General features: G+C 36.8%; 9 protein-coding genes across 12 annotated transcripts; 6 read left to right on the top strand and 3 right to left on the bottom strand.

Moving 5' to 3' along the window:
- Positions 1 to 2,200: 2,200 nt before the first annotated feature.
- On the bottom strand, positions 2,201 to 35,940 carry LOC105199101 (aquaporin AQPAn.G). Of its 3 annotated transcripts, none has more exons than XM_026139578.2 (5): positions 35,100 to 35,940; positions 33,162 to 33,288; positions 20,586 to 20,779; positions 4,793 to 4,936; positions 2,201 to 3,552 (listed from the first exon to the last, which is right to left on the bottom strand). In XM_026139578.2, exons 1-5 carry the CDS (start codon positions 35,202 to 35,204, stop codon positions 3,154 to 3,156), a joined length of 969 nt encoding a protein of 322 aa, XP_025995363.1. In that variant the 5' UTR covers positions 35,205 to 35,940; the 3' UTR covers positions 2,201 to 3,153. The 3 variants fall into 3 exon arrangements, with proteins under 3 accessions (XP_025995363.1, XP_039313577.1, XP_025995364.1); XM_039457643.1 differs by lacking the exon at positions 35,100 to 35,940 and adding an exon at positions 33,545 to 33,690; XM_026139579.2 differs by lacking the exons at positions 33,162 to 33,288; positions 35,100 to 35,940 and adding an exon at positions 23,392 to 23,772.
- Positions 35,941 to 43,405: 7,465 nt separating this feature from the next.
- LOC105198986 (aquaporin AQPAn.G) lies at positions 43,406 to 50,911 on the top strand. 2 transcript variants are annotated; one of them, XM_011165863.3, is made up of 5 exons: positions 43,406 to 43,684; positions 48,217 to 48,474; positions 48,911 to 49,195; positions 49,505 to 49,714; positions 50,697 to 50,911. In XM_011165863.3, the coding sequence occupies exons 2-5, from the start codon at positions 48,217 to 48,219 to the stop codon at positions 50,736 to 50,738; spliced, it is 795 nt and encodes a 264-aa protein (XP_011164165.2). In that variant the 5' UTR covers positions 43,406 to 43,684; the 3' UTR covers positions 50,739 to 50,911. The 2 variants fall into 2 exon arrangements, with proteins under 2 accessions (XP_011164165.2, XP_011164169.2); XM_011165867.3 differs by having other exon boundaries at positions 50,536 to 50,907.
- A 2,704-nt stretch (positions 50,912 to 53,615) lies between these two features.
- On the bottom strand, positions 53,616 to 61,419 carry LOC105198977. The gene is given in 3 exon segments (XM_011165852.3): positions 53,616 to 58,605; positions 58,607 to 58,956; positions 60,830 to 61,419. Coding segments are annotated over 3 exon segments (3,543 nt in total). The 5' UTR covers positions 60,983 to 61,419; the 3' UTR covers positions 53,616 to 55,565.
- A 9,669-nt stretch (positions 61,420 to 71,088) lies between these two features.
- LOC105198969 (protein obstructor-E) lies at positions 71,089 to 74,571 on the top strand. The gene is made up of 4 exons (XM_011165844.3): positions 71,089 to 71,247; positions 72,607 to 72,918; positions 73,316 to 73,712; positions 74,363 to 74,571. Exons 1-4 carry the CDS (start codon positions 71,211 to 71,213, stop codon positions 74,481 to 74,483), a joined length of 867 nt encoding a protein of 288 aa, XP_011164146.1. The 5' UTR covers positions 71,089 to 71,210; the 3' UTR covers positions 74,484 to 74,571.
- A 2,089-nt stretch (positions 74,572 to 76,660) lies between these two features.
- LOC105197096 (protein obstructor-E) lies at positions 76,661 to 81,413 on the top strand. The gene is made up of 5 exons (XM_026139577.2): positions 76,661 to 76,874; positions 77,842 to 78,036; positions 79,626 to 79,810; positions 80,524 to 80,756; positions 81,235 to 81,413. The coding sequence occupies exons 1-5, from the start codon at positions 76,826 to 76,828 to the stop codon at positions 81,269 to 81,271; spliced, it is 699 nt and encodes a 232-aa protein (XP_025995362.1). The 5' UTR covers positions 76,661 to 76,825; the 3' UTR covers positions 81,272 to 81,413.
- Positions 81,414 to 83,597: 2,184 nt separating this feature from the next.
- Positions 83,598 to 86,139, top strand: LOC105197095 (protein obstructor-E). The gene is made up of 4 exons (XM_039457001.1): positions 83,598 to 83,764; positions 83,852 to 84,117; positions 84,983 to 85,400; positions 85,624 to 86,139. The coding sequence occupies exons 1-4, from the start codon at positions 83,613 to 83,615 to the stop codon at positions 85,649 to 85,651; spliced, it is 864 nt and encodes a 287-aa protein (XP_039312935.1). The 5' UTR covers positions 83,598 to 83,612; the 3' UTR covers positions 85,652 to 86,139.
- Positions 86,140 to 89,540: 3,401 nt separating this feature from the next.
- On the top strand, positions 89,541 to 93,933 carry LOC105198948 (protein obstructor-E). Its single transcript, XM_011165824.3, has 5 exons — positions 89,541 to 89,679; positions 90,897 to 91,130; positions 91,636 to 91,903; positions 93,091 to 93,225; positions 93,369 to 93,933. The coding sequence occupies exons 1-5, from the start codon at positions 89,625 to 89,627 to the stop codon at positions 93,382 to 93,384; spliced, it is 708 nt and encodes a 235-aa protein (XP_011164126.1). The 5' UTR covers positions 89,541 to 89,624; the 3' UTR covers positions 93,385 to 93,933.
- On the bottom strand, positions 93,927 to 104,988 carry LOC105198954 (protein obstructor-E). Its single transcript, XM_026139576.2, has 3 exons — positions 104,430 to 104,988; positions 96,533 to 96,943; positions 93,927 to 95,343 (listed from the first exon to the last, which is right to left on the bottom strand). The coding sequence occupies exons 1-3, from the start codon at positions 104,476 to 104,478 to the stop codon at positions 95,033 to 95,035; spliced, it is 771 nt and encodes a 256-aa protein (XP_025995361.1). The 5' UTR covers positions 104,479 to 104,988; the 3' UTR covers positions 93,927 to 95,032.
- An 11,380-nt stretch (positions 104,989 to 116,368) lies between these two features.
- LOC105198963 (histone-lysine N-methyltransferase SETD1A) lies at positions 116,369 to 120,824 on the top strand. Its single transcript, XM_011165838.3, has 5 exons — positions 116,369 to 116,855; positions 117,721 to 118,110; positions 118,427 to 118,569; positions 119,195 to 119,886; positions 120,434 to 120,824. Exons 1-5 carry the CDS (start codon positions 116,705 to 116,707, stop codon positions 120,462 to 120,464), a joined length of 1,407 nt encoding a protein of 468 aa, XP_011164140.2. The 5' UTR covers positions 116,369 to 116,704; the 3' UTR covers positions 120,465 to 120,824.
- The last annotated feature ends 7,874 nt before the right edge of the window (positions 120,825 to 128,698 follow it).

Below are 128,698 nucleotides of genomic sequence, written 5' to 3'. Positions count from 1 at the left end.
AAGCAAAGGTAACGAGTTACAGTGAGTAAGGCCGTTACTCGTTACTTTTTTATAACACTTTTTTATAATTTGTTAATAATGTTACAATTTTCCATAATAGTAATGGTAAGGCCAGGATTGGAATAATCACTTTTGACGCTTAATTCATTATCATTATGCATTACTCAATGAAAAATACTAACTTGTAACTTTACTCGTTACGTAACGAGTCAACTAACGAGTTATTTCTTTTAATGAATATTGAATAATGGCAACAAGTGGTTTGTTAAAAGTGATTGTAGCGTTATCATTATCATCACACAAAAAAAATGAATTCTTAATTCACGTATGTTTTTATTTTTGAATGCTATTTGTTTTCATTTAAGTACAAAATGCTCTTTTCAATTACAACTGTTCACTTGCATCAATAATAAATAGATCTGTGCAAAGTATATTTTACTCTTAAGATCGTATTCTTGTTTCTAATATTATATTGTTTCTAATATTATAGTGTTCTCACGACAAGCTCAATTACATTATTTGAAAGTTATTTATTCTTGGATTAAGAATTACATATTTGAAAGTGCGATATCGACTTATACTCGAAGTTTGCGTTCATGGGCAACAATGTGCATGACAACCTAGTTGATCCCAGTATCAAGCAAGATGATTCACCCTCTGTTCGAAAATAAGTTTGGTTATTACAAGTAAAAATAATTCAGTTGGCAGAGATAAAAATTACTGGTGTTGCGTTTCGTTTCTTCTATCAGTAAAACCAGTGAGCAATCTCAAATAGTCCGAAACGTCATAAAGATTTTCAGGTTTGAAATTACGGACATTTTCAACGTTACCGCAACATTACAGAAATCTTTTGTAACTCCCATACAATATTACAATGTTTCAATGTAAGGATTATGCAATGTTTCTTTCATCTTTCATCTTTCATCTGGGTTATTATGATTCTAACTTTCACTTTTTCATAACAAATGTTATATTAATGATTAATATTATTAAAATATGGATTTTTATTTTAAACACTTTCCCTTCTTTTTTTCCTTTCTTCTCTTCATTTTCATCCTTTCTCCGTATTTAAAAAAAAACTCCTTTCTTCTTTCTCTTTCCCTTTTTCATTACTTTATTCCTTTCTTTTTTTATATTTAACGTTTTATATCTCCGTTTATTACATGCGATTTTTTCTGAAAGACAGAAAAGAATTTAATATTTTATTAAATAAATTTTTATTTCTATATCAAAATTTCAAAATATTACATAATCCAGCGATTATTAAAAATGTACATTATTCTTTTACATATTTCTGTGTGTATTTGATCTCCTATTTTCTTTTTCTTTTATTCTTCATTTTAAACTCTTTTCTTCATTTTCTTTGTTTTTCCTTCTTTTAAAATTTTTTCTTTTATAACATTTTTTTATAACAAATAAATTTTTAACTTTGGTAAAAAGTTAATAATTAAAGTCCATGTGTTTCCAAAATAACTAGTTAAAGTCAAAAATTAAATCATTTAAAATTAACTAAGTTAAGTGAAAAGTTATTAACTTTTAATTTTTTAATTACCCAACTCTGCAAATGAATTACGAGATTTTGTAACGGAGTGCAATGCAAGAAAATCTCCCTAAAAGTTGTTGCGGTGGTCTCGTGCAGATCGAGAGATTCCGCTTGCCTAATGCGCGCGTGCATGCCGTTTCTGTTAAAGCCCCACTCGGGTCGTTGACCGCACATGGTCCCGTCAGACAGGCGCGACGGATCTATCGCAGCGGATCTGCTATCGACAAACAACATGAATGTAATGTGCAATGAATCCGCCGCAGCAGACCCGCCCGCATTGAAGAAAAAATAATCCTAATACAATTATTATTGTATATTTAATGTTAAACGCGAAGGGAATTCTATTCTTTAAATAAAGTAAAATTTGTTTTCAATTAAGAATATCTTTTCGCTTTTTTTTTTAAGAATAATTTATTCTTAATCAAAGATTATTTAGTCTTGGCGCTATTCTAAGCATAAAATATTCTTAAAGCATTTATGCATCGCTTTAAGAATTTATTTTTTTTGTGTGATAACAAAAAATTGTAACGTCATTACCAAATCGTTATTATAAAAAAAAAATAAAAGTAACGAAGAAGTAACGACTTCCAGTCCCTGCTTAGAACTGTTATTCTTATTTCGAAAATAGGGAAGAATCTGTTGAAATAAAAATGCAGGTGTTGGTAAAGAGTATATTTGTTAGTGCTGTCATCCGACGTAGGTACGCTGTAAATAATTAAATTCTAGACTACGTTAAGTACACTTTATGCTAGATAATACGTTCGGTCTATCGCTATACATAAACTAGCTTAAGTTAATATATACAAAACTCGGATTAGCGAAGTACCAAATAGCGGATGTAGGATTCATTCGAGACACGAGGGTGTCGATTTATCGAATGATAAATGATCTCCGATTTATGTATCGGTGTCGCGTTGATATTACACTGACGATAATGATTGAAGAAATCTTTCTCTGCAGTTAAGAGAACACTTTTTAGTTCCAATTTTTTAAGAGAAAGCAAAATTTCTAAGAAAAGACATTAATCTGATAATATCTACATTATTTGTGTGATATTATCACACGCATCTCTTACTCCGCAGTAATAATTTAGTGATAATGTTGTCGAAATATTAATATTATAATTTTGCTAAATTTTTTGTACGTTATATGTATTATACAACAATGTCGACATATTTCTGTTTTTTTTTTCCGGTCGAACGCCATCAGTTAAAAAGCACTAGAAATAAGAAACTAGATAACATTTGATACCGAATGATATAATTAACAGATTTCTAGATAAAATAAAAATATTCCCGGAAGAATGTCGAATAAAAGGGGAAATTTACAATATAATTTTGATGAGTGAACCAATTTTCTTTCCTCGTCGAGTGCCTAGCATTTCGATCCCCTTTAATCTGCAGGGCGTTCAATTTCATTCAGAACTACCACTTACAAATTTCTCGCGAACATAATCTTGTTAAATGCAACGGATGAAGATCGCGAAACCGTCTCGCGATCACCATCGTCATCCACACAAAATTCTATTTTTTTATTTACACCCAGAAAACCTCCCAGTCTTCACGAGACATTATTACATATTAGAGTCCATCTCGCGCGGCAAGTTGCCTTCAGAAGTCGTACGAGCCCTCGTCGTCCTCCTTGTTGGCCTTCAGGCCCATCCTGTACACCAAACCGGCTATGCCACCGCCGACGAGCGGGCCTATCCAGTAAACCCATAGATTCACGTACTTGTCGTCCACCACGGCCGGGCCTAGACTCCTGGCGGGGTTCATGCTGCTGCCGGTGATGGGCACCGCCGCCATATGGGCCACCGAGATCGTCAGGCCAATCGCGAGCGGGGCCCAACCCTTCGCGTCGGTCCTCTTGGGATCCGTGACGGCGTGCACGACCAGCACCAGCAGGAACGTGATGATTATTTCCATTCCTAAACCCTGACCCGCGGTCACGTCGGGATGCAACGCGGTGACGCCTAGGCCGTGGGAGGCTTGTGTCTTGGGTATGATCAGCTGGACGAAAGAACGCTTTGATTAGACCAATCGAAGAGAGATATATTTTTATGAAGATCGAAACTGTAATAGATAAGATTGTCCGAAGGATGATTTCAAATCGTTTACGGTAAACGATCTTTCCCAGCAATTCCCCCTCTGTGTACACACTGGGTATTTTTCACCCGCGCGTTTCTGTTGCTTATATCTCGTGTTGCAATTCGTCGATTTTAATTAATTTTTTTTTAAATCAATCGTTTAAAGACGGAAAAAAAAGAATTTTCCGGTGCAAAGGTTGGAAAAGTCGTAGCACAAAAGATATTTTGCAATAATCACTCAAAGGCGTGTGAAAATCGGCTCGGGCGATTTTAATCCAGTGTGCAGCACACTGAGGGTTAGACGCAAAATAGACAGTGTTCTCCATTTTGTTACATACGTTTATTAAAAGGTTTGTCTTTACTATAAATTAGATTACGAGGACGGGGAGCACGAAAATAAAGCAATTAATGTCGGCATATCCGTCGAAATGAAATCAGGTTATAAAGGATTCGCAAATTACTATCGTACACGCACGCACGTGCGCGCCGTCGCCGTCCCCTCGCGTGATCATCCAGCTGCCGCGACCAGTTTCTGATGTAACGGGCGTGTACGGGTCGAGCGGGGGAAAGGGACGGAAGGGAGAGGCGGACCTTGACCTTGCGCAACGGCAATTTAATTGATACGAGTAAGAAGGGGCACTTTCGGGGCCCCGCGCCAAATCGAAATGACAGGCTATCAACGATCAATTTCACGCTTCGGTCGATCATTGTGATTACGCGCGTGTAAGGAACGTAGGTGCGCTTAAAATGGAAACGTTGGATGCGCGACGCGCCGGCGATCTCCCCGAGTGCGTTTTATGTGTGACTTATGCAACGCACCGTCGACGATGTCCAGCGATTTTAATTCTAAATAATTTCAGCCAGTTTCAGGAGTGAAGTAAGGAAGGAATTTCAATTTTAAGTGACAGTGGAAGAGGAGGATCAATTCACACAACTCCCTCCTTCCCGTCTAGCGAAATAACTGAATCGAATAAACCTAAATCGCCATCCAATTCAGTCGTTTCTCATCCGCATTTCTCGCTTTTACTCGGAGAATCTTTTTTGAAAATCAATTTCGAAATTAACAAATATGGATTTAGATTAACTTTCTCGAATTCTTAAAGAAAAAAACAAGAAAAGGAAAAAACAGGGTTACAGGTAACTTTAGATTAGATTCTACGTACCTTGAGAATAGCGGATCCGGCAATAGCGCCGCAACACTGGCAGACTATGTAACAGATGGTTTTGAGGAGACTGCAATTTCCGCTGATCAATAGGCCGAACGACACGGCCGGGTTTACGTGACAGCCGGAAATCGGACCTAGAGCCTAAAATAGACAAAAGGTATGACGTCGTTAATAAATCTTTACAAGTTCTCTGGCACTTTCTCCTATACACTGAGGGAAAAAATTGTAGCGGCGGCAACTATAAAGGGACAACCATACCATTTTAATTAATAGAATTATAATTTATAGTTAAGCGAACTATATTATAGTTACTGCAACTAAGTTAGTGATTAAGAGAATTAATAAAAATAGTTGAAGTATACTATCTAATATATTAATTACAACTATTTTTTATTAGTTCTCTTAATCACTAACTTAGTTGCAGTAACTATAACATAGTTGACTTAACTATAAATTATAATTCTATTAACTAAATTGTAGTGGCGACAACTATAAAAGAACAACCATACCAATTTAGTTAACAGAATTATAATTTATAGTTAAGCGAACTATATTATAGTTACTGCAACTAAGTTAGTGATTAAGAGAACTAATAAAGATAGTTGCAGTATACTATCTAATATATTAATTACAACTATTTTTTATTAGTTCTCTTAATCACTAACTTAGTTGCAGTAACTATAACATAGTTGGCTTAACTATAAATTATAATTTTATTAACTAAATTGTAGTGGTGGCAACTATAAAAAAACAACCATACCATTTTAGTTAACAGAATTATAATTTATAGTTAAGCGAACTATATTATAGTTACTGCAACTGAGTTAGTGATTAAGAGAACTAATAAAAATAGTTGCGATATACTATCTAATATATTAATTACAACGATTTTTTATTAGTTTTCTTAATCACTAACTTAGTTGCAGTAACTGTAATATAGTTTGCTTAACTATAAATTATAATTCTATTAATTAAATTGGTATGATTGTCCCCTTATAGTTGCCGCCACTACAATTTTTTCTCTCTGTGTAGAATTAAATACACATAACATATACATAATAATTATAATATCAATTACAGCATTAACATTAATGTGACAATTACGTTTTACAATATAATCTAAAACACGCAGATCAGGAAACAAGGTACTTTTCGGTCGAAACGCATCGATAATTTTAAAGTTCGCCACTTTGTCAGTTCTGGTTACGATTATGTCACGCCGTTGTTGTATCTTCTGTTAGAGACTATTGCGGGAATAGTTTACGATCCACTTCTCGATATCGGCGAGCTTGCGTTCTAATGAAACTCAGGGCGTGAGAAAATTTCTAAAGCCTGTTTCGCAATTACGACGTCCCACGCGCGCTCGGCCCGCTGTGAAGAAAGAAAGAAAGAGAATTTATTTCTCAAATTTCTCTCAGTTTCTCAACGATCAACATCGCCGCGGCGTTTTGACAATCTTGTACCGTGTGTGTTACGTCCGCTTGTAAATTCCCTTTACGTACCCGGCGCATAATTACGCAAAGATCGCATGAACGATTCGAGACGATCTCGAGCACGTCTGACCTTCTCGTAGATAGTTGGATGCGCGGCATGTTTTTTGCAGCTACGTCTATTTTTGCGAAAGTATTTCGGTAAGGATGTCGCGCCACGGTACATTATATGCAAATTAATACAGATAGTAAAATAAAAAGTAATTTAAAAGCAGACGACAGATAAAAATATAATATAACGATAGGTTTCGCGTGCGTTCATAGTCTCGATACGCACATTTGTTAATGCACAAGATCCTTTAACTCTGTCGCGTAAACGTGGCGCAGCTAGAGCAGTCGATGTTTGATTCACAGCGACATTGCGCGTGGTTGCTAGTCAATAGCAGATGGTGAACGCGATAGGTGAACGCGAACCGATCTAATTCATGTGTATAATTAGCACAATACAAATTGCTTGTAAACCTGCTTGTCGACTCACTTAGCAAATTGCTCTAAACTTCAACCTGATATTAACGCAAACACTTTACATTAATAATAACGTCGATTATCAAGAGGCGCGGTCGCGTCTCGCGCCAAGTGCATGCGGAGCGAAGGGAGACCAGGCGAGACTTTTACGCGAGTCGGCGATTTTCATGCATAACTTGAATCTAGAAACGCTTATAATTTTGAAAGGTTTTATCGAGAAACAGTGGAATTTCTTAAAAACGAAGTAATTCACGAACAAACGTTTCGAGCAAAAATTATAGTTTGAAGGGGGATAAATAAAAGGAAAATTAATTTGCGAAACAATCGATTTTTCAAAGTTATATAAAGATTTCTTCATTTTTTTTAAAGTGGATTGATTTTTTTTTTCTTACGATATGATTCGTTTAATTATTCTGCATATGAAAGCTAACGTAGAACTGTCAAAAATCAAAGAGACATTTTTATATATACTTTATTCTGGCATATTTCGACATAAAATAAATTGCTTCGTTTTCAAGATAATTTACACAAGACATTTCACAATAAAATTCCTCTGTTCCTCAAAAGTTAAGCATTTCCAGATCAATGGTCATATAAATTTTTCTTTTTAATTTTAATTTGATCGATGAGGAAAAATTTTAAAAACCGACACTTACTCATTTACACTCTGAATAATCGAATGTATCATTTTACAACGAGACGTGCGATACAACACGCCGATCTAAATAAAAATTCTTGGACGCTCTCTACGTCGGGTAGTTGTCTCGGAACAATGCGAGAGCAGTATCTCTCTTTTCGCGTAGAAAGGCATCCCGATCAATCATATAATTCTTCGGATTAATCCGGTACGCAAGAGTCCGCAGACTCCGCAGACTCCGCAGACTCCGCGGCGTCGCCGGGCTCGTCTAAGTCGGGCTCGTCTAAGTCCCTCGGCTTGGACCAGCCGCTGGACCCGGGATACGAAGCACCGCGGCCCAGTTCTCATGCACGCCGGCAAGGTCTCGGCTCGCCGCGGGCGATCGGCACACATATGCGCCGACCACGATTACGCAAGTGTTCTCTCTTTCTCTCTCTCTCTCCCTTTCTTCTCTTTTGTCCCTTTATCTCTCTCAATCCTGTTGGTCCCCGCCAATGCGCCCGCGATTCCCGTCGCAGCATCCGCGAGGTATCCGCGAATTTGCGTCGCCCTTCATCCAAAATTCGCGTAAGAGACTCGTCTAACAGTGAGATTCGATGAGTTTTATACATGTATACATATATATCGTGGGAAAGAAAAAGTATCGCGAATGTGTACAGGGTGTCCCTGAAGCGGCCGCTTTTAACTTCGACGAGAGAGAGAAAGAGAGAGAGAGAGAGTTCCTCTTTAATGAGAGTCTCCTTAATAAAAGATTTTGGCCGAGAATTGATTCTTTTGTACGTGGGGTCCCGAAGGATCGTGCAACGCGTGGCCTCGCCGGATGAAATGAAAAATTCCCGCGTCGCGCGGCTTTTAATTGACACGTGCTCGCGTGACGCGTGACTCCATTTCGGGCCCTATGGAACACGAGGCATATATAAAGCGCGCTCTAAAAAGGGAAAGTTATGCCACTTTCCGCGACTCATCGGCCTTGTCTTCGCGACGCTGTTCCGAGAAAAGTAATAAACGGACCCCCCCGGACACCCGTGCGGAATTTGCACATAGGTATTTCGGCAGGCCTTACTTTGCCGCAGCCCTCCCCCCGCCCCCCGCGCGCACGCTCCCGAAATCTCTCGTGTTCCTCCGCCAAATGCGATTGTTCGAAAGGAAGATTGTGACTCACGCAGAAAGAGAGAGAGAGAGAGAGAGAGAGAGAGAGAGAGAGAGAGATCTTAATTGTCCGTCAGCCTCGGACTTTTAAATCTTTATTTTCTCGATGAAATTAAATGAAAAGTGCGGCGAGTTCGAAAGTTCTCTTTTGTTTTCGTTAACTCGATGATGGCCCACACGCAGATCTTTTACGTGCTAAATCTTGTCTTTCGGTGAAGTTAAGTGAAAAGTGCGGGATCGGCCGTTCTAAGAATCTTCGGGACGGTCATTTGCGGCTGTTCAGAAGCCCATGCTTGATCTTAAATCTTCAATGAAAGTGAAGTTATCTGAGAAGTGTGGCAATTTCTTCAGGACAGTCATTTCAGCCGATTGGGGGATTGAATCCCTCGCGCGGTTTCTTTAACGTTCTCAAATTAGAGAGGTCAAATGAAAAATAAAATTAATTCCCGACATCCGTTCCGGTCCGCCGTAGATCGGCACGATCTCGAATTATCTCGCGGTTTCGCGCCCCCGGGGCCTTGCGACCCACAGCCCGCGGTCATATGCTCCCGCCTCCGGAGAGCGCAGGATCGGATTCGAAGGGGACAATACCGCGCGCCGTTGCACAGCATTTGACAGGATAAATGATGAACAATGGAATAATGGCTGATAAAATAAAGAACGATACATATGTTAACGCGGCAATCACAATAATTTAGATAAATATGAAATAGTTCGACAATGTGTAATTATATTTTATTACTATTAAATTGATCACATTTGATAATTATATAATATAATTAGTAGAGATGCAACGAATAGTATAATCGGCACAGATAGAAACTATTTAGTTTGAATACTATTGTTTCTATAAAAAAACATTATTATTATTCTTAAGCATTTATTGTTAAAAAAATTCAAACTTTTTATTTTTTGATAAAAATAAATATATTTGAATTAATGACGATTATTTCGCTTCACAAAAAATGTATTAAAATCTTACAATGTGCAATCTTGTTTCGTTGATACAATAAGTTAAAATTTATTTTTATTAAAACTACCTCTTCAATTTAAAACTGTACTAAATAAATGTATACATTATATAACAGTGTTTTATATAATTCAATTTTATTAGCCATGCAAATAAATTAAGTATTTATTCGGGCACAAAATGCATCCTGCGATTGAACACGCACCATTTCCAAAATTTCCTCCTATTTTTACTTTGAAAATTATTCGGTACACAGCCGAATAGTTGCCGAGTATTCATTGCGACTCTAAATTAATTACATAATATCAAAGTAAAATAAAATAATGAAATCGTGAGCACATCGTCGACGCATTATTAATCTGCCGTGTCTTACGGCCCGACGGACGCAACTCAACTCATCGCGAAGGGGAATAAATCCGAACCTGAAGATGCATATTCGCGTCGTACACGTGCCGCGTTCCTTTTTCGCGCAAACAAGCGCGTGCACGTGTAACACGCGTTGCTCAAACTTCGTCACGAATTAGCGGCGAGCGGCAGGTGCAAGGAGGCTCGTGCGCGCGCGGTAAATTGTCCCTCGGACTCCTTCGTAGAATAATGTAGGCGATAGGCAAAGCTGATCGCCTTGAATCAGTTTCACCGCAGGCTCCACCGAGGGGGATCATCTTTTATTCTCATCTCCAAACGACAGAGACCGAAGGCTGCCGAATTCGCGGTAAAACCACAGACTTTCATAAGCCACAAGCGCATGCGAAGGGGAAAAAGCGCGTTTGATCCCACGAGAGCCGCTGACCCCTTTCAACTTTACTCTTTCGAAACTGGACAATAGCGAAATGTCGTGACGCGATACCCGCGATATAGCGAGCTAACAGTGATAACGACGGTGACGTATTCGCGACTCCAGCGAATCGTATTGTGATTCATTCGACGCGTCTCGTCGCGTCAGACAGTCAATGTAAGTCGAGATAAATTTAATCGTTGTTTATTTATTATTTTCGCACGAGTTCGAATCACGGCCGCGATAAAGCGCCGTAAACCCAAGACGATAATGATAATAAATAGTAGCGAAGGAACGAGGGAGAGATTGAGACGTCGAGAAAGTGTTTCACGCCAATATCGCGAGAAGGGATCGAGGGATCGAGGCATTAACGAGGAGATGCGTGCAAATTTACGACGCAAATTACGCGTCTCTCTCTCCTTTTCGAGACGGAGACCGTCATCGTCCGTCGACTCGTTCGAGAGTTAAATACGACGGAGCGCGAGCATTAAATAATGGGCCCCGCCAACGTATTGTCAGTAATTACCGTAAGGTGTCTGGCACCGCTGTTCCGTTACAAATTTGTACACGTTGTCGACGGCGCTCCTGCAGCGCCGAGCCGCAGGATCGGATCCGCAGACTCCTCGGAAAGAGAGAGAAAGAGAGAGAGAGAGAGAGAGAAGAAAAAGAAAGATTCTCTCTAATCTGAATTCCCAATTATTCCAAATAATTTAATTACTTGACGAGATAGCAATTAAAAACAGCACTTCTTAGTAATTAATTAAGAACAGCAATTAATAGCAAATTTCAATCTCTTATTAGTATTCGTAAAATTTATTTTTCTACTCAAATTCATCTCGTTAATTGCATATTGCGTGTCATAATTTACGATTGCTACAAAGTACACTTCAGAGTCCACTTTTCAATTGTATAAGTACGACACGATTGTGAAATCGATATAATTATTTAATTAAACGAATTCGTTCGACCGTCGAATTGTTGAGTTCCTTCAAACAAATGTTATCGACGCTTAAAGATGCATACGATTGGCGCGGGCATCGGGCCCATCAATCTCTAGGATCCATCAATCTCTCCTTATCCTTTCCAGTGCGGGCCTGCGTGTAGAGACGTAATTGGGCTGCGTGACGCACACGAGCTGCAAGGCGTAGGACAATGATCTTTCGCCTGTAGGCCTGACTTACGCAACGATGCCGCGTGCACGAGGGAGCGGTCCCTCTCGGGGCCCGAAAAGGCCCCCAGCAAGATGACTCTAATGTTTGCCGAAGGATACGTCGTTCTTACCTACCACGGCAGTCAGATATCGTTTTAGATAAATTCTATTCTAAATGCCTCGCGCATTTAACCATAGTCATCATTTTCCATTTGTTGCATCACGAAGCTTCTAAATCGCTCTATCGATTTCTTCTTCACTTCACGTAAAATGTTGGCTCCACGCGAAATGATTAATGAGTCAATGAAAAATTTTGGTTTCAAATAATATTACAATTTTAAAATTTTTGTAAAAAAAAAAAAATATCTCGAAAAATTATTTGTATTAATTTCAAATTTTGGGTTTTAATTTATATATATATATTTTTTTTTAATTGAAATCTAAGCTGTTTTGATTTTATTTTTTATACATCTAATTTATATATTATTATAATTTTATTTTGCTTTTCTTTTTGTACGAATTTATTAATCTACTTACAAGTACTCACTTTGCTCACAATTTTTTGCAATCTGTAGTTTTGCTGAAATCTGATTTTTGTTTGGTATAATTTGCTAAACGAGATCGTTACAAATGAAATTTCGGAAAATGCGACGGCCTGCCGAAAAGAGTCGCAAAAATGTGACGCAAGACCATAACGCCCGGGAGAAAATGAAGTATCGAAACTTAAATGTGTCGAAAGCCTTGGCCCGGCTCTAAAATCAATATTGGCGGGCACACGAGTTTTATGCAAATTCTTCCGAAAGAAAACAATGCGGCGCGTCACGGCGCGTATTGCATCAAAGCTGGCGGGAGATCTCCGCGCGGAGAGGCACGAGATTACAAAGCGACATTAAAATAAATGCGAGAAATTCAATGATCAGCGAGGCATCGTGGATCGATGACGGTCTCGAGAAAGCGAGAGGCGATCGTTAATTTGACGTCACGCGACGGACGCAAACCGCAAGGATCATAATTCCCATTGCTCGCGCAATTTGATCTCGCTTTGAAAATGGCGAGATGAGCGGTCCGAGACGCGAGAAAATGGCGAGGATAATTCTCTTTTCTTTTTTGCTCGTGGCAAATTTGAGTTCGTGCGATTGCGCGAGCAAACCCAGATGCTTATCGTCCGCGCGTGCGGATAATTAATAAGACACTCCCTTGCGTCAGAGGGGGAAAAAAAATTTTTTTTTACTTCGACAACTCCTCTTCGACCGTCGTCCAATTTTATGTCATTATTCACCTAATTATGTCAACTTCATTAAATTAAAATGCAATTTTAATCAAACGGGCTTGTAAATAGAGCGACGATCAATTCGACTGAATAAAACGTATGTGCATTATGTTGGCAACGCCCTGAAAAAAAAGTAACTTGGACTTTTATTAACTTTAATGGAAGGATAATAAAAGTCCAAATTACTTTTTTCAGGGCGTTGCCAACGTAATGCACATACGTTTTATTCAGTCGAATTGATCGTCAAATAATACTTTTAATCGCGACATTTTTAATTAATATTTTTATCTTATTATTATAAAAATTGCTATTATCTAAATTTCGTCAAGACGAGACACGCTAATTTTATCCCAAGTAACATGCGATGTTACAGCGATGTCAGATTGGCGTGAAATTCAGTGAAATTTTCGTCAAGTCTTACGACACGTCGACTTTATCGCGACAATCGAGTGTTGCTTTGTGAAATTTGTGTCAGTTATGCACATCAAAGTAGTGAAAAGCACAGAGTGGACGGAACTTTATCTAGACTGGTAGCTTTTAATTCTAATATATTATCGAAGCGCTTACGATAAGACCGGCTAGGAATCGTCGATCACAGCTTGTCGATGGGATCCTTTTGGGATCTCTCCTCTCGTTTAACGACTAGTGTTTTCCGACGATCCGCTGCCGTTGCATCTCGCATTGCGCAAGAGCAAGCTGCCCCCTCGCTCCTCTCGCTTCGCGCGCTGAAGAGCCCGCGCATTTGCGTATAATGCGGGGCGAGATGCGTGCGATTTGCATTCGAACAGAACAGGATCGGCTGTGACTTTGCAGATCTGCCTCTCCCCCTTCCCTCCTTTCCTTTCTCTCTCTCTCTCTCTCTTACACTTTCTCATTCTCTGCTCTTCCCATTCTCTTCGCTCTCTCGCTCTCTCTCTCTCGTCCTTCGACCTCCTCCCTTTCGCGACGTCCCTTTCTTTCTTTCTTTCATTCTTTTCTTCCTCTCTTTTCTTTTTTTTTAATATCACCATCCTTAACCGACCCGTGCAAAAAAGACGGTAGAACGCAGGATGAGGAATGGTTGAACTGCACGAAGTTGCAAATGCACGAGGGGATTTTAATAATAACGTTTGCGCAAGCTTTTCGCGAGCTGCTCTTTATTCTCTTCGCGAAGTCCAAATTCACTGGATTGTGCACCAATATCGTTAATAATCAAATTTTTCGAAGCAAGATTTCAATTTTCTTTCTCTTTTTCTTTTCTAAAACTAAAAGTATTGGCCAATCAAATTTTCGACGTTGCCAATATTTGTTACAATATATATCAATGTCGTATCTATGAATCAATTTTTCTTCAAATTTGAAAAAATTAAAAAAAACTTTGTCAAGATAGAAAATAAAAAAAAAATCTTATTAACATCAGATTTTAATTGAATCGTATCGAACAATGAATTCCGAGGAGGAGATTGAAAATTCCTACAGTCAGAGGAGAGCGATGGACGTTTAATAATTTGTTCGATTCAGTTTCCCAAGACTAGTTGTAAAAAAGCATTTAGATAACGAAGGGACGACTACACTGCGTGCGGATAAATTCGGCGTGACGAAGAAGTAGAAAAAGACGAGTGTCGCCGGCGACGGACGCAAGGTTGCACGATTTTAATCGCGGCGAATTGCGGGTTTCGCAAGCTAATGAAAAGTGCGACGTGCACGACGTGCTTTTTGCCGGGCCTACATCTCACGGGGAACACCCGTGTCGCGTGGAAGAATACACGTTTCACGAGCACGTATTAATCTCTAAAAGAAATATTAGCATACTCACGAACGGATGTTATTTACGGCCCATTATAACATAAGAATTATTACGCAAACAAAAGGAGCCTAAATAAAGAAAGGAAAGAATTGTCGTTACCTCGCATTAATAACTTACATTACATTAGTGATTGAATAAATGTCCGTGTTCAAATCGCAAATATATTAATAAATTAATTGGTTGAATTCTACGCTGAAAGAAATGCCTCTTGAATCAATGGCATCGATCCAATTGGAAATATCTTATTAATTCAGCAACAGTATTAAAGAAACAAAACGATTAAAAGTAAAGACCATAGCAAGTATAGTTGAATGAATAAAATTTAATTGAATCAACCGCATTCATTAATGACAGCCCCTGACGTTTAATTGGACAAAACTACATTTTAACTCATATTACAGAATGTTTTTCCAGTGTAAATGTTGACGTAACGATCATGTAATATCCAATATTTTTCAATATATTTTCTTAAAAAACGTTCCGTTGGATTTATATAAAATTTTTTCGTATGCAGAAATCAAAATACTAAATTAATCTTAATTCTTAATCACCGATATATTCGTTTAATAATCGTGAGCAGACCAGGCGTGCTGTGCTGATGCAACCGGTGTAGCACGAGATCTCTCATCGCGCACCAGATCCACGATAATTATCTTGTACAATTATTTCATCTAGATAAACACGCGGGCTCTCAAATATTTTTTCAACGCTTACTCATAATGCGTCGTTTGTCCAAGTTTCTCTCTGTCTCACTCTTTCTACTGCCGAGAGAAAAGCCACTTAACATTTCTCTCTATCAATAGCTATCTTATTAAGCGAGGATCGGCCGTGCATAGCGCACTTGTATAAATTATAACTTTTATCCCACGATAGAGAGAAAAAAAATAGCCAAGCTATAAATAATAAGCGGCCACGCAAATGTCATCAACATTTGTTCCTCACGCCGGCTGTGCAAAGCGACGGTATGACAAAACCGATCGCTAACATCGGAGATAATACCGTCCGTTAGAGCGAAAGAGACTTTTGGTATTCATTTCTCGTTCTCTGAATGGAGCTCGAGTCGGATCGAGAACGTGTCTTAGATCTCGAGAATTTTCGATTGAGTCGCCGTTTGAAGGAGAGGCGACGCGTGGCTAAACGGTGCTGTAAGATGATTACGGCGCGATTGAGATATAATTGGATATATCGGAGTTGAGGGAAGGAAAGTATCATTTTAATACTCTAATATTCAGAATATCAATTTATCAGTACCTTATAAAGGTGTAAATTATTATAAAAGGAGTACGTATCACGTTGAAATATCTGAGATTGTGCGAATAATGTTTTGGAAAAGTGGGATCGTCACATAAATTGTGAAATTTATATCCCAATTCGAAATCAATTCATCGTTGATTTCAGAGTAATAATTAATCTAAATTTATTTTTCCTAAAATTAAAAAAAATGTTTAAAAGCAGTAAAATATAAAATCCCGAATTTAAAAAAATTATTTAAGAAATTTTATATAAAAAAGTACATAAATATAATTAATCATAATTAATTCTAATGATGACCGTGATAAAATAATAATGTAACGCAATATTGTAATGTTCATAATATAACGTGTAAAAATAATAACAATTTAACGCGATTAGAGAATTTTATACAAAGATAATTATTGAAAAATACTAATAAAATAATTCAAATAAGATATAAACTTGATACACTAGAATCAGACCTTGAAAAAGTTAACGCAAATCCAATTTTGCCAAACTTTTATATATATTTCGAGAAATCAGTTTCTCTCAAGATTTCAAAAGAGCAGATTGTTTCAAACCCCCATGGCGTCCTTCGATCGTCGCTCTCAATTAAAAATCGAATCTGAATCTCATTATCTATCCCCCTCCTCTCTCTCTCTCTCTCTCTCTCTCTCTCTGTCGAAGAGAAGAGAAAGAACTCTCCACGCGATTTTTAGAGCATCGTATAGACGGTCACATCCGCGCCGCGAGCTGTCGGAAAGCAAAGTATCAAAAGGGCGACGCACAGGCGGAATAATAGTGAGCGCTAGTATCTCGACAGGCACACCAGCTCCGGATCTCTCGAGTAGGTTGTCAGAAGCCCCCGGGGCACAGTTGCACCATCTCCGGACGGAGTTAGACCCCCTTGGGCGAATCGGCGGCCTTATTTACCCTTCCACCACGCGGGGCCCGGGCGGCCCACACATGTGCGGCCCGCGTGCGTCAATTAAAACGTCCGTCGCTAAGCCGAAGTTCACGATCCTTTCACGAGAGAGGCACACGGCTCGACAGCGGAAAACGGACCGGACAATCGGGGGGAAAAATGCTCGGTACGATGGATTCAATTTGAAAAGACTGAGAGAACGGGAAGAATTAAATATCCGCCAATCCGGCGCGTTAAAACGTAATCAGATTCGTAATTAATGTTAAATATACATTAGAGAAGAATACATTCTATTCATAATACGCTAATACTGATTTTATAATTTATTACACTCAATTACTCATTTTAAAATTAGAATTAATCAAATTTAATAAACTTTTATGTTATTTATGTAAACTACGAGGCGTATATCTATATAGATATTTTAATTTTTCTCGGAGAGAAAAGAAATACTGTCAGGATTAAGGAGCCAACGTTATCGCGACGATGCTTATTAATGTCAGTGCTAATTACAATGAGCACACTTTACTTTCGTTTTCGTTACGTCTTACGTCCACGAACGGAGTTCGAGGCGGCGATTTATCACGGGCTTCCCACGCCCAGCTACAATCGTCAGCGAAAAATATTCGAGCCAGTTAACGAGGTGACCATTCATCTCCCCGTGATCGCGTCGCGTGGATTCTGATTGATACAAAGGAGGCCGCACGAGTGCTCTTCACAAATCGGCCGCGCGGCCGCTCCGCTCGCCCGAAAGTTCGCGTGTCGACAGAGCAGCGCTATAAACTGTTTCGAGGACGAGGTCAGCCCGCGAATTCGAAAGGACGATTCGCCGCGAACGCGATTTAAGGATGATTCCCCTTCCTTCTCGTCTATTTATCTGTCTCAATGAACGACCGGCGCGGCGATCCGCGCTGGCGATATCGAGAGTGCACTCATGGTAGAAGTGCACGGAATTTGTGAGAAGCGTATTGCGAAAATTTGCCTCCGGACGATTCTTTAGAATCTTTTGACGCGTTTGCCCACGAAACGTAATAATAGAGAAAAACATCTTGCTTTTATTTCACCTGCGTGATACCGTTATTAATTTAAAATTCTCTCATTTCTATCCTTTTAACACTAAGTGCTCTTTCATATATTTTTCTGCACGAAAGCATCATTATATTATGAACATTACAATATTGAGTCGCATTATTATTTTACTATAGTTATTATTATAATTAATTATTATTAATTATATTTATATATTTGTTCATCATTATTAATTATAGTTATAAAATATATGTATCTTATTTTTATAAAATTTCCTAAATACTTTTTGAATTTAGGATTCTATATTTTATTGCTTTTAAATACATTTTTTTTATTTTAGGAAAAATAAATTTAGATTAATTATTTCTCTGAAATCAACGATGAATTTATTACGAATTAAAAGAGAAAAAAGTAAAGGAAAAAATATGTATTAATAAATGTATGAAAACATACTTTTCTTTATTATTACATAAAACATATTTTTTCCTTTACTTTTTTTCTCTTTTAATTCGTAATAAATTCATCGTTGATTTCAGAGTAATAATTAATCTGAATTTATTTTTCCTAAAATTAAAAAATGTATTTAAAAGCAGTAAAATATGGAATCCTAAATTCAAAAAGTATTTAAGAAATTTTATTATTAAAAAATATACATATATTACATAATTATAATTAATAATAATGAACAAATATATAAATATAATTAATAATAATTAATCATAATAATAACTATAGTAAAATAATAATGCAACGTAATATTGTAATGCTATAATATTATGTGTAATAATAAAGAAAAGTGTGTTTTCATATACTTTTCTTTATTATTACACATAATACAGATTTCTTTTCCCTTTACTTTTTTTTCTCTTTTAATTCGTAATGTACGAAATGCAATCGACACGACGTACAATACGCCGAGCGCGTAGAATTATGGAAAATTGCAATGAAGAAAAACGGCTCTCGAATGATGATTTCGCAATTTTGTAATGAGGCATCTCAGGCGATCGCTACCGATAAGAATTAATCATCCGCGATATGACCCGGCAGACGAGCGTATCCTCCGTGATATCCGATCTTGATCTAAACGTGATTAAAGATTACCTCGTTTTTTTACCTGTGACTATCTTATCTCTTTAAACCTTTGCGGAACGGTGATTTCGTCTGGGATTGCATACCTCGCGTTTTACATAGGTAAGCTGATTAGCGCTAAAACGACCGTGAAACACTCAGTCCGCGATTCTCTTCATAAAGAAAATTCGCGATCGAACCGAGTTCTTTCTTTTTTAAATGCAGAAGAAGAAAAGGTTAAAGTACTACGAGGTATGTTAATTAATTGTCAATCGTGGCGTAAAGCAAGGTGACGATACGCGCTTGTTTCTCTCCTAAATGCAAATTCCCGAGCGGACGATTGAAATGTCGTCGTCTGAAGGATAATGCTCAGGGCCGGATCAGCTCCCAAGCCTAATTTAGGCTATTGTCTAGGGGCGGCAAATTTAGAAGGACGGCGTTTTGTAAGACAGTTTTTTTTTTTAAACTTATCTTGTAGTGGCTGACGCAATCAACTAAAATCTTTCACATAAAATAATATAAGGGGAAAGCAGAATTTGCAGAATATAAAACTTGATTAATTTAAGTTACACTTGAGGCTTGAATGAGGACAGCAAAGATTGAATAGAGATGTCTAGGGGTTAGCAGGAGTCTTAATCCGCTCCTGATAATGCTATTTCTTTTTCGGCATTTTTAGAATCTTCCTGTACGCTGCGCGGAAGTCTTTTGTGAACTTCTCTTTTGCGAAACTACGTCGCTTTGTCTGACTTTAATATTTCCTAGTTGGAATTAAGCGTTCGTCGTAAATCATGTTTTCTACGAATTAATTAAGGTTTGGATTTTAATTAACGGAAAGATATCTCGCTTTGCGTATTAATTCTGTATTATGATAACAACTATTATATAATCTATTGCACATAGTCGACAATTACTTTCTTAATTACAATTCTGTTTAAAACGGATGCACCCGTTAACGTAGAATGTACACTAATTTTCGAAATACAACGTTATGCAATGAGCTTCCGCTGTCGCACATAATTACGATATTGCATAAAGTTCATGCGCAAATAAATGATAAATATTAACATTAATTAATAAAAGCCAAATTTCAAATCGTATATATCTCTTTTTTTGTGTAAATAACAGGGAAAACAAAAATTTAAAAAAATATTCGAGGAAGCGAATTTGAAAGAAGCCAAGTGTACAAACATATTTTTTTATGAGCAAAGATAAGAATTTGCATGAAACATCATAAAATATAAATATGCTGGACGAGCAAATCGCAGTTGACATACGTCCTTACATATTCTTATCACAATTTTTTAATTGTCTTTTATGTATGAATTCGTGTTTATTTCGGGAATACTCAAACAGACAAAATATCCAAGGTTGACAGGTTGAAAGAACGAGAAGGCCTAAGACGACTTCCATTTTTCAATGCGCTATACGTGAAAATATTTTTGGCAATCCAATTTTATAAATTTTATATCGCAAGACATTCGCAAAGCTATCCCTTACAAGTAATTTACGATTACGGTTGTACTATCGCATTGCAATTAAAATTAGAAAATTAAAGTCCGATTTATTTTCTATTTAAACTTATTATATCAGATACACTAATTAAAATATAAAGAAATTTAAATTTTGAATTTTTATGCATGAAATTTGAAATTTTAATTCATAATTTTCAAACGGAATAAGAAATATTAAATTTAGAATTTTTCTTGAGTAGATTTTGAGTATTTTTATTTTATTTTTGTGCCAATCTTTTATTATATTTTACTATTAATTTTTGTTCTGTATGGAGAATCGTTCATTTTTGTTACACGTAGAATTATTCACTTTTGCGACAGTGATGACTCACCTGCGCTAAGCTCGCTACCGCGAGGCCGAAGGTGAACGCGATGTGCAAGACGTTCGGTGGCATCGTCACTATCCACGAGATGCAGGAAGCGCAGCCTATGAGGACCAGCAGAAACGTGCCCAGGATCTCAGCGATCAGCATCACCAGGAAGTCGAGCTTGGTGACCTCCTCCAGGCCAACGAACTCCTTCATGCCTGCGAAAGAAAATCGGAGAGTCGACTCCAGCTGCGATCCGATCCATTTCCTGAAGAACTTAAGGAAATTAATCTGCGCCTAACTTTCGTAACGTCTAATTTTCGCAACGGCGTTGTATAAACTACTTGTTTAAGAAAATTAACTTTCATCCAATTTCACAATGTGTGTTTCTTGCGCTTTCTGCACATTTATGGTGATTGAAAGAGAAATAAGAACAGAGATGAAATTAAAAAGCATAATTCAATTAAAGATTAATCTAGATCGTAACACAATTAAAAAAAGCTCACAGATTATTAATTCCAATTAATAATCTGATTGTCTTCATTGTATGAGATTGTAATTTATTTACAGTTTTCATTAATTTAGACTGTAAATTCCTTACAATCTATTAAATTAATTATATTTTCTGTAAATTTAGATTTCTCTATAATTTCTTTGTTAATACGCAGCCTCACTTATTAATAGTAGTATTCGTAACTGTATAATTTCAAAATTTATTTGTTGGTTCAATTTGATCTATCAATTCGAGGTTTAAATTAATTCGAGCGAAGAGGAAGGAATGCGAGCGAGACGGAAACTAGTAAATTCTTATCACGATATCAAATGCAAGAAACATGTGTTCGATCGCTTATTGAAGTGCATTGTAGTGGATTACGCAATTATGATTAAAAGACGCGATTAAAAGGCGTCCGCGATAACGAAGTAACGTGTTTGATATTAATTAAAGATGAAAGTTAAAACATGTTCGACACGCTATCGCGAGGAATTTCCCGAAATATCTATCAATGGACTAATGTCGGACTACTTTTAAGTAGGCCGGCAATTGCGAAACGATATTCGTTCGCGATGATTCCGTAAACGTTAACACACGCTTCAAATACTTATTAATTTTTGCACAGTATTTATATTCTAAATCTTAACTCATAATTTGTGCATTTTTTAATTTATTACATATTTAACATTTTGATATGTTAATTTTCTCAAGTTTTATTTTTATTCTTTTTTACTCTGTTTATTTGATTAGTATATATTATGTCTCTTAAAAATGTGAAGAGTTTACAATCAAATTTAAGTTTTATTTTTAAAAAATGCTCTACTGTCTTCAAATTATTTCTTCGAGATTCGCAATTTTAAATATTTAAGATGTTAAATTAAAACTGCGAAAAAAAACATTTAAATTTTTGCTCGAAAACGGAGTTCAAACTAAAAATAAAAAGAAAAGATCGTAGATAAAAATTGATTACATATTTAACATTTCCATATGTAAATTTTCTCAATTTTTATTTCTATTCTTGTTGACTCTGTTTATCTGATTAGAATACATATGTCTCTTAAAAATGTAAAGAGTTCACAGTTGCAATCTCGAATTTAAGTTTTATTAAAAAAAAAAAATGCTCTACTGTCTTCAAATTATTTCTTCAAGATTCGCAATTTCAAATATTTAAGATGTTAAATTAAAACCGCGAAAAAAACAATTGAATTTTTGTTCGAAAACGGCATTGAAATTAAAAAAAAAAGGATCGCAGATAAAAATTGATTACATATTTAACATTTCGATATGTAAATTTTCTCAATTTTTATTTCTATTCTTTTTGACTCTGTTTATCCGATTAGTATATATCATGTCTCTTAAAAATGTGAAGAGTTCACAGTTGCAATCTCAAATTTGAATTTTTTCTTTTAAATGCTCTACTTCAAATCATTTCTTCAAGATTCGTAATTTCAAATATTTAAGATGTTAAACTAAAATCGCGAAAAAAAAAAACAATTAAACTTTTGTTCGAGAACGGCATTCAAATTAAAAAAGAAAAAGAAAAGAAAAGATCGCAGATAAGAGCGGTGATTCTTTCGTGGCTGTTACGCGTCTCGTACGTAACATCGGTTGAGTTTTTGATCGCAACGCGACAGGTTCGCACGCGGTGTGCCTGTGTAATTTACTATCTATGCCAACAATCGGCGCATATCTTGGCATACACGCATCGTCATAACGAACACTACCTCAAATCTCGCGAACGTAACATTAGCATTGATCGGCTGCTTCATTTTTTTTTTTTACTACAGCTCGGTCGAAATAAAAATCAAATTGTAAAAAGCTTTCAACAAAAAAAATTTCCCGACGCGTAAAACTTTTTCGCATCCTTAAGAAACTCGGACTCCGTTCGCTCTTTTTGCTCGTGCTTTGTATAACTACGGCTTGGAAAAACGAGTTTTTTTCGCGGCATCAATCTGCGCTGTAAACAACTCTCGATTTTATTTCAATTTATCTAACTTCGCACTTAGCGAAGTCCTATCTCTTCCCGATTAAATCGAATCACACGTGTGTCCCCCAGAGGCAAAGCGTACGTAAAGTTAAAGTCAGAACCATCAGAATGTACACTGTAACGAAGTTAAATATTTAAATTCGATCGCGATCCGATAAGATTAATAATTAATCAAACCCATGTAGAGCAACATTCTTGTCTTCTGACATCGACACGACATCTTCGATGTAATCCCTCGATACGAGGAACACATTTAACAAGATCGAAATGCTCAATATCACCTGCGTGTCGACACATTCTGAAGCTCCCTTCAACCTTCTCCCCCTCCCCCCCCCCCCCATGCCACGTACCTTTCCACGGTTTGCTCATGATCACTCCGATAAAAAAAAAAAGAATTCGCTCTTCGACCACCACCCGGTTCACCACGTCGAATTTTCTCCTCGATCTCCCTGAGAAAATCGGCGTTCTTCACGCTAATGAAGACGAGCCGATTTGTCTCAACGGCACCTCCGCGGCAACCTCCTCCTTCTGATGATTATCTTTTCACCGATCCTCGCGACGGCGGCGGTACGTTCGCACGGCGTGGAAAGAGGAAACTTTTGGAGAAGACACCCCGGGGGACGTCGACGGAACCACGAAGAGCGGTGGAGATCGCGCACTTCCTACGCTACCCGCGAGTGGTGCACACCACGTGAGAGAGTTTCTGGGCGACGTGCGCGCGAGTTTCGCCTTCATATATCGCTTGCGTTCGCCGACCGGTGCGGCGGCGGCGGCGGCGAGGGATCCTCCCTCTCTCACTGAATGGCGCGCGCGCGTCCGCGTGCCCCCCTTGGCACCTCTTCTTTTGAGGCCCCCAACCGAGCGTGCAGCCGATCTGCGCTCGTTCGAGAGCTTATCGAGAAACGAAATGAAGAAGAGAAGCACTTGCAGAAGGGGTACAACCGTGTCGGTCCTGTCGCTCTCGATCCGTCAGGACGCGGTGCCCGAATTAACATTGTATCGCGTAATCGCGGCGCGTGCCCTTGACACGCGGCCCGAGATTAACATAAATCCTACATCTGATTAAATCGTGACGTAAAAAATCTTTTTTTTCTTATGAAGTCAGTATTTATAGCCTTTCATTTGAGTTACGATAATTATCGTTGAAATATTAAGTGCGATAGATTGAGTTTAAGATAAATTGACGACGCTTTATGAAATTAAAGAAATTTGCAATCGTGGATTATAATTTACGAAATAAATATTATTGGTCCATGATTTAAATAAATTCCCTTTAATTTCATAAAGCGCCGTTAAATCATTTTCAATCGAATCGATAATATTTATTTCGTCAATTAAAATCAATCGAGTGCAATTGCATTTTAATATAAATTCAAGGTTGAATTAAAGTTATTAAAGTTAAATAATAAAGTTAGGAAAAGTTGATAACTTTTAACTTAATTTAATTACTTTTTAACTTTGATTAGTTATTTTTAAAACACACAAATTGTAACTGATTAACTTTTGCTCGAATTAAAAATTTATGTAAAGGAGAAAAAATGACAAAAGAATACATTCTCACATAAAAAAAAACAATATTACTTTGTTATTTCATGTAAATTTTATTTACAAATAAAACATGAAATTCATTTGATGATCCATATTACAATTGTTTTGAGTACTTAAAAAAAATGATTGCTTTTCAATTTAATATTAATAATATTTATCAAAAGTAACTTTCAATTAATTTATCTTTTAACTGAGTTGGTCTTTTGCTCTGCAGCTTTTGACATAACTAAATTAATTTTATAAGTTATTAACGTAACTTAATTTTTAAAAATATTAACTTAGTACAGTAACTCTTTTTTTTGAGTCCTCTTACGTCTCGAAGAAAATTAATTTGAAACTTTGGATGCGCTAGATATATTTACATCCTTCTAATTATGTGTTCTAATTACACGACGTTTCAAGAACACGTTATTGTCCTTCGACATCGCATTGTCTGGGTTGACTCGCGTCTCTTTTGTTTACAATCGGAATGCGTCGCGTTTCTGCGTTCCAGTTTTTATGCTGCAATGGACGCAAGTTCTATTCACGCACCACTCCTAATTAATCGTCATAACGGGGAAATTACGCTTTCGGATGGTAATTTGAGGAAACGCGTGCGGCCTCAAGTTCGCTGACAAGTGGTGCCACGCGAAAACGTTTGACGTGCGTGACGCACGTGCGTTACGCGCGATGAAGTAACTGCGTCGCCATGCACGCGCGTCCGCAGTATCATTCATGAATCCGCAAACCTGATTTAGCAGAATAGATGACCTTTAACGGGCAACAGGCGCGCGTCAATTTGCAATTTATATTCCTACGTAATTCGCTAAAATTATGATTGTAAAATTTACAGAAAACATGGTTCGACAGGTAGCTTCCAGTTCGCTTCCACTTAAAATTCGTCACACAAACGTCTCGTATTCATTTATATAAAAGCTGCCTCCCGTTTGTTTACCCACTGAGATCACTTTAGCGCGTGTATGCAAAACAGACACCTGCGAACAATTTGGAGAACCTAACATTAAGCGCCGGGAAATAAAGAAGAGCAAATGAAGGATATCGAGTAACCGTATGCAGATATCATTAATAAGAATGGAGAATTAACGCCACGTTTAAAGACGCGTTTAAGAGACGTGACAAGTGAAAAGAATCGGTGCACAGAAAAAATTATTATTAAATCACCAATTTATTGTTTCATATATAAGCAAGAATATAAAATCTTCTTGGAAGAATTTGTAATCTTAAACAGACATAATTTTGCCGACATAAAGAAAATTCTTTTCTTCGTGTAAGCAAATTATTTCTGTTTAAGATTATAAATTCATCCAAGAAAATTTTTATATTCTTGCTTATATATGAAACAATAAATTGTTAATTTGATACTATTTTTTTTCTGTGTGTATAATCGAATAGCGGAAACCAAGCCGCTGACTTTTCTCTGTAAAATCCTGCTGTATAATATGCGCGCGTTTTAAATCGATATAATATAAATTAATAAGTCGGTTCGCGCGTGGCCGTGGTGGGTCGTATTTTAAAGCGCACTCTCGTTCGCGCTCGCGAATTTATGGACGGTATCGCGTGTCAGTGAACTGTCCAAGACGGTCTCGGGATCTCGCTCCCTTTCCCCGCTTTCGTTTTCGCCGGGGCACGGCGCGGGTAAAGAGGCGCGCGTTTTAACGGCCGCGCTGAAAAATCGCTCTCGCGCGTGGGCGTGACGACGAGTGGCGATCTCTTTCGTTACAAAAATTCAATTGAACGTGACGTGCATTAAGTCAATAAGTCGCGCCGTAACAGCGGCGGCGCGGAGAACGGTGTGATACAGAAAAACACCTGCGAGCTTTCGAAGCAGCTCTCGAATTCGGAACGGAGAAAAAAAAAATAAACATACCGCGCGTGGAACCGAAAGCCGAAACGTACGCGAAGTATTTGTCGCGCCTCGCGTTTCGTTTCTTTTTTTCCTTTTTACTTATCACCGTGCGAATGAATGTGTCGAGGAGTTTACGACGAAAATTGAGATCGTAAATTTTGAGTCTTCGAACGTTGTAAAAGAAAAACCTCGTGGTTTACAATCGACGAAACGAAATCCTTCTCCTCTCACTTAATCTTTACGGCTTTGCCGAAAATAAATATTACGCGTGATCGCGCGTTTTTATCACCGCGTTATCGCCATTTATCAACGCTACCTGGCACGGCAGGTAAACACTGCGCCGCCACCGCCGCCGCCCGCGCCGCCTGTGCCGAGGAGACACCGTCGGTTCCCCCGTCGCGGCGCAACGGTAACAAATAGCAATTAAACGGCATTAATTAGGTCGTTGCGCGGTGACAAAGCGATTCCGCAGTTAAATAGCTTCCGCAATTAACGCCGCACGCTCGCGTCGTCGTCGGTCGTATTGCTGCTGGCTGCACTCGTGCGCGTTTGTTGCACATTCTCGCGCGCCACCGGCGCAAGAATAATTACGCCTGTGCAACTTACATACGTAACCCCGCGATAAATTCACCACGTTCGCGCGCGCGTACGTTACACGGCATGTCGCGTGCGTTACGCGGGTTCGCGCTCTCCTCGGTATGTTGATTGTGATGGCTCTTGCTGAGAATAATCGTACAACATCGAGAGAACCAAGTATATCACTGCGGCTGAGTTTTATTTAATTATAAATACATATGAATGTATTTCAAAAAAACATGTCTCCCCCGTCGATTCCCCTTGTAATTTCTCGAATTCAATTGTAGATGTGGCATATCACACCCAGAGAGAAAAGTAATGTTTACATTGATAAAATTGTTTCTTTAACTTGGTTCTTCTTCTTTTTTTTAAATTTAACTGAAAGTACCTTTGAAGAGAATAAAAATTCATTTAATTTCAAGAAATAACGTTATTATTAAGGTAAATAAATTATTTGTTTAATTTAAAGTAAGGAAAATATTGACAGAAATGTAAAGTAATTTAGTCATCCTATTTTTTAAAAACATATTTTTTATTTAAAAATTTGATTAAAGAAAGATTTATTAAAGAAAATAAATTTTTTTCTTTGAAAAAAAAGATTTGCACAAACTATTTCTTTAATTGTAATAAAAGGAACAGTCAAAAAACTTTTTCGAATCAAAGAAATTTTTCTTTAGTCATATAGCAAAAGAATATTTATAAACATTTTGTGACAACGTTCTTCGTCATGATGGTAAGGGGCAAGAATCACGTTATCACAATGTAATAATTTTAAAGTAATAATAAAATTTAATGATCATTAAGTAGTCACACCCCGTTCAATTTGAAGATTGAAGGGTATAATATGGTTCTGATCTCTCGTTTGAAAGCTCGCTGAAATTACCGTAAAAGCTTATGAGGTGTGGCTCAAAGTCCGAAGGATATTAAAGTCATTATCGATAATAAATTATCGCAAGCGATGTCGTACCGCTGTTGTAACTGTAAAAAAAAATTCATCGCTTAGACGAATTGATTTGACTCGGAGCTATTATTGTATGCAATCAGACGCAATTATTTACGTATTGTTCAAATCGGAGCTCAGTAAAATTAAATAATCAGGAAGAAATTATAACTATAAATATAACGAAGATATAACTAAAAATAATGAGAATCAAAAATGTAAAAAAAAAAACATTTATTTTCTTCTCAATTTAATGCTAATGTCATTCAAATGTTATTTCATCTTAATTTAAATTTTAGTTTTAATTTTAACTCAATAAAATTTCGCCAGACACGTTACTCATAAAAAAAAAATTACGAAATTGAATTTATATTTAGAAAAAATTGTAAAAAAATATTTGCATAAAAGATGTATGCAATTATAAATAATGTGCACAAATTAAATGCAAAGTTTTAAATTAAAAAGTAAAATGTAAAAGTATAAATTTAAAAGTATTAATTGAAAGACTCGGAAATTTATCAATTCAAATGATCGAAAGATGCGCGGCGCGCAGGTTGTTTTGAACGCTTTAATATACTTCGGTCATAATTCTTTTATGATGAATGTCTCTCAGTGATTAGAATTAATGCGTTTCCGTGATTAAAATGCCTAATCAGTTTTATTTGATTTGTCTCGCGTATAACGGCAAGAACGGGTTATTCGAGTGCGTAGGCGGTCAAATAAATTGATTGCGATTACGTTGAAGATGCACTTCCTCGGCAAAATAGAAAATTTCCCATCTTACTAACGAGCTTTTTTGGAAAATGAGTAGGCAGCAGTAATTTATGTTGCACATGCAAATAATTGTGCGAAATTAGGCGAACAATTGTTATAATTGGGCAGATTTGTCGCGATAGCGCGAATGAAGGACGATTATACGCTCTTCTGGGAAACGGAAAAACGCGCGGGATTATGCAATTCGCGTTCGGGAATTTGCAGGAACGAGGAAAACATTTAATGCAAGGCACGCCGTAACGCTTTAATGGCATCGACGGCATTCGACGCGACGGACCGTGCATCGCGATCGAGGAATCGCTGCATCACTGCACCGCAGCATTGATCGTTGTTGAGATCACACTGATTTTTTTTCTCCGTTTTAATTCCCTCATCTTTCGCAACGCGACCTCTAAACAACGAGACTGATAAATCGCGCGTTACTACACGAGCACAATAAAAAAAAAAAAAGGGAAGACGCGTCTCTGGAAAGCTCAAAGTCTGAAGTTATTTTCGAACGTCTTGGATACAAGGTCCGCTTAACATCTTCCTTTTCATATTTTTAAAAATGATATTTGCTTCAAGAGATATTTTCTTCTCTCGTCAATTTAAAAATGAAGCTAAGCGAGATACGTTAATACCCCAAGTATTTACAGGATAACGCGATGCGTAGGAGCGGAAACAGTTTTTTTTCACTTAAACTATGCAATTGAGTTTCGACCAGTGGAAACTCTCCCCTGGAATTATTATTTATCCACATGCCGTATGGAAAAATTTTAATTTAATCGGCCTGAATCGTTGTACAAATATATCGTGCAACATGCCGCTTATAAATTATATCTTGCACGATCATCTGTCTGACCGGCCTGATTAATCGCTCGCGCGATTTACTAGCATTGCGAAAGTGTGACAACGAACGATCTAGACTAGAGGAATATCGTTCCTCTCGGTCGTAATGATTTTATTTAAAATGGCCATTAATTTATTTGACGGCCGATAAAAATCTCGATCTAGTAATTGCTCTTGACTTTTCCTGTTTTTCACGTCGTTCTTACATGACATTTATTATTATTTAAATTGATCTAAAATGATTCTAGAAACTCAATGGTATAATAAAATCGCGGAAAAGAATAATTAATAAATCTCTGGAGGGTAACAATCATCGATAAATAAAATTTATGTCAAACTCTACGTTTCACGAATTATAATTCTAGACTGAGCAAAGATTGTTAAATACATAGCAAACTCGCGTATGTAGTAAGTAATTGAAATAAATTGAGCTCTTCATTTGAATCAATCTTTTTAAATAAAAAATGTGTTTTTTAAAAAAATAGGATGACTAAATTACTTTACATTTCCGTCAATATTTTCTTTACTTTAAATTAAACAAATCATTTATTTACTTTAACAATAACGTTATTTCTTGAAATTAAATGCATTTTTATTATCCTCAAAGGTATTTTCACTTCAATTTAAAATTATAGTTTGCTATATTTATTATATTTATTAATATTATTATCAATTATTAATAAATAAATATAATTATTAATAAATAATTAAATTTATTAATATTTGGTACAGTTATCACCACATTTCGCATTCATAATTAAAAAAAAGAGTATTTAAAAAGCGACGTTTAAAACGTATTGTTGTAGAAAAATCGATTTTCCAAAAATTTATCCTCGAAATGAGCTTCGTGCGTTACGACTGCTACGTGTGTAACAAAACGATGCGTAGTAAAAGATAATAATTGAATGCCGGTACAGCGGAAATCGTTGAATCTCGACAAGCGATCGTTTGTGATGCGAAACAAAAAGTACCGTGAGAAATCTCGTCTATCGACTGGCGTCGTCGCCATAACTTTTTTTACGTTCGCTCGTGCGCTCAGCGAAATCCTTGTAAGGTTTGACCTTTATTATCGTATAATTATAAAAAAAAAGCGTTATAAAACTCATTTACCTTCTCCATTTATTTAGTTTCAATTAATTTCGACGCGCGTCACACAGCGGGCAATTTTTTTTTTGCACTACAGAACTGCAGATAAACAATAAAAGCTAATTTTTTTTTTCTTACGCTCCAATGGATCTCACGAAGAATTTTAAATTTTAATTCGCGGCGAGAATTAACGTCAGATTCCTCCGTTTATTCGTCTCACTATAAAATTTAATTGCATCACGTTCCCGGAAGGCTCGTAAAGTAGATTTTACGCGACAAAACTATTGGTTTCGCATTTACCTTTAAATTGAGAAAATTTGCCTATTTAATTCTTCTCTTTTTTTTTCACGGAAATTCTCAGTCTTCAACGAAGGATTCTCTCGGTTAGCGTGTCTAAGGAATATTCCCGATGAAATAATTAATGACATCTCCCCCTCGATGAGTGGAATAATGACGGAGCGAGGGATTAGAGTAATGTGCGATTAAAGAACACCTTCCTCTTGCATGAAACGATGAATTGACAACACATAAACACACGTCGTCGGATTATCGCGGTGATTATCGAAATCGTTAAGGTGCAATTTCTCGAACGCATAACATTAATAGCGCGATGCTAATCGCGCGTGCAGAAGCCATCGCCGTGAGCCAGTCGCGAACACTGTAATTGTGTACGCATAGAAAATGAGGCACGCCAACCACGTGGTGGAATGCAAAATTTTCCGCTTCGCATCCGACTCGCCGTTTCCGGCCGAGCACGGGCCGGGATCGCTTTGTCGGGTAAAATTGAATTTTCCTGTTCCGGAAATTGTCAGAAAAACCGAGGACGAATTGGGAGAACATGTAAATTCCGCGAAATTTTAAGTTCAATAATTTTAGATAATCTCGAAAGCATTTCGTTAATCATCGACACTCGCGCAAAACGCTATGCGAGATTTTTCATTGAATTTTGAATTGTTGTAATTGTAACCAGGTTTTCGAAAATTCGAGGAAAACGGAGATGGGAGAAAAAATGCGCAGGAGCCTCGAGAAAATAAGCATCGCGTTTTGCTCGACAATTATCGATAATTAGAGTGTAACGGAAAATGGAATGCAAACGTTTCGTAACTCCCAAGTTTTATCTCAAGCGTTTTCGCTGGAGGAAAAACAAATAAGCAACAAATAAATTAAAGAAATTCAGAAAATAAAATTTGAATTCATCGCACAGTTTCAAGAATGCAATAATGAGTTAAATGGAACTTTTTGTATCTCGTTAATTTTTAATGTAATTTGATGCGCGTTGCAAATCTACAGTTCAATATCTGCGATTGCAAATTAATTGAATAAGGCTGTTCTATTTATTTAGAAACATTATTTCAAAGAACTAACGAACTTGTATTAAATTATAAGAATGTCAGGTCGCGTTCTCTTTATGAATTGCACGCAAGTCGCGATCTGTCGAGAGCAATTTAAAGCGCTGCAAAATTAAACGTGCATAGCACAGATACAGCCGGTCGATAAAATAGGAATTTATTGTGATCAGTAAATAAGCAAAAAATATTATAGTTCAAATCATTGTGTATCGAAATATTAAAAAATTGATTCAACAATATTTTATCATTATCGCACGACGCTCGATAAGAATACTTAAATATAATAATATATGTCTTGAAGTTCGAAGTATGTCATGAATGATAAAGTTGCAGTTCTCTTTTCGCTGAATAAGAATCTAATGCTAAAAAGATCTTATGTTAAAGTAAAAAAAATATTTATACTACTTTTGTCCAATAAACACATGAATTATAAAAATTTCGTGATATCGTAATTTGCTTCACGATTTCGGGATGAAAGAATGAAGAATTAAAATCGTAACAAATTGCGTTACTCCGTTTTTATACGTTTAACCTTGAATTTTCCGGAGAGACGGACAACTTGATTAAATGGAAAATTGTGTCGTAGTCTCTTTCTTAAGATACATTTAATTGGATGCAATTGCATAACGATATGCAGTGATGCATTCATGCAGATACGTCGCCGGTGAACGCCGTGCAAGATATTCAAGCCGGAAACGCATTCTTTGTATTTTCATATATTTATGCACGTAAATGATTCAAAGAACTTCCGCAGGATTGATAAAATGACACGATTGCCTGCAGAAAAACCGCATGAAGCGTATCGTATCGGGTCGAGGTTTAGCTATTAAATCAGTAACTCATCCGTGAATTCGCATTGATTTGAAAACAGAATTATACTCATAAGCGTCTTATTCAATGCAAGATACAACGCGTAAGATTAGTAAGATTAGAGATATGTAAAAGAATAAATTAAAATAAAACATTAAATTTGAAAAGTGTATCAGTGCATCGTCTTGCTTTACGCGTTTTGAGATACTCTCTGAATTCTTTCGAGTGGAATCTCACTTTAAAAGAGCGAAAATCCGGCTATTTGGCTGGATTTCCACTCCAAAGAATTTAGAGAGTACAGATTTCTTTCTTTCTTTCTATCTCTGTGCAACATTAAATACGAAAGGACACTGTAATACTCACGTCGCTTTCGTTGCTCTTCGGGCATCTCCTCGTCCCCCTTGGGTACCGATGATGCATGATGCTGCACTCGATCATTTTCTACGTATCCTTCAGGAAACACCGTGGAAACATTCATCCCACCGAGTTTCTGGAATCAAAGGATTTAATTGCGATAATTACTAATCCTTAATCCTTGAATCAGCGGTTCTCGAAACATTCCTCTCATTATTCATACTCCTCGAATATTTCAATCGTTATTCATTCCTGAGAGCAGTAGAAATTTTTCAGTATTATTTATTGCAATATTTATATAATAAAAATTAAAACAAAATCAAAACAATCTTTCGATCGCTCGAAGAGATATGTAAATATCGCATGTTTTATTAATTATCATACATCACTACCGTTTTTTCATTCGTGCGACTTGTGAACTTTAGATTGCCTCTCCTCATCTCGAGATGTAAAGTATCGACAAAATGTAAACAGCGCATTAACGACGCAAATAGAACAAAAAGGCGATATAAATTAAAGACGCACGATTTGATTCGTAATTTAAACAAGAAACGCGATCTCGACTATTTCGCGGATCACTCGCAACGTAACTGCATTCTTTATTGAGGCCCCGATCCTATCAGAATGGTTGCTAATTCGTCCTCTAAATTCAACTTCATTAGCATGTCTTTGTCAACTTTGTCATTGATCGCGTGTACAGACTAAATGAAAAAAAAAAAATAAAAGAATGTTTTATAACAAAATAGAAAATAATAAATTGTAATTTGAAAAAAAATGCTCTTCATATTTTTTGTTACTTTAACATTAATGCATATTTTTTGTTATTTAATTAAAAAAAAAAAAATCATTTACCGCCCAAGTCAAATATTACAGTTTATTTTTTTTCTTCACAATTAGTAAATTATTGTATTATTGTTAAAACTAAATTTGCAATAATAATTATTAGAAAAATCAATTAGAGATCAATATGCAGAATACAAGATATTCTTTGTGCAGTGAAGAATAAACAGACTGGCAGGAAACTTTTTATCCTAGTAATATTGTCCTCATTCCATTTTATTGTCACGAAAATTACCATTATCCACACTCGAGTGGCTTTAGAGTTCATTAGTTGCTTGGTGAAAACCTAGTTAACGTATGTCCTCTAGTTTAAGAAGTTTCGTTTTTGTCAGTCGATGAAATATAAGACTAAAAACTTGAATAAATGTGTAAATCTTGAAAATTGCACGAATTGTACTTAAAATTTGCGTTTAAGTGGCGGTGCTGACAACATTTTCTTCCTTCTTAATTTATTATCTTTGGCTGCAGACCAAATAAGAAACATTATACATATACATAAAATATGTGTATATATATAAATCTAATAAGAAATATATATAGGTATGCATATATTGCGAGGCACACATAAATTCTGACTCATTGTCAGTATTCAGGTACGACGATAAGAAGCTTCGTACCACATTTGTCATTACGTCATAACATCTCGGCCGCGTCATCGTCTACAAAAGCCGACATTCGAATGAAAGAGTAAGTTACCTTTCGTTTGCAAAAGCTATGAAAATCGTACTTGAATACATAACGACGCAAACTGATGATAATGATAATTCATTTCGATATACGATAAACTATATTACACGTTTAAATATTAATTTTTTATCAACGTATACAATTGTAATTAAACGATATTTAATCTTTGTAAATTTTTAAACAACTTCTAAAATTTTACAAGACGTTATTTACAAAGCTTGGAATTTTTCTCAAGTATAAAGTTTTAACGTTATTCGTAAAATATCGTAGAATAAAATAAAATTAAGCTAAAAAATTTAAATATTTAATTATTTAATAAAGAGCGTTCAATTGTTACAAAATAAATTATCATATTCTCATTTGTGGACTTTCGATGCTATCGGTAAATTCTTGTCTAATCAGAAAAAGGAAGAAACTTACTCCTAAACGCTGGTTTAAACCGAATCTCCTGGCGGTCGAGTTGTAGAGCAGGAATTCACGCCACAGGCTCATATAGGAAGTCTTCTTGCCAGGGGGACGCGACATCCCCAGACGCCACTCTCAGGTTCTGCGGTCCAGAAGCCACTACCTGCCAGCCTCCGTGGGTCATTTACTCCACCACGAAACTGGCTGAGCTGGCGGATTATCCTAGTCTCGTTGCGTCAGGACTGGCCAGGACTAACTCGCGAAGACAGCGACCAGCGAACGGTCACTGAAAGGATTCGCCAGGGTGATCCTCGGTCACCCCAAACCCGCCGACCCAACGTCCACGTAGCGAGGGTGGTGGTGGTGATGGCGGTTAGTGCACGTGACGACCTTGGCAGCGACCTCGCTGAGTTGCGTGACGCCGTAGTGATCATTCCGCTCGCAATGTTCCGGTTGCATTGGTCTACTTCGCGCCGATCTCGATACCGTTACTATTGTCCTAACAAATTGCTAATGAAATTGTAAATTTAAAAAGTTATAGATTTTCAGAGACTCGCGCGCGCGAAGAGCGACCGTATCGCTCCTTTAATTAAGGATTTCCTAATATCAGCGATGTTTTATGATTGTATAAACAAATGTGTTTCAATTTTATTTTTTCGTAATAAATAATCAATTAATTAGTTCCAGACTCTCAAAATTTAAATACAATTAATGAGTATAAATGATCCCTCTTCTTTTCTTCTTTCATTCTTACTGTTAAATAAGAGATATTGTATTTTCCTTTTTTTCTGCTTTCTTTTTCTTCTGTTTTTCTCTTTTCTCATTTTTAAAATAAATAAAATTCTTATTTTTTTATTTTTTATTTTCCCTTTTTGTTTTCTTTTTCTTTTCTGTTCACCGTCGTTTCTTTTCTTCCATTTTACTTTCTCTCCTCTTTTTCAAATTCTATAGCATTTCCTTTAAAATATCCTTTAAAATAAAGATATGTTGGCTTGGTAAGCATCACCTGTTTCTGATCCTTCATAGATATTATGAAAATGCAAAGACATACACATGCCTTAATTATTCATCGACTCTAGCGATATTCATTCTAATAAGTTGTGAAAATATTCTCCATCGTAAAGCTAAAATTTCATAAGCACTCTTCAGTCGTGCGTCTAGCACGTGATAGTCTGTAATTATATGTTTTATTTTTTTGTGGTAAGATGTTTTCGAGGAAAAGGTTCGTTAAGTAGCGAGCAATTCAAAAGCACTATCACTTCAAATAATAAGCTGTTTTAACGTTAGTGTCAAGAAAAGAGAGAAAGAGAGAGAGAAAAGTATTACCTGCTGGTAAATGTAGTGTATTATTTTTTATGGTTTGACCTATTTTTGATCTAATGACAATTTCATGAACACTTTCATCTCCATAAGCTCCCGATATCTATCCAGTGTAAATCTATATTCGTGATCGCAGCTAAAAGAACATAATGCTGAACGTTTTCTGATAATTAAATTATAGAGATCCAGAATTAGCAGGTGCTTGAATTGGAATATGCTCTCTATTTATGGCTCCTACACAGTTGCGCATATGCCAACATATATATTTATTTTGTTATATACATAAGGAAATATTGAAATTAAGTATATAAACAGAAGAGATCTAGAAACAAAAGATCTAAAATTAAAGTATTACTTAATACATAAACTGAAAACATGATAAGATAATATTATATTAATTTTAAAAACACAATTAGATAGACATTAATTAAAGATAATTACCAAAATATGTATGCATTAAAAAAGGATAACAAATCTGATGTTTACGAACCAAAAACACGATAGAATTACATAGATTTGATCTTATCTAATTCTATAAATTTTTGAAGCAGGAGATGCTGAACGTGATAATAACAAGAAAACTTTTCTGAGATAATAATATGTTAACATCTAAAATTTCTAAATATAAATATGAATTCTTTCTTATAAATTAGGCCCACTTGACACGTTACAGTCGCTGCTCCAGGAAGTGGATATAATAAATCGACAAATAAATCGAATCGACGTCGATTAAACGGCGATGGTATCTAACAGATAAACATCTGATCTGAACTTCTCCCCGTGTCGAAACATCTCTTCTTTAATTGGTCAATTCGTAAAATTCTTTGTTCTAATTGATCAATAAAACGCTTCGAAGCATTTGTGGCATCAAGTGGACCTAGATTGACTGTGGGATCTAAGCTCTTGAACAGATAAATAGTATTATGTGACTATGACATTAATGTCTTATATCTTATTTTATTGTGCGTTAATTTTCAACTCTTATTCCTATTTTATACCTAATATTTGATATTTATTCCCCGTTTCTTCTATTATGCGCAGAGCCTCATATTTCTCTTCCACCGCCTACGACTTTTGGCCTTTCACACAAAGGAGAATAAACAGAGCATTATCAAGGCCACAGATAAGATTCCGTTAGGAGTGACGGCGATCTCCGACCGCGAACTTCCGTTCATCGCCTGCAATGGCCAATTACTTTCACGGCTTATTTTGATTACGCCTATTTAGATTACGTGATATTCATTTGCAACCGAGGTAAGAGTTTTACGCGATTTTTACGATGCTAACGGTATCGAAGAGATCTCGTTTTTCTCCAAGACTTGTTTCAACTCTTTGTCGATTGCCTAACTTCTTTTAAATTGCATTAATTCATAATTGAACTTTACGTTACGCAGAACATCTTTCTGCAACGTTTATACCCTCCCGTTCTAATCATAACATTTTATTGAGTTGAGAGTTTAATTCATCAACGTCGATTTTCAATGCTGACAAGACGCCTGTATCAAAATTATTAGCATGATGATTTCGGAATTTGCGACTATTAAAATCGGCAAAAGGATTCGCTATTAAAAGCTATTTGTTATTTCAAGTCTCTCTCTCTCTCTCTCTTTCTCTTTCTCTCTCTCGATTCCCGCGCAGTCCTCCCCGGCGTTCTATTTTGCAACCGTTAACCAGCGTTATGGCGATATGGTGAGCTCGCGTGCAGATAAAACCGCGAACAATTAGCATACGTGAGGTCAGCCGGTGGACGCGATGAACGGGGGTACGTCATATCTGCAGTTTCTTGCACCCGTAACGATCGGTTCGCGAAGCGCCGCAGGAAAGCTCGCAGGAGTCGCATAATTGCACACATCAATCTATAAAAAAAAAAAAAAAGAAAATGCCACATGCTATCTCTGCCGCGATAAAAAATTTATTCGCCTTGCGTCGAACCTCGTCGTCGCGCCGGGTACCTTTTCAGACGTAAGAATCCAAGACCATCTGTCATTTTCAAGCGTTACGATAACGAAGGTCTCATTTGAGAAGCAAATATATATTTGCCTCTCAAATATCTCTTTGTCACTCTAATCGGAAAATTTATTTCTGGGTTTATTTATGACTTCTCATGTTGCGGCAATCGAGAAGAATAATGCAGGCCGATCTTTCGATTTCGCGCGCGCCTAATTTTCTTCGAGATAAAACGAAGATTGACATGCGGTTTCGAATGCCTGGTTTCTTTCGAGCCGTCTCCTTAAAATCTGACACGAAGCAGTGCCCACGAAACTGTTTCGAGCCACATAAACTTGCATCTGCACCCGATATCCGCCGAAATCAGAAACGCAATTTAATGAAATCGGAATTTGCAAATGAAGAAATAGATAAAAACGCGGAAAAAGTAAAAAATTAAGAAAATTGAATAATATAGCAATAATAATTATTAGTAACATGATAATATAGAAAATATACTACGTAAAAATGTACATACGTATATAGAAAATTTAATGTAATAAATGTTATATGGATTCCTTAGCGTGGAACGTTATAGATGAAAAACGGATCCAGTGACTTCCGGGTCTCGATTCGTTTACAAGGAAATATCGATCGTGGTCTTATTATTGCGATCAAGGCGATTTTTCCGGTCGAGTCGCTCTAGAGAGATGTGACAAGGTCGGATTAAAGGCGAGAAAGAATTGCTCATCCGCGCGAAACCTATTGATAGGAAGATAATTGATGTAAGATGATCGCTAAGGATCGACAGTAACATGTAATAAGAATCCACTCGTTTAGCTACATTTTTTAAACGTCGCTATTCCTCAATTTTTTAAATACTATATGTACTATTGATTATAACATTTGACAATATTAAAATATTAATTATTTATCTGATTTTAATTAAACAAAAATTGAAGTTTTCCTCCTTTAGATATTTATTAACATCATTGTAAAGGATAGAATTAAAATACAACTCGCTACTGAATTCGCTGTTACATGGAAATAGGCAGGTTGACACGCGCCTCACGTGCATTCTTGGTTGGCGGAAGGATAAAACAAGGTAGTTGACAGTGCGCGACGACGGTCATGTGAAAAGAGCGGTAATGACTCGGCGATGACGATCCTGTTGTGCCGCTTCGCGGAATGTGCTTGGGGAACGTGAAATGATTCATCTGCTTTTCACGGAGGACAAATCAAGATCTTAACCGTGTCACTGAACTCGCGTTATTATTTCGCGTCCTCTCTATTCTCTGTGTACGTCTCAAATTTATTTATGACAAATAAACTTGTTATTTTAGCAATTAATTCGCAGCGAATAATTTTATTAGCGTATTATTTTATAAAGCTAATTAGCGCGGAAAAATTTGCCTCCTTAACTTTATCGATTTTTTTTATTTTTCCTCTCTCTCTCTCTCTCTCTCTCTATATATATATATATATATATATATATATATATACAGGGTGATTATTAATGAATGTCCCCACTTTTTACCGTAGAAGCATGCATTTATAATTTAATTTGTAATTTGTAATATAATAATATATTAGAAATATGTATCCGTCGGTAAATCATGCTCCTATGATAAAAAGTGAGGACATTCATTAACAATCACCCTGTATATATATATATATATATATATATATATATATATATATGCTTTTCATTTAATAATATAGTCAATAACAGTAGTCTCTTCCTACTTTCTTAATATTCTTCTGTTGCAAGAATTTTTTGTAATTTTTGTTTTGTTATGTCTAGCAAAAGTTTCTTCTTCACGTTCTCCCATACTAGTCTTCTCTTGCCAGTTGCAACGATGCGTGCACTTTAATACACAATAAATATGCACACTTGCGGTTGAGCTGTATAAACCTTGATTCAGCGCCCAGATGACAACGCGGCCAAGATCTCAGCTGGTCGGCAATGACAACAAATTCTAACAATACGACTCTCTTACGCGACATACGTGCCGTCATGTTAGCATTATGCAGCTCCCCGAGCACATTGCCACTTCATGTTGCAATATTTCTCTCCCTCCCTCCCCGTAGCATCGTGGTGTAATTATAGTTCCGCTTTAGACGAAACAATATACGACTCGAAGAAACGCTTTGTTCGAAGCCGACGCTTAATTCTCCCCGATGGCTAATTGGCTTATTCGTAGTAGCTTTGCGCGTCTCTAGGATACCGTAAAAGCAATGACGAACAAAACATCGCGTGTTAATTCCGCATCATTGTCGAGGTTACGTCGTATCAATCATCGTGCGAACAGATTCCACAAAGAGAACTTTTTAATACAAAATACTTTTTAATTACAAAAAATTACGAATGCTTCATTTTTGCACGTATTATACGCAGCTGCGTTCTAAAAGGTGAGAACAAGATATCTAAAATAAAATCGCAGCCAATTCCGTGAAAATTTTTTAGACATTTATATAGCAAACGTTATAAATTTTATATACCTGCTATTCGGACATGCACGAGCGCGAGATTCATCATCGGCGGATATAAGGATGATTGCGCGGGATGAATCGCGTTTCGGATTACACAGATCAATCGAGAGAGAACGGCTACTTAACATTTTCTTGCGCCGCGCGGCATTCGCTACCGCCCCCGCGTATTTCCGAATGCCGATTATACGAGTGCATCAATTGTCTCAATGATACTTGGCTTACTCACGCGATTAATTTAACAAGACAAAAGGGGAACACATTGCGCAAAATGGTACGAATATTTCATGAATATTGACGAGTTCTGCATAAGAAAATTTTATATTCAAAATATCTTTTTTAATCTTATTTGCTATTCGCGTTTTAGGCAAAAAGAAAAACAAATGTTCATAAAGTTTGAAAGTGAATTTAGAAGTAAATTTAGAAAAGAGAAACCAAAGAACGTTAAATACATAACAAAAATAAAATTAAAAATGTTACTTTTGAGGGCAAATTATTTATCAATTGAGAAATCTTAGACCGAATGGAAAACTACATGGAAAAAGATAAATTATAAAATTAACGAAAAGAAATTAAATTGTAAAGTTTAATCGTAGGTTAAGGCTACAATGAAATCATCTTGCTCCGAGTAGTCGTCGTCGCGGTTAGGTGATTCCCCCTTCGTTATGCATCGCGTGCACCGCAAGGAAGTACCGTTGAAACCGTACTTTCCTTTTCCTACCGGGAAAACGCCATTTCCGATTACACGTCTTAAGAAAGGTACGATCGAAGGTGCGCCAAAGGCAAAAAGGCTATTTGCTGCTGCAAGAACTGCGCCGCTGTTGTTTCTTATCTCCCCGTTGCAAGTTATTTGAAATATCTTTACACTTGCGTATATTTATTTATGCCTATGTATGTCAATGTAAAAGTAGTATGTTGTATCAAAATATTATCTATATATATATATATATATATAATCTATATATATATATATATATATATAAAGCACGTTGGATTTTTTTCAACTATTTAAATGCTCGAGTCTTTCACACTGAAAGAAAGAATTGTAGTGGTGGCATATATGAGGAGGCAACCATACAAATTTTGTTAATGAAATTATAATATATAGTTAACGGAATTATAATATATAGTTAAGTGAACTATATTATGGTTATTGCAACTTAATTAATAGTTAAGAGAATAAATAAACTATATTATACATATGATATACTACAACTATTTTTTATTAGTTCTCTTAACCATTAATTTAGTTGCAGTAACTATAATATAGTTCACTTAACTATATATTATAATTGTATTAACAAAACTTGTTAATAAAAAATAGTTGTAATTACTATATTATATAGTATATTACAACTATTTTTTATTAATTCTCTTAACCATTAATTTAGTTGCAATAACTATAATATAGTTCACTTAATTATATATTATAATTGTATTAGCAAAATTGTTAATAAAAAATAGTTGTAATTACTATATTATATAGTATATTACAACTACTTTTTATTAATTCTCTTAACCATTAATTTAGTTGCAACAACTATAATATAGTTGACTTAACTATATATTATAATTGTAAATAATAACAAAACTTGTTAATAAAAAATAGTTGTAATTGCTATACCTATTATATAGTATATTACAACTATTTTTTATTAGTTCTCTTAACTCAATTGCAATAACTATAGTATAGTTTACTTAACTATATATTATAATTGTCTTAACAAAATTTGCGTGGTTGTCCCCTTACAGTTGCCACCACTACAATTTTTTCTCTCAGTGCACACGATGAGGTCGCCTCAAATCAAGTTTCGCTTCTTCTCCTTTCATTGCAACCCTCCCAAAACAATCGCATTTTATAGTGGACCGGCGTAAAAATGATTGTAATGCAAATGCCAAGAGGCGCATCGGAAACAAGCCTAAATAAGCAAGTGTAATCCAGACCGTAAAACGTACTTGTCGATGACACTTCACGAGACAAGTTTTTCAAATAAAATTCTTTAAAAATTTAGATCCTTAATCACGATTTGATATTCATTTGATTGACCTAAAGTTGGAGTCGTAAAATCTTTATTCTCAACGTTGCAAAAATTCAAACATGTTTTCATAGTTATAAACTTCATTGTCTTGCGAAAGACAAAAGTTTTTTTTTACAAACTACAGTAATAATTGTCTCGCATTTATGTAAATTGTTCTTTCAAATAATCCCCCGTTTATTCAAGATTGATTTTATTCGAGCAGACAATTAAATCCCTGAGAAATTTTTTTTTAAGGGCCAAGTCTTTTTAACCGCAAATTCCTCGACGCCGCTTGACTCACTCGTCAAAGTAACTCAATAGAGTCTCTCGTTTTATGCGAAATTTATCTTACAGCCGAGATCATTAACCGCACTTTTATCGGCGACACGTTTCCGGAAATATTAAGTCCTCTCGCGCGTAAACTTCTTATTTATCAAAATGTGTATGTACATACGCATTTCACGCGTGGACTCGTCCACGTTGTTTGTGCTCGTGCACTCGCCACTTTTAACCGCGATACCCCACTACTTTGCTGTCCGCCAGCCTGCCAGTCGGTAGAATTACTACAACGGATACCTATCTCTACGTGAGGCCCGACCGGCCCGAGAGCCCAGCTTGCGACAGTTGTCGCTCGGTCGCTCTCAGAGAGCCATCTCGGCTCCCGTCGCAGATCAGTTCCGTTCTAATAAAAGGATCTTCGGAGGCATCTCAAAGGATTCGCAAGGAAATCATCGAGTAACCTTTTAACGTACTTCCAAGCACTTTCAAGGGTCTCTCGGAAACTCGCGAGAAGCTGCTGACAAGACTAGGAAGAATTTATTAATTAGTTGGCTGCAAGATTTCGGGGTGAGTCGAGAATTCATGTTTGTATTTACGTATATTTTTTTTTTTTTTTTAACTTCTTATTATGTTTATCCTAACAATTTATTTATGAGCATATGATAATTTATTCACAACTTATTTGCCGTATATTGTATCTGTTCAATTGAATCGTGGAGTAAGTCTTTTTACTATGAGGCATAATGAAGAAACGTAATAAAAAAATCAAGACTAGTTAAAATTTAAGAACAAACTACACACGCTAAAGTCAGTTGGTATCTCGAACTTCACGTGTATATATTTACATATGACGGCATAGTCTGTCGGAAAAGCTTTGGTACAAGTAATAACAAACATTGTAAGACATGTCGGGGGAGCATGGCTGGATCCATATAATTTCAACCGCCTCGGAGGCACAAATCGCGCTACGATAGTCGTAGAATCAGACGTTTACGGTCCGAATCAAACTAGCATTTAACGCAACGTACGTATGCCAATCATGGTGTCTAGTAAATACGTGACGTTCATACGAACGTGTTAGCTATTTTCGCTACTTTATCGTTGTTTTTACGAAAGTCATGCGCAATGTTTTTCCATTATTTATAGTATCGCCATCGTTCGCATACTCGATAAGCACACGCGTCGCAATCACACTTGAGATTAGATTTTGAAAGAAAATATCATAATTATCCATTAATAGAAAAAATTGTTAATTTTATATAAATTATAACAGTCTTTTGCAAAAAGTTTTTATTAAATAAATAATTAAATAAATTATTCCCTTTTAATCGGTCGTGTATTTATTAGTATGTAATATTTTTGAAGTGTAGCCAGTTAGATTTAATTAAAAATTAAATTAAATTCACTTAAAAATTGTAATCATTGTGAATAAAAATTGCAGAGATATAAATAAAAATTTTCATATAATATATATACGCAAGGGAAAGTAAAATAATGAATTAAAGACTAAATTTAAGACTGAAGAGAAATTAATTGAAGCTAACGCACCTAAACATTTCAATTCAAATTTCATTTCCGAAAAATCTTGAATTTCAAAAAGATAAAATTCCATCGTTTGACTTGAGCCGAATTAAGCTTTCGCCGATTGCGACGAAAAGGCTCTTAGCTTCGGTCCAAAGTGGAACGAATGGATCGCCAGTCGGACATGGTCGATCGTTGATCGATCCTTTAAAGGGATCGAGAAAGAGTCGTACAGTATCCACCGCGAAACAGAATAGAAAAATAAAGTGAGCGGAGGGGAAAAATCCCGAGAGTCCGTATAGGGATAACGATCTCTCTAACGGTCGCCGATAAATCACTGAGGATCTAACGGGTGATTTATGCTTCCGAATCGACCGGTCTTCGCTTTCGCGGAACGATCGGCAGCAATCGCGAAAGAACGTAGCCGAGATGAATTCTCAGACCCTCATGAACGGAGGGGAGTTTTATTGCCGCCAGGTGGAAGGCGATATCGATAATCGCACGACCCTTTTTTTTTGTTCGCCGTCGAATGTAGCGAAGCGTGTGAAAAGGAAGCGAGAAGGGGCGGTATGGGAAAATGGCAAGAACTCGCGACAGAAAAACCGGAGGAACGAAAACGCGTTGTACTGGAAACCTCCGAAGTTTCTGTTTATAGAACATTCGCGTTGCACCGTTTCTGTTAAAACAATCGTTCGATTGTTGAACGATTGGAATGATTGATGCTGAGACTGCCCAGCATGGAAAAAAAAAGAACGAAATCGAAATATTCGAATTTTGAGACGATCACAATTTAAAACGCATACAAACTTTAAATAAATAATTATAAATGTAATTATAATGAAGTAAGTATAACTCGAATTGGAAGACTTCTTTAAATATTTTCGTGTGTATTCAGATAAGGATATTTAAAAAAGAATAATAAAATTAATATAATTTTTTAAACATAATTCATAAATATAAAGTTCAATAACAACAATAATAAAAAATATACAAATACAGTGATAAAAATAAACTGATATTGTATGAATAAAAGAGAGCACGCGATATCTCCGAAGCAAATTTTTTTTAATCATTCCCAGAGAGATTCGCGTTTTAATAACGTTTCAATAACGTTTAACGCGCAGGGAACTGTCGGCGTAAATAATAAATAATGTAACCTGTTAATTCAATCTGTTGGCGTACGATTTGCCGCGAACGTAAATTCGCGTTTAATTAAAGCTCCGATAAAACGCATTTGCAAAAGCATAAACTCCGCGCGAGCGCACGGCAATCAAATAAACAAAAGGAAGAATAAATAAACGATGGGAAATAAAGGGATTCGACTCAATTTCGCAAAATACCAGACGCGTTGTCGCACGCCTCTATATTAACGTGCGAATGATAGCCGCGCCTTCAGAAGTCGGTGAAATTGCCGGCCTCAGGCGGAATTCATTAATTTAGCTAATGCCGCGCGGACGAAATGCAAAAATAACGGCAAAACGTCACACGAAACTTTGAAAAGAGAATATGATAAACGACGGTATATCGATTGTCGATGTCCGAAATTTTTGGAGCATCGAATTGCGGATTACGCAATTATATAGGCGTCATTTTTCGACTTAAGAAAGATGAACTTGAGGTTCGTGAAAAAAATCCTAGGGTTAAAATACTGAATTCCAAGGCATCTTGTATAAAAAATCGCAACTTTTGTTCGCTGGGCGAACTAATTAACGTTATCAGTAAATTGAAGATTACGAAATTAGAATTAATATTTTTATAAACTAAAAATATTTAATTATTAAAATATTAATTATTATAAACGATTTCTTGGCGCTTCCCAGATAGCGCGCAGCGTTCAAAAAGAATTCATGTTTATGTCACCAATACTGAGTTCATTTTGAAATGCAAAGAGAATTCTTTTCCTGACTTTTTCTTTCTTTTTCCAGAAAAAAAAACATTCTTTTTACATTTCAAAATGAACTCGGTAATGGTGACATAAACCTAAATTCTATTTTTAATCTTTTTGAATTCTCTGTGCTATCTGGGTTACGATGCTACGTAATCGCGAAAACTGGGACTGACGAACGATTGGTGCGACTCGTATAAGCGCATCGCCAAATAAGAAATCCGATTCATTTCGGGTCCGGACTTTGTGACGGCGAGATTTAGCAAATCGACCGCGTAAGCGACAAATAGTTTTATGACAGAGTCGGGCGGACGCGAAGGAAGAACAATCTCAGGCTGTGACATCATCTCTAGGATCGAATCATCTCAGCTCACGACTTTAGTAATGATGCCTGTAATTGCGTAATCCGCCAGATGGCATTTTTGGAAGGGAGGTCTATTGTCCCTGACGACGGTTTGCTGCTTGTATTTATCGGAAAAATCGCGCGATGAATAAATAAAAACATGACGAATGAAAAGAATCACAGTTCTGAAAGAAATTCAAATAATGTGTTAAAAATAAATCCACAATTTTCAATTTTTCTTGGATAATATACTAAAGAAAGAGATTTTCAATTACGTTCGCAACATCGTGATTATATTCGAAAGAAAATTAATTCGGGATGCGATATTAGAGTGAGATTAATAAAACTTACGCATGTGTAATAAAATGATTCTTTTAGAATTAGTTTCATCGAGATGAATATAATAATTATCGTTCTCCTATTATTCTAAATATTGTAGATATATTGAATTGCATTTAATTTGCAAATAAAAATAAATTCGTGATTTTATTCATGTAACATTAAAAAAAAATGATTTGTTTATTCGTTAACTGAAAATGATGTACTAGAAATATCACATAAAAACAATTCTTTTTCATCAAAACAGGCACTGATTTTCAATTAATCGAATTCAATGGTTTTTTTTTAATATTATTTTTATCTAAAGCTCTTTGTCGTTTTGAAATTGTAATAATTCGAAATTATGTACTTGTAAATTATAGTACTGTATATTAATGTTTAATTATACGAGCTCACACTTCGATTGGAAAAAGAACACACAATTGTATCCGTAATTAAAGCGCGTAGGTGACGATTAACTAGCTTTGGCGCGATTAGGTAATTCGAACCAATCGTTCGAGGCGAGAATGTATTATAACGATCTACATACGTAATGCCTGTCGAAGCTTTCGACCTGACGCGCTCGTAAAACGCCACGTCCTCGATCTAAATCCACCAGTCGTCGACGTCGCCACCCGCTAAACGCTGCTAAAGAAGCGAGTGTTAAAGCTCGAAAAGGGAGTCCACTCTAATTTCGAAATACTTAAAACGCTCTTATTCATTCACATTTGCATGTAACGACGATCGCGAATTTTTCTCGCTCGAAAAAGTGCATAAATAACAATTCTGCGTCTTAAAATCTCAATAGAAAATTACTTAGCTTAGCACAGCTATGAGGGAACCACATTGCGTCAGTTTTATAATCCCGAAGCAATTCTCGCCATTGTTTTTCTTGCCCCAAAATTATATTAAAACTTTTGGTCATTTCGAGATAAATATCTTTGTCCCTTATCCGACTAATATACATCTTTTTCATGACTTTTTTTTCCCAAATTTTATTGTTTACTCATTTTTTATGTACACGTCTCTCAGATGGTGAACCTGAAGAACGCCTTGGGTGCCGACGAGCTCACCGACAAGAAGGTCGGTCTCCCTCGTGCCCTTCTAGCGGAATTTCTCGGCACCCTACTACTCAACTTCTTTGGCTGCGGTGCCGTGGTGACCGGAAATGTCCTCACTATCGCCATGGCCTTCGGCCTGGTGGTGGCGGGCGTAATTCAGGGGATAGGTCACGTTTCCGGAGGTCACGTTAATCCGGCAGTCACGTGCGGTCTCGTCGTCATCGGCAAGGTAGCGATTTATACACGTTTTACATTGATATTTACATTGAATGAAAACTAGTATTTTTACGTTGTTTCCACAGGAAGCTCTCCCAAATATTTGTTCTATCTAAAATCTCTGTAACTCTCAATCGGTCTCAATCTCAGATTCATATGCAATGCGTGTAACGTGTAAGCCGAGAATCGTCTTATCATTCCGCAAATGAAATCTATCCTAAAGCCCGAAGAAATCGATATCCCACGATGAAAATCGATCATCTATAAGAAAAAGAGCTATCCGGATGATCAAAACAGATCCCACAATAATCCTTATTAGTAACCGAGCGCTACTAAAATTAATTACAGTTTATCCGACTTATTTGATATTTGTTAAAGTCCGTTTTTCAAATATTTCTCATCGGTAACAATGACAATTGCGGTAAGGAGATCCTGATTCTTGGTCGCAGGTGCCAATTATCAGGGGCATTCTGTACATCGTGGCGCAATGCGCGGGCGCTATCGCGGGCTCGGCGATCCTGAGGGCTCTCTCGGCCGACACGATGGAGGATTTCCTGGGCGTGGTGAAGCTCTCCCAAGGGATCAGTCCGGTGCAGGGATTCGGCGTGGAGTTCTTCCTCGCGCTGATCTTGGTGCTGGTAGTTTGCGGGGCGTGCGACGCCGCTAAACCGGACAGCAAGGGCATCGCGCCTCTCATAATAGGCCTGGCGGTCACCGTTGGCCATATCGTCGGCGTATGTACTTTGATTCCGATCACAGACACGGTTCCTACTTATTTTACTTTTTTTTTTTTTAATTAAAAAATTTAATCAAACAAATCCGTTTATTTTAAAATAATTACAGCCATTTCAAAATGAATATCAAAATTGAATTGAATTACGATTGTTTCAATGGATCCTAATTAAGAGTTGAAATTGCATTTGCAGTTTAAAATTTGTAGTTAAGTGAATAGTTCCTAAAAATTATAGATCTTATAAAAAGTTAAATCTGTTTTCCGTTTTCGTAATTATTTTGCGTCTTTACAACAATTTTTTGATAATCAGGTACCGCGAACGGGTGCGGGAATGAATCCGGCGCGTTCGCTGGGTAGCTCTGTGGTGATGGGCGCCTTCGACAACCACTGGGTTTACTGGGTAGGTCCGATTATGGGCGGTATCGCCGGTGCACTTATCTACGTGCATGCAATCGGACCGGCCAAGCAACCGGAAGTGCCCGCCAGGACTTACGCCTCGGTCGCAACCGAGGAAAAGGAGGTATATTACACCACAAAAATTTGAGATCACTTTCAGACACGAGTATCGAAAAATATCCTGTTGCCGAGATCTCATATAAACAATTTTCTTTTTTTCCATAAATTTTTCGACAAATCTTTCCACCTTCATGGGGGAAATTCCTTAAATATCTGTAATACAAATTTTCCAATTTTCTTAAACCTTCTATGTATAAATAAATAAAAGATTTAGTAGCTGTCAATTTTTGTTTTAAATTGTCAGTGTCTGAAAATGGTTTGAACATATAATTTCTAGACAATACAATGTAAGTCTGGCATCTTCCTATGTATTAACAAATTTAATCCGCATGAAAGTCGCTGCACCGAAATAAAACGCATTAACTTTCTATTTATAAATATTATTTAGTAAAATTTCGATATTTTGACAATGGGACTTTATTTCGCTAGTACGAAATAAATCGCTTATTCGAACCTTGCAAGGCAGAATACTTAATTAAAAAATAAAATCATGCTCATCCATTCATGCATGATAGTAAAATGCACTCTTATCTTATAAAAATTAAAATAAGACATTTTTAAAGGAAAATCTTATTCATACTAATTTTTCATATACTAATTTTTTATATATCTTCATATAATTAAAAAAAGAATTAAAAAGAGATAAAACAATCATCTAGAAATTTTTCACAAAACGATGGAATGCAAGACAGTCTTGTTTTTTTTAATTAAATTTTATTACTCTTTCTTTAATTCTTTGCAAAGTCTCGCAAGGTGAATTCAAATGCACCATTTCTCCCGGAATAAGACTTCCACTCTAAGCTCAGAATCGTCTCTGTCCCACAGAGGTTCGAGTACATTGACAGCGGACGTGGCGGACTTTAAGATACACGAAGATGTCCAGACGTACAAGAGCGATTTAACGATTCGCCTGTAGAATAGAACTTTCGCGTAAAAAAAAAAAAAAGAAAGGGAACAGCGAACATAAAAGCGACCTTGTTTTGCAGCTCCAGAATCTTACCAGCAGGAAAAACGCCAGTCCCGCTTGACGTTCTAATCGACTTTCTCTGCCAACTCGCCAATTGTCTTATATCAATAATGTGATAAAAACTATCAAACGTCTTTTCTGTAAAAACCGCACGTGTATTTCAAACCTGAAGTTTATGAAATTGCATTGCTTTCTAGCGAAGTGATCTTAAAAAAAAAAAATAAAAAAAAGCGATTGTGACGTCGATTTTTATTGATCGCTGAGGACGATCTAAGAACGCAATCATCCGCACTTTAAAATAAAATGTACAATTTTCTTCATAATCGAATACAATTAACAGTTTCTAAAAGTTCAGCAACAGAAATATTGATGAAATTTAAAAATGCTTCTGACAAGAAATAATTCGAGAAATAGCCGCGAACAGGATTAAAACTAAATGACTTAAATTGATAGATGGATTTTTCTCAAAAAAATTCTGGATTTTAAATAAAATATTAATATGTTAAGAGTTTTATAATTTTGTGTGTGTGCGTTCATAACACATAATTCATAATATATTGGACAATTAAATTTTTAAAAATTTGATTGTGTACCGCGTTCTGATATAGGTCGTCCTGCAATCATGAAAGATAAGAATGTGAAGAAAGCCAAAGAGATCTTTCGAAATATTTCACTTGCCGATATCTCATGCCACATCGGATGACGCATAGTCGTTCATAACACAAGATATGCATTTTGATAAAGCCTTTGATAATTATAATCGATCGACCAATATTTGGCTAAATGTGTCTCTGTGCTTCAATCAATAATACTTGAAAAATAAGTCACGCAACTTTCGATCATTTCGCAATAAGATTAACGCAAATTCTCGTAATTATTACGCGTGAGTTAATAAACAGGTGATTTTCTCTCGATGTTTTATACTCCATCATCGTAGATACTCTCTAAATCTCTCGAAATATATATGCACGCTTATTAAAAAAATTTGTAATATATTTGATTAAACTACTAATCTCTTAAAAGCATGTTACAGAAACGCAACTGTTCTTAAGCGTAATCATGACTTTTAATTCATCATATATATTTCATACACTGACAACGAAAACATGCATTTCATAAATAGAACTACTCGTAAAGCGGATCCTAGACGCTCAATATTACTGCACAATATTTGAATATTGCACGATATTATTGATCATCTGGAAGCTATTTTGGGTTTGTTTTGCTATTTGTTTTGTCTTCAGGAATATTGTACTATATTACTGAGCGTCTACAGGCCGTTTAAGAAAAATATTTATATATTAATAATAATATAATCATCATAGAGTACATAAATATTATCATAAATGTGAGCATTATATGTAATGTGTTGTACGGAATAAAATATCTACGTTTTTATACAAATCTTTCCAATTATTATTCTACATCGTCCAGTTATCATCAACGATTATTATATCTGTGTGTATATATGTGTAATTATTATATAATTATGTAAGTAATTCTTACCTCTTTCTCTCTTTGAATTACCTGTTTGGATATTTGTTTGAAAGAGGATGGGACGGAGAAAAGGGGCGCAATAAATATCGCGAAGGGTTTTCTACACTTACACACTTCTGTATTTTATATATGGTTCCAAATATCTTGCAGAGTATCAGATAACCTACGTGTTATCGTTTTTACTAGTTTAACGAAATAATATTCTGAATATGATTACTGTAAACGTATATCTATACTTCATTATTTCTTATGTTCCCAACGTTATAAATGTTGACTTGCATAATCAGAGTCCGTTGCACCAATAAAAAAAAAGGAAAAAAAATATACGCCGATTATTCTGCAATTATTCTAAATATGCAAGTTTGAAGAAAGAAAATTAATCGTAGATTATCTATTGATCGTCTTGAATTCGTTAATCGGAGCAATCCGTTAATTTCAATCAATTGGGATTGTAAGTATGGCCGCCTCAGCAAAGATGTTCCACGTCTATATTCATACTACACTCTTAAATAATGAATATGTAGTATGAAAATAGACGTGGAATATCCTTATTGAGGCGGCCATAGTTAAAATCCCACTAATAAAAGCCGGTTAGCTCATTGTAACTACAGCACAGAAGCTTGCAGAAATATACAGCAACGTTGCAGAATGTTGCTGCAACATTGCTGGAATATTCTATAATATGGCTGCTGTGCCGTATGGGTGAATCCGCGTTTTAAAAATATTAACAAAATATATTTAAAATAACCAAATTATTTTTAACATTTGCAAATATTAATGTAAGTATCTTGCAATGGATTAAACGAATTGCAAAGTGACATATGTAAAAATAGGAAAAACGGCCTAATTGCGACCGAGTTGAGGAATTTCGAGCGAATGACAACCGGTTGGTGCAACTGGCCCTAGCTACGTACTAATTCTTAATGCTAAAAAAAAAGACGAATCCTATGACTGCGTGATCAAGAGGATCGTGACTTTTCTTTTGTCCTTTTTGTTTTGTTGTCAGCGAAAGTGAACGCGAAAATGAAGGAAGTCGCCAGGAGGCACAGTATGTACATATTTCTCACAGCTGTGATACAGTTCGCAAATCGGGGCCAATAAAACCATTCGGTGGCTGACCATATATTTACAATTGTCCTTTCATTGCGGATGTATCAAATGAAACAATAATATGTAAAAACAAAGCGAACGATTATAAGCTCGAAGCTCTTTTCCAATTTAGAAAGTGTTCACTTCGAGAACAGCGTAAATTAAATTTTGCGATATCAAGGTATGATAAGATACGGTAGAGAATCAATACGTCAGAATGTTACAATTTTCGAGTTAGTCCTAGGAAAAATAATCAAAATAATTGTAATAAAAGCTTTAAAATGTACAATAAGTATCCTAATGTGTTAAGAGATCTGACCACTAATAAATTTTTTCAAAGTTTGAATTTTAAGGCTATTTTTTTTTTTTTTTTTTTTTTAATAAACTTTCTACAATTTTAAACAAAATCCTACGCTTCACAATAGCTGCTAAATTTGTTTACGAGAATTTTACCTTTTAATTTCGGATCACTCTTGCCCCCGAAAATGTTACACTCATCCGAATTTTTAGAGCTTACATTTTATTCAACCTCTTAAAAAGTTTACAAATTTGTAGTTTAAATATTGTCTATTATATCTTTAAAATATAAATTATTCTACGTAGTAATTTTTTTTTTAATCTTGATTTTCTGCGTTTTAGATTCTGTCGAGACGGTCAGATCCCTTATATAATTAAAATAATTAACATTATTCATATTCGCACTATAAATGACTCGATCATTTTTATCTTCGTCAAATCCATTATTTTTGGACAGAAAGAAAAATGAAAGATGAGCATGAGAAATTTAAACGCGATCTTGATGAGACGGGCATAATTCGCGTTCCAAACGTCAATAATACCGAACTTAATTATTAAAAAAATTGCGAGTATGTTTTAATTTAAAAAAAAATGCAACGATATTCTTTCGTAAAAGTGTTCTCGTACGATCGTTTTTAATATCTGTTATCAAAGTATATGCTTGTTACCGCCAATTTAACTCGCCGAGACTCTCGAGATTCTTGCGCGATTGGGAATTACTATTCTGAATATCAATAGTATTGAAGTCGAACTGCATTAGGATAAGATTCTCTTAGTGTTTAACAAAATAAATTAATAATTTTAATCAAGAAGCTTTCTTAAAGTAAATAAAAATAGAAACTCAAAATAACAAACTAAATTTAAATTGCAAGATTATAGAGTTCAACTCTAAATATAAAAAAGATTTTTAGAGCCCTTGTCGTGAAGTAAGCAATATTTTAATATATTATAAAATATATTTATAATGTGTATATATCTATAATACTTATAATATACAGGGTGTCCCAGAATTAGCAGAGGTCCTTTTATGAGTGGATTCTTCGGAATGTTCTATGTCGAAAACCCTAATACAAAAATGTCGAGCCTATATTTTTTTAATTATAAATAATTAAAGTTGTCCAATTGTAGCGCCTAACATTTGTGCGCTCAGGCACATAACAACTTTAATAATTTATAATTGGAAAAGTATTATAGTTTCAATATTTTCATATTGGGATTTTCGAATTAGAATATTTCAAAGAATACGCTCGTAAAAGGATCTTTGCTAATTATGGGAAACCCTATATAGTAATAATAAAAATGATTAATAATACAATATAATATTAATATATATTATACTCTGTAATCATTAAAATAATAATGTGACTTTAATGTGTGTGTATATGCGCGCGCGCGCACGCGTGTGTGCGTGTATTCAAAAAACTTAATTTGTGTTTTAATTATTATATAATAAGTATTTAATTTTTAAGTCAAAACTCAAGATATATGTTGAATTGAACTTAATTCTTTTATCCTTTCAATTACGATGCGCACTAAAAACCATTTGCCATGTGCGGAATGTAATCGCATATATATATGGCTTTTTTTTAAACGATCGGAGATATATTACAAATAAAAGGCTATTTTTTCTGATTGTGTATATGCCTTTTGTAGTTAAAAAAAAGTACTAAAAAATACTAAAACATTTTCGAGATTTACTTTTAATATTAAATAACTCAAACACATTTTACATGCAAATTAATTTTAATGATGCAATTTTTTTATTGCTTCATAATTACAATTGTTTTTTTCTTAGTCGACCTCGATTGTATATCAATAATACGGTTCAAGGTCGAAATATTAATATTGTCGTTAATTAAATTGAACGATTAATTTTAATACCATCCAGTATCAAAATTAATTACCAATCGTGCAAGAGACCTCAGAAATCTTACAGCGAATTCGAGATCATGATTTTTACTTGGTGCAGCACCTCGACTGGGCAAAAAAAAAGACAAACCTCCTTTCAACCCTCCATCTGCGAGAGTTTATCCTCCAGGCTGTCCTGACTATCGTTAGTATCATTCAGATTAATAGTAGTATTGTCCTGCGGCAACTCAATAACGGAATCGTTCAGATTGTCAGTCGCCGATTTCCGGACCTCCAGCATATCATCTGACGCCTCAAAGATCGAAGCAGTCTCAGAGAGATCTTGATTATCAAGAGCAGTATGGGGCTCATCAGGCTGACTCTCTTGCACTTGCACGGCGATCACCTGCGAAGGCTCCTCCAGTTCCAGCTTAATCACTGTCTCTTGCGCGACCTCAACTTCCATCGCTGTTTCCTCTTTGATATTTTCCGGGTTTATTACGCCATCCTGATCCACCCTCTCGTCGACCTCCATCGCCGAGACATCGTCGATCTTTTGTTTCGCGTTTACGTCTGATGTTGACGCCGCGATACCGGAAATTTGCGAAAGATTACTCAGAACAGTCTCCTGCATCTTAACCACGTTGTCAGTAGTCTCGAAAATACTGCACAATTCGCGGCTCATCTCCTCCACTTCTGATGTATCGCCAGGTTTCACGATCATGTAACGCTTGTTTGTATACACCTTGTTACTGGCGACTGTCGGAGTCTTCTTCACAGTAGTGCTACTTGTTGTAGTGCTACTGTTGCCGCTTACTGTCGATTTTACCGTCATGCTCTGGACTTCTTTCTGAACATTTTCCAATGTCTCCTCCACGACTGGAGTCACATCTTCCTTCTCAGTAACTTGATCCGTTTCGTCTTTTTCTTCTTGGATTGGGTTGTTTTTTGTCAACTCCGTTTCTGTGTCGTCATTGTACTCTCGTTCCTCGTCATATATACTCTGTTTCCGCTTCACAAACACTCTCTTGAGCGGTAGCTGCTGTTCATCTTCAGACTCGTCGTGTCGCTCCGGCAACATCTCGTCAACCGCCTCGTAGTCCTGCTGGGCTTTCCTCGCTTGCAACTCCTCGATCTTCAACCGTTGCTGTTCCACTCGCTTCTCCAATCGCTCCAACTTCTCCTTGGTTTCCTGATCTTGGCTCTGGGTGACCACTTGCGTCTTTTGCGAAGCTACCGCACTCTTCGGCGTGCCGCTACTAGATGATGCCGTAGTCTTCAGTTCGAATTTCTCGTTTAAAACATCCCCTCCTTTTTGACGTTGTTCCGCGGACTGCAATACCGCTTGTACTAAATTTTGACTCTTATCAAGCGGTCGCTTCACCACTACACGCTTCACTACGTTACCGGTCGGCAGTTTTGCCAGCTCCGCGGGATCTATCGCAGTGCCATCCGGATTCATGATAACCTCACGAGTAGTGTCACCTTGACGGATAATTCTACGAACGATCACTCGTTTCACCTTGTGCGAGCCGGGAGTACCGCTCAGGGAAACATCCCCATCCTTGAGAGCAACTGTACTGATTGTTGGTGTGCCTTCGCTACTGCTTCCTCCCGGCTTCCTCAACACAATTCTTTTGATCACTTTGACGGTGTTGACAGTCTTCGGAGTGGATGCCGGCATCTCCGTCTTATCATTGTCCTTGGAACTCTCCTGGGAAGCGCTCTGGGATCTCGTCACAGGTGCTGGCGATTCTTTAGACTGTTCTTGACTGGCGTTCTGTTGGTGCTTCAGCGGAATCTTGTGCTCCTTGAACACCGAGGCGACAATTTTTTGCACTTGCGCCTCGGTCTCATCCAAGCGAGAGTCCCTACTCTTGGGACTCTCCTCCTTGTTCTGCGACGTCGTGGCACCTTTCGAGCTGTTCTGAGAAGAGGAGCTAGTTGGAGTGGCTTGCGTCTTCGCGACTTTCGGTTCTTGAACCTCGCGACGCTGGATAGGCATCAGCGTTTTAATAGTCTTCTTTACCATGTTGCCGTCTTTGCTGCGCACATACACCACCTTGCGTTCTTCCTTTTCTTGTCTCTCGGATTTCTCTTCCTTGTCTTCCGTCTCCTCTTCTTCCTCCTCCTCACTCTCGGAAGGCTTCGCTTGCTTCGGCGGTTTCGGTAACTTTTTCACAATGTACGCCGGTGGCTCGTAATCGTCGTCCCCATCAGTGTATTGTTCTTCCTCTTCCTCCTCATCGGAATCTAATTCAACATTTTTCTTGGTATCAGGCTGCAAGCCGTCCGGACCCATTTTCTCACCCGCTTCGATATGTTGCTTAATGTGAGTGACATAGTCGGCGCGATTACGACAAGATTCTTGACAGACATCGCAGGTGAGACCCATGCCCGTGCGCTTCGTGTGCGTTAATTGATGCACCTCTAGGCTCTCCTTGCGTTTAAACGCCTTGCCGCAATCCTCGCACACGTGGCGCTTCTCTACCGAATGTGTACGCATGTGTCTGGTCAAATGATGCGACAGCAAGAACGTGCGCGGACATAATTTGCACATGTACGGTCGATGACCAGCATGGGTAGACAAATGCCGGGCTAATTTTGTGCTGGTGTGGAAGGCCTCTTTACAGTAATCGCACACGAATGTCTTGTCCTCATTATGAAGCATCTCGTGACGTTCCAGGCCCTGCTTGTATTGGAAGCGCTTGTTGCAGATGTTGCACTGGAATGGCTTTTCTTTCTTGTGCGCCGAATCCTCGTGCTTCTCGAGTTCCTCCGTGGTGAAGAACTCGCGGTCGCAATGCGTACAGGCGTATCGCGTTTCATCTCTGTGCACCTTCTCGTGACGTTGCAACAGATTCAACCGCGAGAACTGTTTCTGGCAGATGGAGCAAGAAAACGGCTTTTCCTCCGAATGCGTGCTCATATGCTTACTTAGGTCATACTTGGTGAAAAAGTGTCGATCGCATTCGGTGCACTTGAAATTACGATCGCGATGACCGCGTTGAACGTGCAGCAGTAGAGCTTGTCGCAGAGGGAAGGTGCGATCACATAAATCGCATGCGAACACTCTGATCTCTCCTGGCTCTAATTTCCTCTCCTCCTTGGCATTACTCACTTCCTGCTCATTCTCGCTGCCACCGTCCTGCTCCTCTTCGTAAAGCTCCTCATTGCTCGTCTCCCTTTGTTTTTCATGTCTCCCTTTGTTTTTCATTTTGTCTCTCTCTTTCTCTTTCTCTCTCCCTCTCCCTTTCCCTTTCTCTGGTCTCACGTCTCTCTCTAAGATCTCTGCTCTCGTTATCAGAGATGCGTTGCTTCTTAGAGACCTCATTGTGCAATCTAGATTCAGAGGATCTCTTGATACCGACCTCCGTCGGCGGGTCACTGGGGATGGGAGGGAAGGGTCTCGGCAATACTCCAGACAAGGGATAGTCCCTCAACGCCTCGTCGGCCTTCTTGCATTGCAGCTTGAATTTGTACGAGCGGTCCAGATTCCAGCGACACATGTTGCAAATCATCTGCGGCATCCCATCTGCGGCGTACACCTATCGAGAATAAGATACGACGGATCGTTAGCGACATGCTTACCTGTCGGGAATCCGTAAAAGGAGTTTCTTCGGCGTTGGATGTTCAGGAGTTGCAGGAGAGGTTTCGTTGGATTTGTGTAACTTTTGACTTCATAAGATTTTGTAAATTCAAAGTTACTATAAATCTTGTAAATTATCCACACATATCACTATAAATATATGAAAAACAAAAATATGCGTGTATAATCAATATAACTTTATACAAGAAAATGTGTAATTTAAAACTTTGTTCATGTACTTTGTACATTTAAAAATGGATAAGAAATAATAAAACATAATACTCGTATTACATCTGAACAAAAGATGCAATGATGGAAAAAATAAAATATAGAAACAGAAAATATTTTCCTCAAATATTTTTATCTAATCTATTTTCAAAAAATGAAACATTCTTCTTGTTTACAAATGTATATTGTATAAGTTCTTGTAAAACGTTTAAATAAAATTTATTTATATATTATAATATATAGTGCAGTAAGGATATAGAGATAAGATAAAATTTCATAAAATTTATAAAATATGTATAATAATAGAAAAATGATATGTAAAGTGGGTTAAAAGATTCAACATGGATAATCTCTTTGATTTCTTTCTTAAATATTAAATAAATAAATTCAATTTTCTAACGCATGTTAGATAAGTCTTCAGTTTTCATTTAAACACAAAAAATACACAATAAATATTAAACGATTAAAGTAAAACGTATGTATACACGAATGAATAAAGTATTTCATCAACAAATTATTAGAGAAAATTTTTGTAAAACAAAAAATAGATAAAATCAGTATCTTATATAAAAAATGGAAACTTTCTTATTTAACGCAAACTATATCTACTAAGGATGTATAGTATAAAACATACCGTTCCTGCAAAATAAATAAAATTTGGAAATTTGTTTAATTATTAACACTTCAAATAAACTATAATATATGAAAGCTGTGCGAATAAGATATTTCTATTTAACAACATATTTTTAACATAATTTCTTTACTCTACTTGTTATTAAAAATTAAATTATTTTTTACATCAATCTCAATTTTTTTGTGCAAGTATATTAGGTATTCAAGATGATTTATATAAAGTTTTATTATGATTGTTCGTTTAGTTGTCTTGTAAGTAAATAAACTCGGTTTACTTTACAGAATTGATCTCTGCAATGAAATTTTACACAGATCATCTCGAATATTTAAAGTACTTAAATAAAAAAAACCAGATTTTTAATTATATTTTTATTAGAGCGCACGTTTGTTTCTTATTGAAAATAAATTTTTATCCAGAGAATCGTTACCACATTTTTTTCTACTATCAAACGCAATATAAAACAATCTGTAATTTTTCCACACTTTTCTTAATATTTTAAGAAATGTCCTATACATCCTTAAAATAAACTATTGTTACACCCGTGCCGGCACGACGAGGAACTCCGGAAAAAAAAAAAAAAAAATATCGGGAAAGATACACGCGGGAAACACAATCGTCAATCAAACGTCCTCTGCTCGCGATCGCTGGAACCTTGACGCCGCGCGCCGGATCCATCGGCAATGTCACCGCCTACCCTACTGACGTCGCTGCCGCACGAGCGTACATCAACTGGTTCCGCGAGCAACAACAAAGCATCCCTCGAGCCGCTCGTCCCTGCCCCTTCCGCACCAGCATTCTAACGAAAGCCCCGACGTGCGGGGACGAAGGAGCCGGGAAGTCGCGCGAGCGTGTTCCCCTCGCGGGTAACACTCGCCGAGAACGGAGCGCTAGGTCGGCCCACCTCCGGCGGTCGATGTCGCCGTCGCGCGCGCGGCCCGTTGAGGGTATCGTTAGCGGCGGGGCCACTCACCTCGATGGCGACGCAGGACATGATCTGCAGCGCGAGCGGCACCTGGAACGGCTTGTTGTGGTCGCGCTCGTAGATGAAGCTCAGCGGCTCCGAGTCCGACAAGCAGAATCGGCAGACGCGCCGCGAGCGCAGCGGAGCCGGCCTATTCTCCATGTCTGCCGGCGTCTCTTTTCCTCTTCTTCTTCGCCTCCTCCGTCGCCGCTGCCGCCACCTCCTTCTCCTCTGCCTAATTCTTCCTGCTCGGTAGCGTGTTCCGATCGCTCGTTCCTCGCGCCCGCGATGCCCGTCCCGCTCGCTCTCTCTCTCAGCCGCGCTCGGCAAATGCGCGCGATTAATTATCTCGCGGAGCGACTCTGCCGCCCGACCACCGAGACCGTACGAAATCCGCGGACAACTCACGCGGCCGTTACTTCGACTCACTCGTCAGTTGCTCACTCGTCCGCTCGCTTGGCTCGCTCGCTCACTCGCTCACTCGCTCAACGACGCCGAGCGTCGGTAAGCGTCGAGAGTAACGTCGCCCTGCTCTCTCACCGGAGAATAGCGAGTATGTACGCCACTTCGTAATGGCGGAAGAACGTGGAACAGGCTGGCCAAAAGCGCGCGCGTCGCCTCCGCTGCGTAGAGAAGACGCCGTCGTCACTTCGCACAGTGGCGCCGAGCAAAGTGTCGCTTGGACACGTGGCGCGGATGAACCGCGCGACCGGTCGAGTGGAGAACGCGTTTGCCAACGACTGGCCACCGGAGCGATTTTAGTCCAATGCCTCTTGGATAGATGACGCGCCTATATTCTTCGATCGAGGGACCCCGCGAAAGAATTAGACAGAATTTACATCCTGCATGTCGAGATTACGTCGATAAGAGTTGTTTACGTTACGTTGTTTACGTTACGAATCTTTTTTCATGAAGATGATACAAGCCAATGTACAAATTATTTTAAACTGTATAATGTAATACAGAAAAAGGTAGTCAACTTATACAATACAATTGTTAATATGTATTTGAATTTAGTAATAATGAAATAAAAATATTAAGTTAAATAAGAAATTAAATTGAATAATATCAAATTAAATAGAAAAAAGAAAGAAAATTTTCGTTATTTCTGATAAAATCTAAATCTTCTATTGTATGAGCCGTGATGATTATTGTTTACAAGAATGTCACATAAAACATAATTTATGTAATACATAGTTTACATTATATACACATATGCGAATTATATTTTACATGTAAATGCCTAATCCTGACATTAGATTTATAAATTTTTTTGCATTTCTTGAACGTTTTTTGACTATAAATAAAATAATATCTATATATACGCAAATTAAAATTTTAGAGAGAAAAAGAAAATAATATAAAGAAGTGCAATTGAAATTAACTATTTTTGGGCATATAGTAAAAAACTTTTTATCTACGAGAAATTAACAAAATGGATAGAAAAAGCTTCCATTTTAAACAAAAACCATTTTCATTAAATGGCAATGAACACAATTGTAGAAAATTTATGCTTCACTTAAAAAATGTCCAATAAAAAAAGAAATAATAAATGTTCCCTCGTTTTCTTTCTTTTCTTTTTTTGCCATTTAGCGCATTGCAAATAGTAATAGTGAAAAATAAATCGATATCATGATCAAACTTGCTACGATTTAAACTTCATGCGTGTCCGATTATGACACGTTTTTTTTATGCACATTTTAATTTTGATATGCATCTTTTAGATTTTGAAAATGTTTTTACTTTTCTAAATAATTTTACCCACGTAAGTACAGAATTTGAGAAATGTGGCGATTTTTGCGTAAAACGCAACAGCAGCACAACTGCGATCTGGACGCTCTTCGTCGGAATATCGATACCGACGTGCACATTAAATCGACGTGGCATCTACTATAAAGTTTACAGGTGGATCCTGAATAAGGTTCTCGACGATTGTTGCGAGAAATCGCTTACGAAGGACCAAACGCACTGATTGCGCCGAGAAGAACATTGAAGATTCAAAAGATTTTGCATCGATTCTGCGATTTTCCTTGCTAATATAGATAGCAATTTTCATAAGATTTAAGTAGAAATATTTTCTATTTTAAAAATAATAAATATTAAAGTAGACAAAAAGAAAAAGAATGCGCAAATCATTTCTCTACAATTCCCCTTATAAGTTTAAAATCGCAGGTATATATTTTTATTTAGATTTGATAAATAACAGTTACTTTTGTCTTTTTTTTATAATTTGTTTATATTTTAAACATAAAATTTAAAATATATGTTAAGTATATACAATAATAACATAAAATCCGACAAAAAGTTAATAATCTGACAACTCCAAATTTTGTATTTTTAAATCAGCGTTTAATTATCTATTCATTATTTCTTAGATTACATTAATTTTAAAACTTATTTTTTTATTGACCAAGTGATTTCATTTTCTTTTGTCATTAGACCTCACGTGTTTAAATTGAAGTTAAAATTCATTAAATAATTAGTATTAGTGAGCAGATTTCCCATCGATTTAATGTCGGTGTTGATATCTCGACGAAGAGGATTCAGATTACGATTGCGCTTTACGCAAAAATTGCTCTTCTCAAGTTCTTTTTTTGCGCAAATAGAATTACAGTAGAAAAAATTGTCATTTTTTAAATTTAAAAGATGTATATCATCAAAACTAAAATGTGTTTTTAAAAAAAAATGTGTCATACTCGGACATGCGCGAAGATTAAATAGGAAAGAAGTAGAGCGATCTAAGATAATTATCATAGATATATTAGCGCGAACATTTTTCTAAAGAAGTTTCTTTGAGAAATCCATCAAAAATATTTATTTTCCAGATATTTTCCAGTTTGTGCTTCGTCAATTACTTCTTGGAGTTGGGGACTAATACGTCGAGGCTTCCGAGGACCATTTCTGGCTCTTGTAGTTCTGATTCCGCCGAACGTAATCACCAGCGCAATCAGTTTCTATCAAGACTCCAAGAGCTTGCGCGCATCATGGAATCATTCCAGCAAATGATATCGCAACGTGCCAAGGTTCTGCGGGACGACGAGAGAGAAAGGAGGTGCTGGCAGTCGGGGCGAGCTAGTGGTCGGGGACATCGTCCTGCTGGAGACCGGCGACCGGGTGCCCGCTGACATTAGGGTCCTGGAATGTCAAGGTGAAGTGTGTGTCCTGCCACTACGTCACGTGTAGTCTTTTTGTTTTCCTTAGATGGAAAAAACAGGCCTTTCTCCTCGCGCGAACTCGCGCTCACGATTGAAATCCGCGACGACTTTTCGCTTTGCCCCGTCTTCCGTCGAAAGAAAGTCGAGAGAAAAATTATTTAAATAATATATACAAAATTATACAAATTTATCGAGATGTAAAATTAAATCTAAAATACACAAATTTTTTTAACTTTCCGCAATCAGTTTTACCTTTCTCCTTTATAGATGATTGAATTAATATTTTATCAAGAGTCGGAACACGTGGCAGAAATATGCTAGTACTCCAGGTTTTGAAAATCTGGTCAGAATGGCAAGTCTCTGCAATCGCAATGCCGAGTGGGCACTGATATCCAATGACAAGCTTTCACCACCGTTAAACAAAAGAAAGGACTTGGAAGACGCCTTGGATGCGGCTTTATTGAGGTGCATGGAGAGCCTCGTGAAGAGAGAAGTCAATTCCTTCAAGAAAGATTATATATCAAAGTAAACAAGTCTGAAGAAATATTTTGATTAAAATATTAAAGAAAATTTAAATTTAGAAAGCAAGTAAATTCAACTAAAATAAAAATTATTACCTTTATTTCCAAATCTAATTTAATATACTATATCAATTTCCGATATCCAGGATTGAGTAGTAACTAGTTAAAAAATTCAAAGTTAAATAATAAAATTAGAAAGTTAATAACTTTTAACTTAATTTAATTAATTTTCAATAATTTAATTTTTAATTTTAAGTATTAAATATATTTTGATTATTTAATTATTAAATATTAACTAATTATTTTTGAAACAGAATTTTAATTTAATTTTTTCCCAAGCTAAAAATTTATTTATGTGACAGAAAACAATTATAAAAAAAATACATTTCCATGTAAAAAAAACAATATTTCTTTGTTATTTTATATAAACGCAAGTAACAAATCCTTTCTAAAAAAACCCATGTAAAAAATATATCAAAGTTATTGTAGTCACTTTTCCGCGATGCCAATTGATTCTCTCGCTGCACTAATTCCGTGAGCGACTGTGATCGTGGAGATCGCGTATTTTGACTATGTGTATTGAGGGGCTAATAGTGTAATTCTTCTTTAATCCTTTAATTTTCCTTTAATTCTCTCGTCAATTCTCACCCCGAGGAATCTGCAAATACGATATCTATTGGTTAGTCTGGATATATTATATATACATCCTGTACATGTTGCAAATATTACTCACCCCAAGGTTGCCTTCCATATTTCCTCCTCTTCCTCAGATTAACTCACTCACTCACTCACTCACGAAAATACGGATACTATCGTGCGATAATATTATACTTTGATCTTGCGCAGGACATTTGAAAAATATTGAAATATAATGAAAAAGTTGATTTCTCACTCACCGACCCGATGCGCAACGAGCGGAGTTATTCAGCCACGAAGCTGCGATGATACTGTAACACACAAACCTAAGATTTAAAATTAGTTCTCTCGTTGCTCTAACTTCTTAAGCGGCGGTCATCGCAGAGATCGCGTATTTTAAATATGTGTATTAAAGGGTAAATAATGTAATATTAAATTTGTAATTTCTGTGAAATTATGTACACAGTAAAAAATAAAATGTAATTTTAATATTTTTGCATGTCCCAGAAAGTCCACTCTAAATTTTAAGTTAAAATAACTCAAAAGTTAAGTTAAAATAACTTAAAACAAAAGTTATTTTAACTTAACTTTTGAGTTATTTTAACTTAAAATTTAGAGTGGACTTTCTGGGACATTTTATTTTTTACTGTGTAATATTAAAAGCTTTGTAGCGCGCGCGTAGCGCTACTTCAACATAGAACAAGTAATTTCGTTTCACTCACGGACACGAAGCGCAGCAACTGCGTCACGGCAACGTTGATTTGTAAAATACAAATACACGATTCAAATTATAGCGACGTTCGAAATAATTAATAATCTAGCGGACATTTGCGTGCGTAAGATAATTACAAACGATTCCGAAAGTAACGGATAAAATTATAAATAAAAGACAACTCACCTCTAGAGTTGCTCCACCGACGCCCGATGTCGTCCTGAACCTTTTCTTCCCTTGTTTCTCCGTGGCAGGTCTTCCATGATCACGATACTCACTCGCGAAAACGCCGTTTAATTACACATCACGGTAAAGAACTAAAGAATGGACGATCGCACTTTGTACACGTCATAATCACAAAATACTTTATTATGTTACGACGGAAAAATAAAAGTATCATCGTACGCGCGCGAATAAGCTATGAAGCTATTTGACGTTTCGATCTGCGGCCTTTCGTTAATAATTCGGAAACGGATCCAGCGGGTTTAACCTGGAACCACACAATACGACGTGATTAATAAAGCGGAGTTAATAATTAATTGAAACGCGATGGACCATTCAAAAGTACAAGTACATGATTCAGTTGCCAGCGAAATAAGTTTCGCATATTTAAATTCTTCGGAAATATGAATATTATTAAGTGATACATCACTTTTGGCTTTCTATTATTTAAATCATTTGTTCGTGGATTCATGCATTACTCATGCATTACTCTCAATTCGAGCAGTGGACTGATTATATTGAAATCGAGAAATCTAAAGCATGACGGAGAACGACGGAGCGGCATTACTTGCTCGCTCAAGCCTCTGGATGCGAATGATAGCGCGGCGACCTTGCGTAAACACATACATAATACGCGCTGTACATACATAAATGCAACAAACTCCAAGGCCGTGTGTTAGCAAAATTCCTCGAAATGTCTAAAGCGTCATATAGTAATTGCGAAACGAAGAACAATCGCGTTTGCGAGATAACACATGGAGCGGCTTACAACGCTACCTGCTCGCTCGAATCTCGGAACGCGAATGATAGCGCGGTGACCTTGCGTCAACACAGAGCGTCGTATACGAAAACAATGAACTCCAAGGCCGTATGTCAGCCAAATTTCTCGAAATGTCTAAAGCTACGTATGTATACTAAATATTATCTCGCATTTTAAACTAATTATTAACAAGAACTCGACTCTGCACGTGTATTTTTGTTAACCCTGAAGACATGTGAAAAAAATTATCAGGATGGATCTCTCTTGTTCAATTATTTTTTATTATTTTAATTAAAGTGATTTAAAAATAATGTCATCAAATCATTTTATTTTTCTAAATGTTTAGTAAGTATTATTAAATCTAATATATCAAGAGACGGTAGTCTCGCGCGGCGAGAGAGACTCCGCATTACGTACACACATGCCGCGCTACCTCTATTAAATGCCCCACTCGGGTTGTTGACCGCGCAGCGTCCCGTAAGATAGCGCGCGCACGCCGCGTGCCGTCTGGCCCGCCTCCCCACTCTTCTCGGTCGCTCGGTCATTCACACTATCCGAGGCGCACGTGCAACCCATTGGTCACGTGCGCCTCGAGTAATGTGAATGACCGCGCGACCGAGGAAAGTGGAGAGGTGGGCCAGAGAGCGCGCGGCATACCATCTATCTTAGAGACCATACGAGACTACCGCGTCTCTAAATCAACAACTTTTAAGGAGATCTTGCTTCGCACCGTCATTACAAACTTTCGTAACGCGTTTGCAGGGATAGGTAATTAAAAATTAAATAAAAAAATAAATAAAACAATGAAAAGTGAAAGGAGAAGAAAAAAATGAGTTTTTAAATACGGAAAAAAGATGAAAATGAAAAGAAGAAAAAAAGAAGGAAAAGCGTTTAAAATAAAAAAAATTCATATTTTAATAATATTAATCATTAATATAACATTTGTTATAAAAAAATAGAGATTAGAATCATAATCCAGTATTAAAAGATTAAAAAAACATTGCATAAACCTTACATTGAAACATTGTAATATTGTATGGAAGTTAAAAAAGATTTCTGCAATGTATTATTACAAGCTTGCAGTAACATTGAAGTGTCCGTAATTTTAAAATCTGAAAATCTTTATGACGTTTCGGACTATTTAAGATCGTCTATTGATTTTACTGGTGGAAGAAACAAAATGCAACTGCAGTAATTTTTATTTCTAGCAATTACATTATTTTTACTTGCAATAACCAAACTAATTTTCGAACAAAGGGTGAATCACATCTTATTTGATACTGGAATCCACTGGGTTGCCATGTACACTGTTGCCCGTAAACAAGTGAGCTTCGAGTAAAAGTCGAGCGCACTTTCATACACATAATTCTTAATCCAAGAATAAATATTATAGCTTTCAAGCAATGTGATTGAGCTTGTCGTGAGAACAATATAATATTAGAAACAAGAATACAATCTTAAGAATAAAATATACTTTGCACAGATTTGTTTATTATTGATACAAGTGAACAGTTGTAATTGAACAGAGCATTTCATACTTAAATGAAAACAAATAGCATTCAAGAATAAAAATATACGTGAATTAAAAATTCATTTTCTTATGTAAATTTGTATAAAGTTATGCAATATTAAAAGCTTTGTAGCGCGCATCTATTTTTGTCTAGTAAAATATAAAATTTGTTTAATGGTGCATATTATACCAAATTGTTTAGAGTAATCTTTAAAAACTTGCGAATTTGTTATTTAATATGAAAAATACTTTATAAAATTAACTTTTAATGTAACTTAATTTAATCTTAACGTAACTTTTAACTCGCTAGTTTTTTGTTTGTGTAACTTTTAACATAACTAAATTAATTTTAACATAAATCAATGCCGTGAGAGCGTTAAATCGCAACACTAAATAATTGTGTGCAAAATTAATGCATATAGTGACAAGCAGTTATTAGTACAATAGATGTTTCAATCCTCAATTTTGGATCATCTTGTCTATTCCAAATGCGATGCCTATAGTAATCAAACGAAACGTCTATTGTATTGATAACTGCTTGTCAATATATGCATTAATTTTACACACGAACATCTACTGTTAGCTCTCACGGCATTGATTTATGTTTTAATTTACGTCTTCAGAGCCATTCCTCGTTTAATTTAAATTAATTCTATAAGCCATTAACTTTAACTTAATTTAGTTAGAAAAATATATTAACTTACTCAACCTTGCTGATCTCTAATTCTACTTGGCAGAGTCTGTTTAATTATATATTCACATTTATAATATTTGTATACAAAGTTTATTTAATTCTAATCAAATTTAAAAAATCTAGGCGCGTAATTAAAATAAAAATAAAGTTTATAGTTGTCCAATATTTTGAATAAAAAACATTAATGGATCTTAGGCATAGGAGATTTCTTTTAATTCGACTGACAAATTCCAAGCGAACGTGGAGCATAATTTTTTGCCTGAACAATTGTTAGATCTAAGACCGCAATAGGACAGCTCGGCAGTGAATGATCTGAAAGACAACTTCGGACAAGAATGGACTTACGAACAGCGCAAGATCCTTGAATACACCTGCACACCGCCTTCTTTGTCAGCGTCGTAATTGCTCAATTGGCGGATACAACGGTGTGTAAAAGCCGCCGCAACTCATTACTACGCCAGGAGATGGGTAACTAACTGGGCTCTAAATCTTGACTTGTTCTTTGAACTTGTTCTGGTCTGTGTAATCTGCTACGCACCTTACATGGACCGTATACTGAAGACGTTTACCCTGAAGGGTGGTAGTTACTCGGAGTGCCATATGCTGTCATGATAATTGATATTGATTTATGAGTTAAGGAAATGGTGAGACAGAGAGACTAGGTAAGATCGATGAAGAAAAGTTTTCATAAACAGAATGGAGATTGAAAAATGCAGAGGCATAATTAACCTTTTAAAAAGTTTGAGTAAGTTGAATTTAAAGCTGAGATCCTAAAGAGATTAAACGAAATTAATTAAAAGTGGATAAAATTGTTTTTCAAGTTTAAGTTTATAAAAACTTTAGTTGTATGTTAAAACTTAATAATTTAAAGATCTCTGTTTATGTTGCTGGTGAATGAGAAATATGTTTGTTTTGCGTTTGGTACATTCTCATACGATGCATGAGAATGCTCAAACGCAAAAAGATGTCATTAAATAATAGTCTTTAACAGCTCTAGCCGAGACTGTTGGAAATCACGCTGCGAGCAACTCTTCACCTTTTCTAAATAAATCACCGCGAATGAGCATAGATTATGCAAAACTGAATGGATTGCATTATTAAATCAACTTAGATACTAGAACGACATTTAGAAATAATTGAAAAATACAAGAACTAATAAGCACAACACACGCATTTTATTTAAAGATAAATTGTTACTTCGAAACTACTACATCTTTTTGGATATTTTTGTCCAAATGTTTTACTTAATGTGAAACAGTATTGCGATTGGTTAAACAGTATTATCATGTCCTAAAATTTCTAAGCGGCAGGTAAAGACGAAGACTGGAAACATTCAGGGAAGAAACTGGAATTTCACGTCGTTAGTATGCTAAAAATATCTCTCGCAGGTAAATAAAGTTACCAGAAAATCTTGATTGTCGCCAGAGTGTGGTCCACTATTTTACATAGCACGTTCTTCGGCTTTTGTTTTATTTTATAAATTTTATTTCAAACTCCAATTATATATTATAATTTAATTTAAAAGATTTATTGAAATATTAAGATCAATTTGTGTACCGTATAATACATAAATAATTATATAAAACGCGTAAATAATTACAAGTGCATCATGAAAAAAAGTAATTAAGTATAAAGTATATATTAACGCGCATAAATATTAGGGGTAACATTAAACTCATCGACAAAGATTTGGTTGCCACCATTTCAATGTAATTGTAACGAAGGTATCGACATCAATAGGCAAAAGTCAGTAAATATGTGCAGTAACGAACGTTTACATTGATGAATACGTACTATCAGTGAAAAACAATGTTAGTGAAAGCTTCATCAGCGATTTTAATACAACTTTTATATCCAGCTAACACATGCAATTTTCTAATATACAATTTTATATCCAGACGAACTGAAAATTGATACATCAGAGGTGTATCATTAGTGCATATCACTGCGTATGTTATGTATGTGCATGTAGAAGATTGTCAGTTTTCCCCCCATAGACTGTACGTGATCACCAAGTGTTGTAACCCTGGGTGAAGTGGGGGCCGCATATAAGACCCCGGCGTTCGAAGGGGCCCAGTAGTCTCTAGTCATCAATACGACAGCGTTACTACGACTGGATCATTGTGCATAGTGACGTCACACTTTTTCTCTCTCTTTCTCAATCGCCACCTTTTGTCAGGATGAAGACGGAAGTCCTTCTTCTCCTGATTTGCATCGGTGAGCTCTTACCACGATCTTATTAGCACGAGACGAAATCGCGAGTGACCAATAATAAAAAATTCGAAATAAAGCTGAAATTTTTGATAATTCCTTTGAAAATCTTTTTCTGTTCGCACACAAAGTAATAGAACCTGCTTATCTTTGCGATTCACGGCTGTTTTACTTTTTCTTTTGTTTGTCAATTTCAACTGGATGGAAAAAATTTTTACTATTAGAAAAGTAAAAACTTTTTAACATTTGCCATATGTAGGTCACATATACGCTGATAAAAAATTATCAAGTCCGCAGTATATTCACAAATTTATATCTAGTTTATATAATTTTAAAATTGAAGAATTATAGACATATAAGATTGTGATGAATGAAACAACGTAAGAAATATATTTGTTTTTTTAATTAACTTACGAAGTATTTATATAAAACAAAAAAAAATAGTATTTTTATTCGTATTTTGTATTATATTCGCGTATCTCTATTTTATATTCAATATATTCATTTTACATATTATTTGTAGCAGACAAGTAAACTTGAAATAATAAAAAGTTTTTAATTCATTGTTGAAAAAATTTTGAGATTTGACGCATCTGTTCAAGATCATGCTCATCTACTGTTACCTGGTTAAACTGTTTATATTATAATCGAAATGTACTAGCTGGCTCGAAAGCTACCAGGCCGAACCGATTAAGCGACATTTAAGTTCTGAACGACCGACCGACCGACCAACCGAGTGTACGTACGGGAGCTCGGCCACTTTCTCGCTTTCTTCGCTCACGCTCGCGAGGTCGACCGGCATTTCTTCAGGGACGCAGACGACGCGGCGACGCGTACCGCCTTGAAAACACGCCGAGGAACCAGTCGACCCTCTGTCTTAACATGCCCACTTTTGTCTGCCTTCATTTTCTTTCTTCATTTCGCTTTACTTGCTTCAGTCTTGCCGAGCAAAACTTGTAACGCAAAGTAGTCAAAGTAGATTCGAAGGTTTCGATACATAAAAATTTACGAAGATTTGTTTTATCAAAAAAAAAAAAAAAAAAAAAAATGGAAATTTCATATAATCCTTCAGTTTTGTTTTGCCCCCAAAAATGATTTTTACTTATCAGTTACCGCACGTGATACTGCAATATCGTAGTAATATTACCTCGATATTGTCGCAATATTGTTGCAATATTGCGCGCTGTACGGGTTGTGACAGAAACTGATACTTAAAATAAACACAAAATGCATGGATTCTTTCCTGCGACGCAGCACCGACAAAGTAACATAAAAAAAAGAATAAATATAGTCATAATCCTTTTTGTTCTTGTCGATGTGTAATTTCTCACTTATATTACGTTTAAATATAAAATTTTGTCGCAGGAGCTGTGACTGCGCTATCCAGGAAGCAAGAGGCTGCCGAGCAAAGCCGTCGGAAGGTCTCTGCGGCTACGAAACCTCCTCCAAAGAAACAAGAGGAGGAGGAGGAATACGAGGATGATGAGGACGACCAGTGTCCGGAGCCCAACGGTTACTTTCCGGACGCGGAGCAATGCGATAAATATTACGACTGTAGAGACAACAAGATAACAGAAAAATTGTGCCCCGACGGTCTCGTCTTCAATGATTTCAGCCCGCAGCACGAGAAGTGCGATTTGCCGTTCGGCATCGATTGCTCAAAGAGACCCAAGCTACGTAAGCGAGTCGCTCCGTTGTTTACATATTGTGCAATAATTTACAAAATCGATCAAGTGCTTTCAAGACGCTATTTAAATATATATAATATTATATAATATATTTAAATATTATATATTATATAAATATATATAGTATTTAAATATATTGTACGTTAATAAAAATTTTAATATACACATGTTTGCAAATTTCGCAAATTTATGTTACATACTCTCTAAAATTTTTGGAGTGGAATTTCACTCTAAAAGTGTGAAAATCCTGCCACTCTTTATCAAGACTGGCAGGATTTTCACACTTTTAGAGTGGGATTCCACTCCAAAGAATTTAGAGAGTAATAATTTGCTTCATATTGAAAGATTTTATATTTAATTGCTCTACGTATTGATACTTCTTTCAGAGAAGCCACAACCCTCGCCTCACTGTCCCCGCATGCACGGCTACTTCGCTCACGAGGACTCCAGGAACTGCAACACCTTCTACTACTGCGTAGAGGGCAAGTTCAACATGATCACTTGCCCGGAAGGTCTGGTCTTCTCCGAGAAGACCGGCATCTGCAACTGGCCGGACGAGGCGCAGAAGAAGGGCTGCGGTTCTCGCGAGCTCTTCAACTTCACCTGCCCGAAAGTCGATGACTCTGTGGCCGCGACGCATCCGCGTTATCCCGACACCGAAGACTGCCAGTATTTCTACGTATGCGTCAACGGTGAGATACCGAGGCGAAGCGGATGCAAGCTCGGTCAGGCGTTCGACGAACGTACTGGAAAGTGCGACTGGGCAAGAAAAATACCCGAATGGTACGAATTATACAGCCAAACTCGATTTTTTTATTGAGGAGCTTCAAAATAAATGATTTTAAGTAGCGCGGCGATGAGCTTTGAAAATGAAAGATCAATAAAAATAATTAACATTATTTAATGCAGGTTTAATCAATACTATTTATCACGTAAATAATTAACACTAATGTAACAAAAATTATCACTTTTTTATAAAAATAGTGTAGATTTTTTGTCATGAATGTTTTTTTATATCAATAACAATAAATTTATAAATTTATAAAATTCATATCATGAAAAATATATACAAGTTTCAAATATTTTAAATAAAAAATGTTTTAGTAAAAAAAAAGCTAAAATTAATGTCAAAATTTAAAAAATTTAATCAAATACATAAAAAAAAAAAAATAAAATGTGAATGATAAAATTTAGATTTACGATTTAAATTATGATGCATAAATAATTTGATACAGTACTAAAGCGGTGCGATTTTTATTATGAAAAGAGAAAAAAAAGATTCATTTGCATGTCACTTTTGAAAAAGCGCATTCTTTACACCAAATCCATTGAAAACTTAAAACAGTTTAAACTCAGTTTACAAAGCTTCATGTATATCTCTTTTCTCATTTTCTTTATTAAACATATGTCTAAAATAAATAATTTAATTACAGCAAAGACTGGTATAAGGATCAACTAACCGACGAACAATTGGACGCCTTAGAGAATCCACCGCCCAAGCCCAAGCCTACCGGTGGACCAAGCAGAAGAAAAGGCAGTAGACCAACCGTATAGAGTCTAGATTTTAGATTAAGCATGTAGGTTTATAAACATTTTATTTTTTAAATCGCCCTATTGTATAATAAACTTATATTTACTACAAGCACACGTCTTTCGAAATATATTCCGAAATATATTCGTAAATCCTATCTTCGAAATAGTTCACTAGACAAATAATAAATCGTAAATTCGGCTTTAAATTGTTTAGTAAAAAAAACAAGCTAATTCCTAACGAACTAACTTCATTTAATTATTACAATACATTATATTGCAATATTATTTTATAATTATCAACGTCCATATTAATGATTTTTATTTTGACGACGGTATTTCTATATTTCTCATAATATTGCATATCGTGAGATTTTCATAAAACTGGGATTTGTTCGGAACTCTTCCGGACAAATTCAGATCGCGTTTTAAATTTGCGTGAGCAGTGAAAGTACAATATCGACCGACATTCCTCACATTTCATGCATGGACATTTTTGAAATTCAAACTCTAACGTAATGCTTTCATAAGCATGAAGATCGTGGGACGAATTAATCATTTTACACAAGCCAAAGAACATTATTAGAATATCAAATTAAGAACCCACATAGATGAGATATCAAAATTCCTACGAATCGTAATATTTTTAACAAGCGATAAGTATATAAAAAGCAATAACATATTAGCATTTAATTAATAAGTTAGTTTTACTTGCTTTATCAGTAGATATGTTCCATTAGAATAAAATTACATGAACTTTAAATACATCGATAAAAAAGACTATACGTATCGAATATTACAATTCTCACTTTCCCACGGAAAAACATCGGAAGACGTCGAAGCGAGAGTGAGAGCGAAACGGGAAGAGCATGAAGAAAAACTTGTAATTGATTGCAATGAAGCATCGCGTCACCGCGGTATGTATTCATCTAGAGATCATTAAACCTTATATAAATGATTAAAATAAAGCACGCATGTAATACTTCTAATTATCATGATCAATATCAACTCGATAAAAAACATAGTTGCATTTCATGTTAGTGCTAAAGTCGTTTTATTTCTTATTATATAATTGTACACCAATGAAAAGTAAAAGATTGTGAAAACTGTAGGCAACAATTAATTAAATCTGCATAATTTTATGTCTTACAATTTTTAAACTCATGTTTCATATTTTTTGTACAAAATATTTTATACACTATTTTAAAAAATGTTGGCATATAAAATTTTGTTCTTTTTAATTTAGAAAGATTAATTTTTTAATTACCAAATTTTGTGTATTTTAATTTAATAGTTGACGATATATGCAGGAACCGATGTCTCAAAGTTGCTAATATTTTGCTAAATTCATAGATAAAATACTGTAACTGGCAGTAACATTGTCGCAGAAATCACATTTCAGAACAATCAAAGCGAGAACGAAGGTGAATGTTAAACGACAGTCAAGAGAAGAAAGCCTAACAAAAAGCTGTCGTTTCCTGGCAATCAGTGATGCGTAATTTACTATCCTTCATTTGAAATCATTCATTTAGAAATGCGGACAAACAATTCTCCAAGACGTTAACGTTTTCTTAGATTTTAAAGAGGTTCGTCCTCTTTATCTAGAACATTTAATTTTTCCAGATGTTGCCAAGCTTTCGAATATTTAATGAAAATAATATTTACAGAAATGCAAAACCTTTTTCTTTTACCTTCGTGTCATGCATTATTTTATTTTCTTTTATCGCATCTTTCTTTTCCTTTGTATAATTTATAATTCTGAAATTTATTTCTATTTGCCCATTTGTATTTTTATGTTGCATTTTTCCCAAAGGCGCAATAAATTTCATTCTGCTCATTTATCTTGAAAAATTAATTAAATCCACTTAAATGTGGAGAGAAAATGGTACATTGAAATATTGGCGAAATTTCCCAGCACTTACCCGTCATCGTCGTTGCGAAGCAGCACGATTGTAACTTTGCATCTTTTTTTCTCATCAAAAGAAAAACGGGACGAAGGACGTCGAGGTGAGAGCGCTGGAAGGAGAGAGGAGAGTAAAAGTCTTCTCTCTCTTTCTCTCTCTCTCTCTCTTTCCTCCTCTTTCCCTCTCGCGTCTTCTCGATCATCATTCTCGACGAGTGTTCGTTGATGAAAAGTGACGGCGAAAGTGGGATTTGCGCGTAGTAATAGTGGGGATCCCCTGGGTATACCCAGCCGGTGAGTAGCCGAAGAGCTGCAGTTTCGCGAGGACGACCTCGGGCCATTCCAAAGAGGGACCAAAAATTAAATAGCCCAATTAAACCGTCTGCCCGTTTCAGTGAACCTTAGTGCAACCTAGAGCTCATCTCGAAACGCTCCGGCAAGAAGGTACAAGCGAACCGGAAGAATGTTCACAGCCGGGATCGTCGCGTTGCTAAGCGCGATCGCGCTGACACGTGAGTATCGATCGTTCAATTATCAAAGGAGGAAAATGAGAGAAGTGTTTTAAAGTATTACGAAAGACAGTTTTCACGTAATCGTTGAAAATTCTTGAAAATACTTTCTTGCAATATCACAAATAATTACCCTTATTATTCTTAAAAAATTAATTATTAACTCGACAACGTCAAATATGCATTAAAATATCATTTTTATCACCGATATAACTGTTGTTTATAATAGGATCTACGTTAGATAAATTTAGATATATATTCGATACAAAGTTCTGTAAAACAAAGCAACTTTCATCGGTAAATTTGTAAGAGAAAATACTGCCGAGGAAACGGATGTTAAAATTTATATTTTTTTTATACAATAAAAATATTTAACATTACACAAATAAAAATGTAACGCACGTACATCATGTAAATGCATTATATATTCTATAATTTCTGTAATGCTGCAACTTCTTCATTTTTTTATACTAGCGTTTGCATTCTCGTTCTTATTATTTATTACTTTATTAATGATCACTTAACACTTTATTGAACTACTTAATACCGAAAAGTAAAACCTATCAAAGCAATCAGTTGTGAAATAGTTAGTTGGCACTACTGGATATGAAAAAAAATTATTTAACGTTAGCGAGTTTGTCGGTCGAAGGAATTGCAACAAGGGTAAAGGAGGAAAGTGCGAAAGAGAGTAGCTCTCGCACTCGTTGGAAATATCCGTTAGAATTAGCGCGGAGACAGTGCGGAGAGCGAACTTTCTAAATCGTAAATGTCAGTTTTCTCGTTCGGCGGGTTACATAAGTACGGTCGTGCGCGGCCGAGACGAAATTACATAACGCGCGACGAAATAATGCCGATCCAAGAATTCGACGGCAGGTCGGACGGGTTCGACCACCTTCCGTCTACCGGAAACGCGAGATCGATTTCCGCCTGCGGTGAGATCGCGGTAGTATTATCGAGGACGACGTTACAGACGCCGCGTACAATTGCCCGAAGAAGGACGGCCAATATGAGGACGCCAGGCAGTGCGACTTGTATTACGAATGTATCGACGGTGTGGCAACGGAGAAGCTGTGCCCGGACGGCCTCGTGTTCGATCCCCTGAATCGCAAGGTCAACAAGTGCGACCACGTCTTCAACGTCGACTGCGGCGAACGTCTCGAATTACGTAAGACCACAGATCTATCAACGAGTTTGTACGGAAAACATTTTGGAAAGATGAACGCATTCGTCGCTCACGTCGAATAGAATTTTAAATTTTATAATTTTGTCGTATTTGGAATAATACGTTCGCAAGTATTAAATTTCTTCTTACCTTTTTGAAGACGATTCTCATTAAACAAATTATTTTTACAATTTCAATACAGTCTGCATTGTTTTTACCTTTTCGTACAATTGTACAAAACTGATACTCGTGTTTATCTACAAAATAAAAAAAATACGTTTTATATATTTTATATAATATTTAAATTCATATTTTATATAACATTTTATATATTTCCAACTTATAATAGTATCTACATTATTTTCACCTTTTCGTATAATTGTATAAAACCATTTGATACTTGTGTTTATCTAGGAAATAAAAAAAAAACGTTTTATATATTTTATATAAAATTTAAATTTATATTTTATATAACATTTTATATATTTTATATATTTCCATTTTATAATATTATCTACATTATTTTCACCTTTTCATATAATTGTATAAAACTGTTTGATACTTGTGTTTATTTAGGAAATAAAAATATAATACGTTTTATGTACTTTATATAATATTTAAATTTATATTTTATATAACATTTTATATATTTTTATATTTTATTTTTTATATTTTATATTTTATATTTTATTTTTATATTTTATATTTTTATATTTTTACATTTTATATATTTTATATATTTTCAACTTATAATAGTATCTACATTATTTTCACCTTTTCGTATAATTGCATAAAACCATTTGATACTTGTGTTTATCTAGGAAATAAAAAAAAAAAACGTTTTATATATTTTATATAAAATTTAAATTTATATTTTGTATAACATTTTATATATTTTATATATTTCCATTTTATAATATTATCTACATTATTTTCACCTTTTCGTATAATTGTATAAAACCATTTGATACTTGTGTTTATCTAGGAAATAAAAAAAAAAAAACGTTTTATATATTTTTTATAAAATTTAAATTTATATTTTATATAACATTTTATATATTTTATATATTTCCATTTTATAATATTATCTACATTATTTTCACCTTTTCGTATAATTGTATAAAACTGTTTGATACTTGTGTTTATTTAGGAAATAAAAATATAATACGTTTTATGTATTTTATATAATATTTAAATTTATATTTTATATAACATTTTATATATTTTTATATTTTATTTTTTATATTTTATATTTTATTTTTATATTTTATATTTTATTTTTATATTTTATATTTTTATATTTTATATATTTTATATATTTTCAACTTATAATAGTATCTACATTATTTTCACCTTTTCGTATAATTCTATAAAACTGTTTGATACTTGTGTTTATCTAGGAAAAATAAAAAAAATTGCGTTTTATATATTTTATATAATATTACATTTAAATTCACATTTTATATAATATCTTATAAATTTTATATTTTATATTTTTCCAACTTACAATAGTATTCATCTACGTTAAAATATTGAATAGTATCTCTCGTAAAAGCTGCACGATCGATTGATTGACCGTCCTCGTTTAACAGAACCTCCACAGCCGACGAAGAAGTGCCCGCGACGAAACGGTTTCTTCGCGCATCCCGACCCGACAGTGTGCAACGTCTTCTACAATTGCATCGACGGCGAAGCGATCGAGATTACCTGCACCACCGGGCTGCACTTCGACGAGTACAGCGGAACTTGCGTGTGGCCGGATAGCGCGGGTCGCGAGGTGAGGAAAAAGACTGCTCCGCTTTGTTCGTCGGTTACGACACGAGTTTAGCAACAAAGTTGAAACTTCTGGGAACGGAATTTTAACTTTAACAATGTACACGTAAGTCGTGTCTCGCGTAATCCCGATAGAGCCCCCTCTCGACGAGGAGAAGTTTAGAGGAATCCATTTGGAATTGTAACAAACTTCCCCGAAGTTAAATCTTTAATTGAGAGAAAGTACGCTTCTAATACACCCCACAGCGAGCACACTTTCTCCCAATTACAATCACAGATATCGTTGAATAGGTCTGAGATATTTCCTTGCAATTAGCGGAGTTTAACGATGCAATTCTGTTAGCGTTCGAACTTGGGAGTGTCTGACAAATAGCGTTCGACAAATACGCGAATGATAATGATCCTAATCTTCGATTAACCGTATTACAGTACGTATCTTTTCAATCGAATCTTAATACCACGTTTAATTAAGAATAATTCCTGTTACGAAACTATATAAAATAACACTAGAGATTAGAGGTTATATGTTGTAAAAAAATAAGAAGAGAAAAAGAGAAAGAATTAGAACATTTAATATTAAGAAAAAATTGTTTAGACATTGAGAGTGTCTAATCTAGAAGGATTAACTAGAAATTTATCGAGAAATCGTTAAATCGATCCAAAAAGGGTTGATCGATGCAACGACACGATGACATGGAAATATGTTGCACGACGCAGGGCTGCGGGGTCATGGGCAAGAAGCTGCAGGACGGTTTCGAGTGCCCAACTGAGAGCCAGGTCGACAGCAGGGGCATGCTAATCGACCATCCCAAGTTCGCGCACCCCGAGGACTGTCAGAAGTTCTACGTATGCCTGAACGGTGTGACGCCGCGCGAGCAGGGCTGCAGCGATGGCACCGTCTACAACGAGGAACAGCAGAGGTGCGACGCACCCGAGAACGTCCCCGGATGGTACGAGCCGTTTGTCATACCATTATTCCGATTCATTACATTTCCATTATCAATTAACGATCTAGTAATTAATATGATCGTCGGAAGTAAACATATTGAAATCGTTCAAATATATTTCACGCAAGCGTATATATGATTGTTCTCTGAAATATGCTACAACATAAATGTTTAAGTAAAAATTTATAAACAGTGTCACATATACGTCGCTATGAGCTTGTGTTTCAACCCAATATCAGAAAGCTTTAATAAGTTCTGGTTAACGAGTTTTTTTTTCCAATTTAATTAATTTTTGATTGCGATTTTCGAGATTCAAGTGCCACCTCTTGCTATTCGTGTAACAAAATTGTATAAATTATTGTGTTACTTTTATATTATTGTTGGGTTTTTATCTTTTATATTTCGAATTAATTGAGTTACCGGTTGTAGTGTAACGCTTAATTTAATTCGAGAAGTTTAACCACTGTCGTTTACCTTGCAGCGAGGACTGGTACAAGGACGACGACAAGAAGCCGTAAGGAAGTCGTCTACGCTCATCTGTCCCGCATCGGGACGCCGCACGTTCACTTTAATCACGCGTCACCCCCTTCGCCCAGAGTGTAACTCCATGTGTGTGTTTAGCCATTTGAATGTCTTGGAATACATTTTATTTTTACTTTACTAGTCTTTGATCAGTCAAACGAAACCTGATTTCCTTTCCCCAGTTTTCCATTTAATTAAAACCGCGCTGCGGATTAGAATTCAAATTACGCTTTCGCACAGAAATCATCCAATTTAATTTAATTACTTACGACGTAATGAAAAAAAAAAATCAATAATTGGTGAATTTGATTTAATCTAATTAACGCAAGAAGCGCAGGATAATAAATTATAATCAAATTAAATTTCTTCGCGGTAATGTTTAAAAGTTTACTGCTAATAATATTATTTATTTCAACTATTAAAAAAAAAATATATATAGATATTCTAAAATTACAAATATTTTTTTGCTTCAATTTTTAAGTTTTAAGCAAAACCCAATGTGTCCTATTGTGTTAAGTAAAAAGAGAAATGGAAAAAAAGATTATTAAAATTAATTGACTGGTGTATAACATTTTACTGATAAAATAATATTTCTCAGAAGAACTCAATGACTCACACGCCGATTAATTCTCGAAACGATATTCACGGAACGTGCAAAAGGCCTTGAATCATTCTCGTTACGGGATCAGTAGACTATCACTTTCTCTCGAACTGCTCTCTTATTTCTCGTTCTGCGATTCACTTTCTCTCTCTCTCTTTCTTTCATTCTCTTTCTCACATTGCATCGATTAGCAGATACGAACGAAAAATGCACCAACTCCATTTATCTGTCAATAAAAACATATAAAAAAAAAACAGGATTACACTAAACGAGGGTGGAAAAAGAACCGAGAAAATAATTAATCACAATCCAAGATATGTGAAACAAATTAAAAAATCCACAAAAAAAGACATAAAAAGATTAAAAATAAATAGATTGTCATAATTCTAAACGCTTCAGTAAAAAGCGTCACAAAGAAAACAACAATTTTACATTCATAACGCATTAGATTTAAAAAATGCCGTTATTACTCTTTCTCGGCGAAAGATCAATTTATTTCTCTCTCGCGTGGCAGGTAAGTTGGCAGTAAGTTATTATACACGGTATTCTTCCATTTAACTTTCCAATTCACGAACGTTCGTCGCAAATGCCACTTGCCGAACACTTTTTGAAGATTAAATCTACTCGTTAAATAAACACTAAATTCTGCACTTTACAACCCAACATTTAATTACTGCAGTACTTTTGTCATTTGTAACAAATATGATTTTACTTGAAAATAGCAAAGAATTTTTTAACGGTACTGATATACTATTACAGAGTCAACATTAAAAAAAAATCTCTCATTTATAAGTATTTCAATTATTTTTAAATTCATAAAAGCGTATTTCTCTCTCATATTTTGGACAAAAATGATTAATTAATGTACGCAATTGATACATTAATTTAAATAAATAGATAATGCATTGATACTATTGCAAAGTCAACATTTTAAAAAAATCTTTCATTTATAAGTACGTATTTCAATTACTTTTAAATTCATAAGAACGTATTTCTCTCTCGTATTTTGGACAAAAATAATTAATTAATGTATGCAATTGATACATTAATTTAAATAAATAGATAATGCATTGATACTATTGCAAAGTCAACATTTTAAAAAAATCTTTCATTTATAAGTACGTGTTTCAATTACTTTTAAATTCGCGAGAGCGTATTTCTCTCGTTTAGACGAAAATTATTAATTAATGTATGCACACGCACAATTAATACATTAATTTAAAAAAATAGATAACCGTTTCCACTTTTACAAGATCATTATTATACTTTTTTTTTCTCCACAACGATGCACAATGTAGATAGTTTTAGATAATTAATTGGCGCTTAACTGCTCTATTAACTTAAATAAACAAATAGATAATTGTTTCTCCCCGGAGCCACGAAACAATTTCTCTCGTTCCGCTTTCAAAAATATCTCGGTTTACAGACTAATGAAATTGACTTGAGATAAACGTAACACGGCAACCGCGTATGGAATGCGGGTGAGGGATGCAAATCGCGAAACGGTAGCACAACAGCAACGACCCAGTCGCGCTGTCGACACCCGGAAGTGTCCGGAATTTATATGCGCCGATAATAACGCAATGCAATAAAACTTGCGTCTATGCGCCCATTAGAATGCACTCGTGACGGGAGAAAAAAGGAGAAGGCAAAACCACCGTTCGGGAAAGAGAGAGAAGAAAAGACAGGACTTTCGGCGAAAGGGGGGCAAAGCCGGGAGGAGGGAGGGTTGGGAAATGTGCAGCAGCAAGGACCCGCCAAGGTGGTGGCGAGACTGCCGAGCGAAACAGAACCCGTTTCGGACTCGCAGTCACGTTTTATCAGCGTCGCGACGCGTTGCTGCCGACGAAGTCAAAGAGGAGGACGAGGAAGATAAGAATAAGAAGAGGTAGGAGAGAAAGCCTCTTCGGGACGATAGATAGTTACAAGTCGGAGATCCGAAAGACTTTGTGAATATCTTCGGGACTCTCTTCAGAATGTTAGAAGTGGGAAAGCACGCGCTTCTTCGTGGTCTTCTGCCGCTGATAATGCTGGCGACCTTGAGCGGGGCGCAATTCCGATGCCCCGAGCCCAAGGGTTACTTTCCGGATCCGGAACAGTGCGATCTTTATTACGCCTGCCTGGACGGCCAGCCCGAGGAGAGGCTCTGCAAGGATGGGCTCGTCTTCAGGGATGACAACCCCAAGAAGGAGTTCTGCGACATACCGGCAAACGTTCCCTGCGGCGACCGCACAATTTTGCGTAAGTTCCGAATCGCTAGATCCCCCCAGACTCATTAGATTTTTCTTAATTATTACAATTTGATTCATTTGCATAACTAGATTCTCATGATTCTGATCAATTAAATTTCTCTCTTCGGATTAAAAATAGATTTTTAAAAATGAGACATTACGTAACAGTCGACAGTTTCGCGTGTAAAAATATTAAAATGGTATTTAAGGAGAAATATATTAATTTTTATTTGCGTTATTTAATTTTACATGAGCCATTTTTAAATCAAAAAATCTGTTGATCGAAAAATTCATTCCAATAATACTTAAATTAAAGAAAGTTAGTTTTATGGTATATAAAATTTTTGTTTTTTTTTTTTATTGTATGCGCTCCTACAACCTGACAAACCAGAAGAATGGCCGATTGACTGTGTCGCAAAAATAGAACTCGCCATGAACCGGTTTTTAAACGACAATCGAATTCTCTCTCTTGGATTCGGTGTCTTTTTTGCGTTTCCTTATAAGTAGTTACATTTAACCATAATGGGTCATGCAAAGAAAACTTTACTCAATTAATAAAATTTGATTAAGTAAGAAAGTCATTAAAAATTAAATTGAAAATGCAAGATAAATTTAATAAAAATAATCAAACTTATGATAACACTTTCTTTAAATTACTGAGGAAATTTGTATCTACGTTAAATATCAATCTGTCAAGCATTCAATTTAATTGTTAAAAGAATAGATTTTACGATCAATTAAAAATTTTACAGCGAACTTGAATCTCAAAAAGAATAAATAACAAAATTATATAATAATCAAGATATATAATTAACATATAAACGTTACGTAACTATATACGAATTGGTATTACGTAACAATAAATCATGTAACAGAGGACCCGCAACCTAGCAAGGGCTGCCCGCGCGCGAACGGCATCTTCAGCCACGAGGATCCGGCCGCGTGCGATCGTTTCGTCAACTGCATCGACGGAGTCGTGCAGGTGGTGCCCTGTCCACCCGGGTTGATCTACGAGCCCAAAATGTCGACCTGCGTCTGGCCGCAGGACTCCAGTCGCTTGTGCGAAAACCAGAAACGCGACGTCCTGGACGACGGCTTCGTATGCCCGGACGGCGACGTCGCCGGTCCTTCCGGCAGGATCCTGCCGCATCCCACGTATCCGCATCCCGATGATTGCGCCAAGTTTTACATTTGCAAGAACGGTGTAGTACCGCAGAAGGGCCAGTGCGACCCCGGCACCGTGTACAACGAAGAAAGTTTCAGGTGTACCGAACCGGAATACGTGCAGGGATGGTAAATCTCCTTTCCCTTTTCTTTATTCTTGGCAGAATTTTTTATGATACTTGCGTATAAAGTAATTTTCTCAATTATCTTTATCTTTAGTTCTTTGTCAATTATTCCTTAACTCGCTTCTTTCAATGTGATATATTTTTGTCTGAAATAAATGACAAAATGATTTACTTATTTTTAAACGTACATCAGATCGTCCTTTAATCGACAAAACGCAATGTTTCAGCGAGAATTATTACAAGGACAAGAACTGAATTGGAGACCCGAGGATGCCGCAGCTACGTGTGTAATGCTCATCTTTTTACTCATAAGAACAATAAACGCATGTGATATGCACGCTTATGTAAAAGCCGCTGCGTGATCTTTGCGAGAGCGATCGCGCCTTCGCCCTCCCCGCGCCGAATTACTACCCCTTTCTCCTTTTACGTAAACAAATTTGCCTTCGGAAAATCCGTAATAAAGCCGTGGCCGGTCGCGGATCATTAACCCGCGAAAAGAAAACCCCGCGGACTGACGATATCAAGTTCTATATAACGTCCGTTAGATAAACTCCCTCCGCTCGAACCGGTCCGATTTTATATAATTATCGATTATGTCGAAATTTCATTATAAAAGCGCGTGCATGCAAACAGTCGCCCGCAATTCCGCGATTAAATAACTCAAGGAATGAAATTTATTTATTATATTCTGATGAGGAAATAAGTCTCACTCTACACGCCGTCTTAGGTAACATCATTTTTAGCCAATGTTGAAAGAATTACACACCGTTACGTCTCGATAATTATATATATATATATATATATATAATTTTTTTTTTATGCAAAGCGTCTCCAGAAATTTATTTACAAATTCTTCCACGAGTCTTGTAGAGTTGATCTTATTTTGTTCGGGGTTTCTTTTACAAACATTAACGCAAAATAAAACTTTTTGACTGTATATTAATTGTCTTTGTAACAAAATTAAAATTCACTTGCGTAATAGTATATTATTTAAACGTAAAATTTGACATTTCTTTCCACCCCCCTATGTTTTAATAATAACAAGACTTAAATTCTTCTAGTTCCTGCGAGCAAAAGTAATATGAAAAAGCTAACATTTGTGTTAAAGTACACTTAATGAAGAGTTCTTTTATTTCAAATTTTTTATTGAAAATATTTTTTAAGTACTCATGCAAATTTTACAATGAGCAGTATATAGAATAAAAGAAAAATAAAATAAAGCATTGCAAAATATTATACTACTATCCTCAAGAGAGTTTTTTTTATTTAATCCAAATTATTTAATTATTTAATCCAAAAGATAAAGAAGAATTTAAAGCTCCCTAAAATTATACTTTCATTATATTAAATATAAAATACTGTATTTTATCAGAAAAACGTCAAGAATATAAAACAAATGAGTTTATTGTTATTAGCTAAGATTATTAGATTAGAAAGATATTGTTTACTTTTTAAATTTGTTCAAGTTGAAAGGAGCGACGAGAGAAAATATTTCAAGTAACAATCCAGAAAGTCAAGTGATTTAATTAAGCGAAGCGTAATAATTGTGTTGAGCACTTCTATTGATATAATCAGAAGCGTATTATAAGTGTTCGTATTGTATAAGTCGTATCGTTAATATTTATCGTGTGTTACAATGAGCATATGACTTTCTCTGATGCGAAAGATTGCACGTCAAAAATATCCTCACCTCACAATACTATAGAATACATTCGCGAAATGCACTGAGATCAACACTTCTTCAAATGCATCCTGGATTTCACTCCGGCAAGTCAAATGTCAGCACCAGAATTAATTAATCCATTCGTCATGTGATTACATTGCAACATCTGACATTACAGATGTTATACCTTAACGGATTACAAAATAATGATACTTTTCGCAGTTTGTTTGCTTCACCCTTTTGTGCACGTTGTTACTTGCGTTATTTCTTATACCTTATGCACTTTCAAATATAGGAAAACTATAAAAAAACTACTTGGCGATTCGGGCGCGATTTACGGTGCACAATAAACAACATGCCGCGATTTTCCGAGCTAATAATTTCTCTTCGTTTGCCTGATAGTAACCTTTCTCTTTATGTAATTCGCAAAATGTTCGACAAAATGTATCACAATAATGAATTTATTATTTTTTTTATTCGCAACGCAATAAATGTGGTCAAAATAAATGTCGAAATTCTTACATTTATAGCACTTTTGTAAAATAAAATGGAGTGAGAACGCAAAAGCTAAAGTACGATACAAAAACCTTTTCTTGAACGAGATAAAATATTTTCTTTTCTCTAATCCATTTATCTATTGTTTTACTATTAATAATTATTCTATATCAGTGTATGGAACAAAGCATAAAATATCATATATGATTTTTGGAATTTCACAAAAGACGCATATTATTTTTCTAACTTCCACTTGGCGTTATTTAAAATAATTTGTTCATAGAAAGTCTAAATTAATTAACCGACTGTCATCGTGACGTATTCAATTAGAACGCCTGATCGATGTGTCGACTTGCCCGGCTCGCCTCGACTGCTTTCACTATCCGGCAATCTGGTCCCTCCTCCTCCGTGGGACCACAGCGCGATGGGTCTTGCGTAAGGCTGTCTAAGGCCCCGCGGGCCTCACCGACGTTCGCGCCGTGTGCTGATATACCGAGAAACGCACACCTACACGCGTGCGTACGCGTTTTACTTATTATACGCGTTCGTCAATTACAACGCGTTTAGTTAGCGCGTATTACACCGTGGCCGATGATGTCACGAGGGGAAGATCGCGCCTTGGCATTAACCGTTAAACGCAACGTCCTTGCTGAATTACCGTATTCCGTTTTCCCCGAGAAAGTCTCTTTTCTCGTGCTGACACAAAATTCTGCGTGCTTTTTGTTACTGAAGCTCGTGCATTCACGCACAAAAGAGTGAAACGTAATTGATGGCTATTAAAAAGTTCAAGACGTACTCTGCGATTCCAACTATATTCCTAATAAATTATACTATTAATTAAATTGTAACATTAATTCTTACAAAGATGACTGTTCAAGCCGGGCTTAATTCATTGTACTTGAAACAAGAGCTCCGTTAAGATCGTAATTTCCCAGTCCGAGAAAGTTCCCATATTTAGGGAACGAGAGCTCCTTGATCGCACCTTGCGATCCTTCGAGCGAAGGATCAAATAATAATGTTTCTTGCGCAGTCGTTTATCGAAAGCGCATAAAATGATAGCACAATTGTTAAGCGTGTGGAAAAATAATGAGCGTAAGCTTGTGTAATGCCAAATAGTTGTGTACGCGCGCCGGGGACGTTGCATCCTCGGGCATTTCGAGAGGTGTGAGGAAGACCTGTGCTTTGCCATTAAATCCAACGTCATCCGTTCACACGCGATGCGTTCTCCCGCGATTTATCGCGATGCCGCGAGAGATTGAGACGATTGGGAAGAATGATGGATCGCGAGTCGCTTCTCTGCGGTCAAAGTAATATTCCTTCGTTTCTTCACGCGAATGGTTACGCAACGCAAAGAGTGCCGAGCTGCTTAAAAATAGACTCCCCGACAGCTTTTCCGATGGCTGTTGCAATATCGTTTAAACTTAATTAGCTCATCGTTATTCAATTACTGTATCCGGTTTTTCTTGGATTTGCCTTGAATGCAATAATGGAATAATGTAATCCTTTGTTCTTTTTTTTTTCCTTTTTAATTTAGATTCCGTTAAATTGATTCGTAAAGTGATGAAACTTGTGCCTCTGTCACAAAATGTCGACGCAAAAGAATTTGCAGCTATTATCTTGCGATCTTGACAGAATCTTTTTTTTTCTCCTCATTAGCTTCCGATTCGCGACACTTTTTCGCATGATATACGTATTTGCTAAAGCATGTTTTCACATGTTTTGCACACATTCTAGAGAACTCTTTCCTGACTTTCTCCAACAGCTTTGCAATTTATTCGGCTTAAATTCGCTCTTCTCTCTCTAAATCGACATATCGCGACACCGAAAGAGACCCGAACGCAGTACCTGGACAATTCATCACGCTCGGCGCCGCTGGCCGGCAGGCCGAGCACGTAGGCAAACCAGCGGCGACCAAAGGGGGATCCTGGTGGGGTTCGGCAAAGTCGCGGTGAAGGGAGTGAAGGGAGACGGGACCGTCCGGAGGTGTACCGAGGCCGACACCTAAAGTGCGCGCCAATCGCCAACTTCGCCGTCAGAGACAGTAGTCAAGCCGAAGAGAGTGCCGGAAAGATGAGCTATTCGAGGAGCGTGACCCTGCTGCTGCTCCTGCCAGTCCTGGCACGTGGTAAGTCCACCACCACCACCGCCAACGCCAACGCCAACCCACCGTAACCCGCGAGGTGGTCACCTTCATCTCGCCTACGCGCGACCCTATACCCTGCATCGTGCGTGCATCTCCCGTCTCGTAATGCACTTCTCGTCTTCTTCTGTGCACGGAGGCTGCCTCTCCGCAGGCGCGAACGCTTTCTTCTTCTCTATGGACCCCTGACAGGTTGCGACACCGCCCTCGCGCCCGCAAAGCTTTCACCGAAGAAACACCATATGTTAAGATCCGTGTGTGACATAACGGCGGACATTCCGAAGTGAAAAACGTAACGGAGCGATCCGCGGCGTAGTTGAATTGTTGAACAGAACTTTTTCGATGATCATTTTTAATAAATTATATATTTTATTAAAAAAAAAAAAAAAAATCGCGTGTAACTTATAACAATTTCCTAACTTTTTCAACAATTGTTGGCTACTTTAATTTAAATTTTGGAATAATTTATTTTTTAGTAACATCAAGTGCTTTAAGAATTTTTTATTTCTATTACATATTCCTTTTTGTAAAATTTTCTTTGGAAATAATTTTAATTTATGGACCGTCACTACTGTTTTCCTGAGTTTCCATTTTTGAGTAAAAAAATTTAAATATTTAATAAATCATTTATACTATATCTTTTTTTTTCATTTCTACGTGTATAAGAAAATAAATATGGTGCCCGTTACACTTCGCCTCACTGTTGCAACGCGCATTTGCCAAAAAAAAAGTTTAAAAGAACCGACATTCGCGAAGCTGTCAAGCGAATCGAATCTTTCCGAGTCGACAACACGCCAGGTGATCAAACTTGACCGACAAAATGTCGCTTTTTATTTCTCTGGATTTTTGTTCGTCACCCATTGGAACAAGCAATGCGTCACAAAATGTGTTGCTTTAACAAAAAAAAAACCCGAGTTAAATTAAGCACATAATTTTATGCTTCGTTAAAATATATACATTTTTTCTACTTAATTATAATAAAACGCATTTTGACTTTGTATCTATTGAAATATGCATATTTTCACACTCGCAGTGCGATGATTAATTTTGAATAATTCTATATTATTTATGTATAATATATAATATAATAAAATGCAATTATTCTATGTTAATCATTAATATTATTCAAATCTTGAAGAATAAGGATTTATTATTAATGGATAATGATAATTACTTTTATTATGTAAATTCTCATTTTACAGCCCCCACAGTGCCAATCCAAAGTTCCACCCTACTCGATGCCCCGCCGTGCCCCGATCCCTACGGGATTCACGCTTACGCTCACCCTGACGACTGCGGGGCCTTCTTCTTATGCACGAACGGCACGCTGACCTTCGAATACTGCGAGAACGGACTTCTGTTTGACGGACACGGTGCCGTCCATAATCATTGCAATTATAATTGGGCCGTCGATTGCGGTAATCGCAAGGCCGACTGTAAGTACCACGCTGCGCAACGTATATTCGGTATTCGTTGGGAATGAGCGTGAAAAAAATCAGTCATGCGAAAAAAAGAACATTGTCAGGAAAGTAAAAGTTGTACGAGTGATTTTGATGGCGCTTTAGTGGGTCGCGTTAACGTCAACGATTTCGCCCTCAAACGAATCTCGTCGGATCACTTATCTCGATCGACTCAACGTCTCGATGAAATCGCATGACTTTCCAGTTTCCGGTCGTGTCTTTCAACTTTTATTGCGTCAAAAAAGATGCTGATGAAAACAGCATACCGATACATTTTACTCTGCTGCACTGCACGCGCAGAAGAAACTCGTCGCAAATAACTAATTGAATTTTATTCTTTCGACCAAGAAATTTTCAGAATTGTCTGCTGGTAATTACAAAAAAAAATATATATATAAATAATTTCTCTTTTATCGAAAGGCGTGTTCTCGTTTTCGAACTCATAGCTCCTGTAGGTCAAGTAGGAACGATCTCTTTGCAGACACTCCGATCAGCAGCCCGGGCTGCGAGTACCAGTTCGGTATGTACCCGGAAAGCGACAGTTGCAGCACCAGTTACATCAAGTGTATCCACGGAGACCCGCATCAGGCTCACTGCGACCCTGGCCTGGTCTACAACGCCAAGACCCACACGTGCGTCTGGCCGGACGAGCTCATCCCCTTCTGCAACCCCGAGGCTATAGTGGGATTCAAGTGCCCGCACAAGCTGCCCCCCCACAGTGCCGCCGCCAAGTTCTGGCCCTACCCGAGGTAATGCACGTGCCGCGCGATTATATACGAGACGCACTTCCGAGAAATCATTCGTAATGGGAATCCAAGCGGAAATAAAATTGGCAACGAAGGTCGACGCACTCCGGCCGACATTTTTAGGCATTCGCTTTCTTTCCTTCTTCGCTTCTCGGAAGACTAAAAGGAATTTAATTGCACAATCATTGTGAACGAACCTCGTTATCAATATCATTCCTTTTCTCAATATCAATTGGCCTGTCGATTATCTTAATCGTGAAGCTTGCAATGAATCTCCGCAACCTAAAATATTCTTCTTTTCTTTTTGTTTATTAAAATCAAAAATTAATTTCATCGCACCTACTCTCTAAATTTTTTGAAGTAAAATTTCATCTAAAAGAGTGGAATTCCACTCCAAAGATTTTAGAAAGTAATTTGAATATTCCCCCGAAAATTATTAATCTTAATAATTTAGTGTATTTGAAATTTTCGATAACTCAACACATATTCTCTTCTAAATAACTAATAATCAAAATCTAGATTTGCGCATATCTCATCGTACCTTCAGATTCCTACGCATTCCATGCGCTCGTATAAATTTTCGATTGCGTATTCGTCGAAACGTGCGTGTTATCTTGCTGTACACGCCTATACGGCCGCAAGGTATAATAAAATTTTTCATCTTCATGGTTTATCTTTTTCCCAACTTCTCTCTTTTATTATAAAGAAGATTCACGGAGGCGAAGTACTGTCCGCGCCACTGAAAATGATCGTGAGAATAAAAGGAATCAACGTCGTTAAATGTCAGGCATTTATGCGTAGCGTTTCGATTTAAGAACCGGTCGTCTTCCGAGAAAGACTGGAGAGAAAGAAAAAAGGAGAACGAGATAAACACGCGCGGTGTTTTATTTCAACATTTAATTTTTTTCCACGTTAACGAACGCGTTATTCTTTCCTCCCGAATTATGACCGCATGAGGTTTTTCCGAATGCTGAGGCAAGATATTCAAGATAGATAAAAGTACGAAATAATACAAATAAAAATACAATAAAAATCGCCATTATTGAATTTTCTTCTCAATCGCGAGATAGGTATTTTTATTGTGAATTCTTGAAGTGTGGCAAAGCGCGTAATTTTTATTAAACTATAAATTGAAACTTTTTAATGTATCAATATGAATGAAAAATTTACAAATGACATGGTTCTTTTAGATTCCCCGTGCCGAGTGATTGCGGTAGACTGATCACCTGCGTGGACGGACATCCGCGACTTCTCACCTGCGGAGAAGGAAAACTATTCGACTCGGTGAGCCTGACCTGTCTGGATCCGGAGGAGGTTCCTCACTGGTTTGTATACTTTTTTTTTAATGTTACATATAAATTTTTTTTTAATGTTACATATTGAGACCTTAATTTTTATTTGATTTGAACAACACTTGAACATTGGATTTGAGAATATCATATTTAATATCATTTTTATGTGCTTTCAGCTCAAATGGTGTTTAAATGTGGCGACGTATCTCTGATAATTACCCGGCCTTTAAATCAACGATTTTGTCAAAGAGATATAACAATATTAGCTGGAGATAAAGAAAAATTTGTATAATTGTAAAAAATTAAATTTATCACAGGACAAGGTTGATTCTAGAAATTGTTTAAAGAAAAACTGAGGAAAAGATCAATTTTTAAATTCAAGAAAATGACAAACATAAATTACAAAATATTATTAATAATACAAACATCTTATGCAAAGAAAATAGAGGAAAATAATTAATGATGACGGAATAGAAGATGTATTATATTCCTATTAGATTCCTTTTCGGTTCGGCGTTGCCAGTAGACGAAGATGTATCAAACGTAAATTATTATTAATAATAGACGTTTAAAGGGGACCAACTGCATGTACAGAGTGCGTGGAGAGCGAGTACGATATGTAGTACATACAATGTATTTATATAATACAATATGTAATACATATTCTGTATTTATGATAAATATAGTGACAATGTACAGCCAAGCAACAATTGAATAAAATCTGGACATGTGTATAAAAAATATACAACACAGTTTATTCCAATCGATCTACATATACGTGGTACGAGTCTTACGATTACGAGAGCGCGGGGGTGGGAAAGGGGGGTGTGAGAGGACAGGGAAAATATTTACATCTCGACTGACGCGACGGAGGCGAATGGTGAACGGTCCAGGAACCGAAAAGCGAGATGTTCATTAATTAACATTATTATCAATTAATAATACGAATCCCTGTTGAGAGGGGGGAGGAGAGCTCGATCATGGACGGATGGATCGATGGATGTCGACGAGTCTCGGTTCTCAAAAATGATCACTCAATTTTCATTGTCCAATTCTTCCGTTTCTTGAAAAACAATCCTGCATTTTTGTTCGTATTTCTCTTTGAATTTAATACTTTTGAAATATTATCTGAAACTTCTGAAATCGGTCTTTATATCTCATGCTGATTTCATTCCAGTCTTTCCAGGTTTGTAAAAAGCGTTCGAACGTCATTTTATCGTGCTTTGAGAACTGCAATCTTTTCGCTATTAAATGTCTAGAAAGTTTTATTTAATTTTTCATGAGCAAAGTTCTCTTAGATCACAAATTATAATTTTCCCGATAGATAAACTTCTCACGAATGCACTTTTTATTTGTGAATCAATTCAAATAATAATAAATTCCCTGCTCATTAGTTGAGAAGAACCGGACTGTGTAATTATAAGGCAGCTGTTGCTCTCACTTTTACTCAAATTAAAATTTTATATTCCTACGTGAAAATTAAATCCTCGCGGCGAGGATAAAAATCAAGATTTTATCCACGAGAGAGAAGCTAACTTTTTCCTTTGAGGAAAATCGCGGAACTTGAGTTTCTCCGACATCCGGGATAATTTCGAGACGCTGAAGAAAAAAAAAGAAATGTAAGAGTTTAAAAATCTCGGAAATTCGATCCTACCGGAATTGTGGAATTATGAAATAATCGGAACTGCAAGATCGCGCGAGAATCGGAGGAGACTCGACGAGAGAACTTTTTCCTCGTTCTCCGCACCGATCGACGATCTCCGGAATCTCACTCGTCGAGAAGGGATCTCCTGGCGCTTCCTTCGTCCTTCCAGGCCGGACAGGACGACCCGCAGCGGCTCTAGTTCCTGGGACGCGCCCGCAGGGGAATCGGCAGGGCACCCGATGGCAGAGGCGACACACCGGGCGGCAGGTTCTCCTCTTCGGGCTCCTGCTCGTTGCGACCTTCGGACAACTCGCCCTCGGTGGGCGGCGGCGTCGTGGGAACGTCGCAGTCCTCCGTCGGCGGCACCACGCATCTCAACGACCGCCTGTCGAACACCAACATGGCCGGGCAGCGCTGCAACCGCGGGTAACCGCCCTGGCACTGCCAGTAACGGTTGCACGACTTGCCCAGCGGCACGTTGCCGTTCGCGTCGTCGTTGCAGAGTGCTGCAAACAGGCCACATCTTACTCCCGGTCTAACTCGGGCGTGCCTAAAGCCTTTGCTCTTTCGAGGAATTAGACGATCGAGACACGCAAGATCGTGCATTCATATGCATAGAGATACGTTAACCATTATCTAGAACCCAGTCATTATCTTAAATATACTAATCATTATTTGTAACCCAATCATTATCTGTAATTCACATAATATTTTATTAAGGTATTCAAAGTATAATATCAAAGTGGAAGTAAAGAACGCGGCTTTGTCTTGCAAATTGAGTTCGATCGTTTCTGATGAAGTTGTTATTGCTTCGTTGCGAACTGACGTGATATTCGGTGAAAGTCGAAAACTTTCGTTCGGGATCTACCAAGTGATGGATTAATTTGAAATTTAATTATGCAGTGTGCACTGTACATCCGTGAATATCATTTTCCCCCCTTTTCTCTTTACTCTGCACATAAGTAAGAAGCTCTTGTCGTGACTTTTTCGAAACTTCTCAGCCAAAAATACTCATGTTAATTTATCGCTGATTATTAATTATTTAAACGAAACATCTCTGTACGCAAACGACAAATTTTTAAATATACGTTTCAACCAATTCTTCATCCTTTTCATCCTAATGTCCCCTTTAAAATGTTACAAAGTGGAAAAGAAAAATGTTTATTAGTTTCTTACGAAGAAGCGATACGATCTCGCGTGCGACCGATGCATCTCGATTGGCGTTTGACATTCAGAGAGAGGCGACGCGAATTAATAATAAACGTGTTTTATCCGATCCCGAGGGCGAAGAGGGGGAGAAAGGCGCGACGAGAATTCACTTCGAATGCTAATTAAGTGCCTCGCCCATTTTTCCTTAAGGCGCTGACTCCTGGAAGAAACCGAGAGGTATAGGCACGAGGAAACGCATCGCGCGTGTCCTGTCCGCCCACTTTCGAAAGTGAAAAGGATTGTTGCGATTCCGCTTCTTCTGAATTGAAACTTGCCTAAAACCACCGTATCTACGTTGAATTTAATCGAATGCAATTAATTCCTGTTTGCGAGAAGATAAGAAAGTAAAGAAATTCCACGGAATATAACGGTCTTCGTTTTATCTCTCGCCATTAATCGCTTAACGAGTTTTAGAATCGCGACCGTACGAACTTCTCAATAAAATTCCCTTGCTATTTCTCTCGTTCCATCGACCATCGTACTTACGATGCTTCTGACATCCCTCGACGTTCTCGGGCCAGTCGCAGGACCTGGCGCGTTCGTTGTAGAGCAGACCGCCTATGCAGAGCTGCTCGGTGGCGGTGCCGTTCCAGCAGGTCCAGTACCTGGTGCAGGAAGTCTCGTGGCCGAAGATCCCGTACAGCCAGTCGCAGTGGTCGGTCGGAATGGGCGGATTCGCCTGGCGTTTGCCGTCGCAGTAATTCGCGCGCCACGGGTAATCACAGCCCTCGGTGACACCGCGGTGCTTGCCGGCGAACACGAGCCCGTTCGGACAGTCAAACAGCTCCGGGCGACCGTTCACGCACTCCCAGTAGCGATCGCAGTACTCGGAGTCGCCCACCACCCGCGACTTCGTCTGGCATGGGTCCTCCTGCGTCTGCTTCTGGCCCAGCGAACCTGTAAGCGCGAAAGCGTCAACGCTCGTGCTCGCTAGCCGAACCAATGTCCTTCGCACTCTCCTTGGGATGGGATTTGTCCCAGAGTTTGTAACTCTGGGATCTCTGGCGAGGAAGTGATCGTTTGGGATGATTAGGATGCAGCATGGTCCCTTTGACGCGGAATGTAGAAGAGTATTTATTTCCTCATTCGCGCATGATTGATTTATGATTAAAGATAATAGTCTTCTTATCTTCCTGGTTCTCCTCTTTGCCTCAATTCCCTACTTTCTAGACGCTAATCGAGCTACGACGTAAATTATCTGGAAGCTCATTAATGAGCTCTCAAATTTATCGCGTCATTAACCTTTCTCGATAAGTGTTAATTATCCTTTCCTTTCTCTTTCGTTCTCGTCTAACGAGCCGCGATTACGAAATAGCAGAGTGCATGCGTCGACGTATCGAAATCACGAATTCCACCTGCACGTGTCCTCGTCGAAGGACATCGAGTGCCTCGAATGCGAATATCAAGGATACGTCAGCGCGTACAATTGATTTTGTGCATTGTACATTTGCAGAGTCGTTTATTAGCGATAAATTGAAATTTGTCACGTCAATTCGAAAGTTATGATGTCATCCTTACGTACGCGGAATTAATTCGTCGCTCAAGGATATTGATTGTGGATACGCCTGGAGGGCACCACATCCTTCTTCCGCGTTATAGAAAAATGGTACTCCACGGCAGGATGACGTCACCAATTTCTTTCACTTATGAAAGATTATGAGCGAAAGATACGTGCGACTCCTTGCGCAAGGACGTTGAAAGTGAAAAGTTGAGACTGAATGCCGATATATGTCGTACTTTCAGGATATATGTATTTTTATTCAAGGTGTTTCTATCATAAAGCTATAAAGATGCCGTGTTTTTTGACTCCTGTAGAGATTTATACAGGGATATGTTACAACTTTTCCTAGAAACCTCAAGGATGTACTTTGTGGCTTCAGTCATCGTCTTAAAATATTTCGCCACTTGACCAAGTCACTCGAACAATTTGTCATGGGCTCGAGGTGAAACAATCTAGGAGCAATGGCCGCATTTTCCATTTCTCTTGTCTTGCATTCCAGTTAAATTAGGAGAATTAAGGAGACCGTCGTGTTTTCATTCGGGCTCTGTGTGTCGAAAATGCATGCGCGGATCGAGGGTAAGCAACGCAAACCGCCGGTGCCGTTTTACCACGATGTCCGATCGTTTCGCTAATGATTCTACGGAAAAGCAAATAGTAAAATAAGGTGGGAAGCCGGCACGAGGCGCGCTCCCAAGACTGCTCTCGAGTGAAAGTGCCTAGCCTTGACTTGCAACCTTCGGGGGCAATCCTGGTCCACACCCCTGCTCCACCTCTGCGAACCTTATCCGACCCTCCTTTAGCGCACGAAAGATTCGATCGAGCCAATCGATTAACCTAATGTCATTCTCATCCTGCATCTGATCCTAGACGAACATTTCTGTTTACTCTAAAATTGTCTTACGAGCTTTTCCTCTCAATTTTTACTTTCACTTCGAATCGAATTGTGTTTCTTTACTTTAATCCTGATTCGATGTAAATTTTCAACTTCAATTGTTTCCATTTTAAATTTCAAATTTACTTTTAATCACAATTTACGAAATAAATTAATTTTAGTTTGCGAGAAAGGAAAAGAGATTGATTGCTGTTGATTCCATTCGTTATTTATTTCACGAATCAAGAAGCGTGGAATTGGCACATAATCAATCATTCGTCAACAATTTCAATTTTATTTCTCATTAATTCCTATTCTTCTCTCCCGCTCTTTTCTCAACTCGCAAGGCACATTGTTCCGTCCGCCCACCCTTAAGAGATCTAATCTGAGAATGGAATGAAGCCCTCGCTCTTGCTCAATTTCTTTCTCTCTCAGGATCTACGGATCGAGGCTGAGATGAAAATAAAAGATCTTCAAAGTACAACCGACCGGAATCTTCGACAGGTTCTGTCTCTCAATGCTTCGAGCAAAACGAGAGAGAGAGATCATGACCCTATCTCTAAATCCATTTCGCAAGGGATTTCTAATAGTACCACGCCTCAAATCTTTTATTTTCATCTCGATCTTGATTACGTTATTAAAGCGACTTCAGTCGTGATACTTGAGACCCATCATACTATATTATGTCAATTATCTTTCATTATAAAGCCTACAGTAAATTACAAGAAAATGTATTCAGAGGCTAACGAAATTCTTCACATTTTTCGGTACGTTGGAAAAAATCAATCTCGAAAAGAATTTTCTAAAATTTCAGTATTCACATGAACGTCGAGACGGAATAATCGGGACAGATTCTGTCGAACAAAGATGGTTATCATCTAAGCTGATCATCACAATTACATGCTATAGATATACTTTTGTGTTTGTAGCCTTTAGCCAGAGAAAAGTTACACGATGTTGGCCAACTAGTCTGAGCGGATAAGGGAAGGAAAGCGAAGCACGATCGATCTCACGATACGAATAATCTCGTGGGGAAGCGAGCTTCGCCCGTCTGAGAAAGGACGTCTGGAGATTGTGAATTTCCACCGGCGCATTGCGTAAACCGTGGCCTTAATTTTCATTAAAAAATACCCCTTATAAAGTAATTGGACTGTAACTTGAGAACAAATCCGCGAGTTACGTATTTTTAAAGCTGTAAAATCCACAGCTTTAATTCTACAAATAAGTATATAGCTTGACAACGTCGTATTTCTAAAACATTCTTCCGCCCTGTGTGAAAACAATAAACAATCGGGGTGCGCACGCGTGAAATTTTTCATTCCAACAGATATTAAAAGTTTTGATTTCTAAATTGTTTCGATTAAAATTGAAGTTTACGCGAAGAACAGCATTTTCGTTTGTCCTATTTCTAAAATATAATAAATTGAATAATAGAACACAATATTAATAACATAACATTAATTTTTTTCATAAAATTTTGTTTATATAACGCAAGTTATCGATCTCGGGTATTATTTTCAATCTCGTTTCATTAATCGAACAATAAAAAATACAAGAAACAACTCTCATCTTTTTTTTCAAGCGACTATAAGAAGAAATTCGATCGCCGATGACAGCGAGGTATCCCAGACTGGTGGGATTACCAGGCGTTATCTCTTTAAGAATTATGCAAATGCCGTCGAGGGTCCGTTAATAAGAGCCGCGGCCACCCGTGACGGCGATTTCGCGCTCGAAAAGTGAAGAAGATAAATCGAATTGGTCGCAAGACCGGGCGCGAATTAATCGATTTGCGCGCGCAGTCGTCACGGTACCGCGAATAGGTGGAGACATCCACGGAGACGTCGTGGCGAATTACGCAAGCGAGACGCTTAGTTAACATGGCACCAGGTTACTTTCCCTTCCTTTATGACTCCTCGTAGGCAAGTAGCCCGGAGCCGCAATGGCTCGGCGGCGGCCGTAACTGCTCGCCGCTGAAAGCAGAGAATCTGCGCGGCGGCGGCGGCGGCGGCCGGCTTTGCTCCTCTCGCGAGGATTTCACGCTCCGCGCAAAACACGCGGAGCCCCCGGATGAGTGACGGCTTGAGGAAGTCCCTCGCGCGCTCGTTGGGATTTACGAGGAATCGATTTTGTGCTGCGGGAAGAATTCTCGCGGCACGGTATAGATTTATTGGCGGTTCGACGGCGGATGATCAGCGCGCGAAACGTCAACATTTTTAGAAAGTACACTTGAGAAATAGCACGCGATAAAAATGTAAATGTCGTGGCTTGAAGAAGAAGAAGAAGAAGAAGAAAAGTGTCTCGCGTAATTGCGTCGTTGGATTCGGGGAAACGATTGTCTCTCTTGTGCGAGAGACAGAACTTTCGCAGCGAAAGATACAGAAATAAATTTGGGTCTCGCAAGAAACTCGGCACACATCTAAATTTTTTAATAAACTTCCTCTCTCTCTCTCTCTCTCTCTCTCTCTCTCTCTTTCTCTCTCGAGTAGAATTTAATTTATCTGTCCGTTAACATTTATCATTTTTGTCATTTTCACTCTTTTTCAATAATAGTGACTACTTGTCAAAATTTTCAGTTAAATGTCACGCCAACGGTTAGGATAAAAATATGTTTCCTGATAAATTTCCTGCTATGGATTAAATGTCACTATAAATTTCGCATTACCGGATTGGACGAAAGAAAAAGAAAATGCATTCGACTTTTCAAATAGCACGGCAAATCGCAAGTATATATCTTTCTTTTTTCATTCCCAGCCTTCTCACGTTCCTTTCGTGATAAATAAGCAAACTCGATCCTTCCTGAGACCGGTAGAAGCCGAGGAACGCGAAGTTAATGCCCCGCCTTACGACTCGGGCAAAGCGCGCCGTTCAACAAAAGCGCGCCGCCTCCGGAACAACAACGGCGTTTACGAGATCCGTTTCTCCTTTCCTTCCTATTTGCACCCTTTTTATCGTCCGATCGATAATTCAAGTCGAGCGAAACGTTTTACCTGACGCTATTACACCGCCGCTTCCGGAACCGGCCAACGACGTTTACGTTGCAACTCCGCGCCGTGGACGCGCGTCGGGAAAGCAGGCATGGGAAGCGGATAGATAAATAAATGGAGATGAATGAATGGGACTTTTCTCCGCGAAGATATTACGCACGGTGGCTGCTGATCAGTCCCCGAGTAAAATTTTCAAATGTCGCCGTAGAAAGCCGACCTCTTGCGTAAGCGTTACAAAACTGAGTTATCGACACTCATATACATTTTCAAATAGATTCCTTCGTCGTTATCATCGACAACGATGCCTACGAGCCGCGACGAAAGAGAGAAATATGAAAGGCATTTATGATGAACGTAACGATCTACAAAGAGAGAGAGAGATTAAAAGTAAAACTGAATAATACGAAGATATGTAAATTAAAACTAAAAGTGTAAAATTTTTCTAACATAGCAAAAGCCAATATAATGATGAAAAAAGTTAAAGATGAAAATTGAAACAAATACAGCGATGATGAGTACAGAAGTAAAATTTATATAAAAAGAATAAGGAAATGTGATGTGTGTGTGCGCTTGTATGATAAAAAAATTGTAAAAAAAAAATGAAAATAGAAAAATGGAATATGAGCATCATTTGATGTTGAATACGTCAAATAATACATAGATAACAATTATGTATTGTATTAAATTTAGACACTATATAAACATAAAAATTCAGGTGATTGGAATGAAGATAGGATGTTATACGTGGCTGACACATTAATTGCAGTAACCTCTGCTTTTCTCCATTTAGAGAAAAGTAAGATTTCTTATTTTTATTTTGAATATTTGAAGATTCAAACTCGCGCAGATTTGAGTGGATAGTAACATATTTTTATTATAAATAAGTGTTTGCAAATAATTGTAAGCAATCAAAAGAGGAATAGAGAGAAAGAAGAAACATAAAGAAAGAAGAAAAGATAAACAGAGAGAGAGAGAGAGAAAGAGAGTGAACTGCAGGCTGAGCTACTTTCATATTTTCACTCGTGGCACACGGGAGAAAGTTTTCGAGATGTGTGAAACCTGGTGAATGGCCACCATTGTTCTTACGGAGATGCGTGTAATAATTGCGGAGCGATGGACCCGCTGTTTACTACAGATTCTGCGCTCCGAATGTCGTGAGGATTGTGCAATGAAAATGGTACCCAAGCTCATTATCTAACTCCACGACATTGTTCTCCTTTATCAGATTAATATTTATGTAATTTTACCATGCGAAATTACTTGACGCCCGTTAGTTTTCTCTACTTTCGCGAATATGAGATTAATTTAATGGAATATAGTTGCTTTTTTATCAAAATTTATATACAATATTAATAATTATATAATAGGCAATTTTATTATTTTTTTTTTAATTGGCTACCCTATCTACCTTACCACGAAAAAATTATCAAAAAAAAAACATCAAGTTATTAATTTAATATATTAAGTGATTAATTATTCAGTGATTAATTTGATTTAACTCGCATATATATTTATACGTGTTATCAATGAAAAAAAAAACAAAATTATTTTAATTAATGTTAAATGATCGAGAAAAGGTTATTCATTTGATAGAAAACCTATAATACTTCCTAATGCAAAAGCGACAATAAATAATAATGATTGATACACAAGTATCAACAGAATGATATGAATCCGCCACTCAATTAAAAACGAAGTAGGTCGCTCTCGTGAATCATCATTTATCTCGCGAAGGACATGAAACGATTGCTTTAATCGATGTAATGTCCGCGATTATCGTGAGGATTCGCGAAAGAAAGTAGAACGATCCGCGCGGTTTTTCAGTTTCACTGCGAAACGACGACGGCTGCGTGGAAATTTCACCGTTTTCATTCTCGCACCTCGCTCAGCGTGTCTCGGTTTTATTGATCGATTCTTATTATTTATAAAGATAGCTTAGGCGGACGTATACCTATCTCGAAAGTGAAAGTCGATCGGTCGATAGATCAAGTCAAGATCAAAGGCGATCCACTTCTAGAGATGTCAGATATTTCCGTGATTTAATATAAACAAGTATTCCTAAATATTTCATCTCCATATTATCGAGATGAGAAACATACGTATAATTATATTTATTAACATAATTTAAATATTGATAAAAATGTTAAGCTTTTTAAAAATATTTTTATTACTAAAATACATTATTATTAATTATAGCATAATATTTAATAATGTATTTTTCGTTAATGACATTATTGAAAACAAAATGTAATTATCGAATTTAAAAAATAAAGTTTAAATCATTTAAAGAGTATCGTCAAAAGAATGTATTAAAAAAATCATTTTCTTTTACAAAAAAAAAAACAGAAACATTTATTTAATTAAATGTTTATGCATACTTTTGAATAATCTTATTAGTGCATTATCGTTATTGACGTTATTATTGTAATAAAGTTTCAAAAACTATTGTAAGACACTTTTATGAAAAAGTCTTTTTATGTATCTAAAAATTTTACACAAGATTTAATCAACAAATTAATAATAAGTAATATTATTAAATTATTATGCAATTAAATAAATATTACTTATTATTATTAAGCCAGTACATATTTTAAATATGTAATAAATACATAAAAATTATTTATTTAGTATTTGTTACATAGTAGTTGTTACCTATGTAGTTATTTTAAATATCGCAAGTATCTTACTATATGATTTTCAAAATTGAACGATGGAGATATTACATTGTCGGCTTGACGAAATTATTCATTAAAAATATTAATAATCGATAACAAAGCATTATTAATGTTTTCATTCATAATTAGTAAGAATATTAAAAATTGTTAAAAGTTTCTATTAATGTAAATTAATTAAATATAAACCATTGTATATATAATACATATCAGAGCACATAAACAAATAATATTAACTGCGTCGAATCAATTTTTTAAGAACCTCGAAGCTGGCGAAGCAAGGAATAATCGAGACGAAGGAGAAGCCGAAGAAGACGGGAGAAGAAAAAGAAGAAGAAGAAGCGGAAGGACTCACCCTGCGCAGCCAAGAACACCAGGACGAGCGGAAGGATCTGCTGCGACATCCTGAGAAGACAGCGTATGACAGACTTGTAACCCGAAATGTCAATCCCTAGTTGGCAAAATATTCCGGTTTATGCCTGAGGAATATAATCTTCCTTTCTTTGCGTCGTCGTGTGGGAGCCGAGGAAGCTCGGCTGATGAGTTTTCGTGTCGAGACTGGTCACTGGGAGAGGCGTTTGCCTGGTGTCTTATATGAGCGCCCCACTCTCCGTCTCCGGCCGATCTCTGGGGCCGCATAGGAAGGCTCTACTTGGAGAACACACCTGGTTTTGTCTATCGGGAGTTCTAGAGCCGATAGCCGCCCGATGACATCGCCCGTCGTAAAATGCATCCGCCATAAAGAATCCCTTCACGCGACTCGTTAGGAAACGGTGACACACGTCTTTAATAATAATAATCGTACATTATACCCGGCGATTTATTACATATTGAGGAAGGCCATTAGCTCGTGCTTAACGCTTCGACTACTATGGATGATTGTCCACGTTTCCTTGGGAGTAATGACACTTGTATACTGCCTGACGACCTCATTTTCTGTTTAGTTTAGGACTTGTCGTTTATATGTATATGGATAACGAAAATTACAAAAAAAAATTGAGGTCTCGATCTATATGTCACGGTTCTAAATAAATCCAAGTGTAACTTTTATCATTGCTCTGCTAATTGAGTTACAGTAAATATCTTACTTCGATAATACTAAAAGCTCTCATAAAAATGTTTTTTTTTTCTCATTAATCTGTTTCCATACGTTGATCGATAATTTATAATATAAAAAAATAATCATTAAATAAATGATAATGATTTTGGTGTTTGTGTTTAATCAGCAACATAAAAAAGAAGAATAAACAATAGAAATCACATTTATAGCAGTTCACTACTAACGTTAGAATATAGAGGATTGTCGTAAAACCATATAGGATGAAAATACGATATCCTCATAAATCATGCGTAAAAACTCTAATCTTCATGTTCTGTCAAACCCCTCGTACAACTCATTGTCAATGTATGTACGACAAATTGGTGCTGACAACATGTGTGTGTTTTAAAAACTCGCCTATTCCATTAGAAACAATTTTCCGTGGATAAATCCACGTTACCAAGCTCGGCGGAGCAGGACTAATTAATAGTTGACACGCTGAGGCTTCAACCCGCAACACGTACTCTTTCGTGATCGAAGAACAGGTATTCCGCCACGAAAGAGAGGGGAAGTGAAATTCTGTTCCGAAGAAAACGAGATCGTCACGGAGCGCGAGTAAATTTTTGCTCGTTAATTAGGAAGAAAAATTCATTCAGCAAAATTTTCATTTACATACAGGAAACAAAATTCATTAAAAAAAAAAAAAAAAATCATTTCTTGTCAATAGATGAGACAATTTGTAATTTTTAATTATCGTGTACTGAACAAACGTGTCATCAAAAAAGTGCGATTAGATTAAATTTTGGATTTTACTTTTCGAATAATGTATACCATTCAATACATTGTAATTACATATTACACAATTTCCCATACTCGATACTTTCAATGTTTCAATTTCAATTTACAGCTTCGATATAATTTTTTCCCAAAGTCTTCCGTCTCGGTTTCAGGCAATCAACGAATCAAACCGATTCTCTCTCTATCGCATGAATCCTATAATTATAATTACCGCGATACCCCGAAGAGGGGGGTATTCAGAAGCACGTGACGTCTATCTTTTCCGTTATCTCGAAGCGCTACCGTTAACCGCGACGTTTATTTCGCGTACGTACGAGTGGCCTCGAGACGAGGCCTTCACGGTTTCTTTCCCTCTCCGGGTGGCCGGTCGACCAGCTTCGCGCGATGAGACGGTGAAAATAAAAGGTGAAACACTCTCGATGAGTCGCACGAGATGCCTACTTCTCATACAAATCGTGTCACATCGATATGACAATATACGTGATTATGTAACAGACATGTACGAGGAACGAGGAGATTTGTTTCTAAAGTGAACAACATCACCTACTTGGAGAGGAGAAATGTTCTTTAAATGCTTAATAATTTGAAAATGCTGTAACATGCGCCATTGTCGTTCGTTCCGCCTATTTACATGTCGCGCAATTCGCGAGATACTTACAGCACTTGTTAGTATCATGTACCAAGTACAGCAATCTTGACAGCGTAGAAAGATATAACGTAGATATAATGTAGAAAGATATAACTAGGTGGCTCGTCTCTTGCCACCTTTCACTCGTTTCCTCGTGGTCCACCGGGAATTTCTACAAATCGCTACGCCGATCCTGACCATTAAGAAATCCTGATCGCTCTCTGCAGCGACATTCCGATTCCAACAGAAATTCGCGACCGAAGGAATTCGAGGCGCTTCAAGAATTTTTTTTGTTCGAAGCAGCGCTTCTAGTTGCTAAACCAAGAGGAAAAAGATTTCACTAGTTATACAAGTTGGAAATTTTTTTTTAAGAATGCTAAAGTAAAGACGATTTATCTCAGTTTTAAAAAGTTAGGTGAATAATTATTTTTTTCTTAATCAACACATTGTACGATGCATATCACAATGCACATTAACTGTTCACATTACAAAAGGTAGAAAGTTTTAAATTATCGAAATTAAAAGATTATTGCTAGAACCATTCCATGCTCTTCCAATTATCAAAACAAAAGTAAATGCTGATTAATGGAGAAAACAACGGTTGCTTCGAGGCTGAAATATAAATATAGAAATATTGCATTAAACGACTGATGCTTCCTGAAAGGCTGAAGAGAGCTCGAGATGCCTGGTACTTCAAGGATTTTCACTGGGTGGCTCTTGTGCAAGTGAAGGCAATGACGGAGAGGACAAAAACGGACGTTCGTTGGATAAAATTATCACGATGCTCGGTGGGAATGGTCACAAAAGGAAACGAGACACATAAGAATGAGACAATGGGACGCCCAGTTTCGCAACTATCTCGCAATCCCACCCTCGATTTGCAAAAGAGGAGGTCGATCGTTAACGTATCAAATTACACGTGATCACGCGGACGTACCTGTTTTTTTATCCCGTAACTCTAAGATACGTAAAAATTTGAAAAAAGCTCAAACTATAAAAATAAGTATACAATTAATAAAATTGTCAAGATAAAGTTACTAATATATAAATAAAAAATAGAAAATTTAAATTGCTTTATAAATTTCTTGTTCTAACTCTTATTACTTAAAATAGAAAACATTTAAATTAAACATAAATTTAAAGAAATAATTTAAAAAATAAACGATATAGTAAGGTATAAAATTATGAACTGACATTAAAAAATACATTTATATAAATCAAAGATTAATGATAATAAAAACATAAACGCAGACATAGTTAAAAATTTTTAATGTTATTATTTTTAAATGTTATTTAAATATTGTTAATTTTCAATCTGACAAAAAATTATATTAGAATTTTGCTCAATAATTGAGAACGCCTAGATAGTGGCAAACCGTGTTGCACCAGAGTAAAACTGGTTGCATCTCGATGGAGATATCGTCTGATTTTTATAGATGTAATATACAGAAGCTTTATATAAAAGTTCTCAAAAGGTACAAAGAGCAATTCTTTTCACATTTTCTTCCACCAGATTTAAAAATTTTTTTTGGCAAAATTAATTTTATTTTATCTATGATATCCAAACCATTTGGAGATCATCCTGCAAATTTCAAGTATGCATTTATATAATCCTGCACAATCAATAAATTAATTTTTTGTACAGAATAGGATCTAAAAAATGTGTATAAGAATTAGTTTACATATTATTCACAAGTATTACGTTATTCGTACGTGCCTATCGGGAATGACTAACACGTATATTTAAGTTTAAGGGTTAATACTCTCTCTAACATTCTCTTCAGCCTTATGCAAAATTCCGCGACAGTGCAACTTTCCGCGATGCAATCGCGTAAATGCATTACACACATTGCCGTAATTGACTGAATGCAGTAACAGTGCGACGCATGCCAACAAATTTCTACTTTTCCAAACTTATGTAATCAGAAGCTATTTCAAAGCTTGATTCAAAAAAAAGTTTCAACTCGATACTACTTTCTTATACATAATATTGCGAGTCAAGAATTATAAATTCATTAGTAATGCATTATTATTGTTTCAAGAAAGTAAAAATTAATACAAAACTTTGCAAAGAAATATCGACAAAGTTTAACGACAAAGATTTCTCAGCAAATTAAAATTTAATCTCAACTTTTCTTAACGAGAGATCTTATTATTGCATTATCGTACGTATTTCCTTCGTAATTTATGCCTTGTAACATTTTTCCCTTTTTAGTATACATTGCGACATTTCATACATTTCATAATATTTTAAGTATTATGAAGCATTTAGAATTGTACATCTTGTGCATCTGTAAAACATTTTTCTATAAAAATATGACGTTTTATATCGACGGCGTATTTTAGAACTAAGCGCCGAATTAAAATTCTGCCTACCCAATTACGTGCCACGTCGGTGTTGCAAGGATCAGAACCTTGTTGAAAACTACGAACACCTGTCACCATGCGAAATTACGAAACGTGCCGCGTGGCGCGAGGAACTTACGGTCGCGTGCAATCACGTAAAATGCTAAGATTGTAAGTGTCCCGGCGAGAAAGTAATTAACAAGGAAATGTCTCGTGGTTTCTAACGCCTCTCATGGAGAGGCGAGGCCAACTCTTTCACCGGTACGACACTTGATGTATGATATCACCGATTATGTAAATTAGATGAAATGTCACGACAACGTTACTTTCCTGCAAATTGCGTTACGCATCTATGTACATTTAGTACGTCGCTCGTAAAATTAATGGAAGCTGCATCAATTTCCTTCAGAGTAAAAATTAAAATATCTCTTAAAAAAAGGGCGTTATTTCAAATAACTTCTTAAAATAAGTTATTTAAATTTTTAAAATGAGTAGGAACAAAAATTGATCAAAATGTAGAAATGTTAAGTAAGAAAGACGAATGTGTACTAAAAAAAAATCCTGGAAGATAATCCTAACAAATATCCCGGAATACAAAGATAAATTGAAACACGTAACACAATCTATTATCGCTTTTAGTACAAATAGCTTCAATACGATAAATATCTCAGTCTAACTACTAGTCATCAATCGCATTTAACAAAAGTATTATCGTGTTCTATCGCGTGTCCACAATATAATGATATTCTGTTATAAGAATTCTCCCTCGTCTATTGTAAACCCGATATGGTCGCGTCGATATTGATAGGCCTGCCGGCCCGAATAGGCCAGGCTTGAGAGCCTCTGAGAGAGGCCCGAGGAAGGTGTTGCGAGGAGTCTGTGGACCGCTATGACCCGGAGAGCAAGGACCTCTGGTCCTTGGACGCGCGTCCGAGTCCACCGCGTTCTTCTGCCCCTTTATTTTCTTTATTGCATCGTCCTTTTTTGTCGGACGAACCCTCTCGCGGCCTGGCCGTTCTTTGGGTCCTTTTTAATTGTTTTATCGCCGCGTTCCGCCTCCCTCTCGACCCCTTCTCGCTTTTTCCTCCAACGGTCTCTTCCCCGAAATGACTCTCGTCATTAGGACACTTAGCCAATGGACGTTTTGCGGATATCCCGTATCGGAAATTTCGCGAGACATTGATCATTCTCTGAATAATTTATCGCACGTACCCATGTATTCTCAATTGTTACTAATTTTAAAATCGGACCAAAGAAATTTTAATTTATGCTTATATGTACATACGTGTAGATATTTTTATTAATAAAAAATTGGCTGCAAATTAATCTTTTTTAAAAAAATTTTTAAATATACTTTCAAGTGTATACGTTGGATATTTATTTATTTTTACAAGCTTTTAATTTATGTATTTTATTATACTTTTTATTACACTTCGCCGACTGAAACTTTCCTATAAGCCGTTCCAATTGTCTCGTCTTTCGGAATAAAAGTGTCGCCCAGAGATTATCTGATATAATTAATCATGTCAGAAATATTAAATGTTCTCGTTTGTGAATGCAGAAAGCGATGATAAAGTCGGCGAAAGGCGTAGCATTTGTCATTAGCGAGCTACCTGTGCCGCGGTGATACAGTGGTACGTGTAACCTGAGATGTGTATCCTACGTGTGCATCACCGACAATAGCCTACACATCGCCATTTTGTCGTATATTATCTTAGACTCGTATAAGGACGGTCGGCGTGTCGCGATTAAAAGGACCATTTCTTCTAACAAGCCGGCCGTTCACAAGGTGCAAAAATCTAAACGCGAAATAAAGGACCGCCTTCTACAGGATGCCTCAAAAGCGACGCTCGCGAGCTAAAAATACAACTTAAATATTAACTCGCGCATATCAGCAGAAATATAAAGAATTGCTATACGCGATTTAAAAGTAAAATAATTTATGTTTGTTTTATGTGTGTGATTAAGGGACAAAATATAAATTTATATTATATTATATATAATATGTGTAGCATATACATATATATACACACACACATAAAATAAACATAAATTATTTTACTTTTATATATATATATATATATATATATATATAAACTATTTTTTTTTTATTTAACGTGACTTACTACATAATCTAAATATAAAATATAAAGTCCAGAAATACAAATTATTATAAATGTATGAAAATTAATATAAATTTCTTGTTTGTTTAATTTTATATATATATATATATATATATATATATATATATATATATATTAATTTTCATACATTTATAATAATTCGTATTTCTGGACTTTATATTCTATATTTAGATTATGTAGTAAGTCACGTTGAATATTAAAAAAAAAATAGTTTGCCTCTGTAAAGAAAATAGATAAGACAATTATTTCTGGGTCACTCTATACACGTCTTGTGTGATATAAAAATAACGTGAGGCGTACAAATTTATCGCTTACATCCACCCATGGGCAATGTTTATCGTCGATTCAGCGATCTACTGCTCGTTTTTAACTGCGCATGTTATTTATGCAAACTCGACTCTCCTCGCTTTAGGCTTCCAACGAATTTTGACGTCATTGTACCCCAACATTAATCACAAAAAAAACTGATCACGGGCGAGAGAAAGAATGAACGACCTTCTCAGTTTGCGCCCGTTTTTATCTCATTTCAAATTCGCCCGAAATCAACCCCTCATCCGCTATCTTTTGCAATATTTTCACTTCATTTTCTTAATATTTCAAAGTATTATTTTTTTTCAACAAATTAATTCTGTTAAAACAAAGTAAAAATACATCACATCTTTCGTAATGCATTCTTCAATTATTTCTACACAAATTATATAGAAAAAAAGCCTTGATTAGGTAGCTTCCATACAGAGACATATTCAGCGCGTTGATTTCAAATATTTTGTGAGCAAAAGATACCGCCAGTTAATCTATAATTTTAACTTTATTTTAAAGTACCATCTGGCAAAGGCAAGGTAAGAGGAGGAGGTGTAAGCTACGAGGAAGAAGATTCGAGAAGATTTCAAATTAAAAGACAATTACGCGATATTTTTACTCTTCATCATTACTGTCGAGAGGCCGGTAAAAGAAACGCGAAAATAATTGGGCGTAATCGGCGTGCATTTTACTTCGATAGTAATAACATCGTTGGAAGAAGTTATCACACCCGGGCGATTGCGCTAAGTGCTTCTTATAACCCTTCGGAGCTTGCTCTATCATTTAGCGTTGAATTACGAACGAGCAAGAGTGGCAACGGACCACCTACGTCAGACAGAGGCGTTCTTCAATCGCGCGTTGCGCTTCAACCTGCGCCGCGGGACGCTGGCGACGCGACGCGACGTGCCGATACGCCCGAAATGAATTCGAATGAGCATTACGGTATCAACGTGCGACGCCTGCATTTTTAACGTCGCTTCGGATGGTTCCTTTGCCATAATACGCAACGTTTCCCAAACCTGTTTTTCGAGTTCCATTGCGCAAACGGAACGCGCGCAACTCCGCGCGGGACAAAGCTCAATTCCGAAGAGCTAAGCAAAATTCTGGAAAGGAGAATCCGCGTTCCTTTCCTGCTCTCGAAGAAATGTTGAGACGTTGAAAATTTCTTGGAACGTGCACTTGGATCTCGTTAGAGCGCACCGTCTCTTGGCGAGTGACAAATTTGCTTCTTCTCGTGAAGAAACAAATTTATATGTAAGCTCGAAAAATCGATATTAACACGCGTTATAGTCTTAATATTATATTAATTAAAACGCATCGCGCGTGTATTCTGCAATATTTACGTTAACAAAGTAAGTTAAAATTGTGATTGTAAGTAAAAGTATCGAAACCCATAAATTATAGACGACAGAGAGTAATATCGCCGGCGTTCTCCGGACTAGCGCGTTCGCCAGATTTGCTTCTACGCAGCCATAAAATCATTTTGCTTCTAGAAGGTTTAAATTTATATGCTCCCTACTGCGCCGAACGCATTGAAATCTTATGCCTCGACGAGAGGATCGAAACACCTCGCAACACTGTATCGTTTATAACGTTAAATATCTGATAAATCTGATCGCCTCCGAACATCAAATTATAATTCCCTTAAAAAAAAATTTTATGCAATATGCGCGCAAACCAAATATCAAATTGTTATTATCCGTGTTTCTGATAATAAAAATCTTTCAATTCGAGATTTGATATAGCTAAAGAATAAAAGTATTTATAATGCAAAAATTAATTGAATGAAAAGAAAAGTAGAATTATGAAAACACCCAAAGTTAAGAAATTTTTCATATCGTTTCTTTTTTATTATAAATACTTAAAAACATTCACGTAAAGATCTCGATAAGATATTCGCGCATGTTCTCGGCAGAGATATCGCCCTCGTATTTGGACTTAAGTGGCATGCTGTGTAAGCCACTTTAAATTTATTATGCGATTTGGTATTCGATTCGGCACACCGCGCATGAAAAACATTGTTACACTACCGACAATTAACATTCGACAAGAGCGAAAATAATTTTCGGGTTCGTCAATATTAGTCATTTTTGATATTTAACGCTCGTGACATCGATGAAGAAGAAAAAAAATAATATCAAAATCGATATTTTTTCAATCAAGCTAAAAAATTGCAAAACTGTTACGAAATAAAGCTGAAGAGTTTTATTCGCCGGGCAAAATTAAAAAAACAAAAAAAAACTTCTTTTAAACATAAATGACATCATTCGATTTAAGACAGTCTTAAAGATAAATTCGTAAAAAAATAAATTTCTAATCTCGCAAATTGTACTATTAGGAAAATATCAAAATCACTAAAAAAAATATCTGTTTATTTTTAGCGGCGAAAAAGACTACAACAGTTTCACTAGGAGTTATAAGTAAAAACACAGAGATGCAAGAGCACGTTTTTGGAATTCATAACTCGTTTCGTTTTGCAATTTGAGACTCGTTTCTTATTCGTCGCACTTTCTGCGCATCTAAGGGTTAACTCTTTCCGTTCTTCCCGAGACGATCTCGCGGTCCAGCAAGCGGAATTCCCGTCTCGTTTCTCTCTCCTGTCGGCATTCCATCCTAGATCCCCCTGTAGTTTCTCGGCTTGCGGTCTACGGTCTAAGCGAGCCGCCGCTCGAGTTAAAACAACGACAAGGACTCGGCTAGGGAATGACAACGACGACAACGAAGAAAACGACGGCTTTGTCGAACGCGTGATATAAATGTCAACTGCTAGGATTAGACTGAGGATTATCTCGAGTGTCCTTCCTCGCGTAATACCTTGATCGTAAGGTCACACGTCTCCATTTGCAAACGGGCTACGGTGCGAGAAATCCTATTAAATTCTTAGCAATGTTTCATCAATTTTATATAAACCTGAAAGATCAGAACCTCATTTACAAATGACGCTGTATATAAATAATAAATTATAAATTGAACGCACTCTTTGTAATTTGATTATTTTATACAAGTTATTCTACAAATGATTCTAATGTAAAGTTAAAAATATACCAGATACAAAATAAGAGAGTTAACAGAAATGTTTGTTGCTAAATGCATAAATGCAAATTTCCAGGAATATATAAATTTAATAAAAATATAAACTTCGCCAAGACAATAAACGTAAAAAAAAAAAAAATAAAAATAAAAATTTCAAGTCGTAAATAAAAAATTATTAATCTGTTATAAAATTGTATTTATAATACTGTCTATTCAAATAATGTCACATTCAATATGCGTAAGATTATTAAGATTCCACTAAATCGGATTAAAATTTTGCTCCTTTTTCTTTCGTCTCCAAAAAGTCCCGACATTATGCAAAATAGACATGCATGATTACACGTGCGTCCTTAAATATCTTAGATCTTGCCGACGACGTCACCCGGAGACACGTTAAAAAAAAACGTAACGGCGAGGTCATCGCGGGTGACTCAAAATTACGGCGCGAGAATCGAAGATGGGAATCGAAAAGTCGACGAATTCCAAGATTACGTCGTTGCAGAATCGTTCTCTTCCTTCTCTTTTTCGGTCGCATCGACCGGATTCTTCCTTATTGCCGAATCTCTTATCCGGATAATAAAAAGGACGATGAGCTCTCCCCGGAGGAGTCGATGGGGCCCTCCTGCATACGGCGCGGCCTGCGCTCTCGCAGCCTCCGACGAAGGACCCACTCGCGGAACACTTTCGGGTAACGAATGCGTAACGAGTCCTCTCGAGAGTGCGTCCACCTTTGCATACCCGGGCCATTCCCTTTCTTCGTCTCTTTCCCGCAGGTGTGGAATTTTCGCCCCGTCTTTCCGAGCAGCAGGACACCGCCTTGGTCACACACGGGAAGCCCCATAAACGGCTAAGCCGCCGATGTCGTCACGAAATTCGCGAATGTGCATTACGGTTTTTCGACTCGTAAAGATCGATTCTCCCTGCCTTTGCTACTATAGAGCTGTTCGGAATATAACTGTTATTTTCAGGCGCTTGTAATTGTGATGTAATAATAAATCTAAATTTAAGAAAAATGCTAATGGCAAGATATTTTAAGGAAGTAATCATCGATGATAATACATCCTTGTTATAAGGGGAAAGAAAGAGCACGCGGATGTAGATTATATTCAGTCCGATTTGTATGAGCAGAAGCAAACGGAAACCGTAAACGGAACAAATATTTATTCGATAATGTTTATAAAAATAATGCTCATAAAATTTCTTCCCTTTTAATTATTCAAAATAACCATTAAGTTTTTCAAATAATTTTCATTTTACGATAAAATTGAAAACGTATATAGATATGTTTATATTTTATGACAAATAACAAGTTCTAAACAGATATTTGCGATAATTCTTCTTGGTGATGCACTTGTTAATGGCATCATTAGCCGGTGAAATTCTAGAAGACAGAGTCGATCGCAAATGCGACGAAGCAACTTGTACTTGCGCATAAAGCTTTTGATTTCATTAGCAGGATAAGTTAGCACGCCATCGATAATTAAAGTCGATAATAAGAAGCCCTAAAATTGTTGACGAGACTCCTGATTATCGCTCGGCGTGTTTCTTCCTTATTTTTTTAAGAATCCAGTAAATGAAAAAAAAAAGCAGCTATCAACAAAGTCGCCGGGCTGTTCTTAACTTTGTTAAATTTATCGGAGCGATATGTTCAGGATGAAAGGTCTTAAAACCTCGGCCGAGTCTTTGGAACGTACGTTTAATGAATTAAACACACGACACGAAATGGTTAAAGTCCTAAATTTGTCCGGTGCACAACAATATACAGCGCCGGTATACGCAACCCCTTGAAGATCGGCGAAAGCAAGAAGAAAAAATAAACAGCTCGGACAGAACGAATGATCACCATGAGCGTGCACGCATCCTTCGGGTGCATCCTAAATCTCGTCCAATGAGGAGTCCTCGAAACCTCGGGTAAAAAGTAGAGGAGGGAGGTTCGAGAAAAAGAAGAGGAGGAGGACGAACGAATCGGTGCGAAAGCAACGGTCACGAGCACTTCCTGCGCAACAAGAAGAGGGTCCTACGCGGCGCACCGCCGCGTAATTGAGGTCCTGCGGACCCTACGAGGAGCGGCGGTGGGGGCCGCCCTATGTAAGGCCCTGGAAGCGATCAGGAACAGCCCATCCAGCATCAGGACACCGTACGTCTGGATTCGCGCCACCTCTAAGGATTATCGGTGTCGATTGTCGACTAGTTCGTATCACCCGTGAAGACTGTCGCGACTTTTAAAAAGAACTGAGCGACCTTCGTCCTGATTAAGGGCGTTGCCCCTGACAACTGTCGTCGGTGAAGCGGAGAGAGAGAGAGACAAAGAGAGAAAAACTGGCAAGTACAACAGGAGAAAGATGAGAGTGAACGTGGTACTGGTTCTCGTGGTCCTTGTCCTAGGACTCGTTGACGCGGCTAGGAGGAGAGACAGACGTACGACGACGCCGTCGGCGTCGCTCGTCAATAGATTTTCGTTAGATCGATCCACCTTCGCTGGACAACCTGAAGGTCAGTGTCAGCAATTTTAGGGTTCACGACACTATAGAGCTTTGCGAAAGCTCTTCCTATACGCAGAAAAGAATTTAGTATCAAATTAACAATCTTTGTTTCATAAAATCTCCTTGGAAAAATTCATAATCTTAAATAGATATAATTTGCTTACATCAAGAAAATTTTTCTCTTCATGTAAGCAAATCGTGTCTGTTTAAGATTATAAATTTTTTGAAGATTTATATTCTTGCTCATATATGGAACAACGATTGTTGATTTGATATTTAATTTTTTTCCCGTGTATCATTGATAACAATTACAGAAAATTACAGGAGTAAACTAACGATGAGATATCTGCGCGTAAATTCCCTCAGTCTGCGTTAAGAATATTTGAAAGATGTTGCAAATATCTTTAAATTATTTTTTTGTGCATTTTGTTTGATTTTTTATACGTTATACTTTATATTCTAATCAAATATTTAATTAGAAAGCTTCTTAATTTTTGTGGATTGCATAAATTATATTTGCATCTAAATAATGTATCATTATCTTTTATCATTACTTATAGTAATTAGAGATACGATCATTTTCTTCATTTTACCAAGTTTAGAATTAATATTGTATTTACAAGTAAATTCGCAAAATGGCATTTTCACAACCATTGTTTATTACTCTCAAGTTAATCTTTGTCATTTGTTTGACTATTCTTAATCCCGAACAAGACCTATTATCATTACTAGCTATTTATTATTATTTATTATGTAATTCTTAATTGTAATCACTCTCAAACTAATACAATAACAAATCATCTTTATCGTTAATCGACGATGACAATGAATATCGCAGATTCGCGAATCAGTGCACAATCGTCATTAAATTTCAGAACTAGAGACCCTGTGGAGTAACTTTGATAGCCACAGACTGAATGTTCGTGCGGGGACCTGGAAAAATGACACGTCGGGAAACAACAGAATCATTCTCAGCGCCAGACAATACCCGGGACTTCCGAACAATCCGGGCGACACGAATGAGCTTCCGAATCCCATTTCACCACCGGTGGAACCGGCACCACCGCCGTACAAACCCCCGCCGGGCTGCCTGGGACCAAGAGGCCAGTACTCGAGCCCGAAGAGCTGCGCCAGTTATCTGAATTGCTGGGATGACGTGGTGATCGAGCAGACCTGTCCGGCCGGGCTACTCTTCAATGACGTCGCCGGTTACTGCGACTTCGCGTACAACGTCAACTGCGGTGATCGACTGCCCGCCACGCCGAGTGAGTGCGATTGATAATCACGCGGCGCGAATCGCTCGCTCGCAGCTTGCGACGGTAATCGCGGTGATCAATTCAATTATTTCCTAATCGCGATTTCGTTGGCCAGTCAAGTGAAATCTGAAGTTAAAGATTCGTTTAAATCTTGGTAAGAAGTAGGGGACAGAAAAGCAGTGCCGATGTTATTTTGCAATAATAATTTACACGATTGAAATCAATGATGTAAAAAAAAAATGAGAGATATACTTTGTCTCTTTAGATTGTTAATGATCTGAGAAATGCAGATGAAGGGAGTATAGGAATAATTGTTACTTGGCAGAACCACCATTGCCGGCGGGATCGAAGATATGCCCGGATCCGAATGGGCGTTACAGAAGCTCGACGAACTGTTCAGAATTCTACGTGTGCGCCGCGGGCAAACCCATCAAATTCTACTGTCCTCTCGGACTGGTCTACAGTGACGTAAGAGTTCATTCTAAAAAAACGCAACGCAAACGCTCGTTGAATTTTAAATCGCGGAGTGACGCAGCAATATGCTCGATGCTGCTTAAAATAGATCTCGTAAAATCTCATTTTCTACATATTCTATTTTATCTTATTAGAAAAACTAGAAAAAGAGTTAATGTAATACTAGAGATAAAGAAAATTTTTTTAATTTGATACGTGTGATCTTATAAATATTTTAATATTATAAACCATCCAAATGTTACGCAGTATATGTATATACGTAAAATCAGTAAAAGCTTAAAATAATTAATAATTTTGTTGTCTTTGAAAAATAAAATTAGCAAAATCGCAAAGTTCTAAAAGAAATCCTACTATTCTACATTTTCTTTATAAATTTTTTAAATATTCTATTTTTTATCAATACTATAATTAATACTTATATTTTCTGTACACTGAGATTTCTTGACATGAAAAAATTTAATTATTACTATAATATACTTTATTACTTCTAAATTTAAATTTATGTAAAATATTTTATATAAATCTTTAAAGAAAAAATTATTCAAGATTTTCATCGAAAGAAATTAATATTACATAGAATGTATATGTACACAGTATCAGTTAGAATTTTATCTTCCAGATATTAAATGTCTGCGATTATCAATATAATGTCGACTGCAAAGGCACAGCCACACCAAAACCACTGAAGCCTACACAACCGCCGACTCAGCCTCCACAGCCGTCTTCTACCTATGCCCCTATCAATCCACCCACTTCTCCTTCTAAGCCACCGACTTATCCTCCACAACCACCGACTTACCAGCCTCAACCACCAACTTACCAACCTCAACCACCGACTAAACCACCTCAACCATCTCAACCACCAAATTATCAACCGCAACCTCCGACTTATGCGCCACAACCACCGAACTATCAGCCGCAGCCCTATCCACCCCCGTCGTACGGAAATGCTTGGTTGAACAAACCCAAGTCTGATCTTTGGCATCAGCGAAACCTAGCAACCCAACAGGAGATCGACGAAGAAGTACAGAAAGAAGAAGTATCAACCAACAGTCCAGTGACATTAGATGATCAGTCTACACATGATGTAACAGAAACTTCCAGCATAACAAATCCATGGATGTTGTTCCAAGCGGCACCATCCGAGTTAATGGGGAGCCCGTGTCGTGAAGGCGAAGTATACAAGCTCAACGAATTTTGCACTGAGGTGGTGGCTTGTAAGAGCGGGAAGCCTGAAGTGATAAAATGTTCACCGGGACTCTCGTATGACAAACCAACGAGTTCTTGTGTACCTTTCCACATTGCAGTATGGTAAGATACTATTTTTAATGTACTCTTTAAAGGTGCAATTTCACGTAGCTATAATATCCAGATATTTACCCCCATTCTACCAAAATTTCCAATAATTTCTCATAATTTCCCATAATTCCCCATGATTTCGGTAGAGTGGGGGTAAATATCTGGATATTATATCTACGTAAAATTGCATCTTTAAGGTTTTTGTTTTTTGAATAGACGTTCGAGTTTATTCAAAAGAATTTAAGTACATACACAGAAAAAAAATTAGTATCAAATCAACAATTCAATTGTTTCGTATATACATAAGCAAAAATATAAAACCTTATTAAAAGAATTTGATAATCTTAAACAAGCATAATTTGCTAACACGAAGAAATTGTTTCTTCATGTAAACAAATTATGTGTGTTTAAGATTATCAAATTCTTGCAAGATTTTATATTCTTACTTATATATGAAATAATGAATTATTGATTTGATACTAATTTGTTTCCATATAAATATCGATACAAATATTTACAGCAATGACGATAAACTAATGCTTTCTTTTTTTTATTTCAGCGAGCCCGGATCTCCTCCTGCTTTGCATTGAGGATGCGCATCGAACTTAAAAAAATATTTTTATTAAATCATGTTAATTATCTCCCATTTCTTCACTATCTGTGCGATAATATTTAATTAAAACTTAAGTTTTAATTAAATATTTGAGTTTTAATTAAAACTTTAATTAAAACTGAAGCAATAGTTAAAAAATACTAGTAAGCAAATTTAAAAAACGATTACACGAAGAATGACACAAGAGTCTAAGGCGAAATAAATTAGCAAGTAGAGAAATATCATTAATTTAGTATACTACTCTGCAAGTTTTGCATTCATCCCTTAATGTAACATCTTACGAAGAAAGCAGAAGTTTTCGAATTTGTAAATAAATATAAGCTAAATGTCTCTCGCACATACTTTTTATGCTTTAATCCAAATTTCCTGAATCCAGTTCCCAGGCAATACAGTAAAAAAAAAAAAAAAAAATCTAGCCTAAGAAGTTAATGTTAATAGCAAACTGAATTTTAATGAAGTATCAATAAAAAAAATTGGATAAAAAAGAGAAGAAATTTTTATAGAAATTTCTATCGGTAAACAGTTCGCAGGACTCACACAGTTCAAACGCTTTATATCGAAGTCACCAGATTGCAGCACGCGTTCGCCGTGCTCTGCAAAGGGCAATGAGAGCGCAACCGTGGAAGGTGGTGAAGGGGAAGGAGGTCGGAGGGATGTGCGTTTTACGATCGGAGAAGAGATCACTCTCCGCTCCGAGGAATTGGAGCGTGATTGATTTACGGAGAAATGTCACGGAATAACATCTCACACGGCTCTCTGGTTCTGTTAGCGGCGCTAAGATGGCCGACGAGTTCCCACTGCTCGATATATCGGCACGTAATTGGAACACAACAAGTTTTTCTACGCCTCTAGAGAGCGTGCATTAACACGTGACTTCTTCTCCAATTGCCTCGGACGATCCTTTCATTTCTCTCGGCTAAGCGATCTTTCGCGCCGTTTAGTGAATTTACTGGATCGTAACCGTAATCCGCGCCAAGTGGCTCGTTCTAATTTTCACACGTTCGTAAAACGGACCGTGATAATCTCGGTTTTATCGCGCGTTTTATCGCATTACACTATTATTAATATACATAAATCACGAGAAAATAAGAATTAAAAGGACAAATCTGGTCCCGACTTGAGAGATTCAATACGCACAATTTAAATCATTTCGAGAGTTCGTGTTTATACAGGCATTGAAATCTCCAACGTGCGACGTGGAGATTTCGACGCCTGTACAAACACGAAATTCGAAATGAATGAAATTACTGACGGAGATTTCTAAACTTATAAATCTTTTAATATGGAAGGTCCTCGAGTCGAGCTTTAGAAATTTAAACATTGAATGTCTCTGACAAACTAAATTTCCAATATCGAAGATATTAATGTTGAAGAGTTCAGTTGTGAAAAAGTGCGAGCTCGAAGTGATATAACGAGATACGAGCGAAATATCATCCGTGATCTTTCCACACATGTTATTTTTATATCAATTTTATAGCACAAGTTAATAATGCAAATTGTACAACCTTCGTATTATTCTACTATTTAATGACGTTATTAAATTAAAATATTTAATGTTATTTTACGTAATCATTACGCCGCAACTTAATTATGTTACTACGATCGGGCAACTTCAAGGCGACATTTTTTTTATCGAGCAACGAATTTCTCTCCTCTCCCTTTCGCTTTTCTCGTTTCCGGCGACGCATTATCGAGAGAAGTCAAAGAGGGGACTAACCGCAATGACCTTTTTAAGGCCTTTCCTCGCAAACGAAATTACGTGCCTAGTCGCGCGCGCGCGCAAAAAAAAGTATTGATGACGAAAAATGTATTGTCAATAGAGAGAGCAAAAAGGGATCGAATTGAGAAGAAGGGATGGAAGAAAAATATTGTTCCAATATTTCGAAATATTTTTCCAAAATTCGCGCGCGTATCACGCATATCACTTAATAGGTTATAAAATTGAGGCAGGTACTGGTTATACTGTGTAACAATTATATAAACAAATGGCTATATAATCACGCAACGATGTTGTATAACGGCGTGGAGTTGTAATATAACGGTCATGCAACAGTCGCAAAGCTGCGCACCAACAATATAAATAATATGTAAATAATAACCGCGGGATTTTTTTTTTTTGTCGCCGACGTTTCCACCTCGTAAAGTACGCCGCAGAGGCGGAGACAAGTACAAGGATGGTGACGAATGTTTTGCAATTTTGTTATTCAATGAAAAATCGATGTTCTCCCTTCCCCTTTAAGGTTTCGAAGAAAGCGTTTTGATCTCGAGCCGGATGTTTGAGTGGAACAAAAGTCGAGAAATCGTTTAGTAGAAACGGGCGATCGAGTCCGTATCGAAAGTAACGGCCCGGCCGACCAGGGAGACGCCTCTCGTACGTTTCACTCGAACTCGGTAGCGCAAAACTCGATAATTACGTAATAATGCGCGACGTTACGTTGGATATGGAACAGCAAAAGGTCCCGTGAAATGTGAAAAGTGTGACGAAATGGGAAGTCATTGAATATGCGAACGCCGAGATTGCGATTAATTTTAAATAATTGCTCGAAAACGAAATTCTTTTTATCGCGACAGGAAAATCGCTACCTCTGATTGGAGCAGCAAAAGTATCCGTCAATGATATTTCAAAGAAATAAAGATGGAGTATAGAATGGCTCTACCCTCTATTCCTCATTATTCCTATTATTCAAACTCACGTGTTTGAACAATAGATACAATTATTTAGTCATATATAAATAACTTGAAAATTATTCCTTAAAAAATTGAAGAAATTTATAAAAAAATGACAAATAAATTAGAAAAATTCGGTCGTTTAAATTTTTTTAGATACAATTATTTAGTCATATATAAATAACTTGAAGATTATTCCTTAAAAAAATTAAAGAAATTTATTTTAAAAAAATGGCAAAAAATAAATTAGGAAAATTCAGTCATTTAAATTTTTTAATAAAGATATTCTATATTTTAGCTAATAAAAAATTGTGTTCTATCTAATTATTAAATAAATGCAAGAAGGTGCGTTTCGAAAAATTTAAATTTTTTTATCCCAGATCGAGATCCCAGTGCGATGCCAAAGAGATATCACTTTCCCGCTGCTTTCTTACTGCTTTTCTCTACTGCCACGCCCGGCTAGCGTACTTCTTCAAGAGCTCGAGAAAATGCTCGGTATCAAGCCTAATCGAGGCAAAGCGAAATTAAAATATAACTGTTTAAGCGTACTTGTAAGGTACACCGTGCATTTTTATCTTCGCCGCTTCGAGTCTTTATCTATTCAATCGGCGCACGAGCGAGAATAAAACGGAAATAGAACAAACAAAATCAGAATTGAATGGTGAACGTTCACGGAGGCATACGAAATGATTGCAATAACGATTCGCGGCAGGAGGACAAGGGGTAAGAGGGATAATCACGTAATTCGTATTACGGAAGGCTCGCCGGGGTCGAGAAAGGAAGGTATTTGCGAGTTGGCCGCACGACTACGGTGGCCTCGACCTTTCCGGAAAAGCTTGGAAATTGCAGTCAACGAGCCCTGCGATTAGGCACGCGTGAAAGATCAACGATGTATATGCTCGAGTCTCTTGCACGTGCCGTGCAACGCGTATCGGTCTCGCATAACCGACAGATATATCGCGCATACAGACAGCTTATTTTCTGTTTTTTTCTTCTTCTTCATGAAAACGTGCATGTAAATTTAAACAATAAAAAAAATTAAGAAACAAAAACTTCTAACAGAAAAATAAAAGAAGAGATGAAGATGAGGAATGTATTCACTGATTGTAAGAAAATAAATTGTAGTGGTGGCAACTGTAAGGGGAGTTTTGTCAATAGAGTTATAACATATTGTTCACTTAACTATATATTAGAATTCTATTAACAAAAATTTAGATGGTTGTCTCCTCGCAGTTGCCACAATTTTTTCTCTCAGTGTTAATATCGAAAGCATTTAAAACTGCAAAGACTAATATAAGTAGAATTTTATTATTAAACAATCGATGTTATTATTAAGAAATTAATTAATAAAAAAAGTATAATTACAGATACAAGAGAAAGTTCATACAAATTTAACGGATCGTTTGAGTCTTGATTTATAGTAAGCGACCGTTCTAAAATTAACGCCTTAGGAGGGCGGGCTGATGGACCCGCAAGAAAATCACCGTTTCGTTACGAAATTTCTGTCGCGAGGGGAATCGCCTTTCTCTTACCTTAATGACTCCCAAAGGACAACGTCCTTTCGGTGACCGAGCTGTAAGACGACGCGTCATTAAATGTTAACGCGGCTCGCGATCTTTTGGTGCGGAGCAAAATTAAGCGCCCAACAACTCCGCGCGCGCGAAGGATGATTCCTTTTGAAATATTACTAAGTACACCGATCTGCAAACAATTCCAACGAAAGGTCTCGTTGACCTTTTCGCAGAGTTTTTTTTCCGAGTTCGTATCAATAGTCGCGAGTAGTCGAGAACCGAGCACAGTTTCGCAGACAGGGGACTTATTCTATTTATACATCGTGATCGGTGCAATAAATAGAACATTATGCAAGTTCCCGTTAAGCAGGTAGCGCGCAGCGTTGATGAAAAATCATATTACATCGCGATAATACCGAGTATAACGTAATAAAGACCCGCCGTACAAAATTCGCCGGACACTTACGCATGAAACGTGGCCAACGAAAAGTTTCATTGCGTCACCGCGTCAAATGCAAATGAGACCTGCTGTCTTTCGAAGAATGCTAGAACGTTCGCGCTTGAATATAATGGAAGAATAAGTTGTCGCGTAACGCCCATAACTCGTGACGTCTACGTGAATGACACGAGATATGCGAGCCGCGACTTCGAGCAAGCCCACAAATTAATGAATATCATGTAAATGTAAGGCTGAATCCAACTGACTTTATCAACTCTCAATTTACACTTTTGTTCTTCTTTTAAAATCAAGATTTTTCCATTGCACATTAAATATGAGAAAATTAAATTTCTCCCGAGACTGTCCAGATGAGCTAGTATAATTATCGCGATATGTGTAGCAATTACTTAAGGTGTGCGTGTACGCGCACAGAGAACAATTTTACAACAGCATTTAACAATTCAGCTAGATACAGATCAGAAAATATTTTTATGTCGAGTCATCAAAATAATTATGTAAGACGCTCAAGCACGATAATATTGCTGCAAACAGTTTTGATATTCCAGCAACCAAATTAAACAGTTACCGGTACAGTTTTTTTATAATAAAATACCAAAAATACCAAAAAAATAAAATACCGAAAAAATAAAATACCGAAAAAATAAAATACCGAAAAAATAAAATATCGAAAAAATAAAAATTAACGCTGTACATATCATCCGGTTCGTCATCGCAAAATAATAAATATACTCGCCGAACGTAACGTGCCTTTTATGTTTCAAATCTATTATAACGTGCCGCGCGACCTCTCGTTACCCGTGCTACTCGATACGGCGATCCGGAGGAGGCATAAAGCATTCTCGCGGCCTACGTTTCGCCATTGCGTTCCGCGATTTTTTCTTCGCGTTGGCAGGGAAGGTCCTCTAGGTGTGACTCGAATTCTTCGACCTGTCTCTTTCCGTCTCCATCTCGTCGTCACTTTCCCCGCGGGTCGACGAGACGGAGAATGTCTCTATTATTCCTATTGCGATACACTTGGGTGTACATCCTCATAAATGCACGGTCCATTCGAGTTTCGCCGCGTGAAAGAGCGAAGTGCAAAAAAGCAACAAATATGCGCTCTCGCTAAAGTGACGATATGATTCAAAACGAAGTGCTATTGTAAGCGCACGTGGCGTACCGCATTCTAAATTGATATTATTACGATGTCTCCGTTTTCTATTATTTATTTTTTATATGTAAAATAAAATACAGAATAAAGATCAATAAAATCAATTACAAAAATATTAATATATTTAACATTCAAAGGACCAAGGTAGTCAATTTGGCTCCTCGTAAAATTCAAATACTGCTGCAACTTTTTTTAATCTTGCTTCTACGTGATATCCTGGCTCTTCATCATTTCTCATGTTTTTAATTTTGATAAAAAAATTTGTTTAATTATATATAGTTTAAATTTTTATTTAATTGTTTACTTAGAAGGTACTAGCGTTAATAGAAAAGTGATAGTTTTAAATTAAAAAAAAAAACTGAAAACAAAATGCAAAGTTTTCGTGATAAGGTACCGACTAACTTACCCGTAAATTAGATTAATTGAAAAAATATTTCTCTCTCGAGAATCAAAAATTTCTGAATCAAGAGATTAAAATGGACCTCCCGGCGGTTCTCCAACCTACTTGGACCGAAGGTACAACTGGGTCACCTTGCCGGAGGTTTTGCAACTCCGATAGGCAGATAAATGTTCAAAGGAACGAAACAGTGGGCAAAACGCAGCCTGAAAATCCGGTTTGGGGAAAATAATGACACGTCAGAGGGAGATCTCTCGGGGGATTTCTCGACGGCGAAGTCCTCGGGAAGGGGAGGAGGGGACTGGGCCTTTGTGTAGCGATGGATGTAAGCCACCTTCTCTGGCTTCTCAGAACACATTAACCGTCCTCGACGCGGATAATTTTAGACTCGTGAAAGAAATGATGCCGCGAAATATCGCCAACGATCCGCGAGAAGAAAACTATGCCTTCCGCTGACGGTGCATGTCAATGACATCGATAACGCGATTTAGGAAAAATAGGCGGGTGAATCGTTCGGTTTCAATCAGTCTTTGTTTTGAAATACGACTTTCTTTTAAAGACTCTTGAAATTTTCTCCACTTAAAGAATTGTACCTTTGGAAGTAGCATAAAGAATACGGGTAGTCAAATATTCGTAAGTTATTAGGTAACGTACATAATGCCAAGCAATTGTATAGAATATCACGCGTATCATTAATAAGTTAATTAAATCCGATTAAATTAAGATTACGAGCATTAGTCGAAGAGTAAAAAGAAATGCCTGGTAGTACCGAGAGACGTGCATTTTATATTTCTTAAAACATCTGCATGCACGTGTTGCAACGTGTTGTATTAACCGCAGCATTGGATGTTCGATTTGAGAAGCAAAATGAGACATGGGAGGGGCCTTCAACGCACCAATGTCTTATTGCCCTAAATTTGAGGACTGGGCAATCTTTCGGATGGATGAATCGATCGATCGATCAAGGCTGCGGTTGCAGCCTCGACTAAATGACGTCGATCATCCTAATGCGTTCCAGCTGCCAGAAGGTGAATTACGCAACGGCACATTATACCCTCGCCGCGCCCAACGCGTCTCCTCTCTCTCTCTCTCTCTCTCTCTCTCTCTCTCTCTCTCTCTCTCTCTTTCTCTCTCTGCCTGCATCGATGAACGTGCGTGCGCGCACACATTCGTGGTAAGGTTAAACGCCGGTGACATTTTGGACGACTTTCACCCGTGCAGGCCCGGCTACGAGATTGCGCTGCTTTCTTCGTCTTTTCGTTGTCGTCGCGTCGTACCGGCGCGGCGCACGGCGACGGCTGAGGGCGCGGCCCACGTTCGCCCGAGTCCGATCGAAAATGGTACTTACTACTTACGCGCAGCATCCGCAGTCTGTAGGACGAACCGCGAGATTCTCGTTGCTCACGACCGTGATCCAAATTCCATGATAAAAGGGAAACTGGATCGCTCGACGGAGAGTCCGCGAGATCTCAAAATAAATAAACCTTCCGATCGCAAAAAAAAAAAAATAATAACTGAGTCCTCTTTGCAAAAGGTATACGCGATGGATGCACCAGTGCGTTTTCTATTTCAGCGCACACGTGTCGTATAATTTACGCTTCTTTACTTCCAATTTATTTTAGAGAGAGATTCAGAGAAACTTAATCTACCGTGTCTCAGCGAGAGCATTCCGGGCGGGCAAGAAATTAAATGGCATAGGCGGCCGATCAGACTGACTGAACTGGATTAGAATGAGAGCAGCCGCCGTTAACTGTCTAACATTTTCTTCGCCGCAGTTCGGATTGCGTGTCATCGGCGATATTTCTATCGTATCGCGATCGTGGACGACGCGTTAGAGAGAAAGCGAGAAGCGTGCGTAAAAGTAAGAGCACCAACAACAACGCGATACGGAGCCCTCGCCGTCTATGTAAATGCATTCCCGACGCTTGCATTTCCTCCGATATTTTCTACTTTATTTTTCTGTTTTTTTTTTATCCCGCGAGCCGCGCGTTTTCATGCGCCGCGTGCAAGAAAGTGCATTCTACTC

The sequence above is a fragment of the Solenopsis invicta genome, chromosome 14, assembly GCF_016802725.1.
Source record: "Solenopsis invicta isolate M01_SB chromosome 14, UNIL_Sinv_3.0, whole genome shotgun sequence".
NCBI classification, from domain to species: Eukaryota; Metazoa; Arthropoda; class Insecta; order Hymenoptera; family Formicidae; genus Solenopsis; species Solenopsis invicta.
The sequence above is the reverse complement of the archived record's forward strand: the minus strand, read 5'-3'. Positions and strand labels throughout refer to the sequence as shown.

What these genes read in the sequence shown, in the direction of transcription:
- LOC105199101 (XM_026139578.2), bottom strand. Translation starts at nt 35,204, where the DNA reads ATGTCGCGTCCCCCTGGCAAGAAGACTTCCTATATGAGCCTGTGGCGT. An exon ending in CGAAGAGCAACGAAAGCGAC is followed by an intron (nt 20,780 to 33,161) that starts GTGAGTATTACA and finishes TTTCTTTCGCAG; the next exon opens with GCATGAAGGAGTTCGTTGGC. An exon ending in CGGTAGCGAGCTTAGCGCAG is followed by an intron (nt 4,937 to 20,585) that starts GTGAGTCATCAC and finishes TGTCTATTTTAG; the next exon opens with GCTCTAGGTCCGATTTCCGG.
- LOC105198986 (XM_011165863.3), top strand. Translation starts at nt 48,217, where the DNA reads ATGGTGAACCTGAAGAACGCCTTGGGTGCCGACGAGCTCACCGACAAG. An exon ending in GTCTCGTCGTCATCGGCAAG is followed by an intron (nt 48,475 to 48,910) that starts GTAGCGATTTAT and finishes TCTTGGTCGCAG; the next exon opens with GTGCCAATTATCAGGGGCAT. An exon ending in TCGCAACCGAGGAAAAGGAG is followed by an intron (nt 49,715 to 50,696) that starts GTATATTACACC and finishes CTTGTTTTGCAG; the next exon opens with CTCCAGAATCTTACCAGCAG.
- LOC105198969 (XM_011165844.3), top strand. Translation starts at nt 71,211, where the DNA reads ATGAAGACGGAAGTCCTTCTTCTCCTGATTTGCATCG. An exon ending in TCTTCTCCTGATTTGCATCG is followed by an intron (nt 71,248 to 72,606) that starts GTGAGCTCTTAC and finishes ATTTTGTCGCAG; the next exon opens with GAGCTGTGACTGCGCTATCC. An exon ending in CTCAAAGAGACCCAAGCTAC is followed by an intron (nt 72,919 to 73,315) that starts GTAAGCGAGTCG and finishes TACTTCTTTCAG; the next exon opens with AGAAGCCACAACCCTCGCCT.
- LOC105197096 (XM_026139577.2), top strand. Translation starts at nt 76,826, where the DNA reads ATGTTCACAGCCGGGATCGTCGCGTTGCTAAGCGCGATCGCGCTGACA. An exon ending in CGGATAGCGCGGGTCGCGAG is followed by an intron (nt 79,811 to 80,523) that starts GTGAGGAAAAAG and finishes TGCACGACGCAG; the next exon opens with GGCTGCGGGGTCATGGGCAA. An exon ending in CCCGAGAACGTCCCCGGATG is followed by an intron (nt 80,757 to 81,234) that starts GTACGAGCCGTT and finishes TTTACCTTGCAG; the next exon opens with CGAGGACTGGTACAAGGACG.
- LOC105197095 (XM_039457001.1), top strand. Translation starts at nt 83,613, where the DNA reads ATGTGCAGCAGCAAGGACCCGCCAAGGTGGTGGCGAGACTGCCGAGCG. An exon ending in CGGCGACCGCACAATTTTGC is followed by an intron (nt 84,118 to 84,982) that starts GTAAGTTCCGAA and finishes ATCATGTAACAG; the next exon opens with AGGACCCGCAACCTAGCAAG. An exon ending in CCGGAATACGTGCAGGGATG is followed by an intron (nt 85,401 to 85,623) that starts GTAAATCTCCTT and finishes GCAATGTTTCAG; the next exon opens with CGAGAATTATTACAAGGACA.
- LOC105198948 (XM_011165824.3), top strand. Translation starts at nt 89,625, where the DNA reads ATGAGCTATTCGAGGAGCGTGACCCTGCTGCTGCTCCTGCCAGTCCTG. An exon ending in CGGTAATCGCAAGGCCGACT is followed by an intron (nt 91,131 to 91,635) that starts GTAAGTACCACG and finishes ATCTCTTTGCAG; the next exon opens with ACACTCCGATCAGCAGCCCG. An exon ending in AAGTTCTGGCCCTACCCGAG is followed by an intron (nt 91,904 to 93,090) that starts GTAATGCACGTG and finishes TGGTTCTTTTAG; the next exon opens with ATTCCCCGTGCCGAGTGATT.
- LOC105198954 (XM_026139576.2), bottom strand. Translation starts at nt 104,478, where the DNA reads ATGTCGCAGCAGATCCTTCCGCTCGTCCTGGTGTTCTTGGCTGCGCAG. An exon ending in GGTGTTCTTGGCTGCGCAGG is followed by an intron (nt 96,944 to 104,429) that starts GTGAGTCCTTCC and finishes TCGCGCTTACAG; the next exon opens with GTTCGCTGGGCCAGAAGCAG. An exon ending in CGAGGGATGTCAGAAGCATC is followed by an intron (nt 95,344 to 96,532) that starts GTAAGTACGATG and finishes GCCTGTTTGCAG; the next exon opens with CACTCTGCAACGACGACGCG.
- LOC105198963 (XM_011165838.3), top strand. Translation starts at nt 116,705, where the DNA reads ATGAGAGTGAACGTGGTACTGGTTCTCGTGGTCCTTGTCCTAGGACTC. An exon ending in TCGACTGCCCGCCACGCCGA is followed by an intron (nt 118,111 to 118,426) that starts GTGAGTGCGATT and finishes GTTACTTGGCAG; the next exon opens with AACCACCATTGCCGGCGGGA. An exon ending in CCTTTCCACATTGCAGTATG is followed by an intron (nt 119,887 to 120,433) that starts GTAAGATACTAT and finishes TTTTTATTTCAG; the next exon opens with CGAGCCCGGATCTCCTCCTG.